The 144,179-nt window shown below is 46.7% G+C and overlaps 1 protein-coding gene and 10 non-coding genes across 11 annotated transcripts; 3 read left to right on the top strand and 8 right to left on the bottom strand.

Moving 5' to 3' along the window:
* Positions 1 to 4,866: 4,866 nt before the first annotated feature.
* Positions 4,867 to 4,939, bottom strand: trnaf-gaa (transfer RNA phenylalanine (anticodon GAA)). Its single transcript has one exon. It is a non-coding gene; the product is annotated as a tRNA-Phe (tRNA).
* A 4,550-nt stretch (positions 4,940 to 9,489) lies between these two features.
* Positions 9,490 to 9,562, bottom strand: trnaf-gaa (transfer RNA phenylalanine (anticodon GAA)). The gene has a single exon. It is a non-coding gene; the product is annotated as a tRNA-Phe (tRNA).
* A 1,018-nt stretch (positions 9,563 to 10,580) lies between these two features.
* trnak-cuu (transfer RNA lysine (anticodon CUU)) lies at positions 10,581 to 10,653 on the bottom strand. The gene has a single exon. It is a non-coding gene; the product is annotated as a tRNA-Lys (tRNA).
* A 2,858-nt stretch (positions 10,654 to 13,511) lies between these two features.
* trnaf-gaa (transfer RNA phenylalanine (anticodon GAA)) lies at positions 13,512 to 13,584 on the bottom strand. The gene has a single exon. It is a non-coding gene; the product is annotated as a tRNA-Phe (tRNA).
* A 1,018-nt stretch (positions 13,585 to 14,602) lies between these two features.
* trnak-cuu (transfer RNA lysine (anticodon CUU)) lies at positions 14,603 to 14,675 on the bottom strand. Its single transcript has one exon. It is a non-coding gene; the product is annotated as a tRNA-Lys (tRNA).
* Positions 14,676 to 17,530: 2,855 nt separating this feature from the next.
* On the bottom strand, positions 17,531 to 17,602 carry trnaf-gaa (transfer RNA phenylalanine (anticodon GAA)). Its single transcript has one exon. It is a non-coding gene; the product is annotated as a tRNA-Phe (tRNA).
* A 5,245-nt stretch (positions 17,603 to 22,847) lies between these two features.
* On the bottom strand, positions 22,848 to 22,920 carry trnaf-gaa (transfer RNA phenylalanine (anticodon GAA)). The gene has a single exon. It is a non-coding gene; the product is annotated as a tRNA-Phe (tRNA).
* A 7,675-nt stretch (positions 22,921 to 30,595) lies between these two features.
* On the top strand, positions 30,596 to 30,687 carry trnar-ucu (transfer RNA arginine (anticodon UCU)). The gene is given in 2 exon segments: positions 30,596 to 30,632; positions 30,652 to 30,687. It is a non-coding gene; the product is annotated as a tRNA-Arg (tRNA).
* On the top strand, positions 30,610 to 61,347 carry LOC137335573 (zinc finger protein 84-like). The gene is made up of 2 exons (XM_068000887.1): positions 30,610 to 30,929; positions 59,413 to 61,347. The coding sequence occupies exons 1-2, from the start codon at positions 30,610 to 30,612 to the stop codon at positions 60,914 to 60,916; spliced, it is 1,824 nt and encodes a 607-aa protein (XP_067856988.1). The 3' UTR covers positions 60,917 to 61,347.
* trnak-uuu (transfer RNA lysine (anticodon UUU)) lies at positions 40,769 to 40,853 on the top strand. Its single transcript is given in 2 exon segments — positions 40,769 to 40,805; positions 40,818 to 40,853. It is a non-coding gene; the product is annotated as a tRNA-Lys (tRNA).
* Positions 61,348 to 68,860: 7,513 nt separating the features above from the next.
* Positions 68,861 to 68,954, bottom strand: trnay-gua (transfer RNA tyrosine (anticodon GUA)). The gene is made up of 2 exons: positions 68,918 to 68,954; positions 68,861 to 68,896 (listed from the first exon to the last, which is right to left on the bottom strand). It is a non-coding gene; the product is annotated as a tRNA-Tyr (tRNA).
* Positions 68,955 to 144,179: the final 75,225 nt, after the last annotated feature.

Below are 144,179 nucleotides of genomic sequence, written 5' to 3' on the forward strand. Positions count from 1 at the left end.
TATGTTATGATTGCCGTCTGTCTCGGCATCGTGATAACATACACTCTACCATAAGTATACTTCAATCAAATTGGTGCTTTGTTTCACTGTGAGAGCGAAGAGACTGAAGTGTGTAGACAATAGCTGCAGCAGCTGGGTTGCACCTTTACTTTTCCAACCGTCTCAGTGCCTTTTTTTACACTTCTCTGCTGGTGTAGCAGGTGAGATGAGCCTTCGCCGTTCAAGGAAGTCTGAGAAGTCTATCAGGGGTCACACAGAGAGACAAGAGACAGAGACAGGGAAAGATGGAGAGATGCATGCAAATAAAATAAAGAGTATAAATGTCAGGTTTTGCAAACTAGCAGAATTTAAGTTAGAGATTTGGAAAGATTCCTTCTCGGGTCTTGAAATCTTAGAAGAGAAGACTGGACGACCGTTTAAAAGCACCGGCCACTTTTGAAGTGTCTCTCATGCTGAGAGAGAGGTAAACGCGGTCAATTAATTCCATTTAATGTATTTGAGCATTGAAGAGAACTGTAAGCCGAAGCACTGCGAGCCGAATTCAAACCGAGGCAGGGAAACCCCATTGGAGTTTTGAGACAACAGCTTTGACCACTCGGCCATCGCAGCTGCAAAACGGCATGTTCGTTCAGACAGGATTCCATTTAGAAACATGCAAGCACTACACAAGCCAGCATTGGTGCTTCAGGGGTAGAATTCTTGACTACCACGCGGGACAGCCGGGTTCGATTCCCAGCCAATGCACGATCATTTTGCATTCGGCACCAAGGAGGAACTTCGGAACAGGAGTTTGGTGTTTGGTCCTTCCAGCCTGTTCCGCAACTCAATGAGATCATGGCTGAGTTGTGACCGAACTCCCTGAACCCGCCTTAGTCCCATATCTCTAAATACCTTTGGTTAACAAAAATCTCTCAATCACGAGTTTGAAATTAACAATTTAGCTCGCATCAACTGCCGTTTGTGGAAGAGACTTCTACCTCCCTTTGCTTGTCGAAGTGTGTCATAACTTCACTCCTGAAAGTCCTGACTCTAATGTTTAGGCAATGCCCCCAAGTCCTAGAGACCTCAACCAGCGGAAATAGTTTCTTTGCAACTACCCCATCAGTTCCTCTTAATACCTTGATAATTTCGATCACATCAGCCTTTAATCGACTAAATTGCAGGGAATAGAACCATAGTTTGTGTAATCTCTCCTAGCAATTTAACGCTTAGAGTCCAGGTATCATTCTGGTAAATCTACACTGCACTCCGTCCAAGGACAGTATATCCTTCCTAAGGTTCGGTGTCCAGAACTGAACAGAGTACTCCAGGTTTGGTCCAACCAGAGCTTTGTGTAGCTCTAGAATAACGTCTATTCCCTTTTATTCTAGTCCTCTAAATATATAGGCCACCATTCCATTAGCCTTTTTGATTATTTCCTGTACCTGTCCTTGACATGTTATTGATCTATGTACATGGAAACTTAAGTTCCTTTGGAACTCCACAGTTTCGAATTTTTCACCTTTTGTAAAGTATTCTGATCTATCTTTGTGAAGTCCAAAGTGGATGACCTCACACTTGCCAAAATTGAAATCCATTTGCCACGGTTTTGGCCATTCATTTATTATATTAATGTTTCTCTGGAATGTTATGCGTTCATCTACACTGCTTACAACGCTCCCCATTTTGGGGCCATCGGCAAACTTCGATATGTCGTTCTTTATCCCGTCATCTAATATCAATGAGACCGCCCGACCTGGGGGAAATTCACATTCAGCATCAATCTCTTCATCATCTTGAGACATTTTATTTACTTTACATGTGTTGCGCCCTGAGAACTTCAGCACTCTGTCCTCTGGAGCTCAAACATGCTCTGCATGTAATTCAATCCTACCAACAGCAATACTGAAAAGATGTCAGAAGCCAATTGCTGTCTTTTCACTCAAATTAGTGGGACATCAAGGCTCATCGGGCATTTGAACGTTGAACTTTCGGATATTAATCAACTGAAGCCCCTCAGCGAGAATCATGCATCTGGATCAACCAAGAGCTGTTACTTGCTTCGTGCAGCCAGTGTAAAGTTTCGCTGTCTTCCAAAGCTGGGGGTGCGACTTCACACCGACCTCTACCACCTAGAAGGACAAGAGCAGCAGGCACATGGGAACAACACCACCTGCACATTCCCCTCCAAGTCACACACCATCCCGACTTGGAAATATACCGCCGTTCCTTCATCATCGCTGGGTCAAAATCCTGGAACTCCCTTCCGAACAGCACAGTGGGAGAACCGTCACCACACAGACTGCAGCGGTTCAAGAAGGCGGCTCACCACCACCTTCTCAAGGGCAATTAGGGATGGGCAATAAATGCCGGCCTCGCCAGCGGCGCCCACATCCCATGAACGAATATAAATAAAACTCGGCCATGCTCTATGCCAGTGTGATCCGATAGAAATTGCTGACAAGCTGCAGGTGTGGCTTTGGCGATACCCTTTGAGCCACATGAAGGGATTTAAGTAGAAAACATTTTACACACACACAATATACAGTGAGATGTACTTCATATGTTTATATCTCATAACACACATCTCCCACCATTCAGTACCCGAGGAAGTAAATTCCTCACAACGATCAAAACACTCGCACACTCTGCTTTCCATCTTACAATTTTATCAACAACACAAGAAAGGGTTAAAGTTCACATGCATACGTCATGCGAATTTTAGTGTTGAGATCACAGGCACAAAGTCTGTGCCTATTACTCATGTTTTTATTTAATAATCGCAATTGCAGTTAACTACTTCTGGATTCCCCATTTAGCCAGATGAGGCTATTGTCTATGGTATTGGCCAATACTGCTCAATGCCACAGTGGATTGATTCCACGGGCCGTGTTCTGCTGACCCCCAACAATACACATTCTAACAACAAATAAAAACAAACCTGCCGGGGACGGATGTCCGGTTGGTTTTCTGGAAGGAACAAATCAACTGAGCAGAAAAATCACCTCCAGCCGAGGGCACAAAAATAGTTTTGTAATTGTAAAGGACTGAACGTCAGAAGTGCGATTCAAACCCACACCTCCAAAGGGAAACTACAACCTGAACGCAGTGCCTTAAACCATTCAGTCATCCTGACTCCAAAAGCTTTAGTTTAATGACCCTGATTTTCTCAGGAGGGCCTGATTACCGTTTCACTCTCTCTGGTTCTTGGTAAATCCTGCTGGAAGACCAAGTGACCAGAATGCAATCTCCCCGGATTTTCCTGTGCCCGTGCTCCTGTGTATGTGGAGGTTTGATCGGGCCGTGGTATTCATTTTCCCAGGGAGAGGCAGCAAAACTCGGTCTGAGACTGCATTCGCTGCTTTCCGTCGGCAGCCGGTGATTGGAGAGAGCAGGGCCGGACAATGTTGCTGTTGTCACGGCCTCACTCACTCGGGGAGCTGGGGAACAGCGGAAAACTGATTAGATTGTTGCTGCGCAAACAATGCGGCTTCGAGCTGTTGGTATTAACGGAGGCAGCGATGCAGGATCCTTTAATGATCTTTCAAAAATAAACTGAAACCTGTCGGAATATGAAAACTATTTTACTTTAACAGTGATTCCTCCTTTTGAACCTTGTCTGGAAAGAAATATACCGATTTCCTTCAAGCCAATCTCGGTTTTTTGGATATTGTTCAGATGCCTGTTATCGACCGCAGATCAAATGGTGCAATACCAGCGACGCTCAGCTGGCAATGTTTACGGTACATTTTCTTGCTGATAAGAGACACATTCGAAACTTGGAAATGTGAGGCAATGAATGTTAAGGTAAAAGTTACCCAGTCGTCACCAGGTGGGTTTGAATCACAATTTTTTCAGTTAAATAGCCGAACGCACTATCCATTTGCGCCACAGAGAGATCACAGTGCAGATCCTGAATCGGTAATTCACCGAGCTAAAGCTTCAGCTTGCAGCGATCAATATGACAGCTGTCTTACTATCAGTTTACTTTTCCATCATAAAGGGTGTGCAGCTTGTGCTGTCTTATTTCTGAAAATCAAACTCCCCTTGCCCCTAAATGCCTGTAGGTTGGAAGACTCAGTCCCCCAGTAGTAGAGAGGATTGATTTTTCCAGCTGTGATTCACCATTCTCGATTTCCGTAATCAAATTTGCAGAAAATGAGAGGAGTTGAAATGAGCAGGTCCAACGAGCAGGTCTGTGACACTACAGGGTGTCTACAAAGTGGTCTCTTCCACTTACAGTGAAGCGGACGGCGGTTTTCACTCTTAAACCATTAAATGTGACATTAAGAAAAAATGTAACCGAGAAAGACTTGATTTCAGCGCGGTGATACTGGGTCAGAGTAAAGTTCAGTTAATGCGATTGCCGAGTGGCGAGAGGGTGGATTTGGAACTCGTGTCCGGCTGCACTACGAGTTGTCCAGATCTGCTTGTAGCGATATTCCCTTCAATTCATCACTGACAGGGACAGTTTGATTCTAAGTTCCTTTTCTCGGGTGCCTGGTGAGATTTCAAAAATAAAGGTGACCGGTGCTTACCCCAAACTCGTCACTTACACGCTGACAGATACAACGCGGCTCCAATCTGGTTAATTGAGATGAAAACCGAGAGCGATTTCACGGTCGAATGCAAAGGCGAACAAAACTCATTCAAAGAAAGTGCAGGTCACTGAGGTGCCTTTAAATTCCTGATTGTTTGGACTAAACTTCTTCCCAAAGCGTTTGAGATTCAGGTTGAGCGATTTGGGGACTTCTCCCTCTCTTCGAAAATTTCATCCTTGATGTCTCTCTATTCCATCCCCGATGTCTCTCCATTCCATCCCCAATCCGTCAGTGGGGGGTATTAAATTTCACTGAAAAGCAAGGAAGAAAAAACGAAACCAAAAACTGCCGAAACTCGGGATTGAACCAAGGACCTTTAGATCTTCAGTCTAACGCTCTCCCAACTGAGCTATTTCAGCGCCATATCAAAATTTTACTTTATGTCATTGTCTTGGAAGAAAACATAACCCCAGGCGGAATTGCCCCTCCTGCTCATTCCGCAATTCATATAAAAACATCGCACTCATATATACACACCCACAGTTCATGTATAAACATCACACTCATATATATACACCCATATTTCATACTTAGACATCACGCTCATATATATACGCCCATAGTTCATAGATAAACATCGCACTCATATATGTACACCCGCAGATCATATATAAATATCACACTCATATATGCACTCCTATTGTTCATATACAAACATCACACTCATATAGACACACCCACATTTCATATATAAACATCACACTCATATATACACTCCCACAGTTCATATATAAACATTACACTCATATACAGACACCCACAGTTCATATATAAACACCGCACTCATATATACACACCCACAGTTCATATATAAACATCACACTCATATATACACACCCACAGTTCAAGATATAAACACCGCACTCATATATACACACCCACAGTTCATACATAAACATCGCACTCATATATACACACCGACAGTTAATACATAAACATTACACTAATCCAATCAAACCCATACTTCATATAAAAACATCACAATTATAAATACAAACCCAGAGTTGATATATAAACATCGCTGTCATATATAAACTCACAGTTTATCAAACAACAGCGCACTCACAAATCCACACCCAGTTTATAGGAGGAAGATCGGTACCGACCGCCGGTGGAGCTTTCGGAGTTGGAAAGGCGGAAGCAACAGCGACCGAACAAACTCTGGATCTCATCCTTAACACAGACCGGTAGATCCACCTGTGAAATTACACCGCACTTGGGTATCAGGGAGGGTAATGGGTTCTGAGAAGGGTTCAGAGCTTCTAATGGCTACTTAGTGGCGATGCACTGGCGGCAAGGGGATCTCACAGAGAAACAAGGAACTTTCAGAGGGCATCTTAGAGTGTAAGGGGATCTCAGAGAGGGGACGGGACAGCCAGAGGGCATCAGAGAGTGTAACGGGGCTCGGAGAGGGGAGGGGAACATCAGAAAGTATCAGAGAATATATTGAGGTCTCAGAGAGGGGAAGGACTGCCAGAGGGTATCAGAGAGATTAATGACTCTGAGGGAGTATCAGTGGGTGAAGGGCACTCAGCGGGTATCAGAGAGTGTAAAGGGCGCTGACAAGGTTGAAAGAGGACAATGGAATCTCTGAGGGTATCAGAGAAGATAAGGAGCTCAGGGAGAATCAAAGAGGGTAAGGTGGGCTCAGGAGGTATGAGAGAGGCGAATGGATCCAGAGTTGGCATCTTCTAAATATTACACTTTCTCAGCATCAACATTTTTAATAACAGCAAAAATGAAGCCGATTGAAACGGTATCTGCCGTGTCCCATGTGGAGGGAATGAGAAGATAGTATCGGGCGGGACTGGATATTTGGCAACGCTCACGGTTTCCTTTCACACAGCCCAGTGTTTTTTTTTAAATAACTGGATTTCATGAACTGGAGATAAGAGATTGCACTTTGAACCTTTCATCACCCATTGTGAAAAATAGAACACAAAACGTCCAATCTGTGGTTTAAACCCACAGACCCTGAGATTAGGAATTTCGTGCTTTACCGACTGAGCTAGCCGGGCCAGCGGCAGGGCTCCTTCTCATACTATTATTGCAGAGAGGCAGGTGGTGACGTTGCTGTAGGGGTTCAGTTTGTCCGACAATCCCAAGGTGGCTGAATCTGAACACCCGCTTTTCATTCTAGAGTCAGTCTGATGCCTTTTACCAGTCGCCCAGCCCCGCGTTGAGCAGGAGAGGAAATGCATTACAGGAGAAGACCATTCAGCCCCTCGAACCTGCTGTCTCATTCAATTAGATCATGAAGTGACCAATAATTCATCAATGTTTCCCCGCCTTGGACTCATATCCCTTGGTAACCGAACCGGAAAAAGATCTATCAATATCAGATTTGAAAATTTGAATTGAGCCTCAATCCATATCCTTTGGGATGAGAGAGTTCCAGCTTTCGGCCGTATTTTGTTTGCTAAAGTGATTCCTGATTTCTTGCCTGATTAGTCCAGCTCCAATTTTATTTTGGATTCGGCCAACAGAGAGAGAGAAAAAGGCCGCCTTAACCTGCGATTGATCCTTTAACGATCTCTAACAAATCAACTGAAAACTGTCGGAATGTGAATACCATTTCACTTTTCGAAAATAAAGGGAGTGACATTCATTGTGGAAACAGTCTGCTGTCGCACACTGCAGAATTATCCATGTCAGTGTGATTCAGTCTGAAGGAGCTCGCCTGCAACCTTCGAACCTTTTCTGTCAAGAAGTATTCCGACTTCGTTGAAGCTAATCTCGTTTTTTTTGGATATTTTTCCGATGCCTGTGATCCAACCGCAGAATAAATGGTGGAAAATCAGACGCAATACAGCTGGCAATGTTTGGGGTACATTTTCTGGCAGACGAGACACACATTCGAACCGAAGAAATGCGAAACGATGAATGTTAACGTAAAATTTAGCTTCAGCGTCCCCGGGTGGGTTCAAACCACCAACTTTTCAGTTAGCAGCCGAACGCGCGAACCAATTGCGCCAAAGAAACAGAGCTTGCAAATGTTCAAGGACTAATTCATCGAGCTGACGCTTCAGGTTGCCGCACTCAATGTAACAGCTTTCTTCCAATCAGTTTACTTTTCCAAAATAAAATGTGTGCAGCTTGCACGAGTCAAAATCTGTGCTGTATTATTTCTGAAAATTAAACTCAACTTGCCATTAAACACTTGTATGTTGAAAGACTCAGCCCCTCGTGGAAGAGAGGATTGATTTTTGAGCTGTGATTCGCCATTCTCTGTTCCAGTAATATTCAGGTTTGCTGAAAATGAGATGAGATGAAATGAGCAGGACAAACCAGCAGGTCTGTGACACTACACGGTGTCTACAAAGTTGTCCCTTGCACTTACAGTGAAGTGGACGACAATTTTCACTCTTCAACCAGTAATTATTATTTTCAGAAAAAATGTGGCCGAGAAAGACTCGATTTCAGCGCGGTGACACGGGCCGGAGCAAAGTTCAGTTAATGCGATTGCCGAGTGGTGAGAGGTTGGATTTGTAACTCCTGTGCGGCTGCGCTGCGCATTGTCCAGATCTGTTTGGAACGATATTCCCTTCAATTCATCACTTCCAGGGACAGTTTGATTCTAAGTTTCTTTTTCCCGGTGCTTGGTGAGATTTCAGAAATAAACGCGACCCGTGCTTAACCCAAACTCGTCACTAACACGTTGACCGATACAAGGCGGCCACACTCTGCACTTCAGTGAGATGAAAGCCGACAGCGATTTCACGTCGATTCCAATGTCGAAAAAAAGTCATTCAATGAAAGTGCAGGTCATTGAGGTGCCTTTAAATTCCTGATTGTTTCCACAGAACTTCTTCCCAAAGCGTTTGAGATACACGTGGGGCGATTTGGGGACTTCTTCTCCCTCTTTGCAAAAGTTTCATCCGCAGCACAAGATCAAAAGTCGAGGGCAAAATGAAACGATTTGCTGAAATTTGAGAACCAGATAACCAGAATTTAGAGCAAGGTTCTGTTCATTGAGAAAAAGCAGATGAAACATTCATTCCGGAACGATACAGAATCCTATCAGCTCTAAAGGCAACGGTTACCCCGTGTTTTGAACACGCAGCCTTCTGGTGACACAGGAAGTAACGCAGATGGTAGCAGGAAATTGAAAAGTGGGAATTGATAGATTAAGTGTGTGGACAAAACTGTGACAAATAGAGTTCAATGTGGGGAAGACCGAGGTCATACACTTTAAATCTAAGAAAGGTAAATCAGAGTATTTTCGAAATGGTGAGAAACTCGGTGCTGTGGAGGAGCAGAGAGATTTAGGGGTCAAAGTGCAGAAATCGCTGCAGGTACAAAAAATAATTAAACAGCCTAATGTACCGTTGGTACGGCCGGTTAACTCGTTTGCAAAGAGTATACTGTAACATAATGATCACGGACTCGATTCTTGTAATTTACTTTATTTATTTCGCGTTTTTGTAACTTTTGAAATCGAAGCTTTAAAAAGAAAATCCACAGAAAAATTCACGGGGACCGTTTTTGAATTACATCCGTTGTAACTTTGCCCCTGGGCAGGATAAACACGTCTTTCTTTTGATTTGTCTTTCTCCACTTTGCAGATAAACGTTTAACTCGCGGCCTGTTCCCATTAATGATCATCAGCAGCAACAGACAGACAGAGCGGGTCTGACCGCCCCGAGATGTGGAAAATGGATCAGTTTCGGACAAATCAAATAGTCACCTGGCACCGAGAGAGACAAAACCAAGAGAAAAAGGCAGAAGGTAACAGTGAAATAAGAAGGCAGAAGGTAACAGTGAAATAACAGCCAAATACAAACGATATAAATAATTCCCATCCTTGTCTCTCCATTCAATCCCCAATCCTTCAGTGGCGGGAATGAAATTTCACTGCAAATAAATCCGAGAATCGAAGCAAGGAAGAAGAAAGTAAACAAACAAAAGCTGCCGAAACTCGGGATTGAATCAAGGACCTTCAGATCTTCAGTCGAACGCTCTCCCAACTGAGCTATTTCGGTTCTACACCCAACGCTTACTTTATGTTATTGTCGTGGAAGAAAATATAACCCCAGGAGGAATTGCCCCTCCTGTTCATTCCACAATTCATATATAAACATCGTACTCATAGAGATACACCCACAGTTCATATATCAACATCGTTGTCATACGTAAACTACCAAAGTTTATAAATCAACAGCGCACTCATACATCCACACCCAGTTTATGGGAGAAAGATCGGTACCGACTGCCGACAGAGCTCTCAGAGGCGGAAGCAGCAGCGACCGATGAAACTCTTGATCTCATCCTTATCACAGACCGGTAGATCCACCTGTGAAGTTACACCGCACTTTGATAGCAGGGACGGTAATTGGTTCTGAGAAGGCCTCAGGGCGTCTAATCTTTTCTTAGTGGCGATCCATTGGGGCAAGGGCATCTCAGAGAGGGGAAGGTACTATCAGAGGGCATCAGAGAGTGTAAGGGGGCTCGAAGAGGAGAGCGGGCAGTCAGATGGCATCAGAGAGTGTATTAAGATCTGAGAGAGGGGAAGGACTGCCGAGTATGGGAGAGTGTAAGGCGGCTCAGGGCGCATCTGTGTAAGGGGAAATCAATAGGTATCAGAGCAGGTTAATGGCGCTGACAAGGTTCAAAGTGGATCATGGACTCTCTGAGGGTATCGGAGAAGGTAAGAGACAGAGCGTATCAGCGATGATAAGGAGCACAGGGAGAATCAAATAGGGTAAGGGGGGATCAGGAGGTATCAGAGAGGCGAATTGTTCCAGCGTTGGCATCTCCTAAATATTACATTTTCTGACCTTCAACATTTTTAATAACAACAAAAAGTGAATCCAATTGAATCGATAACCTGTCCGTGTCCCATGTGGAGGGAACGAGAAGGTAGAATCGGGAGGGAGTGGATATTTGGCAACGCTCACGGTTTCCTTTCACACAGCTCAGGGTTGTGCCTGTTTCGAATCTGGAGACAAGAGGTTGCACTTTAAAAAATTCATCACCGAGTGTGAAAAGTTGAACACAAATCGCCCAACGTGAGGCTCGAACCCACGACCCTGAGATTAAGAGTCTCATGCTCTACCGACTGAGCTAGCCGGGCCGACTACTGAAATTCTTCCCATCTTATTATTGCAGAGAGACAGATGTTGGCTTTGCTGCAGGAGTTCAGTTCGTTCCACAATCTCAGGGTATCGACTTCTGAACACCCGTTTTTTCATTCTGGAGTTAGTCTGATGTCTTTTACAATTCGTCCAGCCCCGCGCTGAGCAGTATAGGAACATCGGGACAAGAGAAGGCCATTCAGCCCCTCGAACCTGCTGCCCCATTCAATTAGATCATGAGTTGATCTGCAATTCATCTGTTTCTCCGTCTTGGCCTCATATTCCTTGGTACCCGAATCGAAAAACGATCTGTCAATATCAGACTTCAAATTATGAATTGAACCACAATCCACATCCTTTGGGATGAGAGAGTTCCAGCTTTCGGCCGTATTTTGTTTGCGAAAGTGATTCCTGATTTCCTGCATGATTAGTCCAGCTCCAATTTCATTTTGGATTCGGCCAACAGAGAAAGAGAAAAAGGCCGTCTTAACCGGAGATTGATCCTTTAACGATCTCTCACAAACCAACTGAAACCAGTCGGAATGTGAATACCATTTCACTTTTCCAAAATAAAGGGAGTGAAATTCATTGTGGAAACAGTCTGATGTCGCTCACTGCAGAAATATCCATGTCAGTGTGAAGGAGCTCGCTTGCAACCTTCGAACCTTCTCTGTCAAGAAGTATTCCGACTTCGTTCAAGCCAACCTCGTTTTTTTGGATATTTTTCATATGCCTGTTATCCAACCGCAGAATAAATGGTGGAAAATCAGACGCACTCAGCTGGCAATGTTTGCGGTACATTTTCTGGCAGACAAGACACACATTCGAATCCAAGAAATGCGAGACAATGAATGTTAAGTTAAAAGGTTGCCTTCGTGTCCTCGAACTGGGTTCGAACGATCAACTTTTCAGTTCCCAGCTGCACGCGCAAACCAATTGCGCCACAGAAACAGAACTTGCAAATGTTCAAGGACTAATTCATCGAGCTGAAGCTTCAGGTTGCCGCACTCAATGCAACAGCTTTCTTCCAATCAGTTTACTTTTCCAAAATAAAGGGTGTGCAGCTTGCACGAGTGAAAATCTGTGCTGTATTATTTCTGAAAATTAAACTCACCTTGCCATTAAACACCTGTATGTTGAAAGACTCAGTCCGCTCGAGGAAGAGAGGATTGATTTTTGAGCTGTGAATCGCCATTCTCTGTTCCAGTAATATTCAGGTTTGCGGAAAATGAGATGAGATGAGATGAGCAGGACAAACCAGCAGGTCTGTGACACTACACGGTGTCTACAAAGTTGTCTCTTGCATTTACAGTGAAGTGGACGACAATTTTCACTCTTAAACCAGTAATTATTATGCTAAGAAAAAATGTGGCCGAGAAAGACTCGATTTCAGCGCGGTGACACGGGCCAGAGTAAAGTTCAGTTCATGCGATTGCCGAGTGGTGAGAGGTTGGATTTGGAACTCCTGTGCGGCTGCGCTGCACATTGTCCAGATCTGTTTGGAGCGATATTCCCTTCAATTCATCACTTACAGGGACAGTTTGATTCTAAGTTTCTTTTCCCCGGTGCTTGGTGAGATTTCAGAAATAAACGCGACCCGTGCTTAACCCAAACTCGTCACTAACACGTTGACCGATACAAGGCGGCCACACTCTGCACTTCAGTGAGATGAAAGCCGACAGCGATTTCTCGTCGATTCCAATGGCGAAAAAAAGTCATTCAATGAAAGTGCAGGTCATTGAGGTGCCTTTAAATTCCTGATTGTTTCCACAGAACTTCTTCCCAAAACGTTTGAGATACACGTGGGGCGATTTGGGGACTTCTTCTCCCTCTTTGCAAAAGTTTCATCCGCAGCACAAGATCAAAAGTCGAGGGCAAAATGAAACGATTTGCTGAAATTTGAGAACCAGAGAACCAGAATATAGAGCAAGGTTCTGTTTATTGAGAAAAAGCAGATGAAACATTCATTCCGGAACGATACAGAACCCTATCAGCTCTAAAGGCAACGGTTACCCCGTGTTTTGAACACGCAGCCTTCTGGTGACGCAGGAAGAAACGCAGATGGTAGCAGGAAATTGAAAAGTGGGAATTGATAGATTAAGTGTGTGGACAAAACTGTGGCAAATAGTGTTCAATGTGGGGGAGACCGAGTTCATACACTTTAAATCTAAGAAAGATAAATCAGAGTATTTTCTAAATGGTGAGAAACTCGGTGCTGTGGAGGAGCAGAGAGATTTAGGGGTCAAAGTACAGAAATCGCTGCAGCTACAAAAATTAATTAAACAGCCTAATGTGCCGTTGGTACGGCCGGTTAACTCGTTTGCAAAGAGTACACTGTAACATAATGATCACGGACTCGATTCTTGTAATTTACTTTATTTATTTCGCGTTTTTGTAACTTTTGAAATCGAAGCTTTAAAATGAAAATCAACAGAAAAATTCACGGGGACCGTTTTTTGAATTACATCCGTTGTAACTTTGCCCCTGGGCAGGATAAACACGTCTTTCTTTTGATTTGTCTTTCTCCAATTTGCAGATAAACGTTTAACTCGCGGCCTGTTCCCATTAATGATCATCAGCAGCAACAGACAGACAGAGCGGGTCTGACCGCCCCGAGATGTGGAAAATGGAACAGTTTCGGACAAATCAAATTGTCACCTGGCACCGAGAGAGACAAAACCAAGAGAAAAAGGCAGAAAGTAACAGTGAAATAACAGCCAAATACAAACGATATAAATATTTCCCATCCTTGATGTCTCTCTATTCAATCCCCAATCCTTCAGTGGCGGGAATTAAATTTCACTGCAAATAAATCCGAGAATCGAAGCAAGGAAGAAGAAAGTAAACAAACAAAAACTGCCGAAACTCGGGATTGAACCAAGGACCTTCAGATCTTCAGTCTAACGCTCTCCAAACTGAGCTATTTCGGCTCTGTACCCAACGCTTACTTTGTGTTATTGTCGTGGAAGAAAATATAACCACAGGAGGAATTGCCCCTCCTGTTCATTCCACAATTCATATATAAACATCGAACTCGTAGAGATACACCCACAGTTCATATATAAACATCGTTGTCATACGTAAACTACCAAAGTTTATAAATCAACAGCGCACTCATACATCCACACCCAGTTTATTGGAGGAAGATCGGTACCGACCGCCGATAGAGCTCTCAGAGGCGGAAGCAGCAGCGACCGATCAAACTCTTGATCTCATCCTTGACACAGACCGGTAGATCCACCTGTGAAGTTACACCGCACTTTGATAGCAGGGACGGTAATTGCTTCTGAGAAGGCCTCAGGGCGTCTAATCGCTTCTTAGTGGCGATCCATTGTGACAAGGGCATCTCAGAGAGGGGAAGGTACTATCAGAGGGCATCAGAGAGTGTAAGGGGGCTCAAAGAGGAGAGCGGGCAGTCAGATGGCATCAGAGAGTGTTTTAAGATCTGAGAGAGGGGAATGACTGCCGAGTATGGGAGAGTGTAAGGCGGCTCAGGGCGCATCTGTGTAAGGGGCAATCAATAGGTATCAGAGCAGGCGAATGGCGCTGACAAGGTTCAAAGTGAATCATGGACTCTCTGAGGGTATCGGAGAAGGTAAGAGATAGAGCGTATCAGCGATGATAAGGAGCACAGGGAGAATCAAATGGGGTAAGGGGGGATCAGGAGGTATCAGAGAGGCGAATTGTTCCAGCGTTGGCATCTCCTAAATATTACATTTTCTGACCTTCAACATTTTTAATAACAACAAAAAGTGAATCCAATTGAACCGATAACCTGTCCGTGTCCCATGTGGAGGGAACGAGAAGGTAGAATCGATCGGGAGTGGATATTTGGCAACGCTCACGGTTTCCATTCACACAGCTCAGGGTTGTGCCTGTTTCGAATCTGGAGACAAGAGGTTGCACTTTAAAAAATTTATCACCGAGTGTGAAAAGTAGAACACAAATCGCCCAACTTGGGGCTCGAACCCACGACCCTGAGATTAAGAGTCTCATGCTCTACCGACTGAGCTCGCCGGGCCGACTGCTGAAATTCTTCCCATCTTATCATTGCAGAGAGACAACTGTTGGCTTTGCTGCAGGAGTTCAGTTCGTTCCACAATCTCAGGGTATCGACATCTGAACACTCGTTTTTTCATTCTGGAGTTAGTCTGATGTCTTTTACCATTCGTCCAGCTCCGCGCTGAGCAGTATCGGAACATCGGGACAAGAGAAGGCCATTCAGCCCCTCGAAACTGCTGCCCCATTCAATTGGATCATGAGTTGATCTGCAATTCATCTCTGTTTCTCCGTCTTGGACTCATATTCCTTGGTACCCGAATCGAAAAACGATCTGTCAATATCAGACTTCAAATTATGAATTGAACCATAATCCACATCCTTTGGGATGAGATAGTTCCAGCTTTCGGCCGTATTTTGTTTGCTAAAGTGATTCCTGATTTATTGCATGATTCGTCCAGTTCCAATTTCATTTTGGATTCGGCCAACAGAGAGAGAGAAAAAGGCCGTCTTAACCGGAGATTGATCCTTTAACGATCTCTCACAAATCAACTGAAACGAGTCGGAATGTGAATACCATTTCACTTTTCCAAAATAAAGGGAGTGACATTCATTGTGGAAACAGTCTGATGTCGCTCACTGCAGAAATATGCATGTCAGTGTGAAGGAGCTCGCTTGCAACCTTCGAACCTTCTCTGTCAAGAAGTATTCCGACTTCGTTCAAGCCAACCTCGTTTTTTTGGATATTTTTCATATGCCTGTTATCCAACCGCAGAATAAATGGTGGAAAATCAGACGCACTCAGCTGGCAATGTTTGCCGTACATTTTCTGGCAGACAAGACACACATTCGAACCCAAGAAATGCGAGACAATGAATGTTAATGTAAAAGGTTGCCTTTGCGTTCTCTCGTGGGTTCGAACGACCAACTTTTCAGTTAGCAGCTCAACGCGCGAACCAATTGCGCCACAGAAACAGAACTTGCAAATGTTCAAGGACTAATTCATCGAGCTGAAGCTTCAGGTTGCCGCGCTCAATGTAACAGCTTTCTTCCAATCAGTTTACTTTTCCAAAATAAAATGTGTGCAGCTTGCACAAGTGAAAATATGTGCTGTATAATTTCTGAAAATTAAACTCACCTTGCCATTAAACACCTGTATGTTGAAAGACTCAGTCCGCTCGAGGAAGAGAGGATTGATTTTTGAGCTGTGAATCGCCATTCTCTGTTCCAGTAATATTCAGGTTTGCGGAAAATGAGATGAGATGAGATGAGCAGGACAAACCAGCAGGTCTGTGACACTACACGGTGTCTGCAAAGTTGTCTCTTGCACTTACAGTGAAGTGGACGACAATTTTCACTCTTAAACCAGTAATTATTATGTTAAGAAAAAATGTAGCCGTGAAAGACTCGATTTCAGCGCGGTGACACGGGCCAGAGTCAAGTTCAGTTCATGCGATTGCCGAGTGGCGAGAGGGTGGATTTGTAACTCCTGTGCGGCTGCGCTGCACATTGTCCAGATCTGTTTGGAGCGATATTCCCTTCAATTCATCACTTCCAGGGACAGTTTGATTCTAAGTTTCTTTTCCCCGGTGCTTGGTGTGATTTCAGAAATAAACGCGACCCGTGCTTAACCCAAACTCGTCACTAACACGTTGACCGATACAAGGCGGCCACACTCTCCACTTCAGTGAGATGAAAGCCGACAGCGATTTCTCGTCGATTCCAATGGCGAAAAAAAGTCATTCAATGAAAGTGCAGGTCATTGAGGTGCCTTTAAATTCCTGATTGTTTACACAGAACTTCTTCCCAAAGCGTTTGAGATACACGTGGGGCGATTTGAGGACTTCTTCTCCCTCTTTGCAAAAGTTTCATCCGCAGCACAAGATCAAAAGTCGAGGGCAAAATGAAACGATTTGCTCAAATTTGAGATCCAGAGTACCAGAATTTAGAGCAAGGTTCTGTTTATTGAGAAAAAGCAGAGGAAACATTCATTCCGGAACGATACAGAACCCTATCCGCTCTAAAGGCAACGGTTACCCCGTGTTTTGAACACGCAGCCTTCTGGTGACGCAGGAAGTAATGCAGATGGTAGCAGGAAATTGAAAAGTGGGAATTGATAGATTAAGTGTGTGGACAAAACTGCGGGAAATAGAGTTCAATGTGGGGGAGACCGAGGTCATACACTTTAAATCTAAGAAAGATAAATCAGAGTATTTTCTAAATGGTGAGAAACTCGGTGCTGTGGAGGAGCGGAGAGATTTACGGGTCCAAGTGCAGAAATCGCTGCAGGTACAAAAATTAATTAAACAGCCTAATGTGCCGTTGGTACGGCCGGTTAACTCGTTTGCAAAGAGTATACTGTAACATAATGATCACGGACTCGATTCTTGTAATTTACTTTATTTATTTCGCGTTTTTGTAACTTTTGAAATCGAACCTTTAAAAAGAAAATCAACAGAAAAATTCACGGGGACCGTTTTTGAATTACATCCGTTGTAACTTTGCCCCTGGGCAGGATAAACACGTCTTTCTTTTGATTTGTCTTTCTCCAATTTGCAGATAAACGTTTAACTCGCGGCCTGTTCCCATTAATGATCATCAGCAGCAACAGACAGACAGAGCGGGTCTGACCGCCCCGAGATGTGGAAAATGGAACAGTTTCGGACAAATCAAATAGTCACCTGGCACCGAGAGAGACAAAACCAAGAGAAAAAGGCAGAAGGTAACAGTGAAATAACAGCCAAATACAAACGATATAAATAATTCCCATCCTTGTCTCTCCATTCAATCCCCAATCTTTCAGTGGCGGGAATTAAATTTCACTGCAAATAAATCCGAGAATCGAAGCAGAGAAGAAGAAAGTAAACAAACAAAAACTGCCGTAACTCGGATTGAACCAAGGACCTTCAGATCTTCAGTCTAACGCTCTTCCAACTGAGCTATTTCGGCTCTGTACCCAGCGATTACTTTGTGTTATTGTCGTGGAAGAAAATATAACCCCAGGAGGAATTGCCCCTCCTGTTCATTCCACAATTCATATATAAACATCGTACTCGTAGAGATACACCCACAGTTCATATATAATCATCGTTGTCATACGTAAACTATCAAAGTTTATAAATCAACAGCGCACTCATACATCCACACCCAGTTTGTGGGAGGAAGATCGGTACCGACCGCCGATCGAGCTCTCAGAGGCGGAAGCAGCAGCGACCGATCAAAGTCTGGATCTCATCCTGAACACAGACCGGTAGATTCACCTGTGAAGTTACACCGCACTTTGATAGCAGGGACGGTAATGGGTTCTGAGAAGGCCTCAGGGCGTCTAATCGCTTCTTAGTGGCGATCCATTGGGGAAGGTACTATCAGAGGGCATCAGAGTGTGTCACGGGGCTCAAAGAGGGGAGCGGGCAGTCAGAGGGTATCAAAGAGTATATTGAGATCTCACAGAGGCGAAGGACTGCCAGAGGGTATCAGAGAGTGTAAGGACTCTCAGGGCGTATCTGTGTGTGAGGACTGCGGGTATCAGAGAGTGTAAAGGGCGCTGACAAGGTTGAAAGAGGATAATGGACTCTCTGAGGGTACAAGAGAAGATGAGGAGATCAGGGAGAATCAAGGAGGGTAAGTGGGTATCAGGAGGTATCAGAGAGGCGAATGGATCCAGAGTTGGCATCTTCTTAATATTACACATCCTAACTATCAACATTTTTAATAACAGCAGAAATGAAACCTATTGAAACGGTATCTGCCGTGTCCCGTGTGGAGGGAATGAGAAGATAGTATCGGGAGGGACTGGATATTTGGCAACGCTCACGGTTTCCTTTCACACAGCTCAGTGTTGTGTCTGTTAAAATAACTGGATTACATGAACTGGAGATCAGAGGTTGCACTTTGAACCTTTTTCACCCACTGTGAAAAATAGAACTCAAAACCCCCAATATTTGCTTTAGACCCAAGACCCCGAGGTTCGGAATTTCGTACTTTACCGACTGAGCTCGCCGGGCCAGCGGCAGGGCTCCTTCTCATCCTATCATTGCAGAGAGGCAGGTGGTGACGCTGCTGTCGGGGTTCAGTTTGTCCGACAATCCCAAGGTGGCTGAATCTGAACACCCGAGTTTCATTCTGGAGTCAAGTCTGATGACTCTTACCAGTCGCCCAGCCCCGCACTGAGCAGGAGTGTAACATCGGCACAGGAGAAGAACATTCAGCCCCTCGAGCCTGCTTGCCCATTCAATTAGATCATGAGGTGATCAGTAATTCATCTCTGTTTCCCCGCCTTGGACTCATATCCCTTGGTAACCGAACCAGAAAATGATCTATCAATATCAGACTTGAAAATTTGAACTGAGCCTCAATCCACATCCTTTGGGATGAGAGAGTTCCAGCTTCCGGCCGTATTTTGTTTGCGAAAGTGATTCCTGATTTCTTGCTTGATTTGTCCAGCTCCAATTTCATTTTGGATTCTGCCAACAGAGAGAGAGAGATAAAAAGGCCGCCTTAACCAGAGATTGATCCTTGAAAGATCTCTCACAAATCAGCTGAAACCTGTCGGAATGTGAATACCATTTCACTTTTCCAAAATAAAGGGAGTGTCATTCATTGTGGAAACAACAAGTAATCCGAATTCTTTCAAGCCAATCTCGTTTTTTTTGAATATTTTTCAGACAGCAGATTAAATGGTGGAAAATTGGACGCACTCAGCTGGCAATGTTCACGGTGTAGAATCATAGAAGTTTACAATATGGAAACAGGCCCTTCGGCCCAACATGTCCATGTCGCCCAGTTTATACCACGAAGCTAGTCCAAATTGCCTGCACTTGGCCCATATCCCTCTATACCCATCTTACCCGTGTAACTGTCCAAATGCTTTTTAAAAGACAAAATTGTACCCACCTCTACTACTGCCTCTGGCAGCTCGTTCCAGACACTCACCACCCTTTGAGTGAAAATATTGCCCCTCTGGATCCTTTTGTATCTCTCCCCTCTCACCTTAAATCTATGCCCCCTCGTCATAGACTCCCCTACCTTTGGGAAAATATTTTGACAATCTACCTTATCTGTGCCCCTCATTATTTTATAGACTTCTTTAAGATCACCCCTTAACCTCCTACTCTCCAGGGAAAAAAGTCTCAGTCTGTCTAACCTCTCCCTATAAGTCAAACCATCAAGTCCCGGTACCATCCTAGTAAATCTTTTCTGCACTCTTTCTAGTTTAATAATATCCTTTCTATAATAGGGTGACCAGAACTGTACACAGTATTCCAAGTGTGGCCTTACTAATGTCTTGTACAACTTCAACAAGACATCCCAACTCCTGTATTCAGTGTTCTGACCAATGAAACCAAGCATGCTGAATGCCTTCTTCACCACCCTCTCCACCTGTGACTCCACTTTCAAGGAGCTATGAACCTTTACTCCTAGATCTCTTTGTTCTATAACTCTCCCCAACGCCCTACCATAAACGGAGTAGGACCTGGCCCGATTCGATCTACCAAAAATGCATCACCTCAAATTTATCGAAATTAAACTCCATCTGCCATTCATCGGCCCACTGGCCCAATTTATCAAGACCCCGTTGCAATCCTAGATAACCTTCTTCACTGTCCACATTTCCACCAATCTTGGTGTCATCTGCAAACTTACGAACCATGCCTCCTAAATTCTCATCCAAATCATTAATATAAATAACAACGGACCCAGCACCGATCCCTGAGTCACACCGCTGGTCACAGGCCTCCAGTTTGAAAAACAACCCTCTTCAACCACCCTTTGTCTTCTGTCGTCAATCCAATTTTGTATCCAATTGGCTACCTCACCTTGGATCCCGTGAGATTTAACCTTATGTAACAACCTACCATGCGGTACCTTGTCAAAGGCTTTGCTAAAGTCCATGTAGAACACGTCTACTGCACAGCCCTCATCTATCTTCTTGGTTACCCCTTCAAAAAACTCAATAAAATTCGTGAGACATGATTTTCCACTCGCAAAACCATGCTGACTGTTCCTAATCAGTCCCTGCCTCTCCAAATGCCAGTCGATCCTGTCTCTCAGAATACCCTCTAACAACTTACCCACTACAGATGTCAGGCTCACCGTTCTGTAGTTCCCAGGCTTTTCCCTGCCGCCCTTCTTAAACAAAGGCACAACATTTGCTACCCTCCAATCCTCAGGCACCTCACCTGTATATTTTCGTTCAGACAGGACACACATTCGAATGCTGGAAACGCGAGACATTGAATGTTCAGGTGAAAGTTACTACCCAGCGTCCACCGGGTGGAGCTTGAACCAACAATTGCGCCACAGAAACACAACTTTGTAGTTGCTGAAGGACTAATTCACCGAGCTAAAGCTTCAGCTTGCCGCGATTAATATAACTGCTGTCTGACGATCAGTTTAATGTTCCAAAATAAAGGGTGTGCAGCTTGCATGAGTGAAAATCTGTGCTGTATTATTTCTGAACATGAAGCCAACCTTGCCATTAACCACCGTATGTTGGAAGACTCAGTCCCCTCGTGGTAGAGAGGATTGACCTTTTGAGCTGTGATTCGCCATTCTATATTCCAGTAATATTCAGGTTTGCTGAAAATGAGATGAGATGAAATGAGCAGGTCCAAGGAGCAGCTCTGTGACACGACACGGTGTCTACAAAGTTGTCTCTTGCACTTACAGTGAAGCGGACGGTAGTCTTCACTATAACACCAGTAACTATGATGTTAAAAAAAATGTGTTCGAGAAATACTTGATTTCAGCGTGGCGATACTGGGCCGGAGTAAAGTTGTGATTGCCGAGTGGCGAGAGGGTGGATTTGGGACTCCTGTGCGGCTGCGCTGCTCATTGTCCAGATCTGCTTGGAGCGATATTCACTTCAATTCATCACTGACAGGGACAGTTTGATTCGAAGTTTCTTTTCCCTGTTGCTTGGTGAGATTTCAAAAATAAAGACGACCCGTGCTCACCCCAAACTCGTCACTTGCACGCTGACAGATACAAGGCGATCACACTCTTCACTTCAGTGAGATGAAAGCCGAGAGGCGAACAAAACTCATTCAATGAAAGTGCAGGTCATTGAGGTGCCTTTAAAGTCCTGATTGTTTGAACTGAACTTCTTCCCAAAGCGTTTCCGATTCACGTGGAGCGATTTGGCGACTTATTTCCCTCGTTGCAAAAGTTTCAACTGCAGGTCATGATCAAAAGTCAAGGGCAGAATGAGACGTCTTCCTGAAATTTGGGAACCAGGGAAGCAGACTTTAGAGCAAGATTCTGTTTATTGAGAAAAAGCAGATACAATATTCATTCCGGAATGATCCAGAATCCGATCAGCTCGAGAAGTAACGGTGACCCCGTGTTTTGAACACGCAGCCTTCTGGTGGCGCAACAAGTCATGTAGATGGAAGCAGGACGTTGAAAAGTGGGAATTAATCGATTAAGTGAGTGGGCAAAACTGCGGCAAATAGAGTTCAATGTGGGGGAGAGCGAGGTGATCCACTTTAAATCTAAAAAAGATAAATTAGGCTATTTTCTAAATGGTGAGAAAAAAGGAACTGTGGAGGAGCAGGGAGATTTCGGGGTCCAAGTACAGAAATCGTTACCAACCAGCATACAGGTACATCAATTAATTAAACAGCCGTTCGGACCACCGGTTAGCTCATTTGCAAAGAGTATTCCGTAATGTCATGATCATGAATTCCATTCTTCTAATTTGCTTTATTTATTTCGGGTTTTTGTAACTTTTAAAATGCAAGCCTTACAAACAGGTCCACAGACAAATTCACGGGGACAGTGTTATTGAATAACATCCATTGCAACTTTGCCCATGGGCCGGAGAAACACGTCTTTCTTTTTTATTTTTCTATCTCCGGTTTGCAGAGAAACGTTTAACTCGCGGCCTGTCCCCATTAATAATCATTAGCAGCAACAGACAGACAGAGAGGGTCTGACCGCCCCGAGATGTGGAAAAGGCATCGGTTTAGGACAAATGCATCAAATGAAATTGTCCCCCGGCACCGAGAGAGAAAAAACAAGAGAAAAAGGCAGAAGGTAACAGAGAAATAAAAACTAAATCAAGACGAAAAAATATTTCCCATCCTTGATGCCTCTCTATTTCATCCCCAATCCTTCAGTGGCGGGTATCAAATTTCACTGCAATGAAATGCGAAAATCGAAGCAAGGATGAAGAAACTCAACAACCAAAAACTGCCGAAACTCGAGATTGAACCAAGGACCTTTAGATCTTCAGTCTAACGCTCTCCCAACTGAGCTATTTTGGCCGCTTGCTAAAGTGCCCCTTTACATCATTGTCTTGGAAGAAAACATAACCCCAGGAGGAATTGCAGCTCCTGTTTATTCCGCAATTCAAATAAAAACATCGCACTCAAATGTGTACACCCGCAGTTCGTATATAAACATCGCACTCATATATACGCACCCGCAGTTCATATATAAAGATCGCACTCATATATACACACCCGCAATTCAGATATAAACATCACACTCATATAGAAACACCCACAGTTCATATATAAACATCGCACTCATGTTTCCACACCCACAATTCATATACAAACATCACACTCATATATATATACACCTATAGTTCATTTGCAAACATCACGCTCATATATACACACCCACAGTTCATATATAAACATCGCACTAATATATACACACCCACAGTTCATAAACAAACATCACACTCATATATATACACCCACAGTTCATATATAAACATCGCACTAATATATACACACACAGTTCATATATAAATATCACACTCACATATACACTCCCACTGTTCATGTGTAAATATCACCCTCATATATATACACCCACAGTTCATATATGAATATCACACTCATATATACACTCCCACTGTTCATGTATAAATATCACCCTCATATATACACACCCACAGTTCATATATAAATATCACACTCATATATACACACCCATTGTTCATATTTAAACATCACACTCATATTTTCACACACAGTTCATATATAAACATCGCACTCAAATATACACTCCCACTGTTCAAGTATAAATATCACCCTCATATATACACACCCACAGTTCATATATAAACATCGCACTCATATATAGACTCCCACAGTTCATATATAAATATCACACTCATATATACACACCCACAGTTCATATATAAACATCACACTTATATATACACACCCACAGTTCATATATAAATATCACACTCATATATACACACCCATTGTCCATACTTAAACATCACACTCATATATACACACACAGTTCATATATAAACATCGCACTCATATATGGACTCCCACACTTTATAAAACAACAGCGCACTCTCACTACACGTCCTATTTTGTATTTTCAGCGTTAAATTTGCTGAAGTCTGGCAAAGGGGGCGAGATGTCGGTCCTGCTACTTCGACGGATGTGTCGGTGTCCAGGGGATTGGAAAGCTCCTGTGCCACACGAAGTGTCTGAAAGGCCCGGATACACATGAAGATCATCAGCGCGGTGTCGACACCTCGTGCTGCAATGTTAGCGAGCCTGATCAACTTAAAAGGCGGCTTGTTGCAAACACCTTGTGGTCTCAGTTTCTTTTTGCAAAGAACTGAACCTCAATCGTTCAAAATGCAATGTTTTCTTTGCTGTTTCACAATAAACAATATCTTATAATTAAGTTTCGCTCATTGGTTCCTCAGTGTCAGAGGGAGAATTGTCCAAAACTCCTCATTTAATTCATTGTTTATTCAGAATCAGCCCACGATTGACACAGAGAGATAAACACAGCGAGAGATACAGAGTATCGGTAAACACAGCGAGAGATACAGAGTATCGGTAAACACAGCGAGAGATACAGAGTATCGGTAAACACAGCGAGATACAGTGTATCGGTAAACACAGCGAGAGATACAGAGTATCGGGAAACACAGCGAGAGATACAGAGTATCGGTAAACACAGCAAAAGATACAGAGTATCGGTAAACACAGCGAGAGATACAGAGTATCGGTAAACACAGCGAGAGATACAGAGTATCGGTAAACACAGCGAGAGATACAGAGTATCGGTAAACACAGCGAGAGATACAGAGTATCGGAAAACACAGCGAGAGATACAGAGTATCGGTAAACACAGCGAGAGATACAGAGTATCGGTAAACACAGCGAGAGATACAGAGTATCGGTAAACACAGCGAAATGCAGTGTATCGGTAAACACAGCGAGAGATACAGAGTATCGGTAAACACAGCGAGAGATACAGAGTATCGGTAAACACAGCGAGAGATACAGAGTATTGGTAAACACAGCGAGAGATACAGAGTATCGGTAAACACAGCGAGAGATGCAGAGTATCGGTAAACACAGCGAAATAGACAAGAGAAATAGAAAAATACAAACTACCTCAAACGCTAACAGACAGTGAGAGGTAGATATCAGAAAATGGAGGTGGGGTCGTTGCAGCTTAATTTGTATCATCAATTTGCAAAAGCTGGGCAAATTGCCATTTTCTTCACAAGAGGTCCTCGGTTCGATTCCCAGCAGTGCCTTTTTATTCTATCTGATATTTACCCCATTTCTGAATTAAACAACAAAGTAACACAAGCCGTATTTTTATTAATTCCGGAGCCAACAAGGAAAGGACTGCTGAACTGTAACGCGGAAGTGCTCGTTCTTTGTACAGACGGACCTCTCACTGAAGTAGCAAGCACTTTGAGCTTGACAAATCATAGAATCGTTGGAGTTTGGAAGGATGCCATTCGGCCCATCGAGTCTATGCCGTCTCTTTGTAAGAGCAATCCAGTTAGTCCCATTCCCTCTCTCTTTCCCCGTAGCCCTGCATTTTCTTCCCTTCTACTATTTATCCAATTCCCTTTTGAAAGCCACGATCGAATCTGTTTCCGCCATCCTTTCAGGCAGTGCCTTCCAGATCAGAACTTCTCGCTGCTTTTTTTTTTCCTGATGTCGCCTTTGGTTTTTTGCCAATCACCTTAAATCTGTGCTCTCTGGTTCCCGATCCTTCCGCCAATGGGAACAGTTTCTCTCTCTTTACTTTATCTAAACCCGTCATGATTTTGAACACTTCCATCAAATCTCCTCTCAAACTTTTCTGTTCTCAGGAGAACAACCCGAGCTTCTCCAGTCTATTCGCGGAACTGAAGTCCCTCATCCCTGGAACCATTTCTGCACCTTCTTTTCTGCATCTTTTCTGCACCCTCTCTAAGGCCTTCACATCCTTCCGAAACTGCGGTGCCCCGAATTGGACATAATGCTCAAGTTGTAGCTGAACCAGTGTTTTATAAAGGTTTAATATAACTTCCTTGCTTTTGTGCTCTATGCCTCTATCTATAAAGCCCCAGATTCCGTATCCTTTTTAACCGCTTTCTCAATCTCTCCTGCCACCTTCAAAGATTTGTGCACAGATACCACCAGGTCGCTTTTCCTGCACCCCCTTTAGAATTGTACCATTTAGTTTATTTTGCATCTCCTCGTTCTTCCTTCCAAAATGTATCATTTTGCATTTCTCTGCATTAAATGTTATCTGCTATGTGTCCGTCCATTCCACCAGACTGTCTATGTCATCTAGGAGTCTATTACTGTCCTCCTCACTGTTTACTGCGCTTCTAAGTTTTGTGTTATCTGCAATTTGAAATTGTGCCCTGCACACCCAAGTCCAATTCATTAATATATATCAAAAAAGCAGCCATCCTAGTACCGACCCCTGGGGAACACCACTGTATACCTTCCAACCGTTTACCACTACGCTCTGTTTCCCGCCAGTTAGCCAATTCGCATCCATGCTGCCACTGCCCCTGTTTGTTCTGATGGCTTCAATTTTGCTGACAAGCTGATTACTGGACTATTCCAATGGTCTCCTGGCTCGTCGCCCATCTTCCACCCTCCATAAAACTGAGCTCATCCAAAACTCTTCTGCCCGTATCCTAACGCTCAACAAGTTCCGTTCTCCCACCTCCCCTGTGATCACTAACCTACATTGGCTCCCAGTCCGGGAAAGCCTCGATTTTAAAATGCTCATCCATGTTTTCAAATCCCTCCATCTCTTCACCTGTCCCTATCTCTGCAACCTCCTCCAGCCCTACAATTCTCATCCTTCTTTTCAAATGCCTCTATGGCCTCGCCCCTCCCTGTCTCTGTAAACTCCTCCAGCCCTACAACCCTCCGAGATCTTAGCGCTCCTCCAATTCTTCCTTCTTTTGCATCCCCGATTTTAATTGCTCCACCATTGGCGGCCGTGCCTTTAGCTCCCTCGGCCCTAAGCTAAGGAATTCCCTCCCGAAACCTCTCCACCTCTTTACCTCTCTCTCCTCGTTTAAGATGCTCCTTAAAACCTACCTCTTTAACCAAGCTTTTGTTCATCTGTCCTTATACCTCCTTATGTGGCTCAGTGTGAAATTTTGTTTGATAATCTCACCTGTGAGTCGCCTTGGGTCGTTTCACTCCGTTAAAGGCCCGAAATAAAGTTGTTGTTGTTCTTCTTGTTGTTGTCGTCGTCGTCATCAAACGCATTGCCCTCATAAACCCTCTCTATTACCTCACCAAAAAACTTAATCAAGTTAGTTAAACACAATTTGCCTTTAATAAATCCACGCTGGCTTTCCTTTATTAATCCACACTTGCCCAAGTGACTGTTCATTTTGGCCCGGATCATCGTTTATAAAAGCTTCCCCACCACCGAGTTTAATTTTACTGGCCTGTAGTTGTTGGGTTTATCCTTACACCCTTTCTGAACAAGGATCTAACATTTGTAATTATCCAGTCCTCTGGCATCACCCCCGCATCTAAGGCGGATTGGAAGATTATGACCAGGACCTCTGAAATTTCCACCCTTCCACTCCCTCAGCATCCTTGAAAGCATCCCATCCGGACCGGGTGACTTATCAACTTTAAGCATGGCCAGCCTTTCAAGTGCCTCCTCTCTATCAATTTTCACCCCATCCAGTGTCTCAACTACCTCCCTTTTTACTGTGACTTTGGCAGCATCTTCTTCCTTGGTAGAGACAGATGCAAAGTACTCTTTTAGTGCCTCAGTCACGCTTTCTGCCTCCATGCGTAGATCTCCTTTTTGGTCCCGAATCGGCCACACCCCTCCTCTTTTGAACCTTTCATTATTTAAATGCCTGTCGAAAACATTTGGATTACCTTTTATGTTAGCCGTCAAACTATGTTCATACTCTCTCTTTGCCCCTCTTATTTACTTTTTCACGGTACACGGAACTCACTTGCATTGTCAAACTGATATCTATCATAAACCCCCTTTATCTGCTTCATTTTACCCCCTATCTCTTTCGTCATCCAGCGATCTCAGGCCCTACCTTCCCCCTTCTTGGGAATCTACCTAATCTGTACCCGAAACATCTCCTCCACCCATTGTTCGATTATATTTTAGCCTGCAAATCTTTGATTCCAATTTACACGGGCCAGGTACGTTCTCAACCCATTAAAATTGGCCCTTCTCCTGTTAAGTACTTTACTCGAGATAGCTCCTTCTCCTTTTCCATAACCAATCTAAACCTTATGATACTATGATCACCGTTCCCTAAATATGACACTGACACTTGCTCCACTTGACTCACCTCTTTCTCCAGAACCAGATCCACCAATGCCTCCTTCCTCGTATCATTATGTGTTAATATTAACACCTGTGACGTATTTGTATATTTGTTATATTTAATGTAAGATATTTGAGCTGCGAATGTGTCCAAAACACGTTTTCAGGATAACGCACTCGTGGGCTTATTTTACAAACTCCTTTAACTACAACCAGCAACCAATCTCCATGAAAGGTTGCGAAGCAAAGCTGGTTTCAGAGCAGTTTTCGGCGTTCAGCTTTTGTCCACAATGTGTAATTAGTAGAAACTCATTTAAAGCACATCTTAGTATCAATGAGAATGTCAGGCACAGGACAGTTGGGATGGAACCGTCTCTTATAATAATTACAAAGTGTAATAGATTATAAAGTGAAAAAGCCAATCCAATCTCTCAGTCTCTCTCTCTGTCATTTTCTCGATGAGTGAACGTAAACCAGCAGAAGAAGCTAAAACAAAGTACTGAGAAGTTTTGTTTGTTTCCTTTTCCTTCGGGCGAGTACAGTTGAAGAGAATGATTTCTGATTTCTGCTGGACAAATAACTGGAATGAGCAGTGCATCTGGTTCCCATGGTTACCCAGTGAAACATCCACGTTTATATTTCACATTTACACTGATACCTTCCTTCCTCACTAATTATAGGAAACTTTTGGTAAGGTTCAATCACACTTCAGAAGTCCAGAAGCGCAAAGAAAGGTGAACACCTCATGGTGACGTAACCTGCAGGCGAGGGAGGTTTGCAGTTTTACCTGGAGCTGTAAATGTATAAACTCCTTCCAATGTACAAACTCCCCTCACCAACAGTAATTCAATTCTAACTGATCTGAGACTTTGGTCATTTTGGTGATTATACTTTGTAGAGTTAAAGGAGCAGTAAAATCCGTTGTGTGTTGTACACATAGCCGTTCAGTCAATATAAAACATTGTCATCCGACCTACCATGAGCAATGCCACAGGGGGTATGTTTGGTTACGGACAGTTCTGCCTCCAGCAGTTGTTCTCTCGGTCACACATCCGGCATCACCTCTCGGTCTCACACTTCAGAGTCACGCCTGAATATAAACACATTTCTGTTTCAGAATTTGACCTGAAGGTCAACAAATCGCAAGTCAAGAGGAAGGGAACAAACAAATCAAATATTTAAGAACGTTAACGGATAGAAAATTCACCATAAATGACTGAGGAAAAAATGAAGCAAACGGATCAAGATGAACAATTAGCAAAATGTAACAAATAAAGAAAGGAGAAGGGGAACCGATCAAATCGCTCCAAATAGTTTTTGAAAAATCCTTTTGTTTTTCATCTTAATTTCTCCGTTAAGTTGGGGACGAACATCGAAAAATACTTTTCGTAACATCATAAAGACAATTAGAATACAAATTTCACAAAGTAGGCCTTAATCTTACTTATACGATAGCATGTTATGTGTTTGTAAAATCTGCAATTGTTTTACCATTCTTTAAGTTTAGAGAGATGCTCTGAATATATGTTCTACATTGAAACGGAAGTGGATTAATAAAATAAAATGAGGACATTTGTTTATGAATATGAAGAGCTGATTTTCCATGTTAGATATCGCAATAACTGTAATTTGTGAAATGGTGGAATGTATTTATTTCTATATCTGTACAGGTAAGGAAATCCCCACTGGATCATTTCCAGGAACCAGTCAAGTACTTAAATTAGTTTGTCAAACCCAAAACACCCTTTGGGATTTGCTGATTGAAAATTTCAATGGAAATCGCGACCATCACAAAGCATTGGAACAAATATACCCGCTGAGGTTTTGGGATTGTTACTGACTTCTTTATATCACTGAGTAACCTATTTTAAACTGGGTGAAGCTACAAATCTGATGATAAGAGTTTGGGTTAGAGAAGGAACAAATGAAAGTATCCAATTTAATTACACTGATTCCACAAACACTGTACACCACATCCTTTAAACATTGTTAACTGTTTCGACATAAAACTGGTGAGGGTGTAAATCGAAAGTAACAGAAAAAAAGCTCATTAATGTCTCAAATTTAATTTTGATATTGTTGCACAAACATCGAACAGCCCATCCCCAAAACACTGTCCCGATCTAAAATCTATCAGCAGGACCCTGAGCCACAGTGAAAATGCTGCGATATCAACCTGGTTCAAAACACACAGCCTTCTGATTTGGAGTCAGACGCGACTGTTCTTGCACCAGGCCCACAACAAGCGGCTGGAGCAGGATCCATTGGAGGGTGATCCGTGCAGACTGCCGCCGCGGCTCTCGGAATGTGAGAGGCGGAAGCAGGAGCAGCCTGACCGCCTCAACCACAGCACAGGATCCCCGCTCTGCCTCACATTGCATAACTGACTCTGTGGCGCAATGGATAGCGTGTTGGACTTCTACTTAAGGGTTGGAGGAGACATCCAAAGGTTGTGGGTTCGAGTCCCACCAGAGTTGGATTTTAGTTCAGGGATCGGGAACTGGGAAGTGAAATTTTGCAGCAAAACCGCAACAGGATCATTGATGTCCGTCAAGGACGGGAAGATTGGCGAAACATTCTCAAGGAGGAGACTCAACATCTGCTCAGACCGAATGTCAATCCGCTGGACTTCCGGCTCTGTCATACTGCATGTTCCTTCAGACAGGTTTCCAACTGGACACATGCATCAGGCTGCCGTGACAGCATTGGTGCTTCAGGGGTAGAATTCTTGCTTGCAGTAATTCTATTCCTGTAAAAGCGGCTCCTAAAAATCGCAAGATGGAAAGTATCCTGCCTGAGCGGTCTAACCCGCTGGTTTAAAGCTCCAGTTAAATCCCTGAAATTTAGATGGATCAAAATCATAGTTTGTGGTTCCAATTCCGCAGCCTCCCTCCGGAAAACAAGTAATGCTAAACATCTCATCTGATATTGCAACAGCGCAGACCGGAGGAACCACATGGCAATTCAAATAAGTAGATGCATTTTGGAACACACCAATTGTACCTTCAACTCCGGTTGAAATGTTCACGAGCAAAAGGATTGTTTGACCTTGCTGAGACTCGAATTAACAACCACGGCATTTCCCGATCCTGCACTGTCATGGAAGGAACGCTCACTGACCGATTGCGCCGCTAAAGTCCGGTCACTCTGATCACCTGTCCCACTCTGCTGGAAAGAATCTTAAGGTAAGAGGCCCTCACCTGTGGAAACGTGTCCTGTCCCCGAAATGAAACTAATATCTGCACTTCCACTTCCAGCTTCTTGCACATCCTCTGCTCCATCGCACGACAATCGGGTTTTCTGCGAACAGGTCAAAATGAACATTGCAAGAAATTCTATCAGTCGTAAGATTTGAACCCAGCGCCCACGCAGCGATTGGATTTATTATCTTAAAGCAGTGATTTCCGTTCGGACAACGCCTTGTCAGCCTTTCACTTTTTGTTTAATGCCCAAATAAATAAATTGGAGCTAATTGACCACATTTACGCCGTGCTGGGGTTGTTCTCCTTAGAGCAGAGAAGGTTCAGAGGAGATTTGCTAGAAGTGTTCAAAGTCATGGAGGGTTTAGATAAAGTTAATAAAGAGACGCTGTTCCCATTGGCGGAAGTGTCGAGAACCAGAGGACACAGATTTGAGGTGATTGGCAAAAGAACCAAAGGCGACATGAGGAAAATCCTTTTTTTACGCAGTGTATGGTTCTGATCTGGAATGCGCTTCCTGAAAGGGTGGTGGAAGCAGATTCAATCGTGGCTTTCAAAAAGGAATTTGATAAATACTTGAAGGGGAAAATGCAGGGCCACGGGGAAAGGGACGGGGAATGGGACCAATGGGATTGCTCTTACAAAACGCAGGTAAGGAATTGATCGGTCGAATGATCTCCTTCTCCGGTGTGTTCATTCTATGATAAATATTATTTTACATACAGTGAACAGACCATCCCTAAAAGACTGCCCCGCGTCAAAACAGAGTAATACTGAAAAGTGATTTGAGCACGCATCTATTCTAATCTGGAGTCAGATGCGCTACGGTTGCGCTACGTGGTCATCAGCAAGTAGATGGAGCCGTATCTATTGGAGGGAGATCGGTACCGACCGCCACAGGGACTCGAAGAAACGGAAGCAGCAGCAGCAACAGCGCAGGAGCCCCACTCTCTCATCCAGCCGTTACCAGCGGAGAGCTGCCAGTCCCGGCCTGAGCCCTGTCTGGGAGCCGCCTGCCATTCTTTCTTTACAGAACGGGACCGATCCAGTTTCAGCTCACACACAAGCTCAGGAATCCCACTCCTGTCAGATTCACTTATTTAAACCTTGTTTAGCTTCAGTGAATTGGGATTTAATTCAATCCTCATCTGCCCGCCGCTCTGTCAGTTCAGGACTTTATTTAAACCGACACTTGGAACTCTGTTTTAGAGGGTGCCGACTGATTAAGCATTTCGCAGTCCCACCTCAAACACTTTTTGCTGCTAACTTCTGCTTAATACAAAGTTCCCAGGAACGAGGGAATTTCTCCTGGTTACTGAGTTCGAGTTAAGGAACAATAGGGGTGCCATTACACTACTTGGTGTATTCTATGGGCCACCAGCTAGTGGGACGGATATAGAGGAGCAAATTTACAGGGAAGATACAGAGAGGTGCAAAAGCCATAGAGTAGTGATAACAGGGGATTTCAGCTATCCTAATATAAACTGGGATAACAATAATATAAGGCGCAAAGAAGAGGAAGAATTTGTGAAATGGGTTCAGGATAACTTTCTCGACCAGTACGTTTCTGGCCCACTGAGGAAGGAGGCATTGTTGGACTTGGTTCAAGGGAATGACGTGGGCCAAGTGGAGCACGTGTCAGTGGGGGAGCATTTTGGAGCAGCGATCAGTATCATAAGGATTAGAATAGCTATGGAAATGGACTCTGTCCACTCTAAAGAAAAATACTCAATTGGAGGAGGGTCAATTTCAGTGGGATGAGAACAGATCTGGCCCCGGTAAATTGGAATTAAAGGTTGTCAGGCAAAAGTATAATTGGACAGTGGGCGGCTTTTAAAAATATTATTCGGGTATAGAGAAGGTACATTCCAACGAGGTAGAAAGGTAGGGCAACTAAAGCCAGAGCTCCCCGAATAATAAGAGAGATAGAGAGTAAGATGAAGCGGGAAAAAGTGGCGTATGACAGGTGTCAGGTTGATAACACAAGTGCCAACCAGAGAGAATGTAGAAAGTTCAGAGGGGAAGTGAAAAAGGAAATAAGAGGGGCAAAGAGAGAGCACAAGAATAGCGGAAAACATAAAATGGAATCAAAAAGTATGCTACAGACATGTTAACAGTAAACGGGTAGTAAGAGGAGGGGCGGGGACGATTAGGGACCATAAAGGAGATCTACTCATGGAGGCAGTGGGGATGGCAGAGGTATTAACTGAGTACTTCGCATTTTTCTTTACCAAGGAAGAAGATGCTGCTCGATTCTCGATAAAGGAAGATATAGTTAAGAAACTGGATGGGCTAAAAAATGAGAAAGAAGAGGTACTAGAAAGGCTTGCTGTGCTTAAAATAGACAAGTCACCTAGTCTGGATAGGATGCACAACGAGGATGCTGAGGGAAGTAAAGGGGGAAATTGCAGAGGGACTGGCCATAATCTTCCAGACATCCTTCGATATGGGGATGGTGCCAGAGGACTGGAGAATTGCAAAGGTTACAACCTTGTTCAAAAAAAGGGTGTAAAGATAAACCCAGCAATTATAGGCCAGTCAGTTTAACCTCGGTGATGGGGAAAGTTTTGGAAATGATAATCCGAGACAGAATTAACAGTCACTTGGACGAGTGTGGATTGATTACGGAATGCCAGCACGGATTTGTTAAAGGCAAATCGTGTTTAACCAACTTGATAGAGTTGTTTGATGAGGTAACAGAGAGGGTAGATGAGGTCAATGCAGTTGACGTGGTGTATATGGACTTTAAAAAAGCGTTTGATAAAGTGACACGTGGTAGGCTTGCTATCAAGATTGCAGCCCATGGAATAAAGGGGGCAATTGCAACATGGATGCAGCACTGGCTAAATGACAGGAAACAGAGAGTTGTGGTGAATGGTTGTTTTTCGGACTAGAGGGAGGTGGGCAATAGTGTTCCGTAGGGGTCGGTGCTGGGACCACTACTTTTCTTGATCGATATTAATGACTTGGACTTGGGAGTAAAGGGTACAATATCAAAATTTGCAGATGACATAAATCTTGGAAGGGTAGAGAACAGTGAGGTGGATCGACTTAAAGAGGATATGGACACGCTGTTGGCATGAACGGACACGTGGCAGATGAAGTTTGACACTGAACAATGCGAGGTGATGCATTTCGGTGGGAAAAACGAGGAGAGGCAATATAAACTAGAGGGCACAATTCTAAAAGGGTTAGAGAAACAGAGCGATCTGGGGGTATATGTGCACAAATAGTTGAAAGTGGCAGGGCAGGTTGAGAAAGTGGTTTAAAAAGCAGACGGGGTCCTGGGCTTTATAAAGAGGGGCATAGAGTACAAAAACAAGGAAGTCATGATGAACCTTTATAAAACACTATTTCGGCCACAAATGGAATATTGGGTCCAGTTCTGGGCAGTGCACTTTTGGAAGGATGTGAAGGCCTTGAGAGGGTGCAGAGGAGATTTACTACAATGATTCCAGGGATGAGGGACTTAAATTACATGGATAGACAGAAGAAATTGGGATTGTTCTCCTTGGAACTGAGAAGGCTGAGAGGAGATTTGATAGAGATATTCAAAATCATGAAAGGCCTAGACAGAGTAGATCGAGTGAAACTGTCCCCATTGACGGAAGGGACATGAACCAAAAGGCATAGATTTAAGGTGATTGGCAAAAGAACCAAAGGTGACATGAGTAAAAACTTCTTTACACAGCGAGTGGTTGAAATCTTTGCTTTTTGTGCTTTGCATGTGATGAAATGTCATCATTTTACAGACTGTATCTTAAGAGTGGGATTCAAAGTTCAGTGCTTCTGACACCAGGAATCGGGTGCAGCCGTTGTTAAATTTATCAAAGCAAGCAATTGTCGCCGTTTATCACAAGAACGCCCGAACCGGATATGCGGTCAAGATGAAAGTAACGCAACGAGAAGCATCTGATGCAACACAAAAGGCATCGGGCTGTGACAAAAATCCCCACCGTTTTGCTTTTCCAACATGAAGGGTGTGACATTTATTCTCTGAACATAGAAACAGTCTGGTATCGCTCACTACAGAAATCTCCACGTCACAGCGAATTCACCTTTCGGGACCTTGTCTGTCAAGATGAATTGTGATTTCCGTGAAGCCAATGTTCCATTCCTTTATACGTTTCATGTGCCTGCTCTCCGATCACAAGGTTTTTTTTAGTCCACAGGGTAAATGTTGGACTAACAGCCCTGCTCAGCCGGCAATGATCACGGTACATTTTCTTGCAGACAAAACACACAATGAAACCCTGGAACTTTGAGGCGATGAATCCTCAGGAAAAATAAAATAAGGGCTCGAATCAATCTGACCAATAGCACCAACGAGAAAGGTGAAGAGGTCACCTGCTAAACCAGTAATTCACTGAGCTAAACCTTGAGGCTGCAGTGACCAATATAACAGCTGTCTCCTGTCAGGTTACTTTTCCGAAATGAATGGTTGAAGCTTGCAGGAGTGAAAATCTAACGAGCCGGTCTTCACTCTTAAACCAGCAACTGTGAATTTAAGAGAAACGTGCCGGGGAAATACTCGATTTAAGCGCGGTGACACTGGGCCAGAGTAAAGCTCAGTTAATATGATCGCCGAGTGGCGAGAGGGTGGATTTGGAACTCCTGATCGACCGCACTGTGCATTTTCCAGATCTGCTTCGAGCACCAATCCCTTCAATTCATCACTTACAGGGACAATTCGATTCTCGGTTTCTTTTCCCTGAGTTTGGCGAGATCTTCAAAATTGAAAGCGATCCATATCAGAGCGAACCTTGTCACCGACATGCTCACAGATACAAAGCGGCCGCACTCTGCTTCAGTGAGATGAAAGACCAGAGCGATTTCAAGTTGGAATTGCAAAGAAAGCTCGATCAATGAAAGTGCAGGTCATTGAGGTGCTTTTAAAGTCCTGATTGTTTGAAGTGAACTTCTTCCGAAAGCGCTTGAGCTTCAGGTGGAGTGATTTGGGGTCTTCCTTTCCCTCTTTGCAAATGTTTGAACGGCACGTCAAGATCAAAAGTCTCGGGCCAAATTTGTGTTTCTCCGGGTTATGAAACTCGAATCAATAATTATACCCCGCCCTCAACGAGCCCAGAAACAAGAACGTTTCTTCACATTAATGTGTTCGCGACACATTCTATGAGAGGTCTGTCTGTATCATGAAAGAGGATTTTTGAAGAGAGATTCTGATCAACTCCGTGTTGCTCCTGAACAAAATACAAACACCAAACTGTGCGTTTTTGCTACTCAAATTCAATAAATATCACGAATTACACATAAGTACCGTTGGAAGTTGAACGCAGGAACTTCCTGTTTAACGAGAAAGGCACGTTAACCAACTTAGCCACTTCTGAGCCCATTCACGGCCGCGTGTCTAACCTCCTCTCATTAATATCTACCTCACATTCTTTTGCGGGCTCAGACTGTTTTATCTTTGTCCATTTCGCTTGCCCGTTTCCCTGTGAATCCCGATACTGACTGCGTTTCAGACTGTGTTTATCTTTGTGTGTCCATCAGTGTGCTGATACACGGATGAATATTTGTGCTTGTATTTGTTTGTTACATTAAATAAATTAGGGGATCAGACAATTCTCGCTCTGACACTGAAGAACTAATTGAGCAAATTTCACGGCGAAGTATTGTTTATTGTGGAGCTGAAACTAAAAAAATCGTAAGAGGTGCAAGAAGGGAAAACGAGAAAAACTTGTGAGGGAAATTAAGACAACAATCAAGGTTTTTACACGTACATTAAGAGAAAGAAGGGTGACTAAGAGTAATGTGGGCCCCTTAAAGACAGATGGAGGTGATATTTTAATTGAAAATCAGGAAATGGCTGACCAGCTGATACTCACAGAAAAGCATGAGGATAATCGACCAGAAACACGAGGAAAACTAAAAATAAATCAAGGGGATTCAGTGTAAGTAAAATAATGGTAATGAAGAAAATAATGAGACAAAAGATGGAAAAATCTCCAGGATCTGATGGTTACCACCCCAGGGGATTAAAAGGAGTAAGTGAGGAGATTGTACAAGCTTTGGTCATGATCTTTCATACTCTCATGTTTCAGGATTTGTTCCATGGATTGAAAAAATGCCAATGTCATTCCATTGTTTAGGAATGGGAGCAGAGATAAAATAGGACATTATAGACTTTTAGTCTGATGCCTGTTGTGGGGAAGTTATCCGTATCTGTTATTAGGGAAAGAATGACTGAGCACTTGGATAAATATGAATGGATCAGAGTGAGCCAGCATGGATTTGTAAAGGATAAGTAAAGTCTAACGAAACAAGCTGAACTTCTTGAAGATGTAACTAACGTGGTAGATAATGCAGTGTCTATGGATGTTATATCGACTTCCAGAGGCATTCGATAAGGTACCACGTAAGAGACTGTCAACAAAAATGAGAATACATGGAAATTAAAGCAACCTATTGACATGGGTAGAGAGTTGGTTGGGAGGTAGGAGACAGAGAGTAGGGATAATGAATCTGTGCTCAAATTGACAGGCTGTGATTAGTTGTGTCCCCCAGGGATCTGTACCGGGGCATCAGCGTTTTACTATATGTATAAATGAGGCAAATGAAGAAATAGAGAGCCATATATCCAAGTTTGTCGACGACACCAAGTTAGGTGGCACAGTGAGTAATGTAGATGAGAGCATAAAGTTACAAAGCGAAATTGATAGATTAAGTGAGTTCGTAAAACTGTGGCAGATGGAGCTTACATAGAATTACATAGAATGTACATCACAGAAACAGACAATTGTGCCCAACTAGACTATGCCGGTGTTTATGCTGCAGACGAGCCTCCTCCAACCCCTCTTCATCTAACCCTATGAGCAAACCCTAATATTCCTTTCTCCTCCATGTGTTTATCTCGCTTCCCCGTAAATGCATCCATGCCTTTCGCCTTAACTACTCCTTGTGGGAGCGAGTTGCACATTCTGGCGAGCATCTTTGTAAATATGGTTCTCTTGAATGTCATATTGGATTAATTTGTGACTATCTTATACTTATGGCCCCAATTTTGGACTCCTCCCCACAAAATTGCAAACACCTTATCTGCAGAATCTTAAAGTCCTATTTCAGGTCACCCTCAGCCTTCTATTTTCTATGGAAAAGAGCCGAAGACTGTTCAATCTTTCAATACGGGGAAGTGTGAGGTCATCCACTTTGGACCTAAGCAAGATAGATGAGAATATTTTCTAACTGGTGAGAAACTAGGAATTGTGAAGGAGGAAAGATGTTTACGGGTCCAAGTGCAGAAATCATGAAAAATCAGTGGACAGTTACAAAAAAATAATTCAAAAGGCTCATGGAACTTTGGCCTTTATCTAAAAGGAGCTGGAATTCAAAGGGGTGTAAGTTATGTTACAGTTATACAAGCTCTGCTGAGGCCACAGTTCGAGTCCTGCATTCAGTTCTAGGCACCACACCTCAGGGAGGATATATTGGCCTTGGAGGGGGTGCAGCGCAGATTCACCAGAATTATACCGGAGCTAAAATGGTTAAATTATGCGGACAAGTTGCAAAGAAAAGTTTTGTATTTCCTTGTGTGTAGAAGATTAAGTGATGATGTATTCGAGTTGTTGAAGGTGATTAAATGAGCCAATGGTGTGTGTGTGAGCTGTGAGACAGCTTGAAATCCCAATCCTCTCCACCACTGGGGACTGAGTCTTCCAACAGACAGGGATTTTCATTCGTGCAAGTTTCGTCCACATTTTCTGCTCTTCATTTCTCCGACCTGCTTGTTGCGCATTTCCCTTCAATTCAGGACTTACAGGAAAAACTCGATTCTGCGGTCAATCTTCGGGTCACATGGTGAGATTTCAAATAATTGAAATCGACCCTTATCAACCCCAATATCGTCACCTACACGTTTGACGAATTCAAAGCGGTTTCTATCACGGTTTTGCTGCACAACTCGTTCAAACATAATGTCGGTAATTGGAGGGTCTTTCAAGTCATGACACGAACATAACAGTTCGCACTGCCGTTTTCGCAAGACGCTTCAGATCCATGGGGAATGATTTCGGTCTGGCGGTTAAATCTGTTCCCTCTTTACTAAAAATACTAAAATTCCCCCCTTTGAACCCGGGACTTTTAGTATTTTTATAACCTATACCAAACTTGTTTATCCTGTACTGTGCATTACTTATTAAATATTACAGATAAGCGGAGTACTTGAGCTGTCACAGCTGTGACTTTGATTTTTCTCCCTCTCCTCCAGATCTCCCCGGTAACTGCCACTAACCACAATCTTCTGTCACACTTCTCCATCAGGAAGTTCCGAGCCTCGGTTTTTAAATGAAATAACGCCCATCTCTTCAATCAACGACAGCCCAGGGAGAGTTTCTTAGTTTCAGCTCCCAATTTCCCCAAATCCACAAAGTAGCATGAAAATAATTGTCCTTAAGTTAATAATAATAATATAATTAAAAGTTCTTATGGTCTCGGGTTTTGTTTCAGATGCCACGGCTTTTAAATGTCGCTGCGGATGTTTAACGAATCGCCTCTTGGTTGGAGGCTTCTGTGTGGGAAAGATCACGAAGCGATAATTGAGAGACCGAGGATGAAGCTGTTTGATGGGAGCACTGGTGACACAGACCGTGCGCGGCTCCAGTGGCGCAATCGGTCAGCGCGCGTTATTTCTACAATAATTATACCCTCGAGAAATGCTGGGGTTGTGAGCTCCAGCGCCATCTAAAGTAGTTGAACCTTCTCAACATTTTGACTGGAGTTCAAGGTAAAACCGGTTCCAGAACACATCGACTTCTTCATGTCACCATGTGGGCACTGAGGCTCCTCTGGCCTCCCGTCTTGCAATAGCAGGTGAGAGTTTATTTGTTTCTTGGAGGGAGAGAGGGCGATTGGTGATAGTTGAAATGGTAAAGCGGCCGGCACGAGATCTTTAAATCTAAACAACCAAAAACACAATTCTTCTTTCCGTGAAGCAGGTATTGATCGGTTTGAAGTGTCGTGTAGGGAATATTCGGGAGGCAAATCTGCTGCCCGGTGTCACGGTGTAACGGGTGAAATTATTCAGCTTTCAATTGTTGATCGGCTGAAAGGTCGAGAGGCATTTTCCAGCTCCCATGTGGAAAAAGTTTAGCTTTTGAGCCATTTTGTGAAGTGTTTTTTTTAATTGGTGCGAACGAATGACAAGACATTTTGTACAAACAAGAAGAATTGCAAAATCACGAGTTCACTGTCCATGTTTCTGACATCATGTTCAACAGAAACAAGGATCCTCCTCAACACGTTGCTGAAAATTCGACAGAAGGGATATTCCCCCGAATTCAGCTTCGCCAGGGATAATTCAGAGTCCCACCATGAATCTCTATGATGGAAACTAGTTTAGCGGGGCGCCTGGATAGCTCAGTCGGTAGAGCATCAGACTTTTAAAACAGGTTGTGATCTGAGGGTCCAGGGTTCAAGTCCCTGTTCAGGCTAAAAATTTTAAAACAGCTGGCAAGTTCTGCTTTTCCAGCGGACCAACATCAGCGAAAGGAGCAAGAGTTGGCCATCCAGTCCCTCGAGCCTGCTCCGCCATTTGATAACGTCATCGCTGATCTTCGACCTCAACTCTCCTTCCCCGGCCTTTCCCCATATCCCTTGAGTTCCTTCGTGTCCAAAAATCTATCACTGTTTTGAATCTATCCAATGGCTCAGCATCCACAGCCCTCTGGGGTAGAGAGTTCCAATGGTTCACAACCCTCTCAGTGAAGAAATTGTTCCTCATCTCTGTCCTAAATGGCCGGCCCCTTATCTAGAGATTATAACCATTAGTTCTAGACTCTCCAGCTAGGGGAAACAGCGTCCTAGGATTTAACCTGTCAAGCCCTCGAAAAATTTAACATGTTTCAATTAGATCATCTAATTATTGCAAACTGCAGAGAATATCGGCCCATTCTACTCAATCTCTCCTCATAGGACGACCTTGTCATCCCAGGAATCAATCTAGTGAACCTTTGTTACACCCACGCGCAGGCAAGTGTATCGTTCCGCAGGTAAGGAGATCAAATCTGTACACAGTACTCCAGATGTGGTCCCACCAAACCCTATATAATTACAGCAAGGCTTCCTTATCTTTGTAATCCAACCACCTCACAATAAAAGCCAACATACCATTTCCTTTCCTAATTGCTTGCTGCATCTGCATGTTAAATTTCTGTGATCCATGTCCAAGCACACAAAAATCCCTCTGAATCAACATTTCTTAATCTCTCACCTTTTAAAATGTATTCTGCTTTTCTATTCTTCCTACCAAAGTCAATAACCTCACATTTCCCCACTTTATACTTCATTTGCCAACTTCTAGCCCACTCGCTTTGAGAATCCCTACGTGGTCAGTTTTCGGTAAAATATTAAAATGCCTACGTGGCAAAGAAGCAGAATGCAAAATGGTTAGAAAGGGTTAATTAGTTAGTAACTGAGATTGGTACAGGTGGCCTGGCCTCCTGCTGGGCCATATGTTTGCTTAGTCAGCAGGCCTGCATTGTCTTATCAATGATAGGTCTTTGATGTGAGTCAAGGACTGGTCTGAATGTCTCCATGTTTATGGCAGATCAATATAGGTAACGAGCTTAGCCAAAGTTGAAAGACATTCCAGGTTAGGAGATAAGGAACAGAAGGAACAGGGAAGAACATTCCAAGTTGGAAAGTGAGGAAGTTATCCCCTTTGATGTCTAACAGCAGCATGATCAGCACATGGACGATCTATGATTGGCCTGAAATAATGTAACCTCGCATGGCAACCTATGCCCGGCTTATGATTGGTGTTGACCCTCGTTAAGTATGTTCCAACCCTATTCATTTGTATAAAAACGTGTGGATTTCTGTATGTTTTTGTTCTTGCTCTGCCAGCATAGAGGGACTCTATCAGGAGTCCAAATCAATGCTGCAGACTAAGAACCCTGCTATTAAAGATGTGTTGGACTTTAAAATGTATTCGACTTCAGTTATTACTGAACCAGACTGAGGGGAAAGAATCCGGATGGTCATTTGGTGGCAGCGGTGGGATCTTAACGGTCGTTCACCGAGAGTTCGCGGAGTAAGAGGCGGATTGTCTCAGACACGGAGGAAGGAAATGGCGCCCCGATGTAAGTAGTCTTAATTTACTACGTCGGTTTTCCTCCAATCCGTCAGTCTGACGACGAATCGTCCAATCGCTAACACTCGTGTGGCGTCCGAACAAGATTCAGGTCAGTCTGGCGAATACACAGAAATAGCAGGAGGAGGTCAGTGGTCGAATATCACTGAGGGAATAACTTGTAAGCGGTAGGTCAGTGGTTAATATCACTGAGGGTAGTCAGGGTTTAAGTTCCTGATGATTGGATATAAACAGGAACTATTGATAAAACTTAGATGCCGAAAAAAAGGCTCAGGAATTAATTTGGAAAATAACAGAGGTACCTCAGCCAAAGAACTAATTGCTTTATGGAGACAGTACTGTAAAAAAATGGATAGAATTAAGTGACTAGACAAACGTTTAAAAGACAGAGACCCGAAAAAGAAAGGTTGTGTTGTTTAAGTGTACTGTCCCTTTAAAAAGCCTGTCTTGATCAGTGTTTTTTTGTTGGTGTTGTGGGCCACGCCCCCTTCTTACTGTGTCTTGTGTGTTTTCTTCCTTTGTGTAATGTATCTGTCTTGTGTGTTTAATTCTGATACTGCCGAATTAAAATTGGAGTTATTGAGGTTAAGTGACCTATTAAATTCTGGTTCTTATAAAGTGTGGGCATGTTAAATTCCAGACATGGGATCTTCAAAAAATTGGCATTTTGAATGTTTATTTTGTGATTGGCTGTGGTTTAAAAAGAGGTTAAAAATTAACGGGATACATTAAAAAACTATCTGGTATCACTGTGATAGGAAAAGTCGGAAAGCTGGAACAGCTCGCAGCGTTGATTATAATCACATCCACTAAAAGTATGTGAAAAAATAGTGTGCAAAAATATAGTATAAAGCAATCCACAAATGTGAGAAGTAAACAAATCAGTCAAACCTGTGTGAAGTGAAATTTTGAAGGTGGGAACTTAATCTCAAAAGGGAGAAGGATCAAGTTACTCCTACCACAAGAGCAAGTTAATGTTAACCCCTTCCATCCCAAGAAGCCAGACTGTCATGCCAAGACCAGTTCAAACAGATAGAAATGACCCAGTCGGTTGAGAACTGTCTGAGGCTAACCATTACACAGGTGAACATGAGGTAATAATTGGTATAGGTTATATTAGTAAAATTGTCCCAATCACTCGGAAATGCCAAAGGCTACAATTGACTGAGATATAAGTTTTCACGCTACAGTGAAAAATTGATAAGAAAGGAATGTAAAACAAATCATATGAAAAGGAAGCATAGGTTAGACAATTGGAAGTCCATTACTTGAGCTATGTACTGACACAGGGTACTAAACACCTATCAGTTTTACCCTGCCACAGTATGATAAGGAAGTTTTGACAAGTTCTGGGGCTGTTCAATTTTATTTGAAATTAATAGTAGAATACAAGATCTGACCAAAGAGGGGAGACCTTCCCTGACAAATTATATAACTTGCATTGAGACTGCTAAGAAAACTCAACAATTAGATCAACACCTCCTAACTCAAGTGTTAAAACAAAGAGCCACATGGAATGGAGGTGGACATCGTAAAAAGAGATAGGCAAATATGGAGACGTAAAGATCTGTGATAAGTGATATAGCAACTGCCTTTGCCTCAGTTGTTAACACCATTGATTTGACAACATTAGATCAAAAGGTCAGAGATTTAGGGTCTCGCATTAAAGATATATTAAAAGATAAATGAAAATACAGATAAGGAATTGTCTGAGGATCAAATGCTGACCATATATTTGCAAAGGATAGCTACAGTTCTAGAAACACATGCCCAAACTATTAATAAATTAATAAAAGAGGAATATAACGTATCTTAGCAGGCGGCTGCTAATGATATCTGCTTAATGTGGTTACATCTTGAAAACACAGAGATTAGGACTTGGAGTTAGAAATTCCAGTCTGCAGCCCTGCGTACATCTGTATGTGGGAGAGACAGTGTTTATTTCAGACAGGCTGCGTGCTTCAGAGAGAGGGAGAGAGTGGAACTAGGCAAATTCTCTCTCCTGTTTTGTTTTCTAAATTTGTTTCGGGTATAGGGATTATTCCTTTGGATAAATAAATAATAAATGATGATTTGACAAATTAATCACTTGGGCTCTCAAGAAGAGCCGCAATGGATTTTCTGTGTTTCTTTTAAAACAGGTGACCCTGGTTTTTTTTTGGGACCACGTAAGTGTTGATGGTGCAGGATTACCAAGAGTAGTTACAAAGTTACGGTGCAACCTTTGCTGGAGAAATTTGGTGCAGGAAACGATCCAGTGGTGTTAAAGATTTAAGACTTTAGCTGCAGACATCAGCGGATACCAAATGTCACAGTGAGGTGATATCAACCTGATTCTCTTCTTTTGAAAACATTTTGATTTGTTTTGTTTTAACCTATTTGTTGTCTTCCGAGACAGAATGCTTGAGGTGGGGAGATATGGGAATTTCTCTAAAGTCATTGAATTGGGCATGATAAAAAAATCAATCTGGCATAAATGTACAATCTAGTGGAAGTCAGGAAAGTGTAGTTGAGAATAGTAAATTGATAGCTTTCTCGTGGAGATATTTGTGTCCTTGCCTATAATGAATAATGAGAAAACTACACTCAATAGCCTGGCCACTACCCTGACATCGGGACCATGCAGGGGGAGATAAGAACTCGAGACACCCCTGATCTTTTTGATAAGATAACCTGAAAACCTAAGAATGGCTACAGTGGACATAAAAGATACAAATGTATGTTGCCATCATCTGAAACGGAGACCAGGATGAAGAACATGATTACAAAGGCCTATGGCCTGGTGAGCTATTGCAACCACTCTTTAAACAAACCAGTTGCTTTTACAGGACTGAATCCTACAGATCATATGATGTGTGCCATGGAAAATGTTTGGAAATACCATGAGGAAGAAGAGACTGGCCAGCAGAAAGTTAATATCCAAGAACACTAAGCTCATTCCTATGAGATGCTGCTAGTATGCGGAGATACATGAAGAAGATACAGTGAAGAATGAGTCTCAGACAGGCTCAGTTACTTGACAACAGCACAACAGGAAAATGGTTAATGTGGTCCAGGCGAGTGAGAAATCCTTTTAAACAAGGCACTGACACATGGTCCATAGAGAAACCAACTAATTAATGAAAGAGTCAGGAAACACTGGTATCAATCAGAAGGACTGAAATTAAAGTAAAGAGGGACACAGTAATTTGGATTTCCAAAATTCCGGGTTAGGTTCCCATCAGTTAACAATAAAATTGGGAGAAACAATATTTAGAAGATATCCGCACGATGGATACAAAATTACAAGATTATGAGGGGCCCAGATAAAGTAGACAGGAAGTACCTGTTTCCCCTAGCAGAGGGTTCAAGAACTAGAGGACGTAGATTTAAGCTGATTGGCTGGAACAAAATTAAAGGGATGTGTTACTAGACATGCTGTCACTGTGTGTCCACATAGTGTTGGACACAGCCTAGAAGCACAGTGTGGGTTTAATAATACCGGTACCAATCGGGATCTTAACTGTACCATGGAGGTCCTAGAGGCGGATCTAAAACCCACTTAAGTGGTATATGCCGGAGAGGGCGAATACTGTGTTACAACTAATTTGAAAACATTTAAATATGCCAATCTAACTTGTGATATTTTAAGTCCAGAATTCTACTCCATTTCTGAAGTCCTGGTTCGGATTGGACCCGAGGAACTGGTAGAGATACACCGGCGTAACCTCACCACCGTACAAGTTTCTGAGAATGTCAGAAAGGACTTAAAAGAATATCAGGACACATTTGGGTATCTGACACCCCTGTTGCCTAAATACTTGGAAGTATTGCGAATGGAGATACGCCTCTCCCAGAAGGTTTATTATAACCTACAACAGGACAATAACAACATTAAGCATGACATTGACCAAATTAAAGTCACCACCTGGTGAAATGACCTCTGGAATTTGGGACTGAATATACAGATCCATCTTTGGATTAGATTAGTTTCATATGTATTAGTCGTAGTGCAGTTTGTTGTAATGTGCTTCTTGATTTTCATTGCATGTAATAAATGTAAGTAGAGGATGAAGGGTTTGGCAAAGATAGTAAAACAGAGCCTGGGTGAGAATGTCCCCATTGTCTCTGTGGTTTCAACTAAGAACACATCTTAATGGTACTGGGAGTAGCACCCGCTGGGGTAAGGTGCATGTAAAAGGGAAGACAATTATAGTTTGATAGGATTATCAGATGCTCTGCCTCTCTTCCACCCGGACTGGTGGCCAACACGAAGGGAACCTGGTTAAGATGAGGTACAGCATCTAACGGGATATTGTAGGGAGAATTTGGATTAAGGGATATAATGGGGAGGGCACCAATTCACAGGTGTAAAATGGTCTGAAAGGTACCATTCAGTCTAGTTAGGCTGGAAACAAAATATAAAGCACCATGGGATATTTGACTATGTTAGCCTTTTCAAATTAACATGAATAGGTTTAGCTGACCAAGGACATTCGCAGCTTACTTGAGAGATGTTTAGAAGGAGTCTGTTCCTGAGAACAGATAAGATACAAAGGCGTATTGATGAAACATGTCTGTGTTCTATTGGGACTTCTCTAGTTCAAGGGCTAGTCATATTCATTGTTATAATTCTTATAGTTTATTGCTTACTTAAATGTTGCTGCGCTGCAGAACCAGTGAGCACCGTAATAATTGGTTATCATAAAATGATAAAAGGGGGGAATGAGAATCCCTACGTGGTCAGTTTTCGGTAAAATATTAAAATGCCTACGTGGCAAAGAAGCAGAATGCAAAATGGTTAGAAAGGGTTAATTAGTTAGTAACTGAGATTGGTACAGGTGGCCTGGCCTCCTGCTGGGCCATATGTTTGCTTAGTCAGCAGGCCTGCATTGTCTTATCAATGATAGGTCTTTGATGTGAGTCAAGGACTGGTCTGAATGTCTCCATGTTTATGGCAGATCAATATAGGTAACGAGCTTAGCCAAAGTTGAAAGACATTCCAGGTTGGGAGATAAGGAACAGAAGGAACAGGGAAGAACATTCCAAGTTGGAAAGTGAGGAAGTTATCCCCTTTGATGTCTAACAGCAGCATGATCAGCACATGGACGATCTATGATTGGCCTGAAATAATGTAACCTCGCATGGCAACCTATGCCCGGCTTATGATTGGTGTTGACCCTCGTTAAGTATGTTCCAACCCTATTCATTTGTATAAAAACGTGTGGATTTCTGTATGTTTTTGTTCTTGCTCTGCCAGCATAGAGGGACTCTATCAGGAGTCCAAATCAATGCTGCAGACTAAGAACCCTGCTATTAAAGATGTGTTGGACTTTAAAATGTATTCGACTTCAGTTATTACTGAACCAGACTGAGGGGAAAGAATCCGGATCGTCAGCTTAACCTGTCTGTATCACTTTGCATCCTCTTTGCGTCCTCCTCACAGCTTACTTTCCCACTTAGTTTTGTATCGTCAGCAAACTTGGATACATTACACTCGGTCCCTTCATCTAAGTCATTAATATAGATTGTAAATAGCTGAGGCCCAAGCACTGATCTTCACGGCACCCCACCAGTTACAACCTGCCAACCCAAAAATGACCTCTTTATTCCGACTTTCTGTTTTCTGTACGTCAACAAATCCCCAAACCCTTTCATAAACCCATGCTGACTCTGTCCAATCCCGTTAATGCCTTCCAAGTTTTCTGTTATCACATCCTTTATAATGGACTCCAGCATTTTCCCCACGACTGATGTTAGGCTAACTGGTCGGTAGTTCCCTGTTTTTTTCTCTCCCTCCTTTTTTAAATAGTGGGGTTACATTTACCACCCTCCAATCTGGAGGAACTGTTCCAGAGTCTATCGAATTTTGGAAGATGACCACCAAAGCATCCATTATTTCCAAGGCCACTTCCTTTAGTACTCTGGGATGTAGATTATCAGGCCCTGGGGATTTGTCAGCTTTCAGCCCCATTAATTTCCCAAGCACTATTTTTTTTTACTAATACTGATTTCCTTCATTTTCTCCCTCTCACTAGACCTTTGGTACCCTAACATTTCCGGGAGGTTATTTGTGTCCTCCTTTGTGAAGACAGAACTAAAGTACCTGCGATCTACACCCTCAAAACCTCTAATAGAGTTGCCATACACAATTTCCCTTTCATAAAACCGTGTTGCATGTGCCTAACCATATTATGATTTTCTAAGTGCCCTCTTACCAAGTCCCTAGTAATAAATTCTCGCAATTTCCCTACTACTATTTTCAGGCCAAATGGCCTGTATTTCCCTGTTTTCTCTCTCCCTCCTTTCTTGACTAGCGGGGTTACATTTGGTATCTTCCAATCCATGGGGACCTTTCCAGAATCATGGGAACTCTGGAAGATAAAACCAACTTTCTCTGCAGCCAAATCTTTTAAAACCCTAGGATCTCGGCCATCAGGGCCAATGAATTTGTCAGCTTTTAGTCCCATTAATTTATCCGGTACTTTTTCATTACTAATATTAATTGCTTTAGGTTCCTCACTCTCATTTGAACCTTGGTTCCCCAATAGTTCCGGTATGATTTTTGTGTCATCTACTGTGACGACAGATACCAAATACTTGTTTACATCTCTGCCATTCCTTATTCTCCATTATAAATTCTCCAGTCTCTGCCTCCCAGGGACCCATGTTTACTTTCGCTAATCTCTTACTTTAAAACACTCTTGTAGAAGCTCTAACAATCCATTTTTATAATTCTTGCTGGTTTACCCTCATTCTATTTTCTCCCATTTTAGCAATTTCTTGGTCATCCTTTGCTGATTTCCAAAACCCTCCTAATCCTCAGTCTTACTACTCATTTTGGCAACACTGTGAGCCTCTTTTAACCTAATACTATTATTAATTTCTCCAGTTAACCAAGGTTGCACCACTTTTCCGGTGGAGTTTTTAATCCTCAAACGAATGTAATTTTGTTGAGGAATAATGAATTATTTCTTTAAATGTTCGCCATTGCTTATCTACCATCATATTTTTAATCTCATGTCCCAAACTCCTAAGCCAACTCACCTCTCATTACAACGTTATTGGTTTTGATTAAATTTTAAGACCCTAGTATCGGACTTAACGACATCACTCTCAAACTCAATATGAAATTCTATCATATTATGATCATTCTTCGCCAGAGGATCATTTACAATAAGATTTCTAATTAATCCTGTCTCATTACACAATACTAGATCTAAAATAGCCCGTTCCCTTGTTGGTTCCTCAACATATTGATCCAGAAAACTGGCTCGAATGCATTCCATCAACATAAAACAGCTTATCTTGAGTTGCTAACATGATGTCAACACGATGGGATGACGTTTGACTAGAAGACACGGCCAGATCTGCCAGGTGAATTAGATGTTTGCTGCAAACACTGAGAATTAATGAAACCAAGACTTCCCTGAAGAGCAAGGAGTTGGAAAGAAAGATGCTGGGTATTGAGAGGCGAAGGATTTTGTCTGTTGCAGGATGAATGGACAAAAGGATCTCAACTCCCTGCTTCTTTTCCACACTGATAAATCTAGACCAAAATATCATCTCCGTGCTTCTTTCAGATAATGAATGTCTGAATGCTCAAGAGATCACTGATCCAAGCCAATTATCTCCCCTCGCACTCTTCTTCCAATATTGCACACGTTGCTTAGCTTTGAAATTGTTCATTTTTTCACACTGGGATTCAGCTTGAAGAAAGCGATGCTGTGATCAGCTGGTGTTGTTCAGGAAATGGAGTGCAAGAAGATACATAAAAGGCTAATGATAACAGTGACTGTTCGGACACTGTGAGCTACAGTTAAAGGTCATAGAGTCATAGAGTCATAGAGTTATACAGCACGGAGAGAGGCCCTTCGACCCATCGTGTCCGCGCCGGCCATCAGCCCTGTCCACTCTAATCCCATATTCCAGCATTTGGTCCGTAGCCTTGTATGCTATGGCATTTCAAGTGCTCATCCAAATGCTTCTTGAATGTTGTGAGGGTTCCTGCCTCCACAACCCTTTCAGGCAGTGAGTTCCAGACTCCAACCACCCTCTGGGTGAAAAAGTTCTTTCTCAAATCCCCTCTAAACATCCCGCCTTTTACCTTGAATCTATGTCCCCTTGTTATAGAACCCTCAACGAAGGGAAAAAGCTCCTTAGTATCCATCCTATCTGTGCCCCTCATAATTTTGTACACCTCAATCATGTCCCCCCTCAGCCTCCTCTGCTCCAAGGAAAACAAACCCAATCTTCCCAGTCTCTCTTCATAGCTGAAGCGCTCCAGCCCTGGTAACATCCTGGTGAATCTCCTCTGCACCCTCTCCAAAGCGATCACATCCTTCCTGTAGTGCGGCGACCAGAACTGCACACAGTACTCCAGCTGTGGCCTAACCAGTGTTTTATACAGCTCCATCATAACCTCCTTGCTCTTATATTCTATGCCTCGGCTAATAAAGGCAAGTATCCCATATGCCTTCTTTACCACCTTATCTACCTGTTCCGCCGCCTTCAGGGATCTGTGAACTTGCACACCAAGATCCCTCTGACCCTCTGTCTTGCCTAGGGTCCTCCCATTCATTGTGTATTCCCTTGCCTTGTTAGTCCCTCCAAAGTGCATCACCTCGCACTTTTCCGGGTTAAATTCCATTTGCCACTGTTCCGCCCATCTTGTGTGTGTCAATTGCTTCAAGTGAGACATGACAAACCTGCGTTGCCTTGCACCTTTCCAAGGTCGCCAACATTTAAAGTGTCAGGCAGCAGATCTTTTCCAAATCATGACAGAAATGGCAAGAAAACTTCATGCAGACTTTGATCAGCGGCACGACTTTCGAACAGGAGGCATTTTACAGAAGGCAAGAAAGTGCGTTGTGTATCGCTCTTATGGGTTGTAAAATTGAAGAATGATGGGCTGCTGGCTGTTCAGGCAGGAGCGGTGAAATTGCTCATGTTGATCAGGAGCGAGCTTTGTGCTCAGTCAGGGGAATTTGGTTGGTGCTATTTTGAACAACACCAGGAAAGTCAAGTTCCCTGATCGGGAATCAAACATGGTGGCGCGGCGGCGAGAGCGCCGAATCCTCAGCACTGGACCACCAGCGAATCCGCTGCAATTTTCATTCAAGCAAGCAGACCAACGCTGTCTTTCCGACTTGTACCTTTGAAACTCACGTCACTTTCGTCCCAGACAAGTTGCTCGCACAAAATGGAATTTGCTGTTAGAACATGAAAGACTTGTTCAGACAACGACAGCACCAAGTGCGGGTAGGCAGGGACATGAAATGGACAGTGAGGGGAAATATTACCACAAGCTGCTGGTGGAACTGTTTCCATTTCCAAAACACACGCACCGAATCAGTGCAGCTCCTTGGAAAGGTGCAAGGCAACGCAGGGCTGTCATGTCTCACTTGAAGCAAATGACACACACAAGATTCTGCCATCACGAGCCATCTCCTTCTGTTTCTGTCATTACTTTATCTCCAGCTTCCTCTGCTCCTCCAGATGCCGGTGAATTAGATGTTCAAAGCAAATACTGCGACTTAACGAGAAAAAAACCTTAACTGGAAAGCAGGAAAGGGGGAGAATGATGCTGGGTGTTGAGAGACGATGGATTTTGCAGACACCAGGATAAATAGACACAACGGCCTCATCTCCCTGCATCTTCGGATACTGAATATCTTAATGCAAAGAGATGTTCTCACTGCCCCAGGCCCATTATCTCCAGTCGCATCTCCCACCAATCTTGCCTATGTTGCTTCGCTGTGAAATTGTGCAATTTTTCACACTGGGATTCCATTTGATGAAAACATTGCTGTGATCAGCTAGTGTTGTTAAGGAGATGGAGCACAAGGAGATACATAAAAACCTAATGATATCACTGCCTCTTCGGACACTGTGAGCTACTTTTAAAGCTGTGCAATATTTAAAGTGTCAGGCAGCAGGTCTTTTCCAAATCTTGACACAAGTGGCAAGAAAACTTCACGCAGACTTTGATCAGCGTCATGACTTTAAAAAAGCCGGCATTTTGTACAGGCATTCCACACTCTGGACCTTGACCCTTCCCCTGGGATTCTCACAATGAACCGGTGGGATTTGTTTTGAGAAAGGATGTCCCAGCTCTCCACCTTAAAAGGGACACGGACAGGACCAGATGGGCTGAATGGCACTGGTTTAAGACATCACTGCAGTGCCTAGAAACCCTGCTCAGTAAGGTCTGTGAGTGTTGGATGGGACAGTGTAGAGGGAGCATTACTCTGTGTCTCACCTGTGCTGTCGTTATCCTGGGTGTGTTTGATAGGGCAGTGCTGAGGGAGCTTTCCTCTGTATCTTACCCGTGCTGTACCTGCCCCAGGAGTGTTTGATGGGACAAAGTAGAGGGAGCTTTATTTTGTATCTAACCCGTGCTGTACTTGCCCTATGAGGGTTTTGTGGTACAGTATATGTAACCCCTGCTGTACCTGGCCTCGGAGTGTTTAATGGCAAAGTAGGCAAAGTAGAGAGGATCTTAACTTTGTATCTAACTAGTGCCGTACCTGTCCTGGGAGGATTTGATGGTACGGTGTAGAGGGAGCTTTACTCTTGATGTAACCCGTGCTGTACCTGTCCTGGGAGTGTTTGATGGTACAGTGTAGAGGGTCTTTACTCTGTATCTAACCCGTGCTGTACCTGTCTGGAGAGTGTTAACACTGGGTGCTCACCTCGATGAGAACAACATTTAACCAGAAGATGATAAGATAAACCCATCTGCTCCTCGCCTGCACACAGACATTAGGAGACATTGAGTGTCCCTAACACATTTAGACAATGCCCATAATCAAATTTTGAACACTACCCTGAGATCTCCCCTTACCGTTCTTTGATCTATGAAAAGAGTCCCAGTTTCTCCAGTCTCTCCTCATAACTAAAGTCTCTCGTCACTGGTATTTCACATTTCAGTGAATCTCTTCTGCACTCTCTCCATGGCCTTGACATTTTCCCGAGTGTAAGATCCCCAAAACTTGACACAATATTCTAACCGCAGCCTAACCAATAACTTGTACAGGTTTACATGGCCTCTGTCCTTTTGTGCTCTATACCCCTATTTGTAAAACCGAGGATCACATGAATTTTTTCAACCACTTGATCAACTTGACCTCCCACTTTTAAAGGTTTGTGTATCTGAACACTTTGCAGGCTTTAGAAATATTAACATAACATGGCTAAAATACATTGACATTAAATGTCTGATATAATGTGTATTATGGGAAAGAGAAGTTTAATCTGAGTTAGAAACTCAAACAGGCGCTTGACTGCAGGCAGGTCGCCATGGCAACACTAATCAGCCATTCCATTCCACAGAATCGGCTTGTTGGAATCTCTAATCCGATAAGGGGAAGGAACAGGACTTTTTCTGTTATTAACCATAATGTAAACCTGAACCAGAGTGAGCAATATAGTAGATCAGATTGTAATGTGTGATGCTTATTTAATGAATATAAAATTTTATCTCCTGATGTCAAGCATCATACAGGGTAAGATAAGGCAGAAAAGGAAAGCTCATGTCAGACACCGAGAGCTCAATAATACAGAAAGCCTCGAGGAGTATAAAAAGTGCAGGGGTGAAATTAAAAAGGAAATTAGGAAACCAAAGAGAGGGAATCAAAAAATATTGGCAAATTAAATCAAGGAAAATCCAAAGATGTTTAATAAATACATTAAGAACAAGAGGATAATGAAGGGAAGAGTAGGGACTTTTAGAGACCAAGAAAGGAACCTATGTGTGGAGGCGGATGATGTAGGTATGGTTCTTAATGAACGCTTTGCTTCCGTCTTCACAAAAGAGAGGGATGGTGCAGACGTTGTAGTTAAGGAGAAGGAGTGTGAAATATTGGATGCGATAAACTTCGTGAGAGAAGCAGCATTGAGGGGTTCAGCATCTTTGAAAGTAGATAAATCATCAGAGAGGGATGAAATGTATCGCAGAGTGTTAAAAGAAGCAAGGGAGGAAATAACGGAGGCTCTAACCATCATTTTCCAATTCTGAGTGGATACAGGCGTGGTGCTGGAGGATTGGATGACTGCTAATGTTGTACTATTGTTTAAAAAGAGACCGAGGGACAGATCGAGTAATTACAGGCCAGTCAGTCTAACTTCGTTGGTGGGCAAGTTTAAGAATCAATTCTGAGGGACATGATAAACCATCACTTAGAAAGGCACGGAGTAATCAAGGACAGTCAGCGTGGATTTGTTGTGGGAAGGTCGTGTCTGACTAACTTGATTGAATTTTTTGAGGAGGTAACAAGGAGAGTCGATGAGGGTAATGTATTTGACATAGTCTACATGGATTTTAGCAAGAGTTTTGACAAGATTGCACATGGCAGACTGGTCAAAAAGGTACAATCCCATGGGATCCAAGGCAAAGTTGCAAGTTGGATCCAAAATTGGCTCAGTGGCAGGAAGAAAAGGGTGATGATCGACTGGTGTTTTTATGACTGGAAGGCTGTTTCCAGTGGGGTTCCGCAGAGCTCAGTACTCGGTCCCTTGCTTTTTGTGATGTTTATTAATGATTTGGACTTAAATGTAGGGGGCTTGATCAAGAAGTTTGCAGATGATACAAAATTGGCCGGATGGTTGATAGTGAGGAGGAAAGTGAAGGAAGATATCAATGGACTGGTCAGGGAGGCGGAAAAGTGGTAAATGGAATTCAATCCGGAGAAGTGTGAGGTAATGCATTTGGGGCCGGCAAATAACGCAAGGGAGCACAAATAAATGGGAGGATACTGAACGGTGTAGAAGACGTGAGGGACCTTGGAATGCATGTGCACAGATCCCTGAAGGTAGCATGACAGGTAGATATGGTGGTTAAGAAGGCATGTGGAATACGTTCCTTTATTAGCCACGGCAGAGAATATAAGACCAGGGAGGTTATGCTGGAACTGTATTAAACAATGTTTAGTCCACAACTTGAGTACTGTGTAGAGTTCTGGTCACCACAATACAGGAAGGGTTTAATTTCACTAGAGAGGGTACAGGGGAGATTTACGAGGAGGTTGCCAGGACTGGATAATTTTAGCTATGAAGAAAGATTTATAGGCTGCGATTGTTCTCTTTGAAACAGAGGAGGCTGAGGAGTGATTTAATTGAGGTGTACAAATTTATGTATGGCCGAGATAGAGTGGATAAGAAGGACTGCTTTCCCTTAGCAGAGAGGTCAGTAAACAAGGGGCAGGGCATAGATTTAAAGTGATTGGTAGAAGGATTATTGAGGAGCTGATGAAAACATTTTTCACCCAGAGGGTGGTTGGTGTCTGGAACTCACTGCCTGAAAGGGTGGTCGAGGCAGAAATCCTCAACTCATTTAAAAGGTACCCGGATATGCACCTGACGTGCCGTGACCTACAAGGTTATGGACCAAGTGCTGGAAAGTGGGATTCGGCTGGGTGGCTCATTTTCGGCTGGCGCAGACACGTAAGGCCAAATGGCCTCGTTCTGTGCCATAAATTTTCTTTGATTCTATGATTCTAATTAACAGTAAACAGGGTAGTTTAGGGTTCATGAGAACACGACTGAAGAAAAGTAACTGCTGGGAACCAAGCAATGTGTCTTTGTAAACCACAGATTAGGGAAGTTCCAGCTTCACTGACAGAGATGGATCACAGCAGGGTGTAAAAGTGAGGGGCTACTGATGTAAGGGGCAGTTGGGACTGGAGACACCGGAGATCAAGCTCAGGGCGTCCGTGGTTCCATCCAGAGGACTGATCTCGTCTCCACGGGGGATTTGCATGTTTACTCTGGTATGTTCGAGGGAAGAGAGTTTGCTCATATATTTCTAATGAGGCTTTAATGTTGCTGACTCTCAGACTTGTTAATTAATAAGACAATGCATTGGTTAGAACCTTCCACCCCTCAGTCTCCCCGCTCCTCTACTTTAAAACTTTGACCATTTAGTGCACATTTCATCTCATTTTCCTTCCTCTCAAAACGCATAACGTCACATTTCTCTGCATTACATTCCACCTGGCCCATTCACTATCCCGTGCACGTCACAATGAAGTCACTGACACTCCTTCACAGTTGCCCCAATTTTGGCGTCATCTAGAAATTGTCACCTTGTGTCCCACATACCCAAGCTCAGAACATTCTCTATATTGAGAAGAGCAATGGTCCCAACACTAACCCTGGGGGACACCACTGTTTACATCCCACCAGTCTGAAGAACATCCATTAACCACTACTCTCTGTTTTCTGTCCTTTACACAACTTCCGATCCAAATTGCCTCATTCCCTTTAATACGGTAAGTATTAATTTTATCAACAAGCCTCCTGTCCGTCATCTCATCAAACACCCTTTCGCAATCAATGGGCACAACATTCACTGCATTTCCTTTATCAGCAGACTTGAGTTATCTCAAATGATCCATGTTGGCTGTTCTTAATTAATGTGTTTTTCTAACAAATGTTGAAATGTTTGCTCCACCTCATCTGGTTTCATCTGTTTCAAGACGCAACAGAAAGGTCGAGTTGTCTCCTGGAGTTGAAGATAAATTAGGTTTTAAAAATTATGTTTCAGACAATGAGGGACGTCTGGGCTGAGACCGCCCATTCGGTGCCGCAACTCCCACCCCTCACACACTCCGATTGGTTGGAGGATCAACTCACCCCTCACCCCTCCAGTCAATTTCCGCTCCTCCTTTTGGTCTGGAACTCTCCTTCATCACCAGGGCGGGATTAGTGTTGAGACTGACATCCTCAGGTGCAGTTCGAAAATAAACATTAATTGAACCCGTCAGTTGCAACATTTAATAACACGAAATTAATAAAAGTTACCTTAAAAAATATTTTCTGGAGTTCACCAAAGTGGTGGTGCGTCTACACTGTGTGTTTGTGCCGGTTTAAATGGCACAAAGAGCTGGGGTTTCAGTTTATTTTATTATTCTTGATCCATACGCGCTCTCTCTGCTTCCAATGTCTTTGCTATTCGGCCTGATATTAAGATCATTAATGGCGGATGCATCACCCAGCATGCAGCGCGGTACAGATTGTGCCCTATCTGAATCAGTGGAGCACAGTGCGCAGGCGCAGTCTGACTCATTATCAGACAGTGTGTCCTGAGCATGCGCGGTCAGTCGAGGCTGCGGGAGGAGCGCGTTCGGTGCAGGTGAGAGGATCGGAGCAAGAGGATCAATAAACCCCGGGGCCCGGGTCCGGGCTCAGGCCCAGGCTCAGGCTTCACAAACCCCGAGTGCGGCCCCAGACCCGAATATAAAACAGTGAACATTATCCCCCCTCACTACCCGCCGGTTTCCGGTTTCTCCCGTTTCGCTCCGGACCAACTCTCAACAAAAGGCCGCGGCCCCGCGCATGCGCGGAGGAAACTGGGACTTCTCAGGGAGCGTCTGTAAATGAAGGAGAAATGGTGATCGGTCAGGGAGCGTCTGTAAATGAAGGAGAAATGGTGATCGGTCAGGGAGTATCTGTAAATGAAGGAGAAATGGTGATCGGTCAGGGAGCGTCTGTAAATGAAGGAGAAATGGTGATCGGTCACGGAGCGTCTGCAAATGAAGGAGAAATCGTGATCGGTCAGGGAGTGTCTGTAAATGAAGGAGAAATGGTAATCGGTCAGGGAGGGTCTGTAAATGAAGGAGAAATGGTATTCGGTCAGGGAGCATCTGTAAATGAAGGAGAAATCGTGATCGATAAGGGAACATATGCAAATGAGGGGGAAATTGTGATCGGTCAACGAGCGTTTGTAAATGAAGGAGAAATGGTGATCAGTCAGGGGGAGTCTGTAAATGAAGGAGAAATGGTGATCAGTCAGGGGGAGTCTGTAAATGAAGGAGAAATGGTGATCAGTCAGGGAGCATCGGTAAATGAAGAAGAAATGGTGATCTCTTTTTCTTTCGTCATCCAGGGAGCTCTAGCTTTGGATGCTATTCCTTTGCTCCTCGTGGGAATCTGTCTACTCTCTACCAAACCCACTCCTCCTCGAAGGCCTCCCATTGTTCAATTACTGTTTTGTTGCCAATTTTTGATACCAATTCATCTGGACAAGATCCCTTTTTAACTCATAAAATTAGCCCTCCTCCAGTTAAGAATTTTCACATTTGACTGTCCCTTGTCCTTTTCCATAACTGTTCTAAACCGAATGAGATTATGATCACTGCTGCCCCACTGAAACATGCTCCACCTGCCCCACTTCATTCTCCACATCGAGCCCACTGCTGTACTCGCATTCACTCTCTCACATTCACTCTCTCACACTCTCACATTCACTCTCTCACATTCACTCTCTCACATTCACTCTCACATTCACTCTCTCACAGTCACACTCTCACACTCACTCTCTCACACTCACTCTCTCACATTCACTCTCTCACATTCACTCTCTCACCCTTTCACTCATGGTTTAGTACCACTGAAAGATGATTTGATGGGTTTGGATTTCAGCACAGCGAGGAGGGAGAGTTAGTGGGACGGGGATTTACAGCTTTGAGGAATAAGAGAGGAAAGAATGTTCCATAGAACGACGAGTTATCTGATCTGAATTTGTATCCTGTACTTACAGTGATAACTTTTATAATCTCCTTTCACAGGTTATTAGAAGGGGAGGATTTGCCGACAGGAAACTCAAACCAAAGACCACGTCAAGATCTGACAGAGTCACTCGATTCATCAGGACCTGAATATCATCGGCCTTTGAATGTGGAAGGAGAAATGTTTGTCTGTTCTATCTCTGGGAGAAGATTTCAAACATCAGTGTGAGTGGAAAAGCACCAAGACACACACACCCGAGTGAGAGTGTTCCAGTGCACTGACTGTGGAAAGAGCTTTAACCAGTTACATAGCCTGAAAAAACATCACACCATTCACAGCGGGGAGAAACTGTATACGTGTTGTGTGTGTGGACGAGGCTTCAACTGATCGTCCAACCTGGAGAGACACAAGGACACCCGGACCACGGAGAAACCGTGGAAATGTGGGGACTGTGGGAAGGGATTCAATTACCCTTCACTGCTGGAAATTCATCGACGCAATCACACTGGGGAGAGGCCGTTCACCTGTTCCGTGTGTGGGAAGGGATTCACTCAGTCAGACAGCCTCCTGATGCACCAGCGATTTCACTCTGATAAGCGACCTTTTAAATGTTCGGACTGTGAGAAGAGGTTTAAAAGCAAAAGTAATCTGCTGACACACCAACGCATTCACACTGGGGAGAGACCGTTCATCTGCACCGTGTGTGGGAAGGGATTCACTCGGTCATCTCAGCTTCTATCACACCAGCGAGTTCACACTGGGGACAGCCCATTCACCTGCTCCGTGAGTAAGAATAGATTCACTCAGTCATCACACCTTCTGCAACACCAGCGAGTTCACACTGATGAGAGACCTTTTAAATGTTCTGACTGTGAGAAGAGGTTTAAAAGCAAAAGTCATCTGCTGACACACCAACGCGCTCACACTGGGGAGAGGCCGTTCACCTGCTCCGTGTGTGGGAAGAGATTCACTCGGTCATCCATCCTGCTGGCACACCAGCGAGTTCACACTGGGGAGAGGCCGTTCTGCTGCTCCGTGTGTGGGAAGGGATTCACTCATTCATCATACCTTGTGCAACACCAGCAAGTTCACACTGATGAGAGACCTTTTAAATGTTCTGACTGTGGGAAGAGATTTAAAATCAGAAACGAACTACTGAGACACCAACGAACTCACACTGGGGAGAGGCCGTTCACCTGCTCCGTGTGTGGGAAGGGATTTACTTGGTCATCCACCCTGCTGAGACACCAGCGAGTTCACACTGATGAGAGACCTTTTAAATGTTCTGACTGTGAGAAGAGGTTTAAAAGCAAAAGGAATCTGCTGTCGCACCAACGCACTCACACTGGGGAGAGGCCGTTCACCTGCTCAGTGTGTGGGAAGGGATTCACTCGGTCATCCACTCTGCTGACACACCAGCGAGTTCACACTGGGGAGAGGCCGTTCATCTGCTCTGTGTGTAAGAAGAGATTCACTCATTCATCACACCTTCTGTCACACCAGCAAGTTCACACTGATGAGAGACCTTTTAAATGTCCTGACTGTGAGAAGAGATTTAAAATCAGAAACGAAATGGTGAGACACCAACGCAGTCACACAGGGGAGAGGCCGTTCACCTGTACCTTGTGTGAGAAGAGATTTACTCGGTCATCCAACCTTCTGTCACACCAGCGAGTTCACTCCGATGAGAGACCTTTTAAATGTTCTGAGTGTGAGAAGAGATTTAAAAGCAAAATTTATCTGCTGACACACCAGCGCACTCACACTGGGGAGAGGCCGTTCACCTGCTCCGTGTGTGGGAAGGGATTCACTCGGTCATCCACTCTGCTGAGACACCAGCGAGTTCACACTGATGAAAGACCTTTAAATGTTCTGACTTTGGGAAGAGATTTAAAATCAGAAACGAACTGCTGAGACATCAACACATGCCCATTGGGGAGAGACTGTTCACCTGCTCTGTGAGTGGGAAGAGATTCACTCGATCATCCCACCTTCTGAAACATTAACTTGTTCACACTATTGACTGACCTTTTAATTCACTGACTGTGAGAAGAGCTTTAAAAGCAGAAATGAACTGCTGACACATCAACACATGCCCATTGGGGAGAGACTGTTCACCTGCTCCGTGTGTGGGAAGGGATTCACTCAGTCATCACACGTGCTGAGACACCAGCGAGTTCACATTTGACTGCAGGGGTTGGATTCTGCTGTTAATCACATCCAGGACTGAACCATGTTCATTCTGACAGTTAGGGTTTGTTTCTTCTGATGTCAATAACCCCTATAACTGGGCTGGAGTTTAATATTCTGGATATCTATTAAATAAATCAGATTTGTTTTAAACACCTTGTTGTAGATTTTAGTCTTTCCCACCTGACTGTTCAGCATCACCTGACTGGAGCTCAGAAAGGACAATCTGGGGGGAGCAGAACTTCAGCCTGGACACAGTCCTTCAGGGCCACACTGAGAGGGGCAAACGGCACTTTGGTCTTTCTCATCTCTCTTCACTGACAGCAAAGTCGCCGTGCGGAGTCCAGTCTAAAAATGACTGTGGTAATTATTCTATGAAGATTTAACCTGTTTGTGTGACAGTCCTGAGTCTACTATTTAAGGCAGGCGTTAACTCATTTAAAATAAACCCGTTAAAAATAAATGATTTAAAGTCTGCATCAAAATAGCAGAGGGAGGAGTTCACAGGAGCCTGTTAACTGCTGGTACAATTATACAACAGTCATTCGATCTCCAGATAAAGAAGGACCTGCAGTGTGTTTCCAGAATTCATGATTTTATTGCTGTGTGCGTGTTAGACACCAGGATCACTAAAAATACACGAAGCGGACCATCCACAGGGTGGGGGCGATCCCGACAGTTACTCTGGGATCACTCCCACTGCGGAACTCCACCACTGACCCTGCTGAAGGTTGCAGGCTCAGGGAGTGGGGCCTCCAGGAGTGGACTGCAAGATAGCTGACAAATATATGCTGAGGTACCAGAGGAATCCTTACTAAGGAACCGTCTGGGGTTTTACTTGTCAGTGTGGGTCTAGCGGTGAATGATTCTTGACTCCCCGAACTGTCTTACAGTCAGATCAGGATGAATTCAGTTGACAGGAGAATTGGGACAAATATCACCCACAATCGAGGGAGACACAAGCAGCCATTAGAGAAGCTCAGAGATCTTTGAAAAGAAGATGGTGCACAAATGTGCTAATAATAGCAAACGCCTTTCCAGCTACGTCAGGATTCAGAAGACCATTAAAGATGGTTTAGGGCCACTGAAAGACAGTTCAGGGCAGATTCCCAGGCTATGGCAGAGCTGTTAAATGACTATTTCTCATCAGTCTACACTCCTGTAGATGATGCTCAGATTCCAGCTGTGGGATGTGCTGTCAACAATAACATCATAAATATTAAAATAGAAATGGACGTGATCTTGGATAAAATATGAAATCTTAAAATAGGTTTAGCTCCAGGTCCAGTTGATATTCACCCCCGGGTGTTTAAAGAGATGGGACGGGTGCTCTGTGAGCCCCTTGCCTGTATCCTCAACAGCTCAATAGAGTCAGCGATAGTCCCCTGAGATTAGAAGGTAGCTCACATAGTTCCAATTTTCATTATGGGGGACAAAATTGAACAGCAAAATTGAAGTCAATGGGAATCGGGGGAATACTCTCCAGTGGCTGGAGTCATACCTGGCACAAAGGAAGATGGTAGTGGTTGTTGGAGGCCAATCATCTCAGCCCCAGGACATTGCTGCAAGAGCTCCTGGGTCCAACCATCTTCAGCTGCTTCTTCAATGACCTTCCCTCCATCATAAGGTCAGGAATGGGGATGTTCACTGATGATTGCACAGGGTTCAGTTCCATTCCCAACCCCTCAGATAATGAAGCAGTCCGTGCCTGCATGCAGCAAGACCTGGTCAACATCCAGGCTTGGTCAGATAAGTGGCAAGCAACATTCGCGCCAGACAAGTGCCAGGCAATGACCATCTCCAACAAGAGAGAGTCTAACCATCTCCCCTTGACATTCAACGGCATTACCATCACCGAATCCGCCACCATCAACATCCTGGGGGTCAACATTGACCATAAACTTAACTGGACCAGCCATATAAATACTGTGGCTGCAAGAGCAGGTCAGAGGCTGGGTATTCTGCAGCAAGTGACTCACCTCCTGACTCCCCAAAGCCTTTCCACCATCTACAATGCACAAGTCAGGAGTATGATGGATGCAGTAAGGATGTTCCCAAAGATGGGTGAAACTAGAACTCGGGGGCATAATCTTAGAATAAGGGGCTGCTCTTTCAAAACTGAGATGAGGAGAAACTTCTTCACTCAGAGGGTGGTAGGTCTGTGGAATTTGCTGCCCCAGGAAGCTGTGGAAGCTACATCATTAGATAAATTTAAAACAGAAATAGACAGTTTCCTAGAAGTAAAGGGAATTAGGGGTTATGGGGAGCGGGCAGGAAATTGGACATGAAGCTGAGTTCGGATCGGTCAATGCCCTGTGGGTGGCGGAGAGGGCCCAGGGGCTATGTGGCCGGGTCCTGCTCCGACTTCTTGTGTTCTTTAGATTTGTGGTTGGGATCAGATCAGCCATGATCTTATTGAATGGCGGAGCAGGCTCGAGGGGCCGATTGGCCTACTCCTGCTCCAATTTCTTATGTTCTTATGTTCTTATGTACTCTCCACTTGCCTGGATGAGTGCAGCTCCAACAACACTCAAGAAGCTCGACACCATCCAGGACAAAGCAGCCCGGTTGATTGGCATCCCATCCACCGAGCACCAATCACACATCCCACCACAAGATCTTTAATATCCCGTCTCATACCCGGCCACCATCTCATTTATCCGAATTTTTCCTCCATATCTTCCCATTTAGGGTGTCCGCCTGCATTAGAGCCACGGATCCACTGCATTTCTGAATCGAATTGGGAACCTCTTGAAGTAAATCACTCTTCTCCTCACAGTTTATTATCCTCACTGTTCACTGCACTTTCAAGTTTGGAAATTGTGCCCTGTATACCCAGGTCCAAGTCATTAATATATATCAAGAAAAGCAGTGGTCCCAGCACCGACCCCTGGGGAACACCACTGCGCACCTCCCTCCATTCTGAAAAACAACTGTTCAGCACGACTCTCTGTTTCCTGTTATTGAGCCAATTCTGTATCAATGCTGCTACTGCCCCTTTTATTCCATGGGCTTTAATATTGATGACAAGCCCATTATGCGGCACTTTATCTAACGCCTTTTGAAAGTCCAAACACACCACATCAACTGCATTGCCCTCATCGACCCTCTCTGCACCTTATCAAAAAACTCTATCAAGTTAGTTAAACACAATTTGCCTTTCACAAATCCGTGCTAGCTTTCCCTAATACTTGTCCAAGTTACTGCTAATTCTATCCCGGATTATCGTTGCTAGAACTTTCCCCACGACCGAGGTTAAACTGACTGGTCTGTGGATGCTGGGTTTTATCTTTCACCCTTTCTTGAACAAGGGTGTAACATTTGCAATTCTCCAGTCCTCTGGCATCACCCCCATATCTAAGGATGTTTGGAAGATTGTACAGAACATGACCGGACAGATGGTCTGAGAAAGCAGGGCAAAGACCAAGGGAAGACTAGATTAAACTGCATTTATTTCAATGCAAGAAGTCTGATGGGCAAGGCAGATGAACTCAGGGCATGGATGGGTACATGGGACTGGGATGTTATAGCTATTACTGAAACATGGCTAAGGGAGGGGCAGGACTGGCAGCTCAATGTTCCAGGGTACAGATGCTATAGGAAAGATAGAGCAGGAGGTAAGAGAGGAGGGGGAGTTGCGTTCTTGATTAGGGAGAACATCACGGCAGTAGTGAGAGGGGATATATCCGAGGGTTCGCCCACTGAGTCCATATGGGTAGAACTGAAAAATAAGAAGGGAGAGATCACTTTGATAGGATTGTACTACAGACCCCCAAATAGTCAACGGGAAATTGAGGAGCAAATATGTAAGGAGATTACAGACAGCTGCAAGAAAAATAGGGTGGTAATAGTAGGGGACTTTAACTTTCCCAACATTGACTGGGACAGCCATAGCATTAGGGGCTTGGATGGAGAGAAATTTGTTGAGTGTATTCAGGAGGAATTTCTCATTCAGTATGTGGATGGCCCGACTAGAGAGGGGGCAAAACTTGACCTCCTCTTGGGAAATAAGGAAGGGCAGGTGACAGAAGTGATAGTGAGGGATCACTTTGGGACCAGTGATCATAATTCCATTAGTTTTAAGATAGCTATGGAGAAGGATAGGTCTGGCCCAAAAGTTAAAATTCTAAATTGGGGAAAGGCCAATTTTGATGGTATTAGACAGGAACTTTCAGAAGTTGATTGGGAGAGTCTGTTGGCAGGCAAAGGGACGTCTGGTAAGTGGGAGGCTTTCAAAAGTGTGTTAACCAGGGTTCAGTGTAAGCACATTCCTTATAAAGTGAAGGGCAAGGCTGGTAGAAGTAGGGAACCTTGGATGACTCGGGAGATTGAGGCACTAGTCAAAAATAATAAGGAGGCATATGACATGCATAGGCAGCTGGGATCAAGTGGATCCCTTAAAGAGTATAGAGATTGCCGGAGTAGAGTTAAGAGAGAAATCAGGAGGGCAAAAAGGGGATATGAGATTGCTTTGGCAGATCAGGCAAAGGTGAATCCAAAGAGCTTCTACAAATACATAAAGGGCAAAAGGGTAACAAGGGAGAGAGTAGGGCCTCTTAAGGATCAACAAGGTCATCTATGTGCGGAACCACAAGAGATGGGTGAGATCCTGAATGAATATTTCACATCGGTATTTACGGTTGAGAAAGGCATGGATGTTAGGGAACTTGGGGAAATAAATAGTGATGTCTTGAGGAGTGTACATATTACAGAGAGGGAGGTGCTGGAAGTCTTAACGCGCATCAAGGTAGATAAATCTCCGGGACCTGATGAAATGTATCCCAGGACGTTATGGGAGGTTAGGGAGGAAATTGCGGGTCCCCTAGCAGAGATATTTGAATCATCCACCGCTACAGGTGAGGTGCCTGAAGATTGGAGGGTAGCAAATGTTGTGCCTTTGTTTAAGAAGGGCGGCAGGGAAAAGCCTGGGAACTACAGACCAGTGAGCCTGACATCTGTAGTGGGTAAGTTGTTAGAGGGTATTCTGAGGGACAGAATCTACAGGCATTTGGAGAGGCAGGGACTAATTAGGAACAGTCAGCATGGTTTTGTGAGAGGAAAATCATGTCTCACGAATTTGATTGAGTTTTTTGAAGGGGTAACCAAGAAGATAGATGAGGGCTGTGCAGTAGACGTGGTCTACATGGACTTCAGCAAAGCATTTGACAAGGTACCGCATGGTAGGTTGTTACATAAGGTTAAATCTCATGGGATCCAAGGTGAGGTAGCCAATTGGATACAAAATTGGCTTGACGACAGAAGACAGAGGGTGGTTGTCGAGGGTTGTTTTTCAAACTGGATGCCTGTGTCCAGCGGTGTGCCTCAGGGATCGGTGCTGGGTCCGCTGTTATTTGTTATTTATATTAATGATTTGGATGAGAATTTAGGAGGCATGGTTAGTAAGTTTGCAGATGACACCAAGATTGGTGGCATTGTGGACAGTGAAGAAGGTTATCTAGGATTGCAACGGGATCTTGATAAATTGGGCCAGTGGGCCGATGAATGGCAGATGGAGTTTAATTTAGATAAATGTGAGGTGATGCATTTTGGTAGATCGAATCGGGCCAGGACCTACTCCGTTAATGGTAGGGCGTTGGGGAGAGTTATAGAACAAAGAGATCTAGGAGTACAGGTTCATAGCTCCTTGAAAGTGGAGTCACAGGTGGATAGGGTGGTGAAGAAGGCATTCAGCATGCTTGGTTTCATTGGTCAGAACATTGAATGCAGGAGTTGGGATGTCTTGTTGAAGTTGTACAGGGCATTGGTGAGGCCACACTTGGAGTACTGTGTACAGTTCTGGTCACCCTATTATAGAAAGGATATTATTAAACTAGAAAGAGTGCAGAAAAGATTTACTAGGATGCTACCGGGACTTGATGGTTTGACTTACAGGGAGAGGTTAGACAGACTGGGACTTTATTCCCTGGAGAGTAGGAGGTTAAGGGGTGATCTTATAGAAGTCTATAAAATAATGAGGGGCATAGATAAGGTCGATAGTCAAAATCTTTTCCCAAAGGTAGGGGAGTCTATAACGAGGGGGCACAGATTTAAGGTGAGAGGGGAGAGATACAAAAGGATCCAGAGGGGCAATTTTTTCACTCAAAGGGTGGTGAGTGTCTGGAACGAGCTGCCAGAGGCAGTAGTAGAGGCGGGTACAATTTTGTCTTTTAAAAAGCATTTGGACAGTTACATGGGGAAGATGGGTATCGAGGGATATGGGCCAAGTGCAGGCAATTGGGACTAGCTTAGTGGTATAAACTGGGCGACATGGACATGTTGGGCCGAAGGGCCTGTTTCCATGTTGTAACTTCTATGATTCTATGATTCTATTATGGCCAGTACCTCTGCAATTTCCACCGTTACTTCCCTCACTAACGGAGGATGCATCCCATCCGGACCAGGTGATGTTTCTACTTTAAGTACAGCCAGCCTTTCAAGTACCTCCTCTTTATGAATTTTTAGCCAATCCAGTATCTTAACTACATCTTCCTTTACTGACATTCTGGCAGCATCTTCTTCCTTGGTGAAGACAGATGGAAAGTATTTATTTAGTACCTCTGCCATGCTCACTGCCTCAAAATGCTACTTCCTCACTATAATTGTGACGAGTGGTGCAATGGATAATGCATATGATTATGGATTAGAAAGCAAGAGGTTCGATTCCTACTTGGTTTGGGAATTTTTTTGCAAACTGTACATTATTTTATTGCTTTCAATACCTTGCAAACTGTCCAACTTGGTGGTGCTGCCTGGATCCAGACCTGGTAAGTGCCTTCTTAGTGCAGCAAGCAGTGCATCAGTGTCATAATCTGAGGGTCCTGAATTCAATCTTCAGAGAAGGCATCAGGGATTACGAAGCTTTTTTTCCATCTCTTACCTCATCTTTCCATCTTTGCTGCAGAGCAAAATCAAGAACTTTTGCTGACTGCAGCCCATCAAAAGATGTTCTGCCCCTTGACCTCTCTGTACTCAAACACACAGTAAAGTTTAGGAAGTACATGGGCTATGGACTCGCTGACAACACTCTTGTTTCTGTATAATTGCACCAAGACAATCGGTGAGTGGAGAATATAATCAACGATCCCACTACTTCTCACATGCTAAGTGAGCGCTCTACCAGTTGAGCTAATTCCTCGTTTGCTGTTTGTAAATCGTCCTTCACAGTTCCCGCCTCACACTCGCCTCCAAGCTGCTCCACGACCAGCAGAGAAATCTTGATTTGGGTTGCCGCTCCTTGAATATATTAAATACTTTGCTCCAATCGGCGGTATCGAGCATCAGCAAGTGAGGAACAGCAGAACAGGAAGCCACAGTAATCATGAATGATGCTGAGAAGAGCCCGAGCCTTCGGAAGGAAGACGAGGTCACCGGAAAGCAACAGCCGCCCGAGCTTGAGGGAGCAGCGTGAGCCCTGACTGACTGAAGACCTTTTTGCCTGAAATTGAGGGCGATTTGAAGTGTTGCTGCTCAAAGGCACTCCCTGCTGGTGAGCAGAGGGAAATGCTCGAGTGAAACAGCCGTGCTCGGGCAGAAACAGAAAGCTTTCAGGTTTGAGAAAGGAAACGTGGTGTCCTGTGACTCAGTGGCAAAATGTTAATCTGGAAGATGCCTGTAAAGTTCAGAGAGAGACCTTGAGGTAATTGTTGCTTATTCCAAAATCACACTCACTCCTTCGAGCCGGAATTGAACCAGCGACCTAAGGATGACTTTACTTTGTTTAATTCACTACAGTCCTCCGCTCTACCAGCTGAGCTATCGAAGGGAAGCGATAGAAAGAATTGTCTTTGGTGATTGTTCACCGTGCGCCTGTTGACATGTTCAGACTCGTGGAGTCCGGTGCTGATCGAAGACTTCTTTTGCCTGAAAGTGAGAGCTGAGTGTTTTGAAGTATTGCTGCTCAAAAGCACTCCCTGCTGGTGAGCAGAGGCAAAACAGCCTTGTTTGGGCAGACACAGAAAGTTCTGAAGTTTGAGAAAGGAAAAGAGGCGTCCTGTGCTTTCATGGCAACATGTTAATCTGTAAGTTGCCTGTAAAGTTAAGAGAGTGACCTTGAACTAAGTGCTGCTTATTGCAAAATCACCCGTACTCCTTCGAGCAGGAGTTGAACAAATGACATAAGGATGACTTTATCTTATTTTCCGCGACAGTCTTGTCACTCGACCAGCTGAGGTATCGAAGGGAAGCGGCAAAATGTTTCACTTTGGTGATTGTTCACCGTGCACCTTTGACACACCCGGACTCGTGGATTCCAGTGCTCATGACTGAGGCTGACTCGGTCCCTGCTCATACCGCAGTGCTGTGGGAGTGTGAGCTGCTCCGTGTTCTCCACAGCCTGGGCCAGTGACACAATGAATAATGTGACTGATTATTGATCTGGAGATTGTGGGTTCAAGTTTACGGAGGGTGTAAAGTGGACGGCCGGGCCTGGAGAGCATTGGAATAGTCGAGTCTAGAGATAAGCAAAGGCTAAGATGAGAGTTTAAGCAGCAGAACTTCATTCTGGCAGTTTGGATTTGTTTCTGCTGATGTTAATAACCGCGATAACTGGGCTGAAATTCAATATTCCGGATCTATGTCAAATAAATCAACTTTGTTTCAAACAGAATGGGTCAATTACTTGATGAATTCAAGATAAGAGACTAATTGATGTCCTAATTACCGATTATTATGCATTTTCTCCTTTCTCACTTCAGATTATTTCAGTTCTCATATCTTCAATTACTCTCATGGCTAAGTCCCTGCTGCCCAGACCTTCCTGAGTGCCTCTCCCAGCCTTGGGATCCAGGGAAGGTATCGGTAATGTACCCGGGATCACTAAACATAAAACCCAGTCTGTGAATCACTTTCAGCTACTGGACTTATCGTGTGTCCCACAGCATCTCTCTCACCTTCAATGTGTGAATAGAGCATCAGGCCTGGGAATCTCGTCTTCAATTTAAATCCACTCAGCAAATGTATTTAACAAAATACAAACAAGTAAACACATCACGGACCAATAATCCAGCACTAAATTCAAAGGAGTAAGTCTGTTATCAAACTCCTTGAGTGGACAGAATAAAGAAAAATCCCAACTCTAAGATCCCCTCGAATCCTTTGTAAATTCCTTGCAAATCTTGACAATAATCAACAAGTCTAATTTAATGTTGACCTTTATCTTGAGTGGGGTTGGAATACAGAAGTGATGTTTCAGTTGTAAAGAACCTTGGTCAGACCCCATCTGGAGAACTGGGCAACGAACCGAGAGAGAGATCAATCGGCCTTGGGAACGATGCAGTGTAGATTCACCAGAATGATACCGGGGTTAAAAGGATTAAATTATGAGGACGGGTTGCATGAACTTAGATTTAATTCCAATGAGTTTAGAATATTGAGGCATGACCTCATCGAGATGTTTAAAATAATAAAGGGATTCAATAATATAGATGCAGAGAAATGATTTCTTCTGGAGGAGGAATCCAGAACAAGAGGGCATAAGAAATAGAATCCTCGAGCCTGCTCTGCCATTCAGTAAGTACATCGGTGATCTTCTACCTTAACTCCACTTTCCTGCCCGATTCCTTGATTCCCTCGGTGTTCAAAAATCTCTCGATCTCATTCTTGAATATACTCAACGACTAATTCCAAAGATTCACAACCATCTGAGTGAAGACATTTTTCCTCATCTCAGTCCTAAATGGCCGATCCCTTTTCCTGAGACTTTGCCCCCTAGTTCTAGACTCTCCAGCCAGGGGAAACAGCCTCTCAGCATCTACCCTGTCAAGCCCTCTAAGAATTTCAGACGTTTCAATGAGATCACCTCTCATTCTTCCAAACTCCAGAGAATATAGGGCCATTCTACTCAATCTCTCCTCATACAACAACCCTCTCATCCCAGGAATCAATCTAATGAACCTTCGTTGCACCCGCTCTAAGGCAAGTATACACTTGCTCAGGTAAGGAGACCAAAACTGTACACAGTAATCCAGGTGAGTCTCACCAAAGCCCTATATAATTGCAGCAAGACTTCCTTACTTTTATTCTCCAACCCCCTTGCAATAAAGGCAAATATACTATTTGCTTTCCTAAATGTTTGCTGCACCTGCATATTAACTTTCTGTGATCCATGCACAGGGACACCTAAATCTCTCTGAACACCAACATTTCTTAGTCTCTCACCTTTTAAAAAAATATTCCCCTTTCCATTCTTCCTACCAAAGTGAAAAAATTCCACATTTCCACACATTATACTCCAGCTGCCACCTTCTTGAAAATCTTAAAATTAGAGCTAGGTGATTTACAAGCAAAATAAGGTGGCAATTTTTCACACAAAGCGTAGTGGAAATGACAAACTCACTTCCCCGAAAGGCTGTGGATGCTGGGGCTCGATTGAAATTTTCAATATTGAGATTGATAGATTTGTGTTGTGTGAGGTTTGCAAGGGATATGGAACAAAGGCGATCAAATGGAGTTGTGATACAGATTAGTCCTGATCCAATTGAATGGGGGAGCAGGCTTCAGGGGCTAAATGGCTAATTCCAGTTCCAGGAAGCTGTGGAAGCTACATCATTAAATAAATTTAAAACAGAAATAGACAGTTTCCAAGAAGTAAAGAACCCCTAGAATTAGGGGTTATGGGGAGAGGGCAGGAAATTGGACATGAATTTAGATTTAAGGTTAGGATCAGATCAGCCATGATCTTATTGAATGGCGGAGCAGGCTCGAGGGGCCGATTGGCCTACTCCTGCTCCTATTTCTTATGTTCTTATGTAACCCAGTCACTGACATCAATCACCTCCAGTCTGATAAAAAAAACAGTCACAGACACCAATTTCCTCCTGTCTGATATAAAACAATCCCACAGTCACTGACACCAATCTCCTCCTGTCTGATATAAACCAACCCCACAGTCACTGACACCAATCTCCTCCTGCCTGATATAAACCAACCCCACAGTCACCGATACCAATCTCCTCCTGCCTGATACAAACCAACCCCACAGTCACTGATACCAATCTCCTCCTGCCTGATACAAACCAACCCCACAGTCACTGACACCAATCTCCTCCTGCCTGATATAAACCAACCCCACAGTCACCGATACCAATCTCCTCCTGCCTGATACAAACCAACCCCACAGTCACTGACACCAATCTCCTCCTGCCTGATATAAACCAACCCCACAGTCACTGACACCAATCTCCTCCTGTCTGATATAAACCAACCCCACAGTCACTGATACCAATCTCCTCCTGTCTGATATAAACCAACCCCACAGCCACTGATACCAATCTCGTCCAGTCTGATATGAACCAACCTCACAGTCACAGGCACCAAGCTCAAACCGTCTGATATAAATCAACCCCTCAGTCACTGATACCAATCTCCTCCTGTCTGATATAAACCAACCCCACAGTAACTGACACAAAACTTATCCTGTCTGATATAAATCAACCCCACAGTTACTGACACCAATCTCCTTCTGTCTGATATCAACCAACCCCATACTCAATGACAACAATCTCACTGAATGGTGGAACAGGCTTGAGGGGCTGAACGGCCTACTCCTGTTCCTAATGTTCCGATGCCACACTGAAGTTGCGAACATTCCTCTTCACAGTTCATAATGCTCCCTATCTTGGTGTTGTCAGGAAATGTTGATCTTCTGCCCTTGTACCCAAGCCCAGGTCATTGCTCTGCATTGAGAAGAGCAATGGTCCCAACACTGCCCCTGGGGGACACCACTGTTTACATCCCCACAGTCTGAAAAACATCCATTAACCACCACTCTGCCCTTTCTCCAACTTCCCATCCACACTGACCCACTCCCTTTAATACCGTGAGCTTGAATCTGATCAACAAGCCTCCTGTCCGGCATCTTCTCAAACACTTTTTAACAATCCATCTTCACAACCTCCATTGCATTTTATCCCCACACTGTGTTATTCCCTCCAATAATCCCTGCTGTCTGTCCTGAATTAATCCATTTCATTCCCAATGTTGAAATCTTTGCTCCACCCACACGGTTCCATCGGTTTTTCTCCACAACACAAAGGGCCAGTTTTCCCCAAGAGTTTCACACCAATCAGCTTTCAAAATGAGGCAGAGTTTCAGCCAATGAGGGAGATCCGGGCTCAGCCCCGCCCAATCGGTGCCGCAAGTCCCGCCCCTCACACACTCCCATTGGTTGGAGGACCAACCGCCCGCTCGGTCCTCCAGTCCCTCTCCGCTCTTCCTATTGGTCCGGAGCTCCCGTCAATCACCCGGGCAGTGTGAGCTGAGCATGCGCGGCGGGCGGGGAGTGAGGCCGAGATCGTGTCCGCAACAGGTGAGAGATGGGCGGGGGGAGCGGGTTAATAAACCCCGGGGGAGGGGGCGGGGGCGGGGGCTTCACAAACCCCGAGTGCGGCCCCGGGCCCGAATATCAAACAGTGAACATTCTCCTCTCTCTCTCTACACTCCGGGGGCTCCGGTTTAGATCAGACCCGAAACTCAACAAACGGCCCGCGGCCTCCGAGCATGCGCAGTGTCAGCGTCAAACCTCGTGACTCATCGAATCAGGGAGCGTCTGTAAATGAAGGAGAAATGGAGATCGGTCAGGGAGCGTCTGTAAATGAAGGAGAAATGGTGATCGGTCAGGGAGCGTCTGTAAATGAAGGAGAAATGGTGATCGGTCAGTGAGCGTCTATAAATGAAGGAGAAATGGTGATCGGTCAGTGAGCGTCTGTAAATGAAGGAGAAATGGTGATCGGTCAGGCAGCGTCTGTAAATGAAGGAGAAATGGTGATCGGTCAGTGAGCGTCTGTAAATGAAGGAGAAATGGTGATCGGTCAGGGAGCGTCTGTAAATGAAGGAGAAATGGTGAAGGTCGGGGGAGTCTGTGGATGAAGGAGAAATGGTGATCGGTCAGGGAGAGTCTGTAAATGAAGGCGAAATGGTGATCGGTCAGGGAGCGTCTGTAAATGAAGGAGAAATGGTGATCGGTCAGGGAGTGTGTGTAAATGAAGGCGAAATGGTGATCGGTCAGGGAGCGTCTGTAAATCAAGGAGAAATGGTGATCGGTCAGGGAGCGTCTGTAAATGAAGGAGAAATGGTGATCGGTCAGGGAGCGTATGTAAATGAAGGAGAAATGGTGAAGGTCGGGGGAGTCTGTGGATGAAGGAGAAATGGTGATCGGTCAGGGAGAGTCTGTAAATGAAGGATAAGTGGTGATCGGTCAGGGAGCATCTGCAAATAGACGATAAATGATGACAGATCAGGGAGCGTCTGTAAATGAAAGAGAAATGGTGAAGGCCGGGGGAGTCTGTCGATGAATGAGGAATGGTGATCGGCCAGGGAGCGTCTGTAAATGAAGGAGAAATGTTGAATGTCAGGGAGAGTCTGTAAATGAGGAAGAAAATCTGATGGCTCATAAGAACATCAGAAATAGGAGCAGGAGTAGGCCGTACGCCCCCTTGAGCCTGCTCTGTATTCAATAAGATCAAGGCTGATCTTTGACCTCAACTCCACTTTACTGCCCAATCCCCATGTCCCTTGATTCCCTTAGAGTCCAAAAATCTATCAATCTCAGCCTTGCATATACTCAACGACTGTGCATCCACAGCCCTCTGAGGTAGAGAATTCCAAAGATTTACAACCCTCTCAGTGATGAAATTCCTCCTCATCTCAGTCTTAAATGGCTGACCCCTTATCCTGAGACAATGTTCCTACTTCTGCACTGTCCAGCCAGGGGAAACATCCTCTCAGTATCTACCCTCTCAAGCCCTCTCAGAATCTTACAAGTTTCAATGAGATCACCTCTCATTCTTAGAACCATAGAAAAGATACAGCACAGAAAGGGGCCATTCGACCCATTGTGTCCGCGCTGGCTCGAAGAACAACCAGGTGCCCATTCTAATCCCACCTTCCAGCACCCGGTCCGTAGCCCTGCAGCTTACAGCACGTTAGGTGCAGGTCCAGGTACTTTTTAAAAGAGTTGAGGGTCCCTGCCTCTACCACCAATTCGGGCAGTGAATTCCATACACCCACCACCCTCTGGATAAAACAGTTTTTCCTCGTGTCCCCTCCAATCCTTCCGCCAATCCAGCTTAAATCTATTTCCTCGAGTTCTTGAACTCTCAGCTCGGGGAAACAGATGCTTCCTGTCTGCTCCATCTGGGCCCCTCATCATTTTGTACACCTCTATCAAGTCACCACTCAGCCTCCTCTGCTCCAAGGAAAACAACACGAACCTATCCAATCTCTCCTCGTCACTGCAATTTTCAAGCCCTGGCAACATTCTTGTAAATCTTCTCTGCACTCTCTCCAGAGCTATTTTTTTTTATTCGTTCATGGGATGTGGACGTCGCTGGCGAGGCCGGCATTTATTGTCCTTGAGAAGGTGGTGGTGAGCCGCACTTTTCGGAATGAGATTTTGCAACTGAGTGGCTTGCTGGGCCATGAAGAATCAACCACATTGCTGTGGGTCTGGAGTCACATATCGGCCAGACCGGGTGAGGACGGCAGGTTTCCTTTCCTGAAGGACATTAGTGAACCAGATGATTTTTTACGACAATCCGGTAGTTTCATGGCCACCATTACTGATACTAGTATTTTAATTCCATATTTTTATTTAATTAATTGAATTTTTTTAATTAACTAATTGAATTTAAATTTACCAGCTGCCGTGGCGGGATTTGAACTTATGACTCCGGATTACTGGTCCAGTAACATAACCACTATGCTACCGTACTCTCCATATGTTACGTCTTAGCATTTTATACAGTTTATACAGTCATTACATCCGTGCTTTTGTATTCCATACCTCGGCTAATAACGGAGAGCATTCCGGATGCGTTCTTCACAACCTTATCTACCTGTACTGCCACCTTCAGGGACCTGTGCACGTGCACTCCATGGTCTCTCACTTCCTCTCCCCTCTCAATATATTCCCGTTTACTGCGTATTCCCTTTCACTGTTTGCCCTCCCGAAGTGCATTGCCTCACACTTCTCCGGGTTGAACTCCATTTGCCACTTTTCCGCCCACTCCACCAACCCATTGATATCTTCTTGGAGTCTGCAGCTACCCTCTTCACTATCAATTACACAGCCAATTTTTGTGTCATCTGCACATTTGCCAATCATGCTCCCGACATTCAAGTCCAAATCATTAAGATATACCACAAACAGCAGGGACCCAACACTGAGCCCTGTGGCACGGCATTGGAAACAGATTTCCATTCGCAAAGATATCCATCGACTTTTACCCTTTCTTTCCTGTTACTGAGCCAATTTTGGATCTAATTCACTGCATTTTCCTGTATCCCATGGGCTTTTACCTTTCTGACCAGTCTGCCATGTGGGACCTTGTCAAATGCCTTACTACAATCCATGTAGACAACTTCCAACAGCACGACCATCATCAATCCTCCTTGTCACTTCCTCAAATAATTTAATCAGATTTGTAAGGCATGACCTTCCCTGAACAAATCCATGCTGACTATCCCTGATTAAACCATGCCTTTCCAAGTGACAGTTTATCCTATCTCTCAGTATTGATTCTCATAGTTTGCCCACCACCGAGGTAAGACTGACCGGCCTATAATTGTTCGGTCTTTCCCTTGTACCCTTTTTAAATAATGGTCTTACGTTTTCAGTCTTCCGGTACCTCCCCTGTATCTAATGAGGATTGGAAAATGATCCTCAGAGCATCCGCTATTTCCTCCCTGGCTTCCTCCAATAGCCCAGGAAACAATCCATCCGGCCCTGGTGACTTATCAACTTTCAAGGATTCCAGTCCCTCTGGTACTTCCTCTCTCGTTATGTTTACCTTATCCAATATTTCACACCTGTCCTCTTTTAACTACTACGTCCAGATCATCCTGTTCCTTTGTCAATACGGAGAAAAAATATTCATTTAAAACCCTACCCACATGTTCTGCTTCTACACACAAGTTACCCTTATCATCCCTGATAGGTCCCACCTTTTCCTGAGCTATCCTCTTGTTCTTAATGTACTGATAAAATATCTAACATTCTTCTGAACTCCAGAGAGCATAGGCCCATTCTATTCAATCTCTCCTCATAGGACAACTGTCTCATCCCAGGAATCAATTTAGTGAACCTTCACTGCATATACCCTTCCTTAGATAAGGAGAGCACAACAGTACACAGTACTCCAGGTGTGGTCTCACCAAAGCCCTGTACAATTGCAACAAGACTTCCTTATTCTTCGACTCCAACCCCCTTGCAATAAATTCCAACATTCCAGTTGCCTTCGAATTGCTTGCAATACCTGCATGTTATCTTTCGGTGTTTCTTGTACGAGGACACCCAAATCTCTCTGAACATCAACATTTCATAGTTTCTCACCATTAAAAAAATTCTGTTTTTCTATTCTCCCTACCAAAGTGAATAACCTCACATTTCCCCACATTATACTCTATCTTCCACCTTCTTGCCCACTCACTTAACCTGTCTATATCCCTTTGCAGGCTCTTTGTGTCCTCCTCACAGTTTACTTTCCCACCGAGCTTCATGTCGTCAGCAAACTTGGATACATCACACTTGGTCCCATCATCTAAGTCATTGATATATATTGTAAATAGCTGAGACCCAAGCACTGATCCTTGTGGCACCCCACTACTTACACGTCCAGGCCATCAATATATATCAAAAAGAGTCATGGTCCTGACACCAACCCCTGCGGAACACCACTGTATACTTCCTTCCAGTCTGTAAAACAACGGTTCACCACTGCTCTCTGCATTCTGTCTCTCAGCCAATTTTGTATCCATGCTGCTATTGGCTTCAATTTTACCAACAGGTCCATTCGGTGGTACTTTACCAAACGCCTTTTAAATGTCCGTATACACAACATCGAGTGCACTACCCTCATCAACCCTCTCTGTTATTTCATTGAAGAACTCAATCAAATTAAATGATTTTACTTTTAACAAATCTACTTTTAACAAATCTATATTGACTGTCATTTATTAACCCACGTTCTTCCAAGTGAGAATTAATTTTGTCCCGGATTCTGGCCTCGAGAAGTTTCCCACCACCGACGTTAGGCTGACTGGCCTGTAATTGCCGGGTTTATCCCTCTCCCACATTTATGAACAGGGGTGTGACACTTGCAATCCTCCATTCCTCAGACACCACTCCCATATCCAAGGAGGATTGGAAGATTGTGGTCAGAGCCTCCGATATCTACACCCTTACTTCCCTCAGTAATCTCGGAGGCATCCCATCTGGACCGAAAGACTTTTTTACTTTGAGCACTGCCAATCTTTTAAGTACCTCCTCTTTATCTATTTTTATCGTCTCCAATATCACTGCTACCTCCTCCTTTACTGGACAATGGCAGAATCCTCTTCTCTGGTGAAGACGGATGTAAAGTATTCATTTAGTGCCTCAGCCATGCCGTCTGCCTCCACAAGAAGATCTCCTTTTTTGTCCCTAATCGACCCCACCCTTCCTTTGACTCCCCTTTTACTGTTTGTATGTTTATAAAAGACTTTTGGATTCCCTTTTATGTTAATCGCCAATCTATTCTCATATTCTCTTTGCACCTCTTATTCCCTTTTTTAGCTCTCCTCTGTACTTTCTTTGTTCAGTCTGGTTCACGACTGTATTATGAACCTTACATTCGTCAGAAACCTCCTTTTTCTGTTTCATTTTAATCTCTATCTCTTTAGTCATCATAGAATCATAGAATCATAGAAGTTACAACATGGAAACAGGCCCTTCGGCCCAACATGTCCATGTCGCCCAGTTTATACCACTAAGCTAGTACCAATTGCCTGCACTTGGCCCATATCCCTCTATACCCATCTTACCCATGTAACTGTCCAAATGCTTTTTAAAAGACAAAATTGTACCCGCCTCTACTACTGCCTCTGGCAGCTCGTTCCAGACACTCACCACCCTTTGAGTGAAAAAATTGCCCCTCTGGACCCTTTTGTATCTCTCCCCTCTCACCTTAAATCTATGCCCCCTCGTTATAGACTCCCCTACCTTTGGGAAAAGATTTTGACTATCGACCTTATCTATGCCCCTCATTATTTTATAGACTTCGATAAGATCACCCCTTAACCTCCTGCTCTCCAGGGAAAAAAGTCCCAGTCTGTCTAACCTCTCCCTGTAAGTCAAACCATCAAGTCCCGGTAGCATCCTAGTAAATCTTTTCTGCACTCTTTCTAGTTTAATAATATCCTTTCTATAATAGGGTGACCAGAACTGTACACAGTACTCCAAGTGTGGCCTCACCAATGCCCTGTACAACTTCAACAAGACATCCCAACTCCTGCATTCAATGTTCTGACCAATGAAACCAAGCATGCTGAATGCCTTCTTCACTACCCTATCCACCTGTGACTCCACTTTCAAGGAGCTATGAATCTGTACTCCCAGATCTCTTTGTTCTATAACTCTCCCGAAAGCCCTACCATTAACGGAGTAGGTCCTGGCCCGATTCGATCTACCAAAATGCATCACCTCACATTTATCTAAATTAAACTCCATCTGCCATTCATCGGCCCACTGGCCCAATTTATCAAGATCCCGTTGCAATCCTAGATAACCTTCTTCACTGTCCACAATGCCACCAATCTTGGTGTCATCTGCAAACTTACTAACCATGCCTCCTAAATTCTCATCCAAATCATTAATATAAATAACAAATAACAGCGGACCCAGCACCGATCCCTGAGGCACACCGCTGGACACAGGCATCCAGTTTGAAAAACAACCCTCTACAACCACCCTCTGTCTTCTGTCGTCAAGCCAATTTTGTATCCAATTGGCTACCTCACCTTGGATCCCATGAGATTTAACCTTATGTAACAACCTACCATGCGGTACCTTGTCAAATGCTTTGCTGAAGTCCATGTAGACCACGTCTACTGCACAGCCCTCATCTATCTTCTTGGTTACCCCTTCAAAAAACTCAATCAAATTCGTGAGACATGATTTTCCTCTCACAAAACCATGCTGACTGTTCCTAATTAGTCCCTGCCTCTCCAAATGCCTGTAGATCCTGTCCCTCAGAATACCCTCTAACAACTTACCCACTACAGATGTCAGGCTCACTGGTCTGTAGTTCCCAGGCTTTTCCCTGCCGCCCTTCTTAAACAAAGGAAGAACATTTGCTACCCTCCAATCTTCAGGCACCTCACCTGTAGCGGTGGATGATTCAAATATCTCTGCTAGGGGACCCGCAATTTCCTCCCTAACCTCCCATAACGTCCTGGGATACATTTCATCAGGTCCCGGAGATTTATCTCCCTTGATGCGCGTTAAGACTTCCAGCACCTCCCTCTCTGTAATATGTACACTCCTCAAGACATCACTATTTATTTCCCCAAGTTCCCTAACATCCATGCCTTTCTCAACCGTAAATACCGATGTGAAATATTCATTCAGGATCTCACCCATCTCTTGTGGTTCCGCACATAGATGACCTTGTTGATCCTTAAGAGGCCCTACTCTCTCCCTAGTTACCCTTTTGCCCTTTATGTATTTGTAGAAGCTCTTTGGATTCACCTTTGCCTGATCTGCCAAAGCAATCTCATGTCCCCTTTTTGCCCTCCTGATTTCTCTCTTAACTCTACTCCGGCAATCTCTATACTCTTCAAGGGATCCACTTGATCCCAGCTGCCTATGCATGTCATATGCCTCCTTCTTTTTGACTAGTGCCTCAATCTCCCGAGTCATCCAAGGTTCCCTACTTCTACCAGCCTTGCCCTTCACTTTACAAGGAATGTGCTTACCCTGAACCCTGGTTAACACACTTTTGAAAGCCTCCCACTGACCAGACGTCCCTTTGCCTGCCAACAGACTCTCCCAATCAACTTCTGAAAGTTCCTGTCTAATACCATCAAAATTGGCCTTTCCCCAATTTAGAATTTTAACTTTTGGGCCAGACCTATCCTTCTCCATAGCTATCTTAAAACTAATGGAATGATGATCACTGGTCCCAAAGTGATCCCTCACTAACACTTCTGTCACCTGCCCTTCCTTATTTCCCAAGAGGAGGTCAAGTTTTTCCCCCTCTCTAGTCGGGCCATCCACATACTGAATGAGAAATTCCTCCTGAATACACTCAACAAATTTCTCTCCATCCAAGCCCCTAATGCTATGGCTGTCCCAGTCAATGTTGGGAAAGTTAAAGTCCCCTACTATTACCACCCTATTTTTCTTGCAGCTGTCTGTAATCTCCTTACATATTTGCTCCTCAATTTCCCGTTGACTATTTGGGGGTCTGTAGTACAATCCTATCAAAGTGATCTCTCCCTTCTTATTTTTCAGTTCTACCCATATAGACTCAGTGGGCGAACCCTCGGATATATCCTCTCTCACTACTGCCGTGATGTTCTCCCTAATCAAGAACGCAACTCCCCCTCCTTTCTTACCTCCTGCTCTATCTTTCCTATAGCATCTGTACCCTGGAACATTGAGCTGCCAGTCCTGCCCCTCCCTTAGCCATGTTTCAGTAATAGCTATAACATCCCAGTCCCATGTACCCATCCATGCCCTGAGTTCATCTGCCTTGCCCATCAGACTTCTTGCATTGAAATAAATGCAGTTTAATCTAGACTTCCCTTGGTCTTTGCCCTGCTTTCTCAGACCATCTGTCCGGTCATGTTCTGTACACTCTCCCTTACTGCCTTTTGTTTCTGTCACCACTTTATTTCCCACTGACTTCCTGCATCGGTTCCCATCCCCCTGCCACATTAGTTGAAACCCTCCCCAACAGCACTGGCAAACACTCCCGCTAGGACATTGGTTCCAGTCCTGCCCAGATGCAGACCGTCCAATTTGTACTGGTCCCACCTCCCCCAGAACCGGTTCCAATGGCCCAGGAATTTGAATCCCTCCCTCTTGCACCATCTCTCAAGCCACGTATTCATCTTAGCTATCCTGTCATTCCTACTCTGACTAACCCGTGGCACTGGTAGCAATCCTGAGATGACTACCTTTGAGGTCCTACTCTTTAGTTTAACTCCTAACTCCCTAAATTCAGCTTGTAGGTCCTCATCATGATGTGGAGATTCATCTGACGATGGAGATAATCTCCGAAAGCTTGTGATTTTAAAATAAATTTGTTGGACTATAACCTGGTGTTGTAAGATTCCTTTCTTTAGTCATCCAGGGAGCTCTGGCTTTGGATGCCCTTCCTTTCTCTCCCGTCGGGATCTGTCCACTCTGTACCTGAACCAACTCCTCCTTCAAGGCCTCCCATTGTTCAATTAATATTGTTGCCAATTTTTGATTCCAATCCACCTGGACAAGATCCCTTTTTAACTCATTGGAATTTGCCCTCCTATCGGTTAAGTATTTTCACATTTGTTTGTTCCTTGTCCTTTTCCGTAACTATTCTAAACCCAATGAGATTATGATCACTGCTGCCCCAGTGAAACATGCTCCACCTGCCCCACTTCATTCTCCACACCGAGCCCACTGCTGTACTCACATTCGCTCTCTCACATTCGCTCTCTCACATTCACTCTCTCACATTCACTCTCTCACATTCACTCTCTCACATTCCCAATCTCACATTCACCCTCTCACATTCACTCTCTCACATTCGCTCTCTCACATTCGCTCTCTCACATTCCCAATCTCACATTCACCCTCTCACATTCGCTCTCTCACATTCACTCTCTCACATTCACCCTCTCACATTCACTCTCTCACATTCACTCTCTCACATTCCCAATCTCACATTCACCCTCTCACATTCGCTCTCTCACATTCACTCTCTCACATTCCCAATCTCACATTCACCCTCTCACATTCACTCTCTCACATTCGCTCTCTCACATTCACCCTCTCACATTCCCAATCTCACATTCGCCCTCTCACATTCACCCTCTCACATTCGCTCTCTCACATTCGCTCTCTCACATTCGCTCTCTCACATTCGCTCTCTCACATTCGCTCTCTCACATTCGCTCTCTCACATTCCCAGTCTCACATTCACCCTCTCACATTCGCTCTCTCACATTCGCTCTCTCACATTCGCTCTCTCACATTCGCTCTCTCACATTCACTCTCTCACATTCCCACTCTCACATTCACCCTCTCACATTCAGCATCTCACATTCCCTCTCACCATTCCCTCTCTCACATTCACCCTCTCACGTTCCCTTGCTCACGTTCGCTCTCTCACGTTCGCTCTCTCACGTTCGCTGTCTCTTTCACTCTCTCACATTCACTCTCTCACATTCACCCTCTCGCATTTTCACCCTCTCCCATTCACTCTCTGCCATTCACTCTCTCACATTCACCCTCTCACATTCACCCTCTCACGTTCCCTCTCTCACGTTCGCTCTCTCTTTCGCTCTCTCACATTCACTCTCTCACATTCACTCTCTCACATTCACTCTCTCACATTCACCCTCTCACATTCACCCTCTCACATTCCCTCTCTCACATTCCCTCTCTCACGTTCGCTCTCTCTTCCACTCTCCCGCATTCACCCTCTCGCATTCACCCTCTCACATTCCCTCTCTCACATTCCCACTCTCACATTCACTCTCTCACATTCGCTCTCTCACATTCGCTCTCTCACGTTCACTCTCTCACATTCGCCCTCTCACATTCGCCCTCTCACATTCGCTCTCTCACATTCACTCTCTCGCGTTGCCTCTCTCGCATTCCCTCTCTCACATTCACTCTCTCACATTCCCTCTCTCGCATTCGCCCTCTCGCATTCACCCTCTCGCATTCACCCTCTCTCGCATTCCCTCTCTCGCATTCACTCTCTCACATTCACTCTCTCGCATTCACCCTCTCACATTCACCCTCTCGCATTCACTCTCTCACATTCACTCTCTCGCATTCACCCTCTCACATTCACCCTCTCGCATTCACTCTCTCGCATTCACCCTCTCACATTCACTCTCTCATTCACTCTCTCTCATTCACTCTCTCACATTCACCCTCTCACATTCACCCTCTCACATTCACTCTCTGACATTCGCCCTCTCACATTCGCTCTCTCATATTCACCCTCTCACATTCACCCTCTCACATTCACTCTCTGACATTCGCCCTCTCACATTCGCTCTCTCACATTCACCCTCTCACATTCACCCTCTCACATTCACTCTCTCACATTCACCCTCTCACATTCACTCTCTCACATTCGCTCTCTTACATTCACCCTCTCACATTCACCCTCTCACATTCACCCTCTCACATTCACCCTCTCACATTCGCCCTCTCACATTCACCCTCTCACATTCACTCTCTCACATTCACCCTCTCACATTCACTCTCTCACATTCGCTCTCTCACATTCACCCTCTCACATTCACCCTCTCACATTCGCGCTCTCACATTCACCCTCTCACATTCACTCTTTCACATTCCCTCTCTCACATTCACCCTCTCACATTCACTCTCTCACATTCACCCTCTCACATTCACTCTCTCACATTCACTCTCTCATTCACTCTCTCACATTCACCCTCTCACATTCACCCTCTCACATTCACCCTCTCACATTCACCCTCTCGCATTCACTCTCTCACATTCGCCCTCTCGCATTCACCCTCTCGCATTCACTCTCTCACATTCACTCTCTCACATTCACTCTCTCACATTCACTCTCTCGCATTCACCCTCTCTCACATTCACTCTCTGCCATTCCCTCTCTCACATTCGCTCTCTCACATTCACTCTCTGCCATTCACTCTCTCACATTCCCACTCTCACATTCACTCTCTCACATTCCCACTCTCACATTCACTCTCTCACATTCACTCTCTCACGTTCACTCCCTCACATTCGCTCTCTCACGTTCGCTCTCTCACATTCGCTCTCTCACGTTCACTCTCTCACATTCGCCCTCTCACATTCGCTCTCTCACATTCACTCTCTCGCGTTCCCTCTCTCGCATTCCCTCTCTCACATTCACCCTCTCCCATTCCCTCTCTCGCATTCGCCCTCTCGCATTCACCCTCTCACATTCACCCTCTCTCGCATTCCCTCTCTCGCATTCACTCTCTCACATTCACTCTCTCACATTCACTCTCTCACATTCACTCTCTCACGTTCACTCTTTCACGTTCGCTCTCTCACGTTCACTCTCTCACATTCACCCTCTCACATTCACCCTCTCACATTCACTCTCTCACATTCACCCTCTCACATTCACCCTCTCGCATTTTCACCCTCTCCCATTCACTCTCTGCCATTCCCTCTCTCACATTCACTCTCTGCCATTCACTCTCTCACGTTCCCTCTCTCACGTTCCCTCTCTCGCATTCCCTCTCTCACATTCACTCTCTGACATTCCCTCTCTCCCATTCCCTCTCTCGCATTCACCCTCTCCCATTCCCTCTCTCGCATTCCCTCTCTCACATTCCCTCTCTCACATTCCCTCTCTCGCATTCCCTCTCTCACATTCCCTCTCTCGCATTCCCTCTCTCACATTCACCCTCTCCCATTCCCTCTCTCGCATTCCCTCTCTCTCATTCCCTCTCTCACATTCCCTCTCTCACATTCCCTCTCTCGCATTCGCCCTCTCGCATTCACCCTCTCGCATTCACCCTCTCACATTCACCCTCTCTCGCATTCCCTCTCTCGCATTCCCTCTCTCGCATTCACTCTCTCACATTCACCCTCTCACATTCACTCTCTCACATTCACCCTCTCACATTCACCCTCTCACATTCACTCTCTCACATTCACTCTCTCGCATTCACCCTCTCGCATTCACCCTCTCGCATTCACCCTCTCACATTCACTCTCTCACATTCACCCTCTCGCATTCACCCTCTCACATTCACTCTCTCATTCACCCTCTCACATTCACCCTCTCACATTCACTCTCTCGCATTCACTCTCTCGCATTCACCCTCTCACATTCACCCTCTCACATTCACTCTCATTCACTCTCTCACATTCACCCTCTCACATTCACCCTCTCACATTCACCCTCTCACATTCACTCTCTCACATTCACTCTCTCACATTCACTCTCTCACATTCGCTCTCTCACATTCACTCTCTCACATTCACCCTCTCACATTCACTCTCTCATTCACTCTCTCACATTCACCCTCTCACATTCACTCTCTCATTCACCCTCTCACATTCACCCTCACATTCACTCTCTCACATTCACCCTCTCACATTCACCCTCTCACATTCACTCTCTCATTCACTCTCTCACATTCACTCTCTCACATTCACCCTCTCACATTCACTCTCTCATTCACTCTCTCACACATTCACCCTCTCACATTCACTCTCTCATTCACCCTCTCACATTCACCCTCTCACATTCACCCTCTCACATTCACCCTCTCACATTCGCGCTCTCACATTCACCCTCTCACATTCACCCTCTCACATTCACCCTCTCACATTCACCCTCTCACATTCACTCACATTCACCCTCTCACATTCACTCTCTCACATTCCCTCTCTCACATTCACCCTCTCACATTCACTCTCTCACATTCACTCTCTCACATTCACTCTCTCATTCACTCTCTCACATTCACCCTCTCACATTCACCCTCTCACATTCACCCTCTCACATTCACCCTCTCGCATTCACTCTCTCACTTTCGCCCTCTCGCATTCACCCTCTCGCATTCACTCTCTCACATTCACTCTCTCACATTCACTCTCTCACATTCACCCTCTCTCACATTCACTCTCTGCCATTCCCTCTCTCACATTCGCTCTCTCACATTCACTCTCTGCCATTCACTCTCTCACATTCCCACTCTCACATTCACTCTCTCACATTCCCACTCTCACATTCACTCTCTCACATTCACTCTCTCACATTCACTCTCTCACATTCACTCTCTCACGTTCACTCTCTCACATTCGCTCTCTCACGTTCGCTCTCTCACATTCGCCCTCTCACATTCGCTCTCTCACATTCACTCTCTCGCGTTCCCTCTCTCGCATTCCCTCTCTCACATTCACCCTCTCCCATTCCCTCTCTCGCATTCGCCCTCTCGCATTCACTCTCTCACATTCACCCTCTCTCGCATTCCCTCTCTCGCATTCACTCTCTCACATTCACTCTCTCACATTCACTCTCTCACATTCACTCTCTCACGTTCACTCTTTCACGTTCGCTCTCTCACGTTCACTCTCTCACATTCACCCTCTCACATTCACCCTCTCACATTCACTCTCTCACATTCACCCTCTCACATTCACCCTCTCGCATTTTCACCCTCTCCCATTCACTCTCTGCCATTCCCTCTCTCACATTCACTCTCTGCCATTCACTCTCTCACGTTCCCTCTCTCACGTTCCCTCTCTCGCATTCCCTCTCTCACATTCACTCTCTGACATTCCCTCTCTCCCATTCCCTCTCTCGCATTCACCCTCTCCCATTCCCTCTCTCGCATTCCCTCTCTCACATTCCCTCTCTCACATTCCCTCTCTCGCATTCCCTCTCTCACATTCCCTCTCTCACATTCCCTCTCTCGCATTCCCTCTCTCACATTCACCCTCTCCCATTCCCTCTCTCGCATTCCCTCTCTCTCATTCCCTCTCTCACATTCCCTCTCTCACATTCCCTCTCTCGCATTCGCCCTCTCGCATTCACCCTCTCGCATTCACCCTCTCACATTCACCCTCTCTCGCATTCCCAATCTCACATTCACCCTCTCACATTCACTCTCTCACATTCGCTCTCTCACATTCGCTCTCTCACATTCCCAATCTCACATTCACCCTCTCACATTCGCTCTCTCACATTCACTCTCTCACATTCACCCTCTCACATTCACTCTCTCACATTCACTCTCTCACATTCCCAATCTCACATTCACTCTCTCACATTCCCAATCTCACATTCACCCTCTCACATTCGCTCTCTCACATTCACTCTCTCACATTCCCAATCTCACATTCGCCCTCTCACATTCACCCTCTCACATTCGCTCTCTCACATTCGCTCTCTCACATTCGCTCTCTCACATTCGCTCTCTCACATTCGCTCTCTCACATTCCCAGTCTCACATTCACCCTCTCACATTCGCTCTCTCACATTCGCTCTCTCACATTCGCTCTCTCACATTCGCTCTCTCACATTCGCTCTCTCACATTCGCTCTCTCACATTCACTCTCTCACCATTCCCTCTCTCACATTCACCCTCTCACGTTCCCTTGCTCACGTTCGCTCTCTCACGTTCGCTCTCTCACGTTCGCTGTCTCTTTCACTCTCTCACATTCACTCTCTCACATTCACCCTCTCGCATTTTCACCCTCTCCCATTCACTCTCTGCCATTCACTCTCTCACATTCACCCTCTCACATTCACCCTCTCGCATTTTCACCCTCTCCCATTCACTCTCTGCCATTCACTCTCTCACATTCACCCTCTCACATTCACCCTCTCACGTTCCCTCTCTCACGTTCGCTCTCTCTTTCGCTCTCTCACATTCACTCTCTCACATTCACTCTCTCACATTCACTCTCTCACATTCACCCTCTCACATTCACCCTCTCACATTCCCTCTCTCACATTCCCTCTCTCACGTTCGCTCTCTCTTTCACTCTCCCGCATTCACCCTCTCGCATTCACCCTCTCACATTCCCTCTCTCACATTCCCACTCTCGCATTCACTCTCTCACATTCGCTCTCTCACGTTCACTCTCTCACATTCGCCCTCTCACATTCGCCCTCTCACATTCGCTCTCTCACATTCACTCTCTCGCGTTGCCTCTCTCGCATTCCCTCTCTCACATTCACTCTCTCACATTCCCTCTCTCGCATTCGCCCTCTCGCATTCACCCTCTCGCATTCACCCTCTCTCGCATTCCCTCTCTCGCATTCACTCTCTCACATTCACTCTCTCGCATTCACCCTCTCACATTCACCCTCTCGCATTCACTCTCTCACATTCACTCTCTCGCATTCACCCTCTCACATTCACCCTCTCGCATTCACTCTCTCGCATTCACCCTCTCACATTCACCCTCTCACATTCGCCCTCTCACATTCACCCTCTCACATTCACTCTCTCACATTCACCCTCTCACATTCACTCTCTCACATTCGCTCTCTCACATTCACCCTCTCACATTCACCCTCTCACATTCACCCTCTCACATTCACTCTCTCACATTCACCCTCTCACATTCACCCTCTCACATTCGCGCTCTCACATTCACCCTCTCACATTCACTCTTTCACATTCCCTCTCTCACATTCACCCTCTCACATTCACTCTCTCACATTCACCCTCTCACATTCACTCTCTCACATTCACTCTCTCATTCACTCTCTCACATTCACCCTCTCACATTCACCCTCTCACATTCACCCTCTCACATTCACCCTCTCGCATTCACTCTCTCACATTCGCCCTCTCGCATTCACCCTCTCGCATTCACTCTCTCACATTCACTCTCTCACATTCACTCTCTCACATTCACTCTCTCGCATTCACCCTCTCTCACATTCACTCTCTGCCATTCCCTCTCTCACATTCGCTCTCTCACATTCACTCTCTGCCATTCACTCTCTCACATTCCCACTCTCACATTCACTCTCTCACATTCCCACTCTCACATTCACTCTCTCACATTCACTCTCTCACGTTCACTCCCTCACATTCGCTCTCTCACGTTCGCTCTCTCACATTCGCTCTCTCACGTTCACTCTCTCACATTCGCCCTCTCACATTCGCCCTCTCACATTCGCTCTCTCACATTCACTCTCTCGCGTTCCCTCTCTCGCATTCCCTCTCTCACATTCACCCTCTCCCATTCCCTCTCTCGCATTCGCCCTCTCGCATTCACCCTCTCACATTCACCCTCTCTCGCATTCCCTCTCTCGCATTCACTCTCTCACATTCACTCTCTCACATTCACTCTCTCACATTCACTCTCTCACGTTCACTCTTTCACGTTCGCTCTCTCACGTTCACTCTCTCACATTCACCCTCTCACATTCACCCTCTCACATTCACTCTCTCACATTCACCCTCTCACATTCACCCTCTCGCATTTTCACCCTCTCCCATTCACTCTCTGCCATTCCCTCTCTCACATTCACTCTCTGCCATTCACTCTCTCACGTTCCCTCTCTCACGTTCCCTCTCTCGCATTCCCTCTCTCACATTCACTCTCTGACATTCCCTCTCTCCCATTCCCTCTCTCGCATTCACCCTCTCCCATTCCCTCTCTCGCATTCCCTCTCTCACATTCCCTCTCTCACATTCCCTCTCTCGCATTCCCTCTCTCACATTCCCTCTCTCGCATTCCCTCTCTCACATTCACCCTCTCCCATTCCCTCTCTCGCATTCCCTCTCTCTCATTCCCTCTCTCACATTCCCTCTCTCACATTCCCTCTCTCGCATTCGCCCTCTCGCATTCACCCTCTCGCATTCACCCTCTCACATTCACCCTCTCTCGCATTCCCTCTCTCGCATTCCCTCTCTCGCATTCACTCTCTCACATTCACCCTCTCACATTCACTCTCTCACATTCACCCTCTCACATTCACCCTCTCACATTCACTCTCTCGCATTCACCCTCTCGCATTCACCCTCTCACATTCACTCTCTCACATTCACCCTCTCGCATTCACCCTCTCACATTCACTCTCTCATTCACCCTCTCACATTCACCCTCTCACATTCACTCTCTCGCATTCACTCTCTCGCATTCACCCTCTCACATTCACCCTCTCACATTCACTCTCATTCACTCTCTCACATTCACCCTCTCACATTCACCCTCTCACATTCACCCTCTCACATTCACTCTCTCACATTCACTCTCTCACATTCACTCTCTCACATTCGCTCTCTCACATTCACTCTCTCACATTCACCCTCTCACATTCACTCTCTCATTCACTCTCTCACATTCACCCTCTCACATTCACTCTCTCATTCACCCTCTCACATTCACCCTCACATTCACTCTCTCACATTCACCCTCTCACATTCACCCTCTCACATTCACTCTCTCACATTCACTCTCTCACATTCACCCTCTCACATTCACTCTCTCATTCACTCTCTCACATTCACCCTCTCACATTCACCCTCTCACATTCGCGCTCTCACATTCACCCTCTCACATTCACCCTCTCACATTCACCCTCTCACATTCACTCACATTCACTCTCTCACATTCCCTCTCTCACATTCACCCTCTCACATTCACTCTCTCACATTCACTCTCTCACATTCACTCTCTCACATTCACCCTCTCACATTCACCCTCTCGCATTCGCTCTCTCACTTTCGCCCTCTCGCATTCACCCTCTCGCATTCACTCTCTCACATTCACTCTCTCACATTCACTCTCTCACATTCACTCTCTCGCATTCACCCTCTCTCACATTCACTCTCTGCCATTCCCTCTCTCACATTCGCTCTCTCACATTCACTCTCTGCCATTCACTCTCTCACATTCCCACTCTCACATTCACTCTCTCACATTCCCACTCTCACATTCACTCTCTCACATTCACTCTCTCACATTCACTCTCTCACATTCACTCTCTCACGTTCACTCTCTCACATTCGCTCTCTCACGTTCGCTCTCTCACATTCGCCCTCTCACATTCGCTCTCTCACATTCACTCTCTCGCGTTCCCTCTCTCGCATTCCCTCTCTCACATTCACCCTCTCCCATTCCCTCTCTCGCATTCGCCCTCTCGCATTCACTCTCTCACATTCACCCTCTCTCGCATTCCCTCTCTCGCATTCACTCTCTCACATTCACTCTCTCACATTCACTCTCTCACATTCACTCTCTCACGTTCACTCTTTCACGTTCGCTCTCTCACGTTCACTCTCTCACATTCACCCTCTCACATTCACCCTCTCACATTCACTCTCTCACATTCACCCTCTCACATTCACCCTCTTGCATTTTCACCCTCTCCCATTCACTCTCTGCCATTCCCTCTCTCACATTCACTCTCTGCCATTCACTCTCTCACGTTCCCTCTCTCACGTTCCCTCTCTCGCATTCCCTCTCTCACATTCACTCTCTGACATTCCCTCTCTCCCATTCCCTCTCTCGCATTCACCCTCTCCCATTCCCTCTCTCGCATTCCCTCTCTCACATTCCCTCTCTCACATTCCCTCTCTCGCATTCCCTCTCTCACATTCCCTCTCTCACATTCCCTCTCTCGCATTCCCTCTCTCACATTCACCCTCTCCCATTCCCTCTCTCGCATTCCCTCTCTCTCATTCCCTCTCTCACATTCCCTCTCTCACATTCCCTCTCTCGCATTCGCCCTCTCGCATTCACCCTCTCGCATTCACCCTCTCACATTCACCCTCTCTCGCATTCCCTCTCTCGCATTCCCTCTCTCGCATTCACTCTCTCACATTCACTCTCACATTCACCCTCTCACATTCACTCTCTCACATTCACCCTCTCACATTCACCCTCTCACATTCACTCTCTCACATTCACTCTCTCACATTCACCCTCTCGCATTCACCCTCTCACATTCACTCTCTCACATTCACCCTCTCGCATTCACCCTCTCACATTCACTCTCTCATTCACCCTCTCACATTCACCCTCTCACATTCACTCTCTCGCATTCACTCTCTCGCATTCACTCTCTCGCATTCACCCTCTCACATTCACCCTCTCACATTCACTCTCATTCACTCTCTCACATTCACCCTCTCACATTCACCCTCTCACATTCACCCTCTCACATTCACTCTCTCACATTCACTCTCTCACATTCGCTCTCTCACATTCACTCTCTCACATTCACCCTCTCACATTCACTCTCTCATTCACTCTCTCACATTCACCCTCTCACATTCACTCTCTCATTCACCCTCTCACATTCACCCTCACATTCACTCTCTCACATTCACCCTCTCACATTCACCCTCTCACATTCACTCTCTCATTCACTCTCTCACATTCACTCTCTCACATTCACCCTCTCACATTCACTCTCTCATTCACTCTCTCACACATTCACCCTCTCACATTCACTCTCTCATTCACCCTCTCACATTCACCCTCTCACATTCACACTCTCACATTCACCCTCTCACATTTACCCTCTCACATTCACTCTCTCATTCACTCTCTCACATTCACCCTCTCACATTCACCCTCTCCCATTCACCCTCTCGCATTCACTCTCTCACATTCGCCCTCTCGCATTCACTCTCTCGCATTCACTCTCTCACATTCACTCTCTCACATTCCCACTCTCACATTCACTCTCTCACATTCACCCTCTCACATTCACCCTCTCGCATTTTCACCCTCTCCCATTCACTCTCTGCCATTCCCTCTCTCACATTCGCTCTCTCACATTCACTCTCTGCCATTCATTCTCTCACATTCCGACTCTCACATTCACTCTCTCACATTCACTCTCTCACGTTCGCTCTCTCACATTCGCCCTCTCACATTCGCTCTCTCACATTCGCTCTCTCACATTCCCACTCTCACATTCCCATTCTCACATTCACTCTCTCACGTTCCCTCTCTCACATTCCCTCTCTCGCATTCCCTCTCTCACATTCACTCTCTCACATTCCCTCTCTCCCATTCCCTCTCTCACATTCCCTCTCTCACATTCCCTCTCTCGCATTCCCTCTCTCACATTCACCCTCTCCCATTCCCTCTCTCGCATTCACCCTCTCTCGCATTCCCTCTCTCACATTCACTCTCTCACATTCACCCTCTCACATTCACTCTCTCACATTCACCCTCTCACATTCACCCTCTCACATTCACTCTCTCACATTCACTCTCTCACATTCACTCTCTCACATTCACTCTCTCACATTCACTCTCTCACATTCACTCTCTCACATTCACCCTCTCACATTCACCCTCTCACATTCACCCTCTCACATTCACTCTCTCACATTCACCCTCTCACATTCACTCTCTCACATTCACTCTCTCACATTCACCCTCTCACATTCACTCTCTCACATTCACCCTCTCACATTCACTCTCTCACATTCACCCTCTCACATTCACTCTCTCACATTCACCCTCTCACATTCACTCTCTCACATTCACTCTCTCACATTCACCCTCTCACATTCACTCTCTCACATTCACCCTCTCACATTCACTCTCTCACATTCACCCTCTCACATTCACTCTCTCACATTCACCCTCTCACATTCACTCTCTCACATTCACTCTCTCACATTCACCCTCTCACATTCACTCTCTCACATTCACCCTCTCACATTCACTCTCTCACATTCACTCTCTCACATTCCCTCTCTCACATTCCCTCTCTCGCATTCACCCTCTCGCATTCACCCTCTCGCATTCACCCTCTCACATTCACTCTCTCACATTCACCCTCTCACATTCACTCTCTCACATTCACCCTCTCACATTCACTCTCTCACATTCACCCTCTCACATTCACTCTCTCACATTCACCCTCTCACATTCACTCTCTCACATTCACTCTCTCACATTCACCCTCTCACATTCACTCTCTCACATTCACCCTCTCACATTCACTCTCTCACATTCACCCTCTCACATTCACCCTCTCACATTCACTCTCTCACATTCACCCTCTCACATTCACTCTCTCACATTCACCCTCTCACATTCACTCTCTCACATTCACTCTCTCACATTCCCTCTCTCACATTCCCTCTCTCGCATTCACCCTCTCGCATTCACCCTCTCGCATTCACCCTCTCACATTCACTCTCTCACATTCACCCTCTCACATTCACTCTCTCACATTCACCCTCTCACATTCACTCTCTCACATTCACCCTCTCACATTCACTCTCTCACATTCACTCTCTCACATTCACTCTCTCACATTCACCCTCTCACATTCACTCTCTCACATTCACTCTCTCACATTCACCCTCTCACATTCACTCTCTCACATTCACTCTCTCACATTCAGCCTCTCACATTCACTCTCTCGCATTCCCTCTCTCGCATTCCCTCTCTCGCATTCATCCTCTCTCTTTCCCTCTCTCGCATTCACCCTCTCGCATTCACCCTCTCACATTCACCCTCTCACATTCACTCTCTCACATTCACCCTCTCACATTCACTCTCTCACATTCACTCTCTCACATTCACCCTCTCACATTCACTCTCTCACATTCACTCTCTCACATTCAGCCTCTCACATTCACTCTCTCGCATTCCCTCTCTCGCATTCCCTCTCTCGCATTCATCCTCTCTCTTTCCCTCTCTCGCATTCACCCTCTCGCATTCACCCTCTCACATTCACTCTCTCACATTCACTCTCTCACATTCACCCTCTCACATTCACTCTCTCACATTCACTCTCTCACATTCACCCTCTCACATTCACTCTCTCGCATTCCCTCTCTCGCATTCATCCTCTCTCTTTCCCTCTCTCGCATTCACCCTCTCGCATTCACCCTCTCACATTCACCCTCTCACATTCAGTCTCTCACATTCACCCTCTCCCATTCACTCTCTGCCATTCACTCTCTCACATTCACCCTCTCACATTCACTCTCTCACATTCGCTCTCTCACATTCGCTCTCTCACATTCACTCTCTCACATTCCCACTCTCACATTCACCCTCTCACATTCACTCTCTCACATTCACCCTCTCACATTCGCCCTCTCACATTCACTCTCTCACATTCCCACTCTCACATTCACTCTCTCACATTCGCCCTCTCACATTCACTCTCTCACATTCACCCTCTCACATTCACCCTCTCACATTCGCTCTCTCACATTCCCACTCTCACATTCACTCTCTCACATTCGCCCTCTCACATTCCCACTCTCACATTCACCCTCTCACATTCCCACTCTCACATTCACTCTCTCACATTCGCCCTCTCACATTCCCACTCTCACATTCGCTCGCTCACATTCACTCTCTCGCGTTCCCTCTCTCGCATTCCCTCTCTCGCATTCCCTCTGTCACATTCACCCTCTCCCATTCCCTCTCTCACATTCCCTCTCTCGCATTCCCTCTCTCGCGTTCCCACTCTCACGTTCACTCTCTCGCATTCCCTCTCTCACATTGACCCTCTCACATTCACCCTCTCCCATTCCCTCTCTCGCATTCCCTCTCTCGCATTCCCTCTCTCGCATTCACCCTCTCCCATTCCCTCTCTCGCATTCGCCCTCTCGCATTCACCCTCTCGCATTCACCCTCTCGCATTCACCCTCTCTCGCATTCCCTCTCTCGCATTCCCTCTCTCGCATTCCCTCTCTCACATTCCCTCTCTCACATTCACCCACTGACATTCACCCTCTCACATTCACCCTCTCGCATTCCCTCTCTCGCATTCACCCTCTCCCATTCCCTCTCTCGCATTCACCCTCTCGCATTCACCCTCTCTCGCATTCCCTCTCTCGCATTCCCTCTCTCACATTCCCTCTCTCACATTCCCTCTCTCACATTCGCCCTCTCACATTCACTCTCTCACATTCGCCCTCTCACATTCACTCTCTCACATTCCCTCTCTCACATTCCCTCTCTCACATTCCCTCTTTCACATTCCCTCTTTCACATTCCCTCTCTCACATTCACCCTCTCACATTCACTCCCTCACATTCACTCCCTCACATTCACTCTCTCACATTCACTCTCTCACATTCACTCTCTCACATTGACCCTCTCACATTCGCCCTCTCACATTCGCTCTCTCACATTCACCCTCTCACATTCACCCTCTCACATTCGCCCTCTCACATTCGCCCTCTCACATTCGCTCTCTAACATTGACCCTCTCACATTGACCCTCTCACATTCTCTCTCTCACATTCGCTCTCTCACATTGACCCTCTCACATTCACCCTCTCACATTCGCTCTCTCACTTTCGCTCTCTCACATTCGTTCTTTCACTTTCGTTCTCTCACATTCCCTCCCTCACATTGCCTCTCTCACATTCACCCTCTAACTTTCGCCCTCTAACTTTCGCCCTCTCACATTCGCCCTCTCACATTCGCCCTCTCACATTCGCCCTCTCACATTTGCTCTCTCACGTTCGCCCTCTCACATTCGCTCTCTGACATTCACCCTATCTCACATTCGCCCTCTCACATTCGCTCTCTGACATTCACCCTCTCTCACATTCGCCCTCTCACATTCACTCTCTCACTTTCACCCTCTCAATTTCGCCCTCTCACATTCGCCCTCTCACATTCGCCCTCTCACATTCACTCTCTCACATTCGCCCTCTCACATTCGCCCTCTCACATTCACCCTCTCACATTCACCCTCTCACATTCACTCCCTCACATTCACTCTCTTACATTCGCCCTCTCACATTCTCTCTCTCACATTCACCCTCTCGCATTCACCCTCTCACATTCACCCTCTCACATTCACTCTCTCACATTCACCCTCTCGCATTCACCCTCTCGCATTCACCCTCTCGCATTCACCCTCTCGCATCCACCCTCTCACATTCACTCTCTCACATTCACCCTCTCACATTCACCCTCTCACATTCACTCTCTCACATTCACCCTCTCACATTCACTCTCTCACATTCACTCTCTCACATTCACCCTCTCACATTCACTCTCTCACATTCACCCTCTCACATTCACTCTCTCACATTCACCCTCTCACATTCACTCTCTCACATTCACTCTCTCACATTCACCCTCTCACATTCACTCTCTCACATTCACCCTCTCACATTCACTCTCTCACATTCACCCTCTCACATTCACTCTCTCACATTCACCCTCTCACATTCACTCTCTCACATTCACTCTCTCACATTCACCCTCTCACATTCACTCTCTCACATTCACCCTCTCACATTCACTCTCTCACATTCACTCTCTCACATTCCCTCTCTCACATTCCCTCTCTCGCATTCACCCTCTCGCATTCACCCTCTCGCATTCACCCTCTCACATTCACTCTCTCACATTCACCCTCTCACATTCACTCTCTCACATTCACCCTCTCACATTCACTCTCTCACATTCACCCTCTCACATTCACTCTCTCACATTCACCCTCTCACATTCACTCTCTCACATTCACTCTCTCACATTCACCCTCTCACATTCACCCTCTCACATTCACTCTCTCACATTCACCCTCTCACATTCACTCTCTCACATTCACTCTCTCACATTCACCCTCTCACATTCACTCTCTCACATTCACCCTCTCACATTCACTCTCTCACATTCACTCTCTCACATTCCCTCTCTCACATTCCCTCTCTCGCATTCACCCTCTCGCATTCACCCTCTCGCATTCACCCTCTCACATTCACTCTCTCACATTCACCCTCTCACATTCACTCTCTCACATTCACCCTCTCACATTCACTCTCTCACATTCACCCTCTCACATTCACTCTCTCACATTCACCCTCTCACATTCACTCTCTCACATTCACTCTCTCACATTCACTCTCTCACATTCACCCTCTCACATTCACTCTCTCACATTCACCCTCTCACATTCACTCTCTCACATTCACTCTCTCACATTCACCCTCTCACATTCACTCTCTCACATTCACTCTCTCACATTCAGCCTCTCACATTCACTCTCTCGCATTCCCTCTCTCGCATTCCCTCTCTCGCATTCATCCTCTCTCTTTCCCTCTCTCGCATTCACCCTCTCGCATTCACCCTCTCACATTCACCCTCTCACATTCAGTCTCTCACATTCACCCTCTCCCATTCACTCTCTGCCATTCACTCTCTCACATTCGCTCTCTCACATTCACTCTCTCACATTCCCACTCTCACATTCACCCTCTCACATTCACTCTCTCACATTCACCCTCTCACATTCGCCCTCTCACATTCACTCTCTCACATTCCCACTCTCACATTCACTCTCTCACATTCGCCCTCTCACATTCACTCTCTCACATTCACCCTCTCACATTCACCCTCTCACATTCGCTCTCTCACATTCCCACTCTCACATTCACTCTCTCACATTCGCCCTCTCACATTCCCACTCTCACATTCACCCTCTCACATTCCCACTCTCACATTCACTCTCTCACATTCGCCCTCTCACATTCCCACTCTCACATTCGCTCGCTCACATTCACTCTCTCGCGTTCCCTCTCTCGCATTCCCTCTCTCGCATTCCCTCTGTCACATTCACCCTCTCCCATTCCCTCTCTCACATTCCCTCTCTCGCATTCCCTCTCTCGCGTTCCCACTCTCACGTTCACTCTCTCGCATTCCCTCTCTCACATTGACCCTCTCACATTCACCCTCTCCCATTCCCTCTCTCGCATTCCCTCTCTCGCATTCCCTCTCTCGCATTCACCCTCTCCCATTCCCTCTCTCGCATTCGCCCTCTCGCATTCACCCTCTCGCATTCACCCTCTCTCGCATTCCCTCTCTCGCATTCCCTCTCTCGCATTCCCTCTCTCACATTCCCTCTCTCACATTCCCTCTCTCACATTCACCCACTGACATTCACCCTCTCACATTCACCCTCTCGCATTCCCTCTCTCGCATTCACCCTCTCCCATTCCCTCTCTCGCATTCACCCTCTCGCATTCACCCTCTCTCGCATTCCCTCTCTCGCATTCCCTCTCTCACATTCCCTCTCTCACATTCCCTCTCTCACATTCGCCCTCTCACATTCACTCTCTCACATTCGCCCTCTCACATTCACTCTCTCACATTCCCTCTCTCACATTCCCTCTCTCACATTCCCTCTTTCACATTCCCTCTTTCACATTCCCTCTCTCACATTCACCCTCTCACATTCACTCCCTCACATTCACTCCCTCACATTCACTCTCTCACATTCACTCTCTCACATTCACTCTCTCACATTGACCCTCTCACATTCGCCCTCTCACATTCGCTCTCTCACATTCACCCTCTCACATTCACCCTCTCACATTCGCCCTCTCACATTCGCCCTCTCACATTCGCTCTCTAACATTGACCCTCTCACATTGACCCTCTCACATTCTCTCTCTCACATTCGCTCTCTCACATTGACCCTCTCACATTCACCCTCTCACATTCGCTCTCTCACTTTCGCTCTCTCACATTCGTTCTTTCACTTTCGTTCTCTCACATTCCCTCCCTCACATTGCCTCTCTCACATTCACCCTCTAACTTTCGCCCTCTCACATTCGCCCTCTCACATTCGCCCTCTCACATTCGCCCTCTCACATTTGCTCTCTCACGTTCGCCCTCTCACATTCGCTCTCTGACATTCACCCTATCTCACATTCGCCCTCTCACATTCGCTCTCTGACATTCACCCTCTCTCACATTCGCCCTCTCACATTCACTCTCTCACTTTCACCCTCTCAATTTCGCCCTCTCACATTCGCCCTCTCACATTCGCCCTCTCACATTCGCCCTCTCACATTCGCTCTCTCACATTCGCCCTCTCACATTCGCCCTCTCACATTCACCCTCTCACATTCACCCTCTCACATTCACTCCCTCACATTCACTCTCTAACATTCGCCCTCTCACATTCTCTCTCTCACATTCACCCTCTCGCATTCACCCTCTCACATTCACCCTCTCACATTCACTCTCTCACATTCACCCTCTCGCATTCACCCTCTCCCATTCCCTCTCTCACATTCCCTCTCTCGCATTCCCTCTCTCGCATTCCCTCTCTCGCATTCATCCTCTCGCATTCCCTCTCTCACATTCACCCTCTCGCATTCCCTCTCTCACGTTCGCTCTCTCACGTTCGCTCTCTCAGGTTCGCTCTCTCTTTCCCTCTCTCGCATTCACCCTCTCGCATTCACCCTCTCACATTCACCCTCTCACATTCAGTCTCTCACATTCACCCTCTCCCATTCACTCTCTGCCATTCACTCTCTCACATTCGCTCTCTCACATTCACTCTCTCACATTCCCACTCTCACATTCACCCTCTCACATTCACTCTCTCACATTCACCCTCTCACATTCGCCCTCTCACATTCCCACTCTCACATTCACTCTCTCACATTCGCCCTCTCACATTCCCACTCTCACATTCACCCTCTCACATTCCCACTCTCACATTCCCACTCTCACATTCCCACTCTCACATTCACTCTCTCACATTCGCTCTCTCACATTCGCTCTCTCACATTCACTCTCTCACATTCCCACTCTCACATTCACCCTCTCACATTCACTCTCTCACATTCACCCTCTCACATTCGCCCTCTCACATTCCCACTCTCACATTCACTCTCTCACATTCGCCCTCTCACATTCCCACTCTCACATTCGCCCTCTCACATTCCCACTCTCACATTCACCCTCTCACATTCCCACTCTCACATTCACCCTCTCCCATTCACTCTCTGCCATTCACTCTCTCACATTCGCTCTCTCACATTCACTCTCTCACATTCCCACTCTCACATTCACCCTCTCACATTCACTCTCTCACATTCACCCTCTCACATTCGCCCTCTCACATTCCCACTCTCACATTCACTCTCTCACATTCGCCCTCTCACATTCCCACTCTCACATTCACCCTCTCACATTCCCACTCTCACATTCCCACTCTCACATTCCCACTCTCACATTCACTCTCTCACATTCGCTCTCTCACATTCGCTCTCTCACATTCACTCTCTCACATTCCCACTCTCACATTCACCCTCTCACATTCACTCTCTCACATTCACCCTCTCACATTCGCCCTCTCACATTCCCACTCTCACATTCACTCTCTCACATTCGCCCTCTCACATTCCCACTCTCACATTCGCCCTCTCACATTCCCACTCTCACATTCACCCTCTCACATTCCCACTCTCACATTCCCACTCTCACATTCACTCTCTCACATTCGCTCTCTCACATTCACTCTCTCACATTCCCTCTCTCACATTCCCACTCTCACATTCACTCTCTCACATTCGCCCTCTCACATTCACTCTCTCACATTCACCCTCTCACATTCACCCTCTCACATTCGCTCTCTCACATTCCCACTCTCACATTCACTCTCTCACATTCGCCCTCTCACATTCCCACTCTCACATTCACCCTCTCACATTCCCACTCTCACATTCACTCTCTCACATTCGCCCTCTCACATTCCCACTCTCACATTCCCACTCTCACATTCACCCTCTCACATTCACCCTCTCACATTCACCCTCTCACATTCGCTCTCTCACATTCCCACTCTCACATTCGCTCTCTCACATTCGCTCTCTCACATTCCCACCTTCACATTCCCACCTTCACATTCACTCTCTCACATTCGCCCTCTCACATTCACTCTCTCACATTTACTCTCTCACATTCGCTCTCTCACGTTCACTCTCTCACGTTCACTCTCTCACATTCGCCCTCTCACATTCGCCCTCTCACATTCGCTCGCTCACATTCACTCTCTCGCGTTCCCTCTCTCGCATTCCCTCTCTCGCATTCCCTCTCTCACATTCACCCTCTCCCATTCCCTCTCTCACATTCCCTCTCTCGCATTCCCTCTCTCCCATTCCCTCTCTCGCATTCGCCCTCACGCATTCACCCTCTCGCATTCACCCTCTCTCGCATTCCCTCTCTCGCATTCCCTCTCTCGCATTCACTCTCTCGCATTCCCTCTCTCACATTCACTCTCTCGCGTTCCCATTCTCACGTTCACTCTCTCGCATTCCCTCTCTCACATTGACCCTCTCACATTCACCCTCTCCCATTCCCTCTCTCGCATTCCCTCTCTCGCATTCACCCTCTCCCATTCCCTCTCTCGCATTCGCCCTCTCGCATTCACCCTCTCGCATTCACCCTCTCTCGCATTCCCTCTCTCGCATTCCCTCTCTCACATTCACCCACTGACATTCACCCTCTCACATTCACCCTCTCGCATTCCCTCTCTCGCATTCACCCTCTCCCATTCCCTCTCTCGCATTCACCCTCTCGCATTCACCCTCTCTCGCATTCCCTCTCTCGCATTCCCTCTCTCACATTCCCTCTCTCACATTCCCTCTCTCACATTCGCCCTCTCACATTCACTCTCTCACATTCGCCCTCTCACATTCACTCTCTCACATTCCCTCTCTCACATTCCCTCTCTCACATTCGCCCTCTCACATTCCCTCTTTCACATTCCCTCTCTCACATTCACCCTCTCACATTCACTCCCTCACATTCACTCCCTCACATTCACTCTCTCACATTCACTCTCTCACATTCACTCTCTCACATTGACCCTCTCACATTCGCCCTCTCACATTCGCTCTCTCACATTGACCCTCTCACATTCACCCTCTCACATTCGCCCTCTCACATTCGCCCTCTCACATTCGCTCTCTAACATTGACCCTCTCACATTGACCCTCTCACATTCGCTCTCTCACATTCGCTCTCTCACATTGACCCTCTCACATTCACCCTCTCACATTCGCTCTCTCACTTTCGCTCTCTCACATTCGTTCTTTCACTTTCGTTCTCTCACATTCCCTCCCTCACATTGCCTCTCTCACATTCACCCTCTAACTTTCGCCCTCTCACATTCGCCCTCTCACATTCGCCCTCTCACATTCGCCCTCTCACATTCGCTCTCTCACGTTCGCCCTCTCACATTCGCTCTCTGACATTCACCCTATCTCACATTCGCCCTCTCACATTCACTCTCTCACTTTCACCCTCTCAATTTCGCCCTCTCACATTCGCCCTCTCACATTCGCCCTCTCACATTCACTCTCTCACATTCGCCCTCTCACATTCGCCCTCTCACATTCACCCTCTCACATTCACCCTCTCACATTCACTCCCTCACATTCACCCTCTCACATTCACTCCCTCACATTCACTCTCTCACATTCGCCCTCTCACATTCTCTCTCTCACATTCACCCTCTCACATTCGCCCTCTCACATTCACCCTCTCGCATTCACTCTCTCACATTCACCCACTCACATTCCCTCTCTCACATTGACTCTCTCACATTCCCTCTCTCACATTCCCTCTCTCACATTCCCTCTCTCACATTCGCCCTCTCACATTCGCCCGCTCACATTCACTCTCTCACATTCACTCTCTCACATTCGCTCTCTCACATTCCCTCTCTCACATTCACCATCTCACATTCACTCCCTCACATTCACTCCCTCACATTGACCCTCTCACATTCGCCCTCTCACATTCGCCCTCTCACATTCGCCCTCTCACAGTCGCCCTCTCACATTCACTCTCTCACATTCACTCTCTCACATTCACTCTCTCACATTGACCCTCTCACATTCGCCCTCTCACATTCACCCTCTCACATTCACTCTCTCACATTCACCCTCTCACATTCGCCCGCTCACATTCGCCCTCTCACATTCGCCCTCTCACATTCACTCTCTCACATTCACCCTCTCACATTCGCCCGCTCACATTCGCCCTCTCACATTCGCCCTCTCACATTCACTCTCTCACATTCACTCTCTCACATTCACTCTCTCACATTCGCTCTCTCACATTGACCCTCTCACATTGACCCTCTCACATTGACCCTCTCACATTCACTCTCTCACATTCACCCTCTCACATTCGCCCTCTCACATTCGCTCTCTCACATTGACCCTCTCACATTGACCCTCTCACATTCGTTCTTTCACTTTCGTTCTCTCACATTCCCTCCCTCACATTGCCTCTCTCACATTCACCCTCTAACTTTCGCTCTCTCACATTCGCCCTCTCACATTCGCCCTCTCACATTCGCCCTCTCACATTCGCCCTCTCACATTCACCCTCTCACATTCCCTCTCTCACATTCGCCCTCTCACGTTCGCCCTCTCACATTCGCTCTCTGACATTCACCCTATCTCACATTCGCCCTCTCACATTCGCTCTCTGACATTCACCCTCTCTCACATTCGCCCTCTCACATTCACTCTCTCACATTCACCCTCTCAATTTCACCCTCTCACATTCGCCCTCTCATATTCGCCCTCTCACATTCGCTCTCTCACATTCGCCCTCTCACATTTACCCTCTCACATTCACTCTCTCACATTCCCTCTCTCACATTCGCTCTCTCACATTCGCTCTCTCACATTCACCCTCTCACATTCGCCCTCTCACATTCACTCTCTCACATTCACTCCCTCACATTCACTCCCTCACATTCACTCTCTCACATTCACTCCCTCACATTCACTCCCTCACATTCGCCCTCTCACATTCCCCCTCTCACATTCGCCCTCTCACATTCACTCTCTCACATTCACTCTCTCACATTCGCCCTCTCACATTCACTCTCTCACATTGACCCTCTCACATTCGCTCTCTCACATTCACCCTCTCACATTCGCCCTCTCACATTCGCCCTCTCACATTGACCCTCTCACATTGACCCTCTCACATTCACCCTCTCACATTGACCCTCTCACATTCGCCCGCTCACATTCGCTCTCTCACATTCGCTCTCTCACATTCGCCCTCTCACATTCGCCCTCTCACATTCACTCTCTCACATTCGCCCTCTCACATTCACCCTCTCACATTCGCCCTCTCACATTCGCCCGCTCACATTCGCCCGCTCACATTCCCCCTCTCACATTCACTCTCTCACATTCACTCTCACATTCACTCTCTCACATTCACTCTCTCACATTCACTCTCACATTCCCCCTCTCACATTCACTCTCTCACATTCACTCTCTCACATTCACTCTCTCACATTCACTCTCACATTCACCCTCTCACATTCGCCCGCTCACATTCCCCCTCTCACATTCCCCCTCTCACATTCACTCTCTCACATTCACTCTCACATTCCCCCTCTCACATTCACTCTCTCACATTCACTCTCACATTCACTCTCTCACATTCACTCTCTCACATTCGCCCTCTCACATTCACTCTCTCACATTCACTCTCTCACATTCGCCCTCTCACATTCGCCCGCTCACATTCACTCTCTCACATTCACTCTCTCACATTCACCCTCTCACATTCACTCTCTCACATTCGCTCTCTCACATTCACTCTCTCACATTCACTCTCTCACATTGACCCTCTCACATTCGCCCTCTCACATTCACTCTCTCACATTCACTCTCTCACATTGACCCTCTCACATTCACCCTCTCACATTCACTCTCTCACATTCACTATCTCACATTCACTCTCTCACATTGACCCTCTCACATTCGCCCTCTCACATTCGCTCTCTCACATTGACCCTCTCACATTGACCCTCTCACATTGACCCTCTCACATTGACCCTCTCACATTCGCCCTCTCACATTTGCCCTCTCACTTTCGCTCTCTCACGTTCGCCCTCTCACATTCGTTCTTTCACTTTCGTTCTTTCACATTCCCTCCCTCACATTGCCTCTCTCACATTCACCCTCGAACTTTCGCTGTCTCACAATCACCCTCTCACTTTCGCCCTCTCACTTTCGCCCTCTCACTTTCGCCCTCTCACATTCGCCCTCTCACATTCGCCCTCTCACATTCGCTCTCTGACATTCGCCCTCTCTCACATACGCCCTCTCGCATTCGCTCTCTGACATTCACCCTCTCTCACATTCGCACTCTCACATTCACCCTCTCACATTCGCACTCTCACATTCACCCTCTCACATTCGCCCTCTCACATTTGCCCTCTCACTTTCGCGCTCTCACGTTCGCCCTCTCACATTCGTTCTTTCACTTTCGTTCTTTCACATTCCCTCCCTCACATTGCCTCTCTCACATTCACCCTCGAACTTTCGCTGTCTCACAATCACCCTCTCACTTTCGCCCTCTCACATTCGCCCTCTCACTTTCGCCCTCTCACATTCGCCCTCTCACATTCGCCCTCTCACATTCGCCCTCTCACATTCGCCCTCTCACATTCGCCCTCTCACATTCGCCCTCTCACATTCGCCCTCTCACATACGCCCTCTCGCATTCGCTCTCTGACATTCACCCTCTCACATTCACCCTCTCACATTCGCTCTCTCACATTCACCCTCTCACATTCACTCTCTCACATTCACTCTCTCACATTCGCCCTCTCACATTCTCTCTCTCACATTCGCCCTCTCACATTGACCCTCTCACATTCCCTCTCTCACATTCACCCACTGACATTCGCCCACTCACATTCGCCCTCTCACATTCACTCTCTCACATTCCCCCTCGAACTTTCGCTCTCACATTCGCTCTCTCACATTCGCTCTCTCACATTCACCCTCTCACATTGACCCTCTCACATTCACTCTCACATTCACCCTCTCACATTCACTCTCTCACATTCACCCTCTCACATTGACACTCTCACATTCACTCTCTCACATTCCCCCTCGAACTTTCGCTCTCTCACATTCGCCCTCTCACATTCTCTCTCTCACATTCGCCCTCTCACATTGACCCTCTCACATTCCCTCTCTCACATTCACCCACTGACATTCGCCCACTCACATTCACCCTCTCAATTTCACCCTCTCACATTCGCCCTCTCATATTCGCCCTCTCACATTCGCTCTCTCACATTCGCCCTCTCACATTTACCCTCTCACATTCACTCTCTCACATTCCCTCTCTCACATTCGCTCTCTCACATTCGCTCTCTCACATTCACCCTCTCACATTCGCCCTCTCACATTCACTCTCTCACATTCACTCCCTCACATTCACTCCCTCACATTCACTCTCTCACATTCACTCCCTCACATTCACTCCCTCACATTCGCCCTCTCACATTCCCCCTCTCACATTTGCTCTCTCACATTCACCCTCTCACATTGACCCTCTCACATTCGCCCTCTCACATTCACTCTCTCACATTCACTCTCTCACATTCGCCCTCTCACATTCACTCTCTCACATTGACCCTCTCACATTCGCTCTCTCACATTCACCCTCTCACATTCGCCCTCTCACATTCGCCCTCTCACATTGACCCTCTCACATTGACCCTCTCACATTCACCCTCTCACATTGACCCTCTCACATTCGCCCGCTCACATTCGCTCTCTCACATTCGCTCTCTCACATTCGCCCTCTCACATTCGCCCTCTCACATTCACTCTCTCACATTCGCCCTCTCACATTCACCCTCTCACATTCGCCCTCTCACATTCGCCCGCTCACATTCGCCCGCTCACATTCGCCCGCTCACATTCCCCCTCTCACATTCACTCTCTCACATTCACTCTCACATTCACTCTCTCACATTCACTCTCTCACATTCACTCTCACATTCCCCCTCTCACATTCACTCTCTCACATTCACTCTCTCACATTCACTCTCTCACATTCACTCTCACATTCACCCTCTCACATTCGCCCGCTCACATTCCCCCTCTCACATTCCCCCTCTCACATTCACTCTCTCACATTCACTCTCACATTCCCCCTCTCACATTCACTCTCTCACATTCACTCTCACATTCACTCTCTCACATTCACTCTCTCACATTCGCCCTCTCACATTCACTCTCTCACATTCACTCTCTCACATTCGCCCTCTCACATTCGCCCGCTCACATTCACTCTCTCACATTCACTCTCTCACATTCACCCTCTCACATTCACTCTCTCACATTCGCTCTCTCACATTCACTCTCTCACATTCACTCTCTCACATTGACCCTCTCACATTCGCCCTCTCACATTCACTCTCTCACATTCACTCTCTCACATTGACCCTCTCACATTCACCCTCTCACATTCACTCTCTCACATTCACTATCTCACATTCACTCTCTCACATTGACCCTCTCACATTCGCCCTCTCACATTCGCTCTCTCACATTGACCCTCTCACATTGACCCTCTCACATTGACCCTCTCACATTGACCCTCTCACATTCGCCCTCTCACATTTGCCCTCTCACTTTCGCTCTCTCACGTTCGCCCTCTCACATTCGTTCTTTCACTTTCGTTCTTTCACATTCCCTCCCTCACATTGCCTCTCTCACATTCACCCTCGAACTTTCGCTGTCTCACAATCACCCTCTCACTTTCGCCCTCTCACTTTCGCCCTCTCACTTTCGCCCTCTCACATTCGCCCTCTCACATTCGCCCTCTCACATTCGCTCTCTGACATTCGCCCTCTCTCACATACGCCCTCTCGCATTCGCTCTCTGACATTCACCCTCTCTCACATTCGCACTCTCACATTCACCCTCTCACATTCGCACTCTCACATTCACCCTCTCACATTCGCCCTCTCACATTTGCCCTCTCACTTTCGCGCTCTCACGTTCGCCCTCTCACATTCGTTCTTTCACTTTCGTTCTTTCACATTCCCTCCCTCACATTGCCTCTCTCACATTCACCCTCGAACTTTCGCTGTCTCACAATCACCCTCTCACTTTCGCCCTCTCACATTCGCCCTCTCACTTTCGCCCTCTCACATTCGCCCTCTCACATTCGCCCTCTCACATTCGCCCTCTCACATTCGCCCTCTCACATTCGCCCTCTCACATTCGCCCTCTCACATTCGCCCTCTCACATTCGCCCTCTCACATACGCCCTCTCGCATTCGCTCTCTGACATTCACCCTCTCACATTCACCCTCTCACATTCGCTCTCTCACATTCACCCTCTCACATTCACTCTCTCACATTCACTCTCTCACATTCGCCCTCTCACATTCTCTCTCTCACATTCGCCCTCTCACATTGACCCTCTCACATTCCCTCTCTCACATTCACCCACTGACATTCGCCCACTCACATTCGCCCTCTCACATTCACTCTCTCACATTCCCCCTCGAACTTTCGCTCTCACATTCGCTCTCTCACATTCGCTCTCTCACATTCACCCTCTCACATTGACCCTCTCACATTCACTCTCACATTCACCCTCTCACATTCACTCTCTCACATTCACCCTCTCACATTGACACTCTCACATTCACTCTCTCACATTCCCCCTCGAACTTTCGCTCTCTCACATTCACCCTCTCACATTCACTCTCTCACATTCACTCTCTCACATTCACTCTCTCACATTCACCCTCTCACATTGACCCTCTCACATTCGCCCTCTCACATTCGCCCTCTCACATTTGCCCTCTCACATTTGCCCTCTCACTTTCGCCCTCTCACATTCGTTCTTTCACTTTCGTTCTCTCACATTCCCTCCCTCACATTGCCTCTCTCACATTCACCCTCTCACTTTCGCCCTCTCACATTCGTTCTTTCACTTTCGTTCTCTCTCATTCCCTCTCTCACATTCACCCTCTCACATTCACTCTCTCACATTCGCCGTCTCACATTCGCTCTCTCACTTTCGCCCTCTCACATTCATCCTCTCACTTTCGCCCTCTCACATTCACCCTCTCACATTCGCCCTCTCACATTCGCTCTCTCACTTTCGCCCTCTCACATTCACTCTCTCACATTCACCCTCTCACATTCACCCTCTCACATTCACTCTCTCACATTCACCCTCTCACATTCACCCTCTCACATTCGCTCTCTGACATTCACCGTCTCTCACATTCGCCCTCTCACATTCGCTCTCTGACATTCACCCTATCTCACATTCGCCCTCTCACATTCGCTCTCTGACATTCACCCTCTCTCACATTCGCCCTCTCACATTCACCCTCTCACATTCGCCCTCTCATATTCGCCCTCTCACATTCGCTCTCTCACATTCGCCCTCTCACATTTACCCTCTCACATTCACTCTCTCACATTCCCTCTCTCACATTCGCTCTCTCACATTCACTCCCTCACATTCACTCCCTCACATTCACTCCCTCACATTCACTCTCTCACATTGACCCTCTCACATTCGCCCTCTCACATTCCCCCTCTCACATTCGCCCTCTCACATTCCCCCTCTCACATTCGCTCTCTCACATTCACCCTCTCACATTGACCCTCTCACATTTGCCCTCTCACATTCGCCCGCTCACATTCACTCTCTCACATTCACTCTCTCACATTCGCCCTCTCACATTCACTCTCTCACATTCGCCCTCTCACATTGACCCTCTCACATTGACCCTCTCACATTCGCTCTCTCACATTCACCCTCTCACATTCGCCCTCTCACATTCACCTTCTCACATTGACCCTCTCACATTCACCCTCTCACATTGACCCTCTCACATTCGCCCGCTCACATTCGCTCTCTCACATTCACTCTCTCACATTCGCCCTCTCACATTCGCCCTCTCACATTCACTCTCTCACATTCGCCCTCTCACATTCACTCTCTCACATTCGCCCTCTCACATTCGCCCTCTCACATTCACTCTCTCACATTCGCCCGCTCACATTCACTCTCTCACATTCCCCCTCTCACATTCACTCTCTCACATTCACTCTCACATTCACTCTCTCACATTCACTCTCTCACATTCACTCTCACATTCCCCCTCTCACATTCACTCTCTCACATTCACTCTCACATTCACCCTCTCACATTCGCCCGCTCACATTCACTCTCTCACATTCCCCCTCTCACATTCACTCTCTCACATTCACTCTCACATTCCCCCTCTCACATTCACTCTGTCACATTCACTCTCACATTCCCTCTCTCACATTCACTCTCTCACATTCGCCCGCTCACATTCACTCTCTCACATTCACTCTCTCACATTCACCCTCTCACATTCGCTCTCTCACATTCGCTCTCTCACATTCACTCTCTCACATTCACTCTCTCACATTCACTCTCTCACATTCACTCTCTCACATTGACCCTCTCACATTCGCCCTCTCACATTCACTCTCTCACATTCACTCTCTCACATTGACCCTCTCAGATTCACCCTCTCACATTCACTCTCTCACATTCACTATCTCACATTCACTCTCTCACATTGACCCTCTCACATTGACCCTCTCACATTCGCTCTCTCACATTGACCCTCTCACATTGACCCTCTCACATTCGCCCTCTCACATTCGCTCTCTCACATTGACCCTCTCACATTGACCCTCTCACATTTGCCCTCTCACTTTCGCTCTCTCACGTTCGCCCTCTCACATTCGTTCTTTCACTTTCGTTCTTTCACATTCCCTCCCTCACATTGCCTCTCTCACATTCACCCTCGAACTTTCGCTGTCTCACAATCACCCTCTCACTTTCGCCCTCTCACTTTCGCCCTCTCACATTCGCTCTCTGACATTCGCCCTCTCTCACATACGCCCTCTCGCATTCGCTCTCTGACATTCACCCTCTCTCACATTCGCACTCTCACATTCACCCTCTCACATTCGCACTCTCACATTCACCCTCTCACATTTGCCCTCTCACTTTCGCGCTCTCACGTTCGCCCTCTCACATTCGTTCTTTCACTTTCGTTCTTTCACATTCCCTCCCTCACATTGCCTCTCTCACATTCACCCTCGAACTTTCGCTGTCTCACAATCACCCTCTCAATTTCGCCCTCTCACATTCGCCCTCTCACATTCGCCCTCTCACATTCGCCCTCTCTCACATACGCCCTCTCGCATTCGCTCTCTGACATTCACCCTCTCTCACATTCACCCTCTCACATTCACCCTCTCACATTCGCTCTCTCACATTCACCCTCTCACATTCACTCCCTCACATTCACTCTCTCACATTCGCCCTCTCACATTCTCTCTCTCACATTCACCCTCTCGCATTCACTCTCTCACATTCCCTCTCTCACATTCCCTCTCTCACATTCGCCCTCTCACATTGACCCTCTCACATTCCCTCTCTCACATTCACCCACTGACATTCGCCCTCTCACATTGACCCTCTCACATTCCCTCTCTCACATTCCCTCTCTCACATTCACCCACTGACATTCGCCCACTCACATTCGCCCTCTCACATTCACTCTCTCACATTCCCCCTCGAACTTTCGCTCTCACATTCGCTCTCTCACATTCCCTCTCTCACATTCACCCTCTCACATTGACCCTCTCACATTCACTCTCTCACATTCCCCCTCGAACTTTCGCTCTCTCACATTCGCTCTCTCACATTCGCCCTCTCACATTCACTCTCTCACATTCACCCTCTCACATTCACTCTCTCACATTCACCCTCTCACATTGACACTCTCACATTCACTCTCTCACATTCCCCCTCGAACTTTCGCTCTCTCACATTCACCCTCTCACATTCACTCTCTCACATTCACTCTCTCACATTCACTCTCTCACATTCACCCTCTCACATTGACCCTCTCACATTCGCCCTCTCACATTCGCCCTCTCACATTCGCCCTCTCACATTTGCCCTCTCACTTTCGCCCTCTCACTTTCGCCCTCTCACTTTCGCCCTCTCACATTCGTTCTTTCACTTTCGTTCTCTCACATTCCCTCCCTCACATTGCCTCTCTCACATTCACCCTCTCACTTTCGCCCTCTCACATTCGTTCTTTCACTTTCGTTCTCTCACATTCACTCTCTCACATTCACCCTCTCACATTCGCTCTCTCACATTCGCCCTCTCACATTCGCTCTCTCACATTCGCCGTCTCACATTCGCTCTCTCACTTTCGCCCTCTCACATTCATCCTCTCACTTTCGCCCTCTCACATTCACTCTCTCACATTCACCCTCTCACATTCGCCCTCTCACATTCACCCTCTCACATTCGCCCTCTCACATTCGCTCTCTCACTTTCGCCCTCTCACATTCACTCTCTCACATTCACCCTCTCACATTCACCCTCTCACATTCGCTCTCTGACATTCACCCTCTCTCACATTCGCCCTCTCACATTCGCCCTCTCACATTCGCTCTCTGACATTCACCCTCTCTCACATTCGCCCTCTCACATTCGCTCTCTGACATTCACCCTCTCACATTCGCTCTCTCACATTCGCCCTCTCACATTCACCCTCTCACATTCGCCCTCTCACATTCACTCTCTCACATTCGCGCTCTCACATTCACCCTCTCTCACATTCACTCTCACATTCGCCCTCTCACATTCACTCTCTCACATTCGCGCTCTCACATTCACCCTCTCTCACATTCACTCTCTCACATTCGCCCTCTCACATTCACCCTCTCACATTCGCCCTCTCACATTCACTCTCTCACATTCACCCTCTCACATTCACTCTCTCACATTCGCCCTCTCACATTCGCTCTCTCACATTCACCCTCTCACTTTCGCCCTCTCACATTCGCCCTCTCACATTCGCTCTCTCACATTCACCCTCTCACTTTCGCCCTATCACATTCGTTCTTTCACTTTCGTTCTCTCACATTCCCTCCCTCACATTGCCTCTCTCACATTCACCCTCTAACTTTCGCTCTCTCACAATCACCCTCTCACATTCGCCCTCTCACATTCGCTCTCTGACATTCACCCTCTCTCACATTCGCCCTCTCACATTCGCTCTCTGACATTCACCCTCTCTCACATTCGCTCTCTGACATTCACCCTCTCTCACATTCGCCCTCTCACATTCGCCCTCTCACATTCACCCTCTCACATTCGCCCTCTCACATTCACTCTCTCACATTCGCGCTCTCACATTCACCCTCTCTCACATTCGCGCTCTCACATTCACCCTCTCTCACATTCGCCCTCTCACATTCGCCCTCTCACATTCGCCCTCTCACATTCCCTCTCTCACATTCCCTCTTTCACATTCGCTCTATCACATTCCCTCTCTCACATTCACCCTCTCACATTCACTCCCTCACATTCACTCTCTCACATTCACTCTCTCACATTCCCTCTCTCACATTCCCTCTCTCACATTCGCCCTCTCACAATCACTCTCTCGCATTCCCTCTCTCACATTCGCCCTCTCGCATTCACTCTCTCACATTCACTCTCTCGCATTCACTCTCTCGCATTCACTCTCTCACATTGACCCTCTCACATTCACCCTCTCACATTCACCCTCTCACATTCACCCTCTCACATTCCCTCTCTCACATTCCCTCTCTCACATTCACCCACTGACATTCGCCTTCTCACATTCACCATCTCACATTCGCTCTCTCACATTCCCTCTCTCACATTCCCTCTCTCACATTCGCTCACTCACATTCACCCTCTCACATTCACCCTCTCACATTCACCCTCTCACATTCACCATCTCACATTCGCTCTCTCACATTCCCTCTCTCACATTCCCTCACTCACATTCACCCTCTCACATTCACCCTCTCACATTGACCCTCTCACATTCACTCTCTCACATTCCCCCTCGAACTTTCGCTCTCTCAGATTCGCTCTCTCACATTCGCCCACTCACATTCGCTCTCTCACATTCGCCCTCTCACATTCGCCCTCTCACATTCACCCTCTCACATTCGCTCCCTCACATTCCCCCTCGAACTTTCGCTCTCACATTCGCTCTCTCACATTCGCCCTCTCACATTCCCTCTCTCACATTCCCTCTTTCACATTCGCTCTATCACATTCCCTCTCTCACATTCACCCTCTCACATTCACTCCCTCACATTCACTCCCTCACATTCACTCTCTCACATTCACCCTCTCACATTCCCTCTCTCACATTCCCTCTCTCACATTCGCCCTCTCACATTCACTCTCTCGCATTCACTCTCTCGCATTCACTCTCTCACATTCGCCCTCTCGCATTCCCTCTCTCACATTCGCCCTCTCACATTCACTCTCTCGCATTCACTCTCTCGCATTCACCCACTGACATTCGCCCTCTCGCATTCACTCTCTCACATTCACTCTCTCGCATTCACTCTCTCGCATTCACTCTCTCACATTGACCCTCTCACATTCCCTCTCTCACATTCACCCTCTCACATTCACCCTCTCACATTCACCCTCTCACATTCACTCTCTCACATTCACTCTCTCACATTCACCCTCTCACATTCACCCACTGACATTCGCCTTCTCACATTCACCATCTCACATTCGCTCTCTCACATTCACTCTCTCACATTCCCCCTCGAACTTTCGCGCTCTCACATTCACTCTCTCACATTCACTCTCTCACATTCACTCTCTCACATTCGCTCCCTCACATTCCCTCACTCACATTCACCCTCTCACATTCACCCTCTCACATTCACTCTCTCACATTCCCCCTCGAACTTTCGCTCTCTCAGATTCGCTCTCTCACATTCGCTCTCTCACATTCACTCTCTCACATTCACCCTCTCACATTCACTCTCTCACATTCGCCCTCTCACATTCGCCCTCTCACATTCGCTCTCTCACATTCGCCCACTCACATTCGCTCTCTCACATTCACCCTCTCACTTTCGCCCTCTCACATTCGCCCTCTCACATTCACCCTCTCACATTCCCCCTCGAACTTTCGCTCTCTCACATTCGCTCTCTCACATTCGCCCTCTCACATTCACTCTCTCACATTCACCCTCTCACATTCGCCCTCTCACATTCACTCTCTCACATTCGCCCTCTCACATTCACTCTCTCACATTCACCCTCTCACATTCACCCTCTCACATTCACCCTCTCACATTCGCCCTCTCACATTCACCCTCTCACATTCGCCCTCTCATATTCACCCTCTCACATTCGCTCTCTCACATTCACTCTCTCACATTCACCCTCTCACATTCGCCCTCTCACATTCACTCTCTCACATTCGCCCTCTCACATTCACTCTCTCACATTCACCCTCTCACATTCACCCTCTCACATTCACCCTCTCACATTCGCCCTCTCACATTCACCCTCTCACATTCACCCTCTCACATTCACCCTCTCACATTCGCCCTCTCACATTCACCCTCTCACATTCGCCCTCTCATATTCACCCTCTCACATTCGCTCTCTCACATTCGCTCTCTCACATTCCCCCTCGAACTTTCGCTCTCTCACATTCACCCTCTCACATTCGCCCTCTCACATTCGCCCTCTCACATTCGCCCTCTCACATTCACTCTCTCACATTCCCCCTCTCACATTCCCCCTCTCACATTCACCCTCTCACAATCGCCCTCTCACATTCGCTCTCTCACATTCGCCCTCTCACATTCGCCCTCTCACATTCGCCCTCTCACATTCACTCTCTCACATTCACTCTCTCACATTCGCCCTCTCACATTCGCCCTCGCACATTCGCCCACTCACATTCACCCTCTCACATTCGCCCTCTCACATTCACTCTCTCACATTCACTCTCTCACATTCACCCTCTCACATTCCCTCTCTCACATTCGCCCTCTCACATTCGCCCTCTCACATTTGCCCTCTCACTTTCGCCCTCTCACATTCGTTCTTTCATTTTCGCTCTCTCACTTTCACTCTCTCACATTCACCCTCTCACATTCCCTCCCTCACATTGTCTCTCTCACATTCACCCTCTAACTTTCGCCCTCTCACATTCCACCTCTCACATTCACTCACTCACATTCCCCCTCTCACATTCCCCCTCTCACATTCGCCCACTTACATTCACTCTCTCACATTCCCTCTCTCACATTCGCCCTCTCACATTCGCCCTCTCACATTTGCTCTCTCACATTCGCTCTCTCACATTCGCCCTCTCACAATCACCCTCTCACATTCGCCCTCTCACATTCGCTCTCTGACATTCACCCTCTCTCACATTCGCCCTCTCACATTCGCTCTCTGACATTCACCCTCTCTCACATTCGCTCTCTGACATTCACCCTCTCTCACATTCGCCCTCTCACATTCGCCCTCTCACATTCACCCTCTCACATTCGCCCTCTCACATTCACTCTCTCACATTCGCGCTCTCACATTCACCCTCTCTCACATTCGCGCTCTCACATTCACCCTCTCTCACATTCGCCCTCTCACATTCGCCCTCTCACATTCGCCCTCTCACATTCGCCCTCTCACATTCCCTCTCTCACATTCCCTCTTTCACATTCGCTCTATCACATTCCCTCTCTCACATTCACCCTCTCACATTCACTCCCTCACATTCACTCTCTCACATTCACTCTCTCACATTCCCTCTCTCACATTCCCTCTCTCACATTCGCCCTCTCACAATCACTCTCTCGCATTCCCTCTCTCACATTCACTCTCTCGCATTCACTCTCTCGCATTCACTGTCTCACATTGACCCTCTCACATTCACCCTCTCACATTCACCCTCTCACATTCACCCTCTCACATTCCCTCTCTCACATTCCCTCTCTCACATTCACCCACTGACATTCGCCTTCTCACATTCACCATCTCACATTCGCTCTCTCACATTCCCTCTCTCACATTCCCTCTCTCACATTCGCTCACTCACATTCACCCTCTCACATTCACCCTCTCACATTCACCCTCTCACATTCACCATCTCACATTCGCTCTCTCACATTCCCTCTCTCACATTCCCTCACTCACATTCACCCTCTCACATTCACCCTCTCACATTGACCCTCTCACATTCACTCTCTCACATTCCCCCTCGAACTTTCGCTCTCTCAGATTCGCTCTCTCACATTCACCCACTCACATTCGCTCTCTCACATTCGCCCTCTCACATTCGCCCTCTCACATTCACCCTCTCACATTCGCTCCCTCACATTCCCCCTCGAACTTTCGCTCTCACATTCGCTCTCTCACATTCGCCCTCTCACATTCCCTCTCTCACATTCCCTCTTTCACATTCGCTCTATCACATTCCCTCTCTCACATTCACCCTCTCACATTCACTCCCTCACATTCACTCTCTCACATTCACCCTCTCACATTCCCTCTCTCACATTCCCTCTCTCACATTCGCCCTCTCACATTCACTCTCTCGCATTCACTCTCTCGCATTCACTCTCTCACATTCGCCCTCTCGCATTCGCTCTCTCACATTCCCTCTCTCACATTCCCTCTCTCACATTCGCTCACTCACATTCACCCTCTCACATTCGCCCGCTCACATTCACTCTCTCACATTCACTCTCTCACATTCGCCCTCTCACATTCACTCTCTCACATTCACCCTCTCACATTGACCCTCTCACATTGACCCTCTCACATTTCCTCTCTCACATTCACCCTCTCACATTCGCCCTCTCACATTCACCCTCTCACATTGACCCTCTCACATTCACCCTCTCACATTGACCCTCTCACATTCACTCTCTCACATTCGCCCTCTCACATTCGCCCTCTCACATTCACTCTCTCACATTCGCCCTCTCACATTCACTCTCTCACATTCGCCCTCTCACATTCGCCCTCTCACATTCACTCTCTCACATTCGCCCGCTCACATTCACTCTCTCACATTCCCCCTCTCACATTCACTCTCTCACATTCACTCTCACATTCACTCTCTCACATTCACTCTCTCACATTCACTCTCACATTCCCCCTCTCACATTCACTCTCTCACATTCACTCTCACATTCACCCGCTCACATTCGCCCGCTCACATTCACTCTCTCACATTCCCCCTCTCACATTCACTCTCTCACATTCACTCTCACATTCCCCCTCTCACATTCACTCTGTCACATTCACTCTCACATTCCCTCTCTCACATTCACTCTCTCACATTCGCCCGCTCACATTCACTCTCTCACATTCACTCTCTCACATTCACCCTCTCACATTCGCTCTCTCACATTCGCTCTCTCACATTCACTCTCTCACATTCACTCTCTCACATTCACTCTCTCACATTCACTCTCTCACATTGACCCTCTCACATTCGCCCTCTCACATTCACTCTCTCACATTCACTCTCTCACATTGACCCTCTCAGATTCACCCTCTCACATTCACTCTCTCACATTCACTATCTCACATTCACTCTCTCACATTGACCCTCTCACATTCACCCTCTCACATTCGCTCTCTCACATTGACCCTCTCACATTGACCCTCTCACATTCGCCCTCTCACATTCGCTCTCTCACATTGACCCTCTCACATTGACCCTCTCACATTTGCCCTCTCACTTTCGCTCTCTCACGTTCGCCCTCTCACATTCGTTCTTTCACTTTCGTTCTTTCACATTCCCTCCCTCACATTGCCTCTCTCACATTCACCCTCGAACTTTCGCTGTCTCACAATCACCCTCTCACTTTCGCCCTCTCACTTTCGCCCTCTCACATTCGCTCTCTGACATTCGCCCTCTCTCACATACGCCCTCTCGCATTCGCTCTCTGACATTCACCCTCTCTCACATTCGCACTCTCACATTCACCCTCTCACATTCGCACTCTCACATTCACCCTCTCACATTTGCCCTCTCACTTTCGCGCTCTCACGTTCGCCCTCTCACATTCGTTCTTTCACTTTCGTTCTTTCACATTCCCTCCCTCACATTGCCTCTCTCACATTCACCCTCGAACTTTCGCTGTCTCACAATCACCCTCTCAATTTCGCCCTCTCACATTCGCCCTCTCACATTCGCCCTCTCACATTCGCCCTCTCTCACATACGCCCTCTCGCATTCGCTCTCTGACATTCACCCTCTCTCACATTCACCCTCTCACATTCACCCTCTCACATTCGCTCTCTCACATTCACCCTCTCACATTCACTCCCTCACATTCACTCTCTCACATTCGCCCTCTCACATTCTCTCTCTCACATTCACCCTCTCGCATTCACTCTCTCACATTCCCTCTCTCACATTCCCTCTCTCACATTCGCCCTCTCACATTGACCCTCTCACATTCCCTCTCTCACATTCACCCACTGACATTCGCCCTCTCACATTGACCCTCTCACATTCCCTCTCTCACATTCCCTCTCTCACATTCACCCACTGACATTCGCCCACTCACATTCGCCCTCTCACATTCACTCTCTCACATTCCCCCTCGAACTTTCGCTCTCACATTCGCTCTCTCACATTCCCTCTCTCACATTCACCCTCTCACATTGACCCTCTCACATTCACTCTCTCACATTCCCCCTCGAACTTTCGCTCTCTCACATTCGCTCTCTCACATTCGCCCTCTCACATTCACTCTCTCACATTCACCCTCTCACATTCACTCTCTCACATTCACCCTCTCACATTGACACTCTCACATTCACTCTCTCACATTCCCCCTCGAACTTTCGCTCTCTCACATTCACCCTCTCACATTCACTCTCTCACATTCACTCTCTCACATTCACTCTCTCACATTCACCCTCTCACATTGACCCTCTCACATTCGCCCTCTCACATTCGCCCTCTCACATTTGCCCTCTCACTTTCGCCCTCTCACTTTCGCCCTCTCACTTTCGCCCTCTCACATTCGTTCTTTCACTTTCGTTCTCTCACATTCCCTCCCTCACATTGCCTCTCTCACATTCACCCTCTCACTTTCGCCCTCTCACATTCGTTCTTTCACTTTCGTTCTCTCACATTCACTCTCTCACATTCACCCTCTCACATTCGCTCTCTCACATTCGCCCTCTCACATTCGCTCTCTCACATTCGCCGTCTCACATTCGCTCTCTCACTTTCGCCCTCTCACATTCATCCTCTCACTTTCGCCCTCTCACATTCACTCTCTCACATTCACCCTCTCACATTCGCCCTCTCACATTCACCCTCTCACATTCGCCCTCTCACATTCGCTCTCTCACTTTCGCCCTCTCACATTCACTCTCTCACATTCACCCTCTCACATTCACCCTCTCACATTCGCTCTCTGACATTCACCCTCTCTCACATTCGCCCTCTCACATTCGCCCTCTCACATTCGCTCTCTGACATTCACCCTCTCTCACATTCGCCCTCTCACATTCGCTCTCTGACATTCACCCTCTCTCACATTCGCTCTCTCACATTCGCCCTCTCACATTCACCCTCTCACATTCGCCCTCTCACATTCACTCTCTCACATTCGCGCTCTCACATTCACCCTCTCTCACATTCACTCTCACATTCGCCCTCTCACATTCACTCTCTCACATTCGCGCTCTCACATTCACCCTCTCTCACATTCACTCTCTCACATTCGCCCTCTCACATTCACCCTCTCACATTCGCCCTCTCACATTCACTCTCTCACATTCACCCTCTCACATTCACTCTCTCACATTCGCCCTCTCACATTCGCTCTCTCACATTCACCCTCTCACTTTCGCCCTCTCACATTCGCCCTCTCACATTCGCTCTCTCACATTCACCCTCTCACTTTCGCCCTCTCACATTCGTTCTTTCACTTTCGTTCTCTCACATTCCCTCCCTCACATTGCCTCTCTCACATTCACCCTCTAACTTTCGCTCTCTCACAATCACCCTCTCACATTCGCCCTCTCACATTCGCTCTCTGACATTCACCCTCTCTCACATTCGCCCTCTCACATTCGCTCTCTGACATTCACCCTCTCTCACATTCGCTCTCTGACATTCACCCTCTCTCACATTCGCCCTCTCACATTCGCCCTCTCACATTCACCCTCTCACATTCGCCCTCTCACATTCACTCTCTCACATTCGCGCTCTCACATTCACCCTCTCTCACATTCGCGCTCTCACATTCACCCTCTCTCACATTCGCCCTCTCACATTCGCCCTCTCACATTCGCCCTCTCACATTCCCTCTCTCACATTCCCTCTTTCACATTCGCTCTATCACATTCCCTCTCTCACATTCACCCTCTCACATTCACTCCCTCACATTCACTCTCTCACATTCACTCTCTCACATTCCCTCTCTCACATTCCCTCTCTCACATTCGCCCTCTCACAATCACTCTCTCGCATTCCCTCTCTCACATTCGCCCTCTCGCATTCACTCTCTCACATTCACTCTCTCGCATTCACTCTCTCGCATTCACTCTCTCACATTGACCCTCTCACATTCACCCTCTCACATTCACCCTCTCACATTCACCCTCTCACATTCCCTCTCTCACATTCCCTCTCTCACATTCACCCACTGACATTCGCCTTCTCACATTCACCATCTCACATTCGCTCTCTCACATTCCCTCTCTCACATTCCCTCTCTCACATTCGCTCACTCACATTCACCCTCTCACATTCACCCTCTCACATTCACCCTCTCACATTCACCATCTCACATTCGCTCTCTCACATTCCCTCTCTCACATTCCCTCACTCACATTCACCCTCTCACATTCACCCTCTCACATTGACCCTCTCACATTCACTCTCTCACATTCCCCCTCGAACTTTCGCTCTCTCAGATTCGCTCTCTCACATTCGCCCACTCACATTCGCTCTCTCACATTCGCCCTCTCACATTCGCCCTCTCACATTCACCCTCTCACATTCGCTCCCTCACATTCCCCCTCGAACTTTCGCTCTCACATTCGCTCTCTCACATTCGCCCTCTCACATTCCCTCTCTCACATTCCCTCTTTCACATTCGCTCTATCACATTCCCTCTCTCACATTCACCCTCTCACATTCACTCCCTCACATTCACTCTCTCACATTCACCCTCTCACATTCCCTCTCTCACATTCCCTCTCTCACATTCGCCCTCTCACATTCACTCTCTCGCATTCACTCTCTCGCATTCACTCTCTCACATTCGCCCTCTCGCATTCCCTCTCTCACATTCGCCCTCTCACATTCACTCTCTCGCATTCACTCTCTCGCATTCACCCACTGACATTCGCCCTCTCGCATTCACTCTCTCACATTCACTCTCTCGCATTCACTCTCTCGCATTCACTCTCTCACATTGACCCTCTCACATTCCCTCTCTCACATTCACCCTCTCACATTCACCCTCTCACATTCACCCTCTCACATTCCCTCTCTCACATTCCCTCTCTCACATTCACTCTCTCACATTCACCCTCTCACATTCACCCACTGACATTCGCCTTCTCACATTCACCATCTCACATTCGCTCTCTCACATTCACTCTCTCACATTCCCCCTCGAACTTTCGCGCTCTCACATTCACTCTCTCACATTCACTCTCTCACATTCACTCTCTCACATTCGCTCCCTCACATTCCCTCACTCACATTCACCCTCTCACATTCACCCTCTCACATTCACTCTCTCACATTCCCCCTCGAACTTTCGCTCTCTCAGATTCGCTCTCTCACATTCGCTCTCTCACATTCACTCTCTCACATTCACCCTCTCACATTCACTCTCTCACATTCGCCCTCTCACATTCGCCCTCTCACATTCGCTCTCTCACATTCGCCCACTCACATTCGCTCTCTCACATTCACCCTCTCACTTTCGCCCTCTCACATTCGCCCTCTCACATTCACCCTCTCACATTCCCCCTCGAACTTTCGCTCTCTCACATTCGCTCTCTCACATTCGCCCTCTCACATTCACTCTCTCACATTCACCCTCTCACATTCGCCCTCTCACATTCACTCTCTCACATTCGCCCTCTCACATTCACTCTCTCACATTCACCCTCTCACATTCACCCTCTCACATTCACCCTCTCACATTCGCCCTCTCACATTCACCCTCTCACATTCGCCCTCTCATATTCACCCTCTCACATTCGCTCTCTCACATTCCCCCTCGAACTTTCGCTCTCTCACATTCACCCTCTCACATTCGCCCTCTCACATTCGCCCTCTCACATTCGCCCTCTCACATTCACTCTCTCACATTCCCCCTCTCACATTCCCCCTCTCACATTCACCCTCTCACAATCGCCCTCTCACATTCGCTCTCTCACATTCGCCCTCTCACATTCGCCCTCTCACATTCGCCCTCTCACATTCACTCTCTCACATTCACTCTCTCACATTCGCCCTCTCACATTCGCCCTCGCACATTCGCCCTCTCACATTCACCCTCTCACATTCGCCCTCTCACATTCACTCTCTCACATTCACTCTCTCACATTCACCCTCTCACATTCCCTCTCTCACATTCGCCCTCTCACATTCGCCCTCTCACATTTGCCCTCTCACTTTCGCCCTCTCACATTCGTTCTTTCATTTTCGCTCTCTCACTTTCACTCTCTCACATTCACCCTCTCACATTCCCTCCCTCACATTGTCTCTCTCACATTCACCCTCTAACTTTCGCCCTCTCACATTCCCCCTCTCACATTCACTCACTCACATTCCCCCTCTCACATTCCCCCTCTCACATTCGCCCACTTACATTCACTCTCTCACATTCCCTCTCTCACATTCGCCCTCTCACATTCGCCCTCTCACATTTGCTCTCTCACATTCGCTCTCTCACATTCGCCCTCTCACAATCACCCTCTCACATTCGCCCTCTCACATTCGCTCTCTGACATTCACCCTCTCTCACATTCGCCCTCTCACATTCGCTCTCTGACATTCACCCTCTCTCACATTCGCTCTCTGACATTCACCCTCTCTCACATTCGCCCTCTCACATTCGCCCTCTCACATTCACCCTCTCACATTCGCCCTCTCACATTCACTCTCTCACATTCGCGCTCTCACATTCACCCTCTCTCACATTCGCGCTCTCACATTCACCCTCTCTCACATTCGCCCTCTCACATTCGCCCTCTCACATTCGCCCTCTCACATTCGCCCTCTCACATTCCCTCTCTCACATTCCCTCTTTCACATTCGCTCTATCACATTCCCTCTCTCACATTCACCCTCTCACATTCACTCCCTCACATTCACTCTCTCACATTCACTCTCTCACATTCCCTCTCTCACATTCCCTCTCTCACATTCGCCCTCTCACAATCACTCTCTCGCATTCCCTCTCTCACATTCGCCCTCTCGCATTCACTCTCTCACATTCACTCTCTCGCATTCACTCTCTCGCATTCACTCTCTCGCATTCACTCTCTCACATTGACCCTCTCACATTCACCCTCTCACATTCACCCTCTCACATTCACCCTCTCACATTCCCTCTCTCACATTCCCTCTCTCACATTCACCCACTGACATTCGCCTTCTCACATTCACCCTCTCACATTCGCTCACTCACATTCACCCTCTCACATTCACCCTCTCACATTCACCCTCTCACATTCACCATCTCACATTCGCTCTCTCACATTCCCTCTCTCACATTCCCTCACTCACATTCACCCTCTCACATTCACCCTCTCACATTGACCCTCTCACATTCACTCTCTCACATTCCCCCTCGAACTTTCGCTCTCTCAGATTCGCTCTCTCACATTCACCCACTCACATTCGCTCTCTCACATTCGCCCTCTCACATTCGCCCTCTCACATTCACCCTCTCACATTCGCTCCCTCACATTCCCCCTCGAACTTTCGCTCTCACATTCGCTCTCTCACATTCGCCCTCTCACATTCCCTCTCTCACATTCCCTCTTTCACATTCGCTCTATCACATTCCCTCTCTCACATTCACCCTCTCACATTCACTCCCTCACATTCACTCTCTCACATTCACCCTCTCACATTCCCTCTCTCACATTCCCTCTCTCACATTCGCCCTCTCACATTCACTCTCTCGCATTCACTCTCTCGCATTCACTCTCTCACATTCGCCCTCTCGCATTCCCTCTCTCACATTCGCCCTCTCACATTCACTCTCTCGCATTCACTCTCTCGCATTCACCCACTGACATTCGCCCTCTCGCATTCACTCTCTCACATTCACTCTCTCGCATTCACTCTCTCGCATTCACTCTCTCACATTGACCCTCTCACATTCCCTCTCTCACATTCACCCTCTCACATTCACCCTCTCACATTCACCCTCTCACATTCCCTCTCTCACATTCCCTCTCTCACATTCACTCTCTCACATTCACCCTCTCACATTCACCCACTGACATTCGCCTTCTCACATTCACCATCTCACATTCGCTCTCTCACATTCACTCTCTCACATTCCCCCTCGAACTTTCGCGCTCTCACATTCACTCTCTCACATTCGCTCTCTCACATTCGCTCTCTCACATTCACTCTCTCACATTCACCCTCTCACATTCACTCTCTCACATTCGCCCTCTCACATTCGCCCTCTCACATTCGCTCTCTCACATTCGCCCACTCACATTCGCTCTCTCACATTCACCCTCTCACTTTCGCCCTCTCACATTCGCCCTCTCACATTCACCCTCTCACATTCCCCCTCGAACTTTCGCTCTCTCACATTCGCTCTCTCACATTCGCCCTCTCACATTCACTCTCTCACATTCACCCTCTCACATTCGCCCTCTCACATTCACTCTCTCACATTCGCCCTCTCACATTCACTCTCTCACATTCACCCTCTCACATTCACCCTCTCACATTCACCCTCTCACATTCGCCCTCTCACATTCACCCTCTCACATTCGCCCTCTCATATTCACCCTCTCACATTCGCTCTCTCACATTCCCCCTCGAACTTTCGCTCTCTCACATTCACCCTCTCACATTCGCCCTCTCACATTCGCCCTCTCACATTCGCCCTCTCACATTCACTCTCTCACATTCCCCCTCTCACATTCCCCCTCTCACATTCACCCTCTCACAATCGCCCTCTCACATTCGCTCTCTCACATTCGCCCTCTCACATTCGCCCTCTCACATTCGCCCTCTCACATTCACTCTCTCACATTCACTCTCTCACATTCGCCCTCTCACATTCGCCCTCGCACATTCGCCCTCTCACATTCACCCTCTCACATTCGCCCTCTCACATTCACTCTCTCACATTCACCCTCTCACATTCCCTCTCTCACATTCGCCCTCTCACATTCGCCCTCTCACATTTGCCCTCTCACTTTCGCCCTCTCACATTCGTTCTTTCATTTTCGCTCTCTCACTTTCACTCTCTCACATTCACCCTCTCACATTCCCTCCCTCACATTGTCTCTCTCACATTCACCCTCTAACTTTCGCCCTCTCACATTCCCCCTCTCACATTCACTCACTCACATTCCCCCTCTCACATTCCCCCTCTCACATTCGCCCACTTACATTCACTCTCTCACATTCCCTCTCTCACATTCGCCCTCTCACATTCGCCCTCTCACATTTGCCCTCTCACTTTCGCCCTCTCACATTCGTTCTTTCATTTTCGCTCTCTCACTTTCACTCTCTCACATTCACCCTCTCACATTCCCTCTCTCACATTCACTCTCTCACATTCACTCTCTCACATTCCCCCTCTCACATTCCCCCTCTCACATTCCCCCTCTCACATTCGTCCACTCACATTCGCCCTCTCACATTCCCCCTCTCACATTCACTCTCTCACATTCCCCCTCTCACATTCCCCCTCTCACATTCACTCTCTCACATTCACTCTCTCACATTCACCCTCTCACATTCGCTCTCTGACATTCACCCTCTCTCACATTCGCCCTCTCACATTCGCCCTCTCACATTCGCCCTCTCACATTCACTCTCTCACATTCACTCTCTCACATTCGCCCTCTCACATTCACTCTCTCACATTCACTCTCTCACATTCACCCTCTCACATTCACTCTCTCACATTCGCTCTCTCACATTCGCCCGCTCACATTCGCCCTCTCACATTCGCCCTCTCACATTCGCCCTCTCACATTCACCCTCTCACATTGACCCTCTCACATTCGCCCTCTCACATTCGCCCTCTCACATTCACCCTCTCACATTCACTCTCTCACATTCACTCTCTCACATTCACCCTCTCACATTCACCCTCTCACATTCACTCTCTCACATTCGCCCTCTCACATTCACTCTCTCACATTGACCCTCTCACATTCGCCCGCTCACATTCACCCTCTCACATTCACCCTCTCACATTCACCCTCTAACTTTCGCTCTCTCACAATCACCCTCTCACATTCGCCCTCTCACATTCGCCCTCTCACATTCGCCCTCTCACATTCGCTCTCTCACATTCGCTCTCTGACATTCACCCTCTCTCACATTCGCACTCGCACATTCGCCCTCTCACATTCACCCTCTCACATTAGCCCTCTCATTCACTCTCTCACATTCGCCCTCTCACATTCACCCTCTCACATTCACCCTCTCACATTCGCCCTCTCACATTCACCCTCTCACATTCACCCTCTCACATTCACTCTCTCACATTCCCCCTCGAACTTTCGCCCTCTCACATTCACCCTCTCTCATTCACCCTCTCACATTCACTCTCTCACATTCACCCTCTCACATTCGCCCTCTCACATTCACCCTCTCACATTCACTCTCTCACATTCGCCCTCTCTCATTCACTCTCTCACATTCACCATCTCACATTCGCCCTCTCACATTCACCCTCTCACATTCGCCCTCTCACATTCACCCTCTCACATTCGCTCTCTCACATTCCCCCTCGAACTTTCGCTCTCTCACATTCGCTCTCTCACATTCACCCTCTCACATTCGCCCTCTCACATTCGCCCTCTCACATTCGCCCTCTCACATTCACCCTCTCACATTGACCCTCTCACATTCACCATCTCACATTCGCCCTCTCACATTCGCCCTCTCACATTCGCTCTCTCACATTCGCCCTCTCACATTCACCCTCTCACATTCGCCCTCTCACATTCGCTCTCTCACATTCGCCCTCTCACATTCGCCCTCTCACATTCGCCCTCTCACATTCGCCCTCTCACATTCGCCCTCTCACATTCACTCTCTCACATTCCCCCTCTCACATTCCCCCTCTCACATTCGCCCTCGCACATTCGCCCTCTCACATTCACCCTCTCACATTCGCCCTCTCACATTCACTCTCTCACATTCACTCTCTCACATTCACCCTCTCACATTCACTCTCTCACATTCCCTCTCTCACATTCGCCCTCTCACATTCGCCCTCTCACATTTGCCCTCTCACTTTCGCCCTCTCACATTCGTTCTTTCACTTTCGCTCTCTCACTTTCACTCTCTCACATTCACCCTCTCACATTCCCTCCCTCACATTGTCTCTCTCACATTCACCCTCTAACTTTCGCTCTCTCACAGTCACTCTCTCACATTCCCCCTCTCACATTCCCCCTCTCACATTCGCCCTCTCACATTCCCCCTCTCACATTCACTCTCTCACATTCCCCCTCTCACATTCCCCCTCTCACATTCGCCCACTCACATTCACTCTCTCACATTCCCCCTCTCACATTCGCTCTCTCACATTCACTCTCTCACATTCACCCTCTCACATTCGCTCTCTGACATTCACCCTCTCTCACATTCGCCCTCTCACATTCGCCCTCTCAGATTCACCCTCTCACATTCACTCTCTCACATTCCCTCTCTCACATTCACTCTCTCACATTGACCCTCTCACATTCGCCCGCTCACATTCGCCCTCTCACATTCGCCCTCTCACGTTCACCCTCTCACATTGACCCTCTCACATTCGCCCTCTCACATTCGCCCTCTCACATTCGCCCTCTCACATTCACCCTCTCACATTCACTCTCTCACATTCACTCTCTCACATTCACTCTCTCACATTCGCCCTCTCACATTCACTCTCTCACATTGACCCTCTCACATTCGCCCTCTCACATTCGCCCTCTCACATTCACTCTCTCACATTCGCTCTCTGACATTCACCCTCTCTCGCATTCCCCCTTTCGCATTCCCCCTTTCACATTCGCTCTATCACATTCGCCCTCTCACATTCCCTCTCTCACATTCGCTCTCTCACATTCACCCTCTCACATTCTCTCTCTCACATTCACCCTCTCGCATTCTCTCTCTCACATTCACCCTCTCGCATTCACTCTCTCACATTTGCCCTCTCACATTCACCCTCTCACATTCACCCACTCACATTCCCTCTCTCACATTCCCTCTCTCACATTCGCCCTCTCACATTCATCCTCTCACATTCACCCACTCACATTCCCTCTCTCACATTCCCTCTCTCACATTCGCTCTCTCACATTCACCCTCTCACATTCTCTCTCTCACATTCACCCTCTCGCATTCTCTCTCTCACATTCACCCTCTCGCATTCACTCTCTCACATTTGCCCTCTCACATTCACCCTCTCACATTCACCCACTCACATTCCCTCTCTCACATTCCCTCTCTCACATTCACCCTCTCACATTCTCTCTCTCACATTCACCCACTCACATTCCCTCTCTCACATTCACCCTCTCACATTCGCTCTCTGACATTCACCCTCTCTCACATTCGCCCTCTCACATTCGCCCTCTCAGATTCACCCTCTCACATTCACTCTCTCACATTCACTCTCTCACATTCACTCTCTCACATTCCCTCTCTCACATTCACTCTCTCACATTGACCCTCTCACATTCGCCCGCTCACATTCGCCCTCTCACATTCGCCCTCTCACGTTCACCCTCTCACATTCGCCCTCTCACATTCGCCCTCTCACATTCGCCCTCTCACATTCACCCTCTCACATTCACTCTCTCACATTCACTCTCTCACATTCGCCCTCTCACATTCACTCTCTCACATTGACCCTCTCACATTCGCCCTCTCACATTCGCCCTCTCACATTCACTCTCTCACATTCGCTCTCTGACATTCACCCTCTCTCGCATTCCCCCTTTCGCATTCCCCCTTTCACATTCGCTCTATCACATTCGCCCTCTCACATTCCCTCTCTCACATTCGCCCTCTCACATTCACCCTCTCACATTCACTCTCTCACATTCACCCTCTCGCATTCACTCTCTCACATTTGCCCTCTCACATTCACCCTCTCACATTCTCTCTCTCACATTCACCCTCTCGCATTCTCTCTCTCACATTCACCCTCTCGCATTCACTCTCTCACATTTGCCCTCTCACATTCACCCTCTCACATTCTCTCTCTCACATTCACCCACTCACATTCCCTCTCTCACATTCCCTCTCTCACATTCGTCCTCTCACATTCATCCTCTCACATTCGCTCTCTGACATTCACCCTCTCTCACATTCGCCCTCTCACATTCGCCCTCTCACATTCACCCTCTCACATTCGCCCTCTCACATTCACTCTCTCACATTCCCCCTCTCGCATTCCCCCTTTCACATTCGCTCTCTCACATTCACCCTCTCACATTCGCTCTATCACATTCGCCCTCTCACATCCCCTCTCTCACATTCCCTCTTTCACATTCCCTCTCTCACATTCCCTCTCTCACATTCACCCTCTCACATTCACTCTCTCACATTCACTCTCTCACATTCACTCTCTCACATTCGCCCTCTCACATTCACTCTCTCACATTCACTCTCTCACATTCGCCCTCTCGCATTCCCTCTCTCACATTCGCCCTCTCACATTCACTCTCTCACATTCACTCTCTCACATTCACTCTCTCACATTCGCTCTCTCACATTCCCCCTCGAACTTTCGCTCTCTCACATTCCCTCTCTCTCATTCCCTCTCTCACATTCACCCTCTCACATTCACCCTCTCACATTCCCTCTCTCACATTCACCCTCTCACATTCGCTCTCTCACATTCGCCCTCTCACATTCACTCTCTCACATTCACTCTCTCACATTCCCCCTCGAACTTTCGCTCTCTCACATTGACCCTCTCACATTCCCTCTCTCACATTCCCTCTGTCACATTCACCCTCTCACATTCGCCCTATCACATTCACTCTCTCACATTCGCTCTCTCACATTCCCCCTCGAACTTTCGCTCTCTCACATTCGCTCTCTCACATTCACCCTCTCACATTCGCTCTCTCACATTCACCCTCTCACATTCGCTCTCTCACATTCGCCCTCTCACATTCGCCCTCTCACATTCACCCTCTCACATTCACCCTCTCACATTCACTCTCTCACATTCCCCCTCGAACTTTCGCTCTCTCACATTCGCTCTCTCACATTCACTCTCTCACATTCGCCCTCTCACATTGACCCTCTCACATTCACCCTCTCACATTCACCCTCTCACATTCACTCTCTCACATTCCCCCTCGAACTTTCGCTCTCTCACATTCGCTCTCTCACATTCGCTCTCTCACATTCACTCTCTCACATTGACCCTCTCACATTCACCCTCTCACATTCACTCTCTCACATTCACTCTCTCACATTCACCCTCTCACATTCACTCTCTCACATTGACCCTCTCACATTCACTCTCTCACATTCACTCTCTCACATTCACTCTCTCACATTCACTCTCTCACATTCACTCTCTCACATTCACCCTCTCACATTCACTCTCTCACATTCACCCTCTCACATTCACTCTCTCACATTCACTCTCTCACATTCATCCTCTCACATTCACTCTCTCACATTCCCCCTCGAACTTTCGCTCTCTCACATTCACTCTCTCACATTCCCCCTCGAACTTTCGCCCTCTCACATTTGCCCTCTCACATTTGCCCTCTCACATTTGCCCTCTCACTTTCGCCCTCTCACATTCGTTCTTTCACTTTCGTTCTCTCACATTCCCTCCCTCACATTGCCTCTCTCACATTCACCCTCTAACTTTTGCTCTCTCACATTCGCCCTCTCACATTCGCCCTCTCACATTCGCTCTCTCACAATCACCCTCTTACATTCGCTCTCTCACATTCACCCTCTCACATTCACTCTCTCACATTCCCCCTCTCACATTCGCCCACTCACATTCGCCCTCTCACATTCGCTCTCTCACATTCGCTCTCTCACAATCACCCTCTTACATTCGCTCTCTCACATTCACTCTCTCACATTCACCCTCTCACATTCACCCTCTCACATTCGCTCTCTCACATTCGCTCTCTCACAATCACCCTCTTACATTCGCTCTCTCACATTCACTCTCTCACATTCACCCTCTCACATTCACCCTCTCAGATTCGCTCTCTCACATTCGCTCTCTCACATTCGCCCTCTCACATTCGCCCTCTCACATTCGCTCTCTCACATTCGCCCTCTCACATTCGCTCTCTGACATTCACCCTCTCTCACATTCACCCTCTCACATTCGCCCTCTCACATTCGCTCTCTCACATTCGCCCTCTCACATTCGCTCTCTGACATTCACCCTCTCACATTCGCACTCTCACATTCGCCCTCTCACATTCGCCCTCTCACATTCGCGCTCTCACATTCACCCTTCTCTCACATTCGCCCTCTCACATTCGCCCTCTCACATTCGCGCTCTCACATTCGCGCTCTCACATTCACCCTCTCTCACATTCGCTCTCTCACATTCACCCTCTCACATTCACTCTCTCACATTCCCTCTCTCACATTCGCCCTCTCACATTCACCCTCTCACATTCACTCTCTCACATTCGCTCTCTGACATTCACCCTCTCTCGCATTCCCCCTCTCGCATTCCCCCTTTCACATTCGCTCTCTCACATTCACCCTCTCACATTCCCTCTTTCACATTCCCTCTCTCACATTCACCCTCTCACATTCACTCCCTCACATTCGCCCTCTCACATTCTCTCTCTCACATTCACCCTCTCGCATTCACCCTCTCGCATTCACTCTCTCACATTCACCCTCTCACATTCCCTCTCTCACATTCACCCACTCACATTCCCTCTCTCACATTCCCTCTCTCACATTCCCTCTCTCACATTCCCTCTCTCACATTCGCCCTCTCACATTCGCCCTCTCACATCCCCTCTCTCACATTCCCTCTTTCACATTCCCTCTCTCACATTCCCTCTCTCACATTCACCCTCTCACATTCACTCTCTCACATTCACTCTCTCACATTCGCCCTCTTGCATTCCCTCTCTCACATTCGCCCTCTCACATTCACCCTCTCACATTCGCTCTATCACATTCGCCCTCTCACATCCCCTCTCTCACATTCCCTCTTTCACATTCCCTCTCTCACATTCCCTCTCTCACATTCACCCTCTCACATTCACTCTCTCACATTCGCCCTCTCGCATTCCCTCTCTCACATTCGCCCTCTCACATTCACTCTCTCGCATTCACTCTCTCACATTCACCCACTGACATTCGCCCTCTCGCATTCACTCTCTCACATTCCCCCTCGAACTTTCGCTCTCTCACATTCCCTCTCTCACATTCCCTCTCTCACATTCCCTCTCTCACATTCCCTCTCTCACATTCCCTCTCTCACATTCACCCTCTCACATTCACCCTCTCACATTCCCTCTCTCACATTCCCTCTCTCACATTCACCCTCTCACTTTCCCTCTCTCACTTTCCCTCTCTCACATTCACTCTCTCGCATTCACCCACTGACATTCGCCTTCTCACATTCACCCTCTCACATTCGCTCTCTCACATTCCCTCTCTCACATTCACCCTCTCACATTCGCCCTATCACATTCACTCTCTCACATTCACTCTCTCACATTCACTCTCTCACATTCACTCTCTCACATTCCCCCTCGAACTTTCGCTCTCTCACATTCGCTCTCTCACATTCGCTCTCTCACATTCGCTCTCTCACATTCGCTCTCTCACATTCCCTCTCTCACATTCACCCTCTCACATTGACCCTCCCACATTCACTCTCTCACATACCCCCTCGAACTTTCGCTCTCTCACATTCGCTCTCTCACATTCACCCTCTCACATTGACCCTCTCACATTGACCCTCTCACATTCACTCTCTCACGTTCACTCCCTCACATTCCCCCTCGAACTTTCGCTCTCTCACATTCGCTCTCTCACATTCGCTCTCTCACATTCACCCTCTCACATTCACTCTCTCACATTCACCCTCTCACATTCGCTCTCTCACATTCCCCCTCGAACTTTCGCTCTCTCACATTCCCCCTCGAACTTTCGCTCTCTCACATTCGCTCTCTCACATTCACCCTCTCACATTCACTCTCTCACATACCCCCTCGAACTTTCGCTCTCTCACATTCGCTCTCTCACATTCACCCTCTCACATTGACCCTCTCACATTCACTCTCTCACATTCACTCTCTCACATTCCCCCTCGAACTTTCGCTCTCTCACATTCGCTCTCTCACATTCACCCTCTCACATTGACCCTCTCACATTGACCCTCTCACATTCACTCTCTCACATTCACCCTCTCACATTCGCTCTCTCACATTCCCCCTCGAACTTTCGCTCTCTCACATTCGCTCCCTCACATTCACCCTCTCACATTGACCCTCTCACATTCACTCTCTCACATTCACTCCCTCACATTCCCCCTCGAACTTTCGCTCTCTCACATTCGCTCTCGCACATTCACCCTCTCACATTCGCTCTCTCACATTCACCCTCTCACATTCACTCTCTCACATTCGCCCTCTCACATTCACCCTCTCACATTCACTCTCTCACATTCACCCTCTCACATTCGCTCTCTCACATTCACTCTCTCACATTCACCCTCTCACATTCACCCTCTCACATTCACTCTCTCACATTCACCCTCTCACATTCGCTCTCTCACATTCACTCTCTCACATTCACCCTCTCACATTCGCTCTCTCACATTCACTCTCTCACATTCCCCCTCGAACTTTCGCTCTCTCACATTCACTCTCTCACATTCCCCCTCGAACTTTCGCCCTCTCACATTCACCCTCTCACATTCGCTCTCTCACATTCACCCTCTCACATTCGCTCTCTCACATTCGCCCTCTCACATTCGCTCTCTCACATTCACTCTCTCACATTCACTCTCTCACATTCACCCTCTCACATTCGCTCTCTCACATTCCCCCTCGAACTTTCGCTCTCTCACATTCCCCCTCGAACTTTCGCTCTCTCACAATCACCCTCTCACATTCGCCCTCTCACATTCACTCTCTCACATTCGCTCTCTCACATTCACTCTCTCACATTCGCCCTCTCACATTCGCTCTCTCACATTCACTCTCTCACATTCACCCTCTCACATTCGCCCTCTCACATTCGCCCTCTCACATTCGCCCTCTCACATTCGCCCTCTCACATTCGCCCTCTCACATTCGCCTTCTCACATTCGCCCTCTCACATTCGCTCTCTCACGTTCGCCCTCTCACATTCGCTCTCTGACATTCACCCTCTCTCACATTCGCACTCTCACATTCGCCCTCTCACATTCACTCTCTCACATTCGCGCTCTCACATTCACCCTCTCTCACATTCGCCCTCTCACATTCGCTCTCTCACATTCACCCTCTCACATTCACTCTCTCACATTCCCTCTCTCACATTCGCCCTCTCACATTCACCCTCTCACATTCACCCTCTCACATTCGCCCTCTCACATTCGCCCTCTCACATTCCCTCTCTCACATTCCCTCTTTCACATTCGCTCTCTCACATTCCCTCTCTCACATTCACCCTCTCACATTCACTCCCTCACATTCGCCCTCTCACATTCACCCTCTCTCACATTCGCCCTCTCACATTCGCTCTCTCACATTCACCCTCTCACATTCACTCTCTCACATTCCCTCTCTCACATTCTCTCTCTCACATTCACCCTCTCGCATTCACTCTCTCACATTCACCCACTCACATTCCCTCTCTCACATTCACTCTCTCACATTCCCTCTCTCACATTCGCCCTCTCACATTCGCCCTCTCACATTCACTCTCACGCATTCACTCTCTCGCATTCGCCCTCTCGCATTCGCCCTCTCGCATTCGCCCTCTCACATTCCCTCTCTCACATTCGCCCTCTCACATTCGCCCTCTCACATTCGCCCTCTCACATTCGCCCTCTCACATTCGCCCTCTCACATTCGCTCTCTCACATTCACTCTCTCACATTCGCCCTCTCACATTCACCCTCTCACATTCGCTCTCTGACATTCACCCTCTCTCACATTCGCTCTCTCACATTCACCCTCTCACATTCGCCCTCTCACATTCACTCTCTCGCATTCACCCTCTCACATTCACCCTCTCACATTCGCTCTCTCACATTCGCTCTCTCACATTCACTCTCTCACATTCGCCCTCTCGCATTCCCTCTCTCACATTCGCCCTCTCACATTCGCCCTCTCACATTCGCCCTCTCACATTCGCCCTCTCACATTCGCCCTCTCACATTCGCCCTCTCACATTCGCTCTCTCGCATTCCCTCTCTCACATTCGCTCTCTCACATTCGCTCTCTCACTTTCGCTCTCTCACATTTGCTCTCTCACATTTGCTCTCTCACATTCGCCCTCTCACATTCACTCTCTCACATTCGCTCTCTCACATTCACCCTCTCACATTGACCCTCTCACATTGACCCTCTCACATTCACTCTCTCACATTCACCCTCTCACATTCGCTCTCTCACATTCCCCCTCGAACTTTCGCTCTCTCACATTCGCTCCCTCACATTCACCCTCTCACATTGACCCTCTCACATTCACTCTCTCACATTCACTCCCTCACATTCCCCCTCGAACTTTCGCTCTCTCACATTCGCTCTCTCACATTCACCCTCTCACATTCGCTCTCTCACATTCACCCTCTCACATTCACTCTCTCACATTCGCCCTCTCACATTCACCCTCTCACATTCACTCTCTCACATTCACCCTCTCACATTCGCTCTCTCACATTCACTCTCTCACATTCACCCTCTCACATTCACCCTCTCACATTCACTCTCTCACATTCACCCTCTCACATTCGCTCTCTCACATTCACTCTCTCACATTCACCCTCTCACATTCGCTCTCTCACATTCACTCTCTCACATTCCCCCTCGAACTTTCGCTCTCTCACATTCACTCTCTCACATTCCCCCTCGAACTTTCGCCCTCTCACATTCACCCTCTCACATTCGCTCTCTCACATTCACCCTCTCACATTCGCTCTCTCACATTCGCCCTCTCACATTCGCTCTCTCACATTCACTCTCTCACATTCACTCTCTCACATTCACCCTCTCACATTCGCTCTCTCACATTCCCCCTCGAACTTTCGCTCTCTCACATTCCCCCTCGAACTTTCGCTCTCTCACAATCACCCTCTCACATTCGCCCTCTCACATTCACTCTCTCACATTCGCTCTCTCACATTCACTCTCTCACATTCGCCCTCTCACATTCGCTCTCTCACATTCACTCTCTCACATTCACCCTCTCACATTCGCCCTCTCACATTCGCCCTCTCACATTCGCCCTCTCACATTCGCCCTCTCACATTCGCCCTCTCACATTCGCCTTCTCACATTCGCCCTCTCACATTCGCTCTCTCACGTTCGCCCTCTCACATTCGCTCTCTGACATTCACCCTCTCTCACATTCGCACTCTCACATTCGCCCTCTCACATTCACTCTCTCACATTCGCGCTCTCACATTCACCCTCTCTCACATTCGCCCTCTCACATTCGCTCTCTCACATTCACCCTCTCACATTCACTCTCTCACATTCCCTCTCTCACATTCGCCCTCTCACATTCACCCTCTCACATTCACCCTCTCACATTCGCCCTCTCACATTCGCCCTCTCACATTCCCTCTCTCACATTCCCTCTTTCACATTCGCTCTCTCACATTCCCTCTCTCACATTCACCCTCTCACATTCACTCCCTCACATTCGCCCTCTCACATTCACCCTCTCTCACATTCGCCCTCTCACATTCGCTCTCTCACATTCACCCTCTCACATTCACTCTCTCACATTCCCTCTCTCACATTCTCTCTCTCACATTCACCCTCTCGCATTCACTCTCTCACATTCACCCACTCACATTCCCTCTCTCACATTCACTCTCTCACATTCCCTCTCTCACATTCGCCCTCTCACATTCGCCCTCTCACATTCACTCTCACGCATTCACTCTCTCGCATTCGCCCTCTCGCATTCGCCCTCTCGCATTCGCCCTCTCACATTCCCTCTCTCACATTCGCCCTCTCACATTCGCCCTCTCACATTCGCCCTCTCACATTCGCCCTCTCACATTCGCCCTCTCACATTCGCTCTCTCACATTCACTCTCTCACATTCGCCCTCTCACATTCACCCTCTCACATTCGCTCTCTGACATTCACCCTCTCTCACATTCGCTCTCTCACATTCACCCTCTCACATTCGCCCTCTCACATTCACTCTCTCGCATTCACCCTCTCACATTCACCCTCTCACATTCGCTCTCTCACATTCGCTCTCTCACATTCACTCTCTCACATTCGCCCTCTCGCATTCCCTCTCTCACATTCGCCCTCTCACATTCGCCCTCTCACATTCGCCCTCTCACATTCGCCCTCTCACATTCGCCCTCTCACATTCGCCCTCTCACATTCGCTCTCTCGCATTCCCTCTCTCACATTCGCTCTCTCACATTCGCTCTCTCACTTTCGCTCTCTCACATTTGCTCTCTCACATTTGCTCTCTCACATTCGCCCTCTCACATTCACTCTCTCACATTCGCTCTCTCACATTCACTCTCTCACTTTCGCTCTCTCACATTTGCTCTCTCACATTCGCTCTCTCACATTCGCCCTCTCGCATTCACTCTCTCACATTCCCTCTCTCACATTCGCTCTCTCACTTTCGCTCTCTCACATTTGCTCTCTCACATTCGCTCTCTCGCATTCCCTCTCTCACATTCCCTCTCTCACATTCGCTCTCTCACTTTCGCTCTCTCACATTTGCTCTCTCACATTTGCTCTCTCACATTCGCCCTCTCACATTCACTCTCTCACATTCGCTCTCTCACTTTCGCTCTCTCACATTTGCTCTCTCACATTCGCTCTCTCACATTCGCCCTCTCGCATTCCCTCTCTCACATTCCCTCTCTCACATTCCCTCTCTCACATTCGCTCTCTCACTTTCGCTCTCTCACATTCGCCCTCTCACATTCACTCTCTCACATTCGCTCTCTCACATTCACTCTCTCACTTTCGCTCTCTCACATTTGCTCTCTCACATTCGCTCTCTCACATTCGCCCTCTCACATTCCCTCTCTCACATTCCCTCTCTCACATTCCCTCTCTCACATTCCCTCTCTCACTTTCGCTCTCTCACATTTGCTCTCTCACATTCGCTCTCTCACATTCACTCTCTCACATTCACTCTCTCACATTCGCTCTCTCACATTCGCTCTCTCACATTCCCTCTCTCACATTCCCTCTCTCACATTCACCCTCTTACACTCACCCTCTCGCATTCACCCTCTCACATTCGCCCTCTCACATTCACCCTCTCACATTCGCCCTCTCACATTCGCTCTCTCACATTCACTCTCTCACATTCACCCTCTCACATTCCCTTTCTCACATTTGCTCTCTCACATTCCCTCTCTCACATTCCCTCTCACATTCCCTCTCTCACATTCGCCCTCTCACATTCGCCCTCTGACATTCGCCCTCTCACATTCGCCCTCTCACATTCACCCTCTCACATTCACCCTCTCACATTCCCTCTTCCCTTTTGCTCTCTCACATTCACCCTCTCGCATTCACTCTCTCACATTCACCCACTCACATTCCCTCTCTCACATTCACTCTCTCACATTCACCCTCTCACATTCACTCTCTCACATTCCCTCTTCCCTTTTGCTCTCTCACATTCACCCTCTCGCATTCACTCTCTCACATTCACCCACTCACATTCCCTCTCTCACATTCACTCTCTCACATTCCCTCTCTCACATTCCCTCTCTCACATTCGCCCTCTCACATTCGCCCTCTCACATTCACTCTCTCGCATTCACTCTCTCACATTCGCCCTCTCGCATTCACCCTCTCACATTCGCCCTCTCGCATTCGCCCTCTCACATTCACTCTCTCACATTCCCTCTCTCACATTCGCCCTCTCACATTCGCCCTCTCACATTCGCTCTCTCACATTCGCCCTCTCACATTCACCCTCTCACATTCGCTCTCTGACATTCACCCTCTCTCACATTCGCCCTCTCACATTCACTCTCTCACATTCACCCTCTCACATTCGCCCTCTCACATTCGCTCTCTCACATTCGCCCTCTCACATTCACCCTCTCACATTCGCTCTCTGACATTCACCCTCTCTCACATTCGCTCTCTCACATTCACCCTCTCACATTCGCCCTCTCACATTCACTCTCTCACATTCACCCTCTCACATTCGCTCTCTCACATTCGCTCTCTCACATTCGCTCTCTCACATTCACTCTCTCACATTCGCCCTCTCGCATTCCCTCTCTCACATTCGCCCTCTCACATTCGCCCTCTCGCATTCACTCTCTCACATTCGCTCTCTCACATTCCCTCTCTCACATTCCCTCTCTCACATTCACCCTCTCACATTCGCTCTCTCACATTCATTCTCTCACATTCACCCTCTCACATTCACCCTCTCACATTCGCCCTCTCACATTCGCCCTCTCACATTCGCTCTCTCACATTCGCCCTCTCACATTCGCTCTCTTGCATTCCCTCCCTCACATTCCCTCTCTCACATTCGCTCTCTCACTTTCGCTCTCTCACATTTGCTCTCTCACATTTGCTCTCTCACATTCGCCCTCTCACATTCACTCTCTCACATTCGCTCTCTCACATTCACTCTCTCACTTTCGCTCTCTCACATTTGCTCTCTCACATTCGCTCTCTCACATTTGCTCTCTCACATTCGCTCTCTCACATTCGCCCTCTCACATTCACTCTCTCACATTCGCTCTCTCACATTCACTCTCTCACTTTCGCTCTCTCACATTTGCTCTCTCACATTCACTCTCTCACATTCGCTCTCTCACATTCCCTCTCTCAGATTCGCTCTCTCACTTTCGCTCTCTCACATTTGCTCTCTCACATTCGCTCTCTCGCATTCCCTCTCTCACATTCCCTCTCTCACATTCGCTCTCTCACTTTCGCTCTCTCACATTTGCTCTCTCACATTTGCTCTCTCACATTCGCCCTCTCACATTCACTCTCTCACATTCGCTCTCTCACTTTCGCTCTCTCACATTTGCTCTCTCACATTCGCTCTCTCACATTCGCCCTCTCGCATTCCCTCTCTCACATTCCCTCTCTCACATTCGCTCTCTCACTTTCGCTCTCTCACATTCGCCCTCTCACATTCACTCTCTCACATTCGCTCTCTCACATTCACTCTCTCACTTTCGCTCTCTCACATTTGCTCTCTCACATTCGCTCTCTCACATTCGCCCTCTCACATTCCCTCTCTCACATTCCCTCTCTCACATTCCCTCTCTCACTTTCGCTCTCTCACATTTGCTCTCTCACATTCGCTCTCTCACATTCACTCTCTCACATTCACTCTCTCACATTCGCTCTCTCACATTCGCTCTCTCACATTCCCTCTCTCACATTCACCCTCTTACACTCACCCTCTCGCATTCACCCTCTCACATTCACTCTCTCACATTCACCCTCTCACATTCCCTCTCTCACATTCCCTCTCACATTCACTCTCTCACATTCACTCTCTCACATTCGCCCTCTCACATTCGCCCTCTCACATTCGCTCTCTCACATTCACTCTCTCACATTCACCCTCTCACATTCCCTTTCTCACATTTGCTCTCTCACATTCCCTCTCTCACATTCCCTCTTCCCTTTTGCTCTCTCACATTCACCCTCTCACATTCACCCTCTCACATTCACCCTCTCACTTTCGCTCTCTCACTTTCGCTCTCTCACTTTCGCTCTCACATTCGCCCTCTCACATTCGCCCTCTCACATTCGCCCTCTCACATTCACTCTCTCACATTCGCCCTCTCACATTCACTCTCTCTCATTCACTCTCACATTCACCCTCTCACATTCGCCCTCTCACATTCGCTCTCTCGCATTCGCGCTTTCGCATTCCCTCTCTCACATTCCCTCTCTCACATTCGCTCTCTCACTTTCGCTCTCTCACATTCACTCTCTCACATTCGCCCTTTCACATTCGCCCTCTCACACTCGCCCTCTCACACTCGCCCTCTCACACTCGCTCTCTCACATTCGCTCTCTCACATTCGCCCTCTCACATTCGCTCTCTCGCATTCGCGCTTTCGCATTCCCTCTCTCACATTCCCTCTCTCACATTCGCTCTCTCACTTTCGCTCTCTCACATTCGCCCTCTCACATTCGCCCTCTCACATTCGCCCTCTCACATTCGCTCTCTCGCATTCCCTCTCTCACATTCCCTCTCTCACATTCGCTCTCTCACTTTCGCTCTCTCACATTTGCTCTCTCACATTTGCTCTCTCACATTCGCCCTCTCACATTCACTCTCTCACATTCGCTCTCTCACATTCGCTCTCTCACTTTCGCTCTCTCACATTTGCTCTCTCACATTCGCTCTCTCACATTCGCCCTCTCACATTCCCTCTCTCACATTCCCTCTCTCACATTCGCTCTCTCACTTTCGCTCTCTCACATTTGCTCTCTCACATTCGCTCTCTCACATTCACTCTCTCACATTCGCTCTCTCACATTCGCTCTCTCACATTCCCTCTCTCACATTCCCTCTCTCACATTCACCCTCTCACATTCGCTCTCTCACATTCCCTCTCTCACATTCCCTCTCTCACATTCACCCTCTCACATTCACCCTCTCACATTCGCTCTCTCACTTTCGCTCTCTCACATTTGC

Source organism: Heptranchias perlo, chromosome 20, assembly GCF_035084215.1.
Source record: "Heptranchias perlo isolate sHepPer1 chromosome 20, sHepPer1.hap1, whole genome shotgun sequence".
Taxonomy (NCBI): Eukaryota; Metazoa; Chordata; class Chondrichthyes; order Hexanchiformes; family Hexanchidae; genus Heptranchias; species Heptranchias perlo.

Excerpts from the sequence above, each read along its gene's own strand:
- LOC137335573 (XM_068000887.1), top strand. The coding sequence starts at position 30,610 with ATGGATAGCGTGTTGGACTTCTACTTAAGGGTTGGAGGAGACATCCAA. Across the intron at positions 30,930-59,412 it reads ACAGCATTGGTGCTTCAGGG|GGACACCCGGACCACGGAGA; the intron begins GTAGAATTCTTG and ends GGAGAGACACAA.